This window comes from Microcebus murinus, chromosome 2, assembly GCF_040939455.1.
Source record: "Microcebus murinus isolate Inina chromosome 2, M.murinus_Inina_mat1.0, whole genome shotgun sequence".
Classification (NCBI taxonomy): Eukaryota; Metazoa; Chordata; class Mammalia; order Primates; family Cheirogaleidae; genus Microcebus; species Microcebus murinus.
This window is the reverse complement of record NC_134105.1, coordinates 48,854,219-48,980,000: the sequence shown is the minus strand read 5'-3', so window position 1 is coordinate 48,980,000 and position 125,782 is coordinate 48,854,219. Positions and strand designations below refer to the sequence as shown.

The window sequence follows — 125,782 nt, the reverse complement described above, 5'->3', positions numbered from 1 at the left end:
GATGGAACCAGATGAATTCATTCAAGGCCAGCATTTTCCACACCCCTTGGCTTGCTTCAGCTCCTCACTCAGTCTTTATTTGCACCTTTGGAGTGAATGATTTCCACGGGAGTCAACGGGAGAAATGTATGTGTCTGGGCGACAGGATTGGTACCAGACAGAGACTCATGTAGACCAATATAAATGAGCTGCTCCTAAGATAATGGGGTCTGCTCACCATGTCAGAACAGGAGGGTGGTCTTCTCTGAGTGCCAGAGAAAATTAAGGTGGAGACACCAGTCTGTCTCTAATTCTACACATCGTGTTCACGTGTATATTTGCCCTGGTGAGAAGACTGTTGGAAAAGAAAAGGGATGGTGAGAAAGGAGACCCTAAGAGACCGGAGTCTTTTATTATTTCTACGCCTATGTATTCAAATATTCACATATAGATGAGAAGGGCAATTTACTGTCTCTGCTCATACCTATTAGATGTCTTTTTTGGGTTTTTTTTTTGTTGTTGTTGTTGTTTTTAAGTTTTAGGCCAGATTTGAGTAGGCTTTTCCAGAAAATTAGGGCAAGGAAAGGAAGTGGTAACAAATTTCAATGCATTGGATTGGTCTTAGACATTTTTCCTCTTTGGTTTTTAACTGTGTACTTCTTTTTCCTTGAATTCTGCATTACAGCCTATAACACAGTAAGGGTCCAAGAATATACTGCTGAAAGAATACATTAAATTGAGAGAACCACGGTGTAGTGCACATAGCATCATGAGATGACTATTTCATTGAATTTAAAGTCAGAAGCTCAGGACTCGAGTCCAGGTCCAGGCTTGGCCACTTCTTAGCTTGGGTAAGTCACTTATCCTCTCTGGGTCTCAGGGCCCTCCCTTGTGATATCTATATTCATCTCTCAAGGGCTCTGCGAGGATTAAATGAGAAAAGTCATTCCAAAAACATTATTTACTAGGATTCTGCAAAATGCTGGCTGTGAAAGGCATTGGGAAGCTATGTAATGGCACGTGGTAATCGTTAACAAATGTGAGGAATTATTATAATCATAAAAAATAAAATACCATGTGTGTTATCCAAATAGCATTGCCAAGCAATATAATAGTAGCTAAAATATATTGAACTCTTATTATATTCCAGCCAGTGTACTAAGCTTTTTACATCATTATTTATTCTAATACAGAAACCTTTGAGTAAGATGTTTTTGGTGTCCCCATTGTATAGATGAGGAAATGGAAGTTTGCAAGAGGCTAAGTAACTTTCCAAAGAATTTGTAAGTGCCAGAAGCCACATTAGAACTCAAGCCTATTTGACTCAGTGTATCTAGTGATGGGCCAAATCCTTATCTCCCAACCCCACACCAATACTTTAAAATGTTTTTGGCAGAATATGCTGTAGATGCTTTTCCCAATGTACCTGGCAGTCTTTGTCATTGTTCCTACTGGGGATAAAGGGGGACTAGGCTAGCAGTTCTAATGTAACATTCTTTAAGCATATCTTAAAATAGTATTTAAGTAAATGGTCTAATTTCTACATAATTGCACTGAACTGTCATTTTTGTTTTTTAAGGTGTTTAAATAAGCTCAGCTAATTCAAGACACTGTGGCCGCTTGTGCATCAGTGTGCTTGGATTTAGTAGCTTACAACATTATTTATGAAGGAAAAATATATAAATATGAAGTACCTCATGTTGAATGTTATTGTACTGTATTTTTAATGTAACAGGGCAGATCTTGTTAGATACCTGAATGTGTATAATCATGTTAAATGCAAATAAAATAAAACTAGCTCATAATAAATAAATAAATAAATAAATAAATAAATAAATAAATAAATAAAATGTTTTTGGTTAATATTTGGTGTGAACTCTTTCTTGGTTGCTATGTTTCTCCTTTATTGAACTTTAAACAAGAGTCGAGGCTCCAAGAGGATGCTACAGATGACACTTGAAACATAAGACCTTTCCTTGTTCTGGGTCCTTTCCTTTGCCACAGGACCAGCCTCACTATACCCCAGAGGCTAAGTAGGGACTAGTGTTTCCCTTTGCAGATGGGGAATGGAGCCACAGACCAGTGGAGGGACTCGCTCAAGCTCCCACTGCTTGTTAGTGATGGGATCAGGACCAGAGACCAGATTGCTCAACTCCCAATTCAGTGTATTTCCATGTGCCCTCCCGGGGGAGGAATGGAGGAATGCTGAACGTCCGCACATGTTTAGCTGTATCCAATGTATAAAAGACATAAAGTAAGGATGATGCATATTTATGGAGCATGAAACATTTCTAGCGATTTTAGAGAGTTTTCATATGTTTTAACTTATTTAATAAATAAATAATAAGTAAAATAGTCTTCTTATCCAGACATGCCTGGCACATGCCTAGCACATAGTAAATGCTCATATATTTTTTCGGGGAAGTAAAAGTTTCAGGCTCTCAGAAAAAGAAAAAGAAAAAAAAAAGAACACCCAGGATGTTTTCTAAATCTATATGAAAGCCTTAAATGTGATGCAGGTGGAAGAAAACATCTACTTTGTATAACCTAGGCTGGTACTACATGGTTTTCTAACCTTAAAGTAACTTCAGCTAAGAAAAACAGGCAATGAGGAAGAACACACAACACACAAGTTAGGAATGGTAACTCCTGGCAGAAATGCTGCCCTTGCTCCCTTCTTCCACCCCTTCACCATGGCAGGCATTGCTAATAGATCATGGCACTGTTTCCTGCTGATCCTGGACAGAGCCTCGTGGGTCCTCAAACACCTTGCTCCAGGCGACTACCACTAATCCATCAGAATTGACACTCATGCTGAAATCTATTTGTCACCCCTGATAGACTTACAGGCTTTTTCTCTGTGGCCTAAGGGGGACCCAGAGCCACTTTAAGCTGTATATACATCTCTTTGACTCTGCCAAGAGGAGGGTGCAATATACAAAGCTGTTCTTTAGGAATTCCAATTTGTTTTAGACTTCATTGAAGAAATGCTGGCCTTAATTATAGAATCTCTGAATGGGTTCCTTCCGGTGGAAGGTTGTGAAATCTTTTAAACATGTTTATAAACAAGCTAGATTCCTATTGGTCTACAAATACTGGGCATAGCCCTGCCTATGAAAAGGATGGAAACAAAATAATCTCTAGAGATGATCTATGGTTCTATTATTGAATTTTCTATCCAGCCAGGGTTCATAAGACCTCTGAAACAAACTTATGGATAGTCAAAGGTTCAAAGAAACCTCTAGCTCAAAATGTTGTGACAGATACTGGGAAAATTCTTATGCGTACAATTAAAGGATGTCACATGTACATTTTAAAGTATTTTCTAAACTGGGCACAGTGGCTCGAGCCTGTAGTCCCAGCTACTTGGGAAGCCGAGGTGAGAGGATGCCTTAAGGGCAGGAGTTCAAGCCCAGCCTGAGCAACATACCAAGACCCCATTTCTAAAATAAATAAATGAAATAATTTCTAAAATATGCATTTGTAGCATGTTAGAAATTTTAAAACAGAACATTTTTGTAACTATAAATTATATAATCCTTGGTGTGGTCATACATGTTAAGCCCTTAGAAAATACCACAATATAATATATCCCTAGAATTGATCAGCTGATCAAAATTAAATCAAAATCTTATCTTTTCATTAATGCACATTCTCAAGGAAGACAGTTAAAGGACAGTAAAGCTATACGATGGTTAGACTATGTCTTGATTTCATACTGTATCATTTTAAGTATCATCATTCATGATTCTGAAATTCATCAAAATTTCCTGAGCAGGTATCTAACTAGAAAAAGATATTTTAATTAGAACTGTCAACCAATATAAAAAGATCTCTACACTAAAAGCTTGGCTTGGAAAAGCACCACATTAACAAAAGATGCCACTCTAATAAGAAAACATCTCAGAGGCTCTTGTCCAAAAGAGGATCCTAGAGAATTTCACTGACCCCTGTACATTTAGCACATGATGTCACTGTTATTCCCTTCGTGGAGACTGCCACCCTAAGCAGCACCAACTGAAACCAAATGAGGATGACGTGCTCCTGTGGTAGAACCTGACCCGATGGCAGAAAACCTTCACTAGGCAAAAAAAAACCCCACAACTCTAAAGGAGTTAACCATGCGCTGTTTTGTTTTTCAAATATCATACATGTTCAATAGCTTCCTTAGGAGGTTAATAACCTCTGTGAACCCTAAGAAAGAATAAAATTATAGTACCTAAAACAGACATAAGTTATATCAAAAGTTTATGAGGCCAGGCTGGGCGTGGTGGCTCTTGTCTGTAATCCTAGCACTCTGGGAGGCCGAGGCAGGAGGATCACTCAAGGTCAGGAGTTCAAAACCAGCCTGAACAAGAGCAAGACCTTGTGTTTAACAATAGAAAGAAATTAATTGGCCAACTAAAAATATATGGAAAAAATTAGCCGGGCATGGTGGTACATACCTGAAGTCCCAGCTACTCAGGAGGCTGAGGCAGAAGGATTGCTTGAGCCCAGGAGTTTGAGGTTGCTGTGAGCTAGGCTGATGCCACGGCACTCTACTCCAGGCAAAGAGTGAGACTCTGTCTCAAACAAATAAACAAAAAAGCTTATGAGGCCAGATATGTATCAGTAATATTTACCATTCTTTGAACGCTTACTCTGTGCCAGGCACTTTTCTAAGTACTTCATATATATGAATCCCCATAATAATCCTGTGAGGTCAATGCCCTATTTTATAGAGGAAAAAACTGAGGCACAGGGAGGTTGCCTAACTTGCCCAAAGTCAGTAAGTGACACAGTAGGGATTTCATCTAAAAATCCATGGTCTTCATCATGCTTTACTTTTCTTAATATGTTTATAGATTTTTGTTTTGTTCTATTTTGGAAAGGAAGAGAAGGGAACCACGATCTTTTCCTCTGACTTCAATCTGGGATGAGAGGACATTTTTCATCACAGTTTTCTAAACTCAGACTAAACAACTGGATAATTCTGGTTTTCACAGATTTAAAACAAAGACAGAACTAGGCCATCCAGATGTCATTTTGAAGCCCATAAAAACAGAACCTAGTTTAGATAGAATCAATTACATTGTTTTAAGGTCTGAAGTGAAGCATGTTAGTAATGCAGGTGATGAGGAGCCCCATGTGATTATTTTTAGGTTAACTCAAAAACTGTACTGTCTTATTGTAGGAAGAGACATAAAATCCAAACAATACCAAAGGCCTAGAAGATCAAGAGCAAGGATCTGCTTGTCGTTCCTTCCTTTCTTGTAATATTTTAGATTCACATTCTCCCTGGATATCTTTACATTGCATTGTTGTCTAACTTATATCTGCTGAAAGTTCTTGTTTTGTCAAAAACCAGTGTGTTAACATTTCAGTGAATATACCACTGCGAAGTTTCCGTAATGAAAAATTTTGTGCACGTGCATGTGTACATGCGTGTGTGCGCACACACACACACACACACACACACACACATCAGATGGGTATGGACCTCTACCATGAGAATGTCTGTTTATGTGGTTGGTTTACATATTACTAAACCACCCATCTGATCTCTAATGGCAGCCCAGCTGACACTGTCTGACCCAGTTTGACAATCTGGATAGAAATTGTAGGGTTGGCTGTTCAATGGCTGTGACTTTTAACAGCACTGCTTTTGGGCCTCAAATCAATTCTCTCTGTTTACAGACCATTTCACAGCCCTTTACCTGCAACATCACTTGTGTCAGTTCCATAAATACTTTGGTGTATATAATGCTTGAATTAGCATAATGGTTTAGGCTCTAAGCTCTTAGCCCAAAGAAGGACACATCAACATGTTCTCTTCACTTAAGCAATTAAGAGCCATTATGCTGCTTCAGTGGAAATATCATCAAGGTTAAAGACAATCCCAAACAGCCCTCTCACCTTTTTATTCTAAGGCTAATAAATGAGGCATAGAAATTGAAATGTTAGTAAACAGTCCTACTTGCAAGCTCTTTTTGGATCATGCTTAATCAGACCCCCATTCACCAGACATTTGCAACTGATTGAGAAATATTTACATTGAATTGTTCACTTAGTGTAAGAAAATGGAGTTTGCTGATTTAATTTCAAAGTCATAGCACTAATTTATTTTTGCCAGATTTTTAAAAATTTTAGAGTCAAGATGGATAAAAAGTATTTCTATATTCTTATTATTTGATATGATAATTTATTTTTTAAAGGTGATAATGTTGCTGTGACTTTTAAACTAAGGGATATTTTCAAGGTCTTTCCATATTGTTTTATTTTGAGATTATTTTTTAAAATCCAGATTTATTGTTAATATAATTTTAAAATAATAAAATTCAATTTTAAGTGCATGGTTTGATGAGTTTTGGCAAATGTATGTAGTTATATAATGCCATTATAATAAAGATATGGAATAGTTCCATAACCTAAAATAATTCCCTCATGCCCCTTTGCAGTTAATTCCCTTCTCCCACCCCTGTTAACCAATGATCTGCTTTTGGTCACCAGTTTTGCCTTTTCTAGAATTTCATATAAGTAGAATCAGATGGTATCTAGTCTTTTGTGTTTGACTTCTCCATATTTCTTCATATCTTTTCCTCTATATGTTAGCAGTGAGAAGGTAATTTTGTAGGAAACGTAACTTGCGTGGAATCTGGCTCCACCACTTCTAGCTCAATGACCTTGAGCAAGTTATTTAAAGTCTTTGGGCCTTAGTTTACTCTTCTGTAGAATGGAGATAATAGCCTCCCAGGGTTGGTAGGGGGTATAAATAGATCTATGTATATATGCTCAGGTAAGGCATCTAGAAAGTGCTTAATAAGTGTTAGTTCCTTAGATTGGTCACTCTCTCTACAGCTGTTTAACTTCTCACTACAAGTTAGTAGAGAGCTCACTGTAGCTGTCACTACCATGACTGCATCCAGTGACTGAAAAAAGGCACAAGGGAACTTTTTCAGGTTTTGGAAATATTCTACATCCTGATTGTAATGGTAATTACACAACTGTATACATTCGCCAAAACTCATCAAACTGTACATTTAAAACTGGATTTTATTATATGTAAATTATATTGCAATAAAGTTAGGTGTTTTTTTTTAAAAAAATCTAAAAATAATAAGGAAATATGGAAAGACCTTGGAAATATTGCATGGTTTAAAAGTGACACATGATGAAAGATAATCTTGACTCAATGCTTCATCAACAGAGCATGGTGCTTTGGTTACATAAGGGGGGTGTTCAAAGCCTTCCCTAACAGATCTAAGATAGCCAGCAAGAGCCTTATGGGCAGCAAATGTTATCTGCACTAATCATTGTCTTTGTGTTGACTTTTTAAGTTTAAGAAAGCAGTTTTGCAATGAGAAATTATAAGTAGTGTGAAAGAAACCCTGTGCATGTGTGTATGTGTGTGTAAGAAAGAGAAATTCAGCTAAGTGACATTGTACTGACCATCTTGAACTAATTAATAGCTTCAAAACATTATAAACAGTTTATTGGATATGGGAAACATGCAAAATCTGAGTCAGAAACAGTTCATTGAACTGCTTTCTTTGAGACATCTTCCCCAGCTCCCAGCAGCGTCCTTGCGCCCATTCTGACTTAGGTTCCCTCCTCTATGTTCTGGTACCTACCTCTGTCACATTCATTATCAAGCTGCATTTTAATCACTGGTTTGCGTGTCTGTCCTTGTCACAAGACTGTGTAATCCTTGAGGATGAGTCCCTTTTTTCCTGTGTCTTTATATTTCCAGCACCCTGAAAAGCCCTGAGTTGGGGCTCAATCAATGGTTGATGAATGAAGGAGGTCTTAATCACATTGCCTCCATTCATAACTTATTTAATAATAAAAAGCATTCGCTCCAGGCTTTCTTTTAATAGTGATTTGGGTCCAATGTATATGAGGATCTGAAGTAATAGGGGAGCCACTAAACAACATGAAAAAATAACCAACAAGAAGGATAAGGAGTATAGTAGAGGAGAGGGAGTAGTTAAGAAAAGCCTTTTAGCCTCTGTTCCCGGAATCCCTGGTTTGGGCAAACAGTGTGCCCATAGGAGTTCTAAGTCCAAGTTCCAGAGCCAGAGGACTTGGGTTAGATTCCAGCACAGCCAAACTCTGCAACCTTGGGCTAGTTACTTAGCCTTGCTGAGCTTCAGTTCACCTGTGATTTCACTTCTCTTCTATAAAATAGAGGACACAATAATTACATCTCCTTCATAAGGGTTCTGTGAGGATCAAATGAGATGATGTCTCTAAAGTAAGCAGCAGAGTGCCCGGCACACTGTAAACATTCCTAAAATGTTAATTTTCTAGCATATTTCTACAGCAAATTCCAATTCAGCCCCACATCGTCTAGCCTAGACATATTACTTACATCCTCAGGCTTCCTGAATGCACAGTGAGGTAATAGCAGTACCCCGTCATAGAGTTATTTTAAAAAATTAAATGAGATAGAGAGTTTAGCATCATTACTGGTGCATAGTAAGTGCTCAATGAAGTCTAGCCTGATAGGATCTGGCCATACTATTACCATATAAGCCCTGCTCCTCATACAAGAACCCTTTCCTTCAGTCAAGCCTATTCTCTTTCTTATCAATATGTACCAAACCCATTCCTCTATCATTACTTTGTTTACAAAGTAAACAAAGCTACTGCAGAGCAGTGGGTGGGGGGTGGGGAGAACAAGGGTTTTGAGGTCAAATGACCAAATGACCAGAGTTCTAAATGTGGCTGTGCCAATTTCTTAATTGTGTACAAGTCACTTAGCCTCCCTGAACCTGTTTTCACCCGTAACATGGAGGCGATAATCCTCACTTCACTGGCTTGTTGTGAAGATTATAAGAGATCATAAGTAGTAAGTTGCCTAATGTATAATGATGCATTAATATAATGGGTGTTCTATTGAATAAATTTTAGTTTCCAACCCACTGTATTGTCCCAGTCAGGCACACTTGCCTTCTCCTCTCTATCTATCCAGACATCTTCTACCCTTCAAGACACACCTAAGAACTCCACTGCATCCTGGAAACTGTCCCTGACTGCACTGACCCACCCTGATCTTACAAATCGTATTATATACTACTGTTCTTATTTCACTGATTCTGTAAATTAGTCTTGTCTCAACCAATGGATCTATTAATCTTAACCTCTTCTGAATCATGGACCCCCTGTAATAATCTGATATTTCTTTGACTCTCTCCTCAAAGCTATGCACATATTCATGAAAATTTGCAAATAATTTCAAGCTGCTAATATCCCTTGAAACAGATTATGGTCTCCCTGAGGGCAGTAACTGTGTGATACTCTTTGTATCTTTCGGGGCTTAGGATGCAGAGGGTGTTAGTAAAGACCAGTTGATGGACTAATTAACTTTCTGCCTCAGAAGATAAGTGTTGGTAGCACCTCCACAGGATGGAGTAGGATGCCGACCATGGCACAGGATGGGAAACTCTTTAGCAGCATCTCAGGCTTTAAGTTTTCCAAAGCACAGTGACTTGAGGCTTCACGCTGATCCTTAAGGGTAGAAAACAAATATTGGAGCAATAAGTAGAAACACGAAAAGTAATCATGGAAATAGTTCATTCCTGTACAACAGGTGTATTTAGTCTACGGAAGCCAAAAGAGCACCCTCTCTTCTTATCTGCAGGCTCAGATCCATAACTTTCTCCTGTCCCCAGCAGCCGCTCATCCCTCCCTTAAAATGCTGGTTGCTTGGTTTGACTGGTTTTTCACTTAATGGCCTCTCAGTTTTGGATAAACTTTTGTCTTTGCTCGTGCAAAATTCTTTGATTTTGGTTTTCCTGTCTGTCGTACCAGATCTAACAAGAGAGGAGCCATATATGAGATGTGTGCAGAAAGAGCCTAAGCTGAATTCTAGCTGTGGCTTCGAGTAGTTGGTTTTGTGACCTTGGGTGAAATCACCCGTCCTTGTGGTCTCAGTTTGTTTCTTCATACAACTTGGCGATTTCTACCAGTCTTAACTCTGAATGAATCTGAGATATTACAATGACTCATGGCTGAAACAAAAGGATTTTCTAAAAGCTTTACTGTCATATACAGTAAATGTATGTAGAATGGCTAGAAGGGATGAGTTTTAATGGTTCTATTATTAGATTAAAGAAGACTTGCCATATTTACCATACAAAGCTTCCTAAACCATCCTACAAAATATACTTAACACTAGAAAACAATGAATATAAGCTTTATTTCTTTTATGATTCAAAAATTTGACAGACCTTGTATCCACTGTTGAAAGCTACAAAAGAAAAATCCAATGTTTCATGCTTTCAGGTTGTGTTGTTTGGGAAAAGTGGGAGAGGTAGGTCTAACCAAAGTGAGATATGTATTTTTAGATCATCTATTATACCTCTTCCTACAGCACCTGTATAACATTTCCAATAAAGAAATCAAATGGCATAAAAAAGGCCTTCCTTGCTATGATGAGTGTTCTTTTGGCAAAAAATTATCATCAAAACATCTTAACATTCTGATATTCTAGTAATAATAGCGGCCTACAACAAAGACTGGGAAGTATATGAATAGCCGGTTTCTAATTTTATTCTGCCTACTCGGACTATGCTAAGAGGAAAAAAGATGATAAATAGCCAGAGAGATTTTCTTGACATCATGCTTAACTAAAATTTCAAAATAAATCAGTTGGACTCATTTTTAAAGACCTACAACTAAATTATCATTGGGTCGTTTTGTTCTGCTCCCCAACTGGGTTTCTGAGGGACTAGTGGTGAGATACAATGAGATCTGAGAATGGGCCACAGTACGCAAACATTGCAGTTTGGTTTGATTTAGTCTAACTCTTGTGTAATAACTTTCTTTGAAGTGTGGGTTGAGGAGCAGGTTAGAAGCCCGAGGCCACAAGCTCATCTTGTTCTTGTTACAACTCGGATGCCCTGCAGTCCCTGCACCATATATCAGAGGCTTGGCACTGGAGTCCCTGGGCTGATCAGGACTGGAGCCCTCATTCCCTGCACAGCAGAGCTACTGAGAGACAAACAACAACAGGGTTGTGTTTGCTTGGAAAATCCTATTTGATAAAAGGAAACAGGTGGGTCTTTGAGAAGCCTGTGAGCCAAAGGAAACCTGACATTCCTCTCAAGGAGAGGAAAATAGGTTTAAAAACAAACCACCTTGTAGAAAGGATTATAGTTTCCCTGACCTAGGAAGAAGCAGGGCATGTTTCCTGATGGCCGTCTGGCCCCTCTCCTTCACTAGCTTTGGAATTGCTACTTCTGTGCAGATCCTCTGACCCAAGCAAATCTCAAGTGATGCATAAGGTATGTCCCCCATTCCGCTCTTGGTCTGATTTTTCATCAGCAAATGAGGGGATTGGACCAAGTGATCTCTTAGGCCCCATCCTACTCTAACATTGGGTGATTCTGATCCTGTGACAATCTTGTAGCCCCCACAGGATTAATCTTCTTTCCCCCATTGGTCACATGTCTTCTAGCAGCCTGAGTCACATCCTTACAGCTAAGCTGGCTCATGGATAATTCTAGTAAATAATAATACCTACACAGTCTCTTAGAATTTGTAAAATGATTTTATATACAGTACTTCATTTTATCCTTAGAAAAACTCTCTGAGGAAGGAAAGAGTATTATTTTTCTCATTTTAGAAGGAAGCTATGCTGAGGGAGGTTAAGTCAGAACTGCCAAAGTGAAAAAAGGTTCTATAGTCAGATCTGAAGAGAAAGGAAAAATAAAAACAAACGCAAGTTTCTTAGGATGAATGAAGCACACACATTAAATTAAAAAGATGTAATGAGCATCATAGCTGGTAGCAGAGAATATTTGAGAACCTGTCTCTGAATTCATGCATATCAGAACTCCCACTGAAAATTCTGTTTGTGTGAAGAGTCAACAGTTGAAAAAGAAACCATGGAAGTTGGAATTGATTTTCACTTCCAGGACAGAGACTCTTGGCCAAGGATAGGGGAAATGGGTTGTTCTTCAACTCTCCATGCTCTGAAAAGAGATAACAGAGGAAGAGGCTGGAATTCATCTTAAGGTAGTACAAAGTCACCAGTTCAAGCCAGGGATGCTTGTGGAGGGCAGGTGGGAAGTGATGGTGTGGGGTGTTATACTCTGGGCACTGAGCACCAACTGTAGGCCAAGCCCCCATTATAACTGTTACTTACAACTCATATTGTCTTTTGGCCAAGCCTTAAAGGGAGAATTAGGGAACCTGTATGAAACCTAAAAGTGGGGTGAAGTAAACAGGGTCTGGAACACTGATGGAGTTTTAAACACACACACACAGACACACACAGAGAAGGTAAGGCCTTATTCTGCATATAATTAAAAAACTATAATTCCTGGGGGCAGAGACTTCCCTGTCTGAGTGTAGGGCCTGCTGAAGCAGAGGAGTCCTAGGATTACTAGAAGGTATGAAGAATGATGACAATGTTAGCAACAACATGCGAATAAGCCGAGGTGTGTGTGCCAAACACCAAAGACATATCCATATCCCTATGTCCATATCTGACCCAGGGCAGGAGTGACAGAAGGATAGTGGTAGCAACAACAGAGGTTAAGAGGCAATGGAGTGGGGGTCACATCAGCTTCTGCAGCAGAACAAACCATCGATTAAAGTTCCTAAGCTACCACGGGATTAGGAAAAGATCAAGACAAAAAAAGGAGTATAAACAGATTAAGGTTAAATAGGGATGCAATTAGAGGTAACCATTAAGGAATACCTACCAAATTTGCAGATGACACAAAACTAAAGGCACGGTTAACATGATCATTTCGAGTTCTGGATCAGTAAATTTTCATAACAAACTCTGGATCTACAAACCCAAGAAGATGAATATAACAGGAACATATATAAAGTCATAAATATAGATTCTAAAAATCAATTGGACTGGATGAGATTGACAGGATAAGAAAGACTTAGCTTGGAGATTTGGTGACCAGAGACTCAGCACATGCCAAAGACTTGGTTGCTAAAAAAACTAAGAACCTCAGACTGATGAAAATATATATCAAGGCCATTGGACCTTTGTGGCCAAACCTTTTTTTTTTTTTTTTTTTTTTTTTTTGAGACAGAGTCTCACTCTGTTGCCTGGGCTAGAGTGCTGTGGCATCAGCCTAGCTCACAGCAACCTCAAACTCCTGGGCTCCAGTGATCCTCCTGCCTCAGCCTCCCAAGTAGCTGGGACTATAGTCACCTGCCCCTGTGCCTGGCTAATTTTTTTTTTCTATTTTTAGTTGTTTGGCTAATTTATTTCTATGTAGTAGAGACGGCGCCTCGCTCTTGCTCAGGCTGGTCTCAAACTCCTGACTTCAAGCAATCCTCCTGCCTCGGCCACCCAGAGTGCTAGGATTACAGGCGTGAGCTACCACGCCCGACCCAGACCACCTTTTTAGTATTACAATAGATTGCTGGGGTTACATCTTCAAAGGAACACGGATATTTCATGCTTGTCCAAGGATCATGACCAAGATGGTAAAGGATCCAGAAACCATGTCCCACAAGGGGCAGCAAGAACTTAGGAAATCTGGGGAGATCCAAAAGTCATCTTTAACTCCTGGGCAAGACTTCCTGAAAAAGAGTCACATTTGTATGTCCCTATGGGATAAAACCAGAACAAAAGATAGAAGGCCAATTTTGGCTCAGTATAAAACATAACTTTCGAATAGAGCTACGTGAAGTTAGAAGGGTCTGCCTCAAGGAGTGGTAAATCATCACTGGGAGTGGATTTCAAGCCGAGGCCAGATGATCTTCAGTTCAAGACACTACAGAAATGCTTCCCAACATGAGCTGTGAGCTTGATGATCCCCTCAAACTTTTAGAGACCAAATTAGGGCTCTTTGTTATAAAAACCAAACATTCGGTTCTATTCAGTTCTACAGTTGGATCCCCAAAGGGACCCTCCCCTACCATGGGCCAGTGGCCTGTAGATCCTGCTATAGCTTCTGTTCCTAGAATGTCCCTTCTTAGCACATTATGAAGTCTCAACTTATTTAGGACCTACGGATAGCAAATGTACATTCAAAATGTTTTATGAAGCAAACAGGGTTTGTCTTCCTCGTGCCTTTAATACAATCAAATTAGTTTTGCCTAAGTCTTAAGAAGGTCTCAAAAGCCCTTTCTTCTTCTCTGTCTCCAGTATCCCTTCCTTAGTTCAAGCCAGCATCACCTTACCCAGAGTCTATTTTAATAGCCCCCAAGTGGATTCTGTCCCCCCCACTCTTATCTTCTTCAATGTACCTTCTATAGAACAGACGGAGTCATCTTCAGAAAGCACAAATATTACTACCGAGCCGTGCTCCTTTTTGTAATAGCTCCCCAACGACCACATGCGATAGTACCAGCTCTTAATGCTGCGCAGGAAGCCCTGCAGCCTGTGTTCTTTGACTTTCCACACATGCCACCACTCCCTTACACACACACACACACACACACACACGAGTTTGTGCTTCAACAATACCAAACTATTTGTAATTTTCTGCACACAGTTTGCTCTCACACATCTCTGTGTCTTTGCATACAGTGTTCCCTCTGTCTGAAATGTCTCCAGTCCCCACCTTACATACCAGAAAAACTCCCCCTCCCTAGACCCCCCCCAAAGAGGCAGTTTTTTGGGAGTATGGGGAGGAGAGATCAGGGGTTTAGCTTTGACATAATCTTCCAAGACAGGCAAAAAAGGCATTGATTGACTTTTTAAAATTCCATTTTTTATGGAGACTTCATGAATGAGTATTTAATAACATGTGACTAGCCTGGTTAGCTCAACTGGTTAGATCACAATGATTGACACCAGGCGTGCAAATGCATTCCTTAACATGAACCAGTCAGGTTTACTGTACAACTCTGTCTTGTGAATGCGGAATACACTTTTTTCAAAGTACAAGACTTTTTCCAATTTCTGGGCCACACCACTTGCGGTACTATTCAATTCTTCCTTCATTCCAGGTCATATCCAAGGCTTGCCTCAACGTCACCACCTATGATAAATGATGACTAGCGACAGATAGAAATGTGAATTCAGGCATTTGAGATGCTGTGTAGTCACAGAAAAAAGAAGCGTCAGTGAAGGATTCTTTTAGGCTCTGTCTACCTTACAATACCATCACCCCAAATATTCAGAAATTATGTTTTAAGCCCTCAAAATTGATCCTAGTTTCTACCTCAGGTTCTTCTCATCCTCTAGCCAAGTTAGGTTAGACTAGGGTCACACCCGCATTTTCCTGCTCCTCCTCTGCATAGATGTGCCACACTGCTGTTTTGCCCTGTCAAAATCACTCTTGCCGGGTAATTCTCCTCATTAGCCTACTGGGCCAAAGAGCTGATCATCAGAAAACAAGCAAACAAAACTATCGCTGCAAAATTTATGTATACTTGGTTTTTCTTAATTTCTTTTTAACCAGCATGGGTTGCGGTGGGAGGGACAAAAAACAAAAAACATGGTCCTAATGATGCAGCAACAACATAACTTTTGCAGATAGATCCAAGCCTGGTTCTTATAAACTGGAAAGAAAATTTGACCCCCCAAAAAGAAAAATTCTAATCAGAAGATTGTGAACATGACATAAGGCTACATCTCCCACTGACTGGTAGAAAAGCTTCTTACAGCTTATGGAACATTTCAAAATGATGTCTTATAAGTATTTTGCCCTTTTTTTGATTACACATAGGCTTTAAATATGATGAGCAAACAGACTGGGAGGTTTTAAGTCTGTCCATGGCTGGTAGATATTACGATGCATATAGCTGTATCTACCACCGCAAATGTTTGATTCTCCCACAAACCTCCTCAGCAGTACATGGGTGAAAATGTGGATTTTTTTTTTTTTTTTTTGTAGCACAGAAGCTTATACATAATCCTATTACTATCTTAGGCACCTATTAAATATGATTGAAACAACGCCCATTGGAAGTCTTAAAACCTTAACCACCAGTTTTACTTCTAAAATAAAGTAAACTGCCAAAAGTTCTGATAAAAGTGACAATTTATATTTTTAAGTAGTACAACTGGAATTTTCCTATAGCTGTAGACAAAGGAATTTTTACCCAGATAAGTAGAAGAGCACCAATAAATTTAAGGTAGCTTATGCAAGTTAGGCACTAATGAATGTCATCTTCTGTTTTGTCATGAAAAAAGATCTTTCTGCTGCTAAAGGAGACTGATTTAGATTATGAATAGCTGTAGTGATTTGCAAAAATGGCTCCAGAGAGATAGAATGAGACTCCATATACTCATGGCACTTGAGGTTTCTGCCCTTTTTGTTGAAAATTAATTTGTCCTGTGGGTTATTGGATTCTAGCTCAGCCAATGTATATTGCTCAGTCATCACAAATTTACTTAAAATTTAGTGTAGCTGAAGTTCATTCAACAAGACAAAAGTCTACAGTTGAAAGCTTCTAAAAATCTTTTTAAAAAACTGGCTAACAGTGTAATTGAAAGTGCTGGCGTCTAAGTAGATTCACATAATGTTTTGCAGGTATCAATATATACTATATTACTATGTTAGAAATAGATTTTTCACTTGTTTTCCAAGAAAAAGCAGATAGGGAGGATTTATCATCCGTTGGTAAGTGGACATTTGGGTTGAAAAGTTCCATATTCTGAAAACATATAAATCCCTAAATTCAGATTAAATTCTGTAATACATACCACATATTTCATTCATTCATATATTTTGTAATTTCAAAACAAATATTTCAAAAATGAATAGATGATACAACTCCTAATTCTTCCAAATCCTAAATACATTACACTCAAAAAAAAAAAAAACTGAAAGTACATACATTGTCTCCCTGTTTCATCAACTCTATTGTAGGCAACTCACTCCCTACTTAGAATGCTACAGCACATGAGGCTTATGGACTAGGAAGGCCAGAGTAAAAAGAGCCACACTTCAGCAGAGCATCAAGACACAAATCATTTGCTTTTTGACAAAAGGAATGCAAGTTTAGTAGCCATGCTCCTTTACCCAACAGTAATGAGAGGAAAAGAATAGGGAGTATTCTTCAAAAGAGGCTCTTGTGAGAAGATACAAAGGTGACATAAAAAAGAATGAACAGCTAGTTCTGGTAAACAAAGCAATTTTTAATTAATCCTTCTTTTAAAGTGATCTTCCTCAATATAATCTATATTTCTCATTTTTACACATTTAAATATGTATATTTAATACATTAAGCACATTTAAATATGTGTTTGATAATCTTTTTCCCTTTGAAAATCTAGATGAATCTATAGATTTATTTAATAGCTAATATCACACCAGAGAACCTCAACTGTGATTGAGACCATTGGGATGGCTCATCATTAAATTAATGATACACAGTAGGCAGCAAACATTATTTGTTCATTCCATTTATAGATGAAAAATTACTAGATAATAAGACTGCTTTCTATTGAAATATTATATTACAGAGTAATTAAGAACTAAACCTGGATAGTAAAGACATTAGGGTGTATCATTTCATTAAGAAAAGAAAGCAAATACTATTTGGGGCAACTTAAACCATAATTTTAAACCTTTTTTGGATGGTTGCTTTTGTTTTATTCCTTGAACCTAGACTACAACTGAACTACACAATTGATAAAGTTCAAACTCTAAAGAGATCAGCTCTTTGGTTGAGGTACAATTGCACAAAATGAGATAGAGTGCTAACCAAATCATGACACAATGGACTGGAAATTTTAGATTAATAAACCTCTTCCAGTGGAGAACTAAATAACTTTTACAGTTTTATCTATGGTTATTTGTTTCTCCGAAGATTTATGGTCCTCGCAACAGATATGCATCTTATCTTTCACTTTCCAGATTAAAGAGAGATGATTTTAAACAGGCTTCTGAATGGCATAATCTAGAATTGCAGATGATCTCAATTTTTTAAAAAATGCTAAAAGTGAACTTGCAAGTCAAATGAAAATGGCTTTGCGCATGTCATGTACACAGGGGAAGAAATCTGCATACGGCTAAACAAGGATGATCTTCTATTACCAATACTGACCCTCTCCCCTTGCCCTGTTCAGCCAGGGGCAATCTGTACATGCTTAACCAGGAATTAAAACTCTTCATGCTGCAAGTGCTTTAATTGATTGATGCTAAAAGTTTAGAAAATACAACCTAACCAGCTATTACAAAGCGCCTTTAACCAAGCCTTCTTCTTTGAAAGCAGGATCCTCAATTGAAACTGGCAGACCACATTTTTAGGTTTCAAGCAGCTCTGTCATTCTACAAGGAATGTGTCTGCCACTTCACACGATAGCTTGAGCTGAAAGACATGTACTTTGAATCAGAGAATCAATAGAACACTTAATGGACAATTAGGAGAACAGCTGTAGGACTGTCAGAGACCCATCTGTACACAGCTCAAACAGCAAGCCTGGACAGGGCCGGGGAAACAAAGTATACTGCTCCAGGGCACTGGCCCTAGTACAAAACCTCCCTTTCAGTTCTCATTTAATGTTAATATAGTGTTCTTTTTCATTACAAATTTTAACACGTGTAGAAAATTATGGAAATTGCTTAAGCCATTTGTCAACTTATATCATGTGAATTGATCAATAAATTTCACTACTTTGTTGTTAATGTAGATAAATTTTGGCATTTAATTAAGCTCCAGTGAAAATGTGGCCACTTTTAATTTCAGCAGATGCTGTCGTTTCATTTGTAATACATAACTACAGGGATAAATACAACCCAATCATGAATTATCACTAAATATTTATAGACAACATAGCAATTCAGAAAATAGACACAAAAGATTTTTACAATGAAACAATTACTGTGTGCAAAATCTGAAATAGGTGGTGATGAACTCTAATAGGAGCTGTGAACAGAATCTTAATATTATAGCTCCACAAAAGAATTACATATGTATATTTTTCTCTCATGATCCTGCCCCTGTAGATAAAGCCTCCAGTCAGCAGAAATAATTTCAAATTCTTTTCACAGAATTGTTTCAAATGTTAAAACATAGTTCCCTAATTTTGTGGAAGTATATTAAAATTTATAACTTAAAATAAAATTGCACCCTTTTATATTTCTGTTTACTAAATTTATTTGGAAATAATTGAGAGACTTCTTTCAACGAATAGGAGGAAAATTTTATGATGCTTATTTCACACATATGATTTGGGTTTGGGCTATAAAGTTGGTCAAGAGGACACTGGGATGGGGAATGGAGACAAGATGCAGGACAATGGAAAAAGCAGAATGAACTTTTTAGGCTTCCTCCATATGGCCTGAGGGGCCCCAAGATGAAATCCTGCTCCTGACAGCCAGAAGCCCTATAGCCTTAACCCTCTGTGGCGTAGTCTGACATGATAAACTGCTGTATCTCATTTGAGGGGGAATAGGCTGCCTCTTGGTGATTCTGCTGGTGCCTTTGGGGAAAAGGGGATTAGAAATCACATTGCTGTCTTCACAGTGTAATCCACTCCATGACGCCCATTCCCACCATTGTCTAAATGCTTCCGTAAGAGGGCCTGGCTGGGTCTGCAATGACAGTATTTTTTAGCAGAAAAGCAGACATGGGTGCCTGTGTGTAGATCCTTTAGAATTATTTAAAAAATAAAGTTTACTGACATCAAAGCTGATCCTTCATTCCTATTTTTAAAATGTTTCCATGTCAAATTGGCCATCACTGCTGAGGCAGTTTGGCACTTTCTGTTGTTCTGGCAGAGGAGTAGTTGGTCAGAGAAGATGGTTCTCTAAATTCAGACTCTATTAGAGAAATTAGAATTAAGCGGCCAAAGGGAAAATGGATAGGGTCTTCTTGATGAACCAAATTACTCATCTAAATTTCCAGCCAAAATTCTCTCTCTGGCTTATTCTCACATGTTCATATTTCTTTTTATTCCAGAATTTAAATTTCCTAGGACTTGAGGCCTGTTTTCACGCCCTTACAAAGCAAAAAGGGCTGGAAAATCTACTTCAACTTCACAGATAATTAGAAATCTTTTTGTAATCTCTAAAACTGAGGATTTCATGAAGGCATAATGCCAGTGTTTTTCCTGAGCCATGTATGTCTGTGAATTTCCTTGTCTTTGGGGAAAACTGAGGAAAGAAATAATTTACCACTTAGGCTAAGGAAATATTAGCATTTGTTGAATATTTGATGTGGACATTGAAGTGTTAAGAAAGTTAAGATACAAGATTGGTTGAGAAACAAAAACTGAGATCCTAAAAAAATGAGATTGTAGTGGATTAAAGATGGACACAAAATTCTTTACCATTTCTCTTGTCGACAAATGGAGTCTACTTCCCCTACCCCTGAATCTGGACTTATGAGTGGTTTTGCTCCACAGGATGAAGCAGAAGTGATATGGTGCCAGATCTTAACAGAGCCTGGAAGCTACTGCTTTTGCATTTTTCAGAGCCAGCTGCCATGTTGTAGAAAAACTGGAGTTAGACCACCAAATGATGAGAGGTCACTTGGAGAGATGGTCCTGAAAGATGAGAGACCATCTTGGATGTTCAACCTCCAGGCAAACTCCCAGCTGAGAGCGGCTGGATGAGTGACTGCAGCTTCACCATGTGGAGCAGAAGAACCTCACAGCTGATCTCAATCAGCCCACAGAATCATCAGGAATAACAAATCCTTATTAGATTAAGACATTAAGTTTCAGGGTGATTTGTTACACAGCAATAGATAACAGAAATAGCGATTTTATAATAAAAATCTCCATCCTTTTTCTTTTCGGATCCTACCCTCCTTTTGAAGTTATGGCAACTGGCGATCAACACCTATTTTCCTATGCCTTTTGTAAAAGTGACCCAAGAATAACAAAACGAAAAGCCAGCATATGCGTTGGAGGAAGGAATAGAAATATTTTTGAAAAGATGCTTAGACTGATTCTTCTGCTATTAGTTTACAATTTTCTGTCTTTATAGCTTCGCTCAATATTCCGATTCTACGTCAATGCTCTAAATGACACCAAAGGAAAGATAGTTTTTTCTTTTAGGGCCTCATCTGTTTCCTCGTCTGTAAAAGGAAGACATTGGACTACATAATATTTAAGGTCCCTCAAACTTTGCCACCTTTCAAAAAGACATATGTCATTTTTCCAGGTGAGCTCAACTCTCTCTCAATCCCTGATTGTGATCACCTTAGTGTCAACTAAAAAGTCCTTCTCTATTGCCCAGGGCAGGATGAATATATCCTTAATTTAATATTCTATCCCTGAATAATTGAGATGGTTGTATAATTAACTTTCTCTCAGAAAGCATAATCCTAATATTTTTACTCCATCGTTCTATGAGAACAAAGAAGTACAATTTGTCTTTACCATGCAGGTCTCTAAATGGATACCCATTCTTCATAAAGTTCATAAGAATTTAGCACATGTTTTGCTAGTGGAAAAGACCTGGGAGGAACTGAGAGGGAGCTTTAGCATGCAGGTAATAAATAGCTTCAAAACCTACTGGTTCTTATGTTAGGTCTAACATTGAAAATGCTGACATTGAAAATTCTTTTGTATTTCTGGGAGACTCTTCAGTGAAATCTTACAAATTTTCACCTGTACATCATCACCTGTGATATCTAGGAAAGGAAGAATATGGTTCATTAATTCCACATACAATTTCAAAATTAGTGGTTCCAACCACTTATGGAATTAAACAGATCTGGGGTTGAATCCTGACTGTATCATTTACCAGCTGGGTATCCTCGGACATTTTGCTTAATCTAAGCCTCAAGTTTTTTCTCTACAAAGCACAAATTTCTGTTTACGGCATGAAAATGAGCTAATACATATAGTGCCTAGAACAGAAAGCACTCGATAATTAAGAGTTACAAGTATAATGTGAACTCCATGAGAGCCTGTTTTGTTCACCTTTTTCAATTGCATAGACAAGCTGTATAAGTGAAAGATTATTACTCCAGCCAACACTCTACCTTCTTCCCATGGCCTTGTTACATTGTTGATCAAGTAGAAATCACTTGGTCTGAGTTTCATGCCCTTTAACTCTGTTCATCACTAACAGGGAATGAACCTTCTAAAAGACCAAAAATCAGAGGTATGACCACTACATAGATCACTGATCTCTGGTAAATTAAAAGTTATGACCTTGAATTAAAGATAACCATGGCTCACAAGGATAGGTCCTACTCAATAGGAGACTCCCTGATCATAAACAACCTTTGGAAGTTGTACTAAACTTGTTAAGGAAACTACTTTCGTGACCTCCTGATACAGTGAAGATTTTCTAACAGACAAACAGCAGAATCAGATTTTAGGAGATTCCTTGGAGTAGTTGTAATTCAGTCTGGTAGAGGAATAAAACATAAAGAGGTTCTAGATGATTTGCCCTAGGTCAGTCAGTGACCAAATCAAAATTACAATTCACATTGCTTAATTTCCCTATTCATTATTGACCACACTTATTTGCCTCCTATATTGAGAGTTTGGTTAATAGCAAAAAGAAACATTAAAAAACAAGGTATATAACACGTGTTCTCAGTCTTCCTTCAGGGATTCCAGGCTGAATTTACAACACACCAGAAGAAAAAATCTTATAAGATCAATGATCTTAAAGATCAATGATCAAAGCCCCCCCGGGGGTCCTGGGCAGCTAACCAATTGCCACTCCAGATGAAGACTCAGTTCTGGTTCACTTTCATATGAACATGTGAAACACTGTGTAGCAAACATTGGTTGAGGATGAGATTATTCCATCCCTAAACTGTACCAAACTTATGCCTAATCAATCATCTCCTGTGAAACAAGCCTGTTCACCGAGTCTCTACATATGGCACACAAAAAACCAAACAAAAAGATTCACACTTCAAAACAAAATCCCTGCAGACCAACCTTTCTCTAATTACAGAGAGTTGATATGGCTGTTAGTAAAGCTAAAGCCAATGAAGACACAAGTATAATATGGCTTAGAAGCAGAAAAGAGAGCTGGAGAAATCTGCCAGAGGGGGAGTCACACCATAAATACAGAACCTGATAGTAATTACATTTTCTAGGTACCTGATAGGACATGGCATATAACATGAATTCATATCAAAACCACACTGACTACTTTCATCTCTCTCCACTCTGGTGGGAGGGATGATAGAAGGTGATAGGAAATGAGAAAAGATAGTTTGTAAGAAGCATTACCACAAACATAGCTCAGGCTGAAGCTTGGGAGTCTAGCTCCCTGAGCCCAGGGTTGGATATACCAAATTATGTAAGAGCTCTCAGATGATTCTAAATCTTCACCTTCATATCAGTTTGCTTGTAGCTTTTGATGAGATTATAAGATTCTAAGAGATGGTCTACCTAAATACAAGAAGCAATGATAATAATTTTGCTGTTTCTTTTCTTTACATGCTAATATTAAGAAAGTGTCCTTTATTATGTAGAAGTCAGGTTAACCACAATCAAGGCCTATTTGTGGCTTAAGGAGAAGCTGACTTGAATAAGATATGTGGGTTTTGTTTAATTTCCAGAGCATACCAAATAACTTTAACGGATCACAAAGAACTGAATGTTTGTTCTTGAGAAGTTGATGTGTACATGTGCATAAAATGTATATTGGAAGTATATTAATACAATTCTATCTCAACAGATTTAATTCTTAAATGCTACATATACTTGTTTAATCTCCCATTTTAAAAGTAGAAAAGGTTAGATTATAACATCAGGTTAGCTCTCTTTGAAGCAGGTAATAATTAAGTTGATTCACTGTTGCAATTACTGTCAAATCCCCCTTAATTACCAGAGATTTTATAGCAGCTTCATTATACGTCTGCTGTAATGCATTGTGGCCCTAAGGAGAAGTGTTGCAGGAAATTCTGCATAGCATGGATAATTCTAACCTGCAGTTACAGCTTCCAGCGAAAGCTCCTGTACTAAATTTATCTTTTTTTGACATTTCTCCCTGTTACTCAAGCAGTTAAACCGAGGTAACATTACTAAAATACCTACCTAACTCTGTAAGTTAGAATTGATTTCTCCATAGACATTAAAAACAAAAAAAATGAAGAAAGGATAAATTAGCCTTTAATTATTGCTGGAAAAGCATTAAATTATGTTTAATAATGAATTTAGATTATGACATCCAAATAGATGTGAGATCTACATATCTAAATCACAAATATATCTTCTATTACTATTTCTTATGGATATTTCTTATATGATAAGCAAGACAAGAAATTATTACTGAATCCCCAACAGATCATCCTGAAAAGAATAATCAAATACTTTTTATTTATCAATGATTTTCCAAGTAATTTCTGGGAAAAATAATCATTTTTAAAAAGGTCATTTTTAAGTTTCCCTATCACTCCTTGTTTTCATTGGAAAAAATCTTTACAAATCAGAGCCTGTAAATTGAGTAAAGTTCAAAACAGATAACTGAATGTCTCTCACAGATCCCTTTTTAACCAAGGAATTTACTCCATAGAATATATTAGATTCAGAAAAGGCCGCAGTGTTAATGACACTATTGGCAGCTGTGTTAACAGTTAAGGGCCTGGCTTTGTACAGCAATACAGTTATTAAATTTCTCCAGAGACCATGACTCATTAATCAAATATTCATACATCTCTGTAAATACACACTGAACAGAGAATACCCTCAGAGCCGAGCATCCCAATACAAGTGCTCTTTCATGTAACACTGACAAAATCCTGAGAACATGTGGTCATGTTTTGCATTTCTAATGCACTATGTTCTCTTTAATACTCCATTTCCTAAAATCAGAACACAAATGATCTTACTGATTTCAAGTGTTAGAGGGTTACAATTAAAATTATTCCACTATTGCTTCATAGCATCTTTTTTAAAAACGAGGACAGTGAATCAATTCTTCTGTTCTTTGTTTACCATCAAACAAGTAATTTTTTCCCAGGCAGATGAAGAAACCCAGGGCCATGCTCCTATTAATACAAGAATTTGTATTAGCATGAAAACAACAAATCACTACTTAAACTAGGGAGGCCAAATAACTTAACATATTAGCAGACATGAACTTGCTATATTTTGCAAAGTCCTCAGTCTGTTTTATACCACTGGGAGTTTTCCCCCTATTGTACAGTAACAAAAGGTCTTTCTCAATTGCAGTCTCTGGAAAATTGGGGTCTGAAGGCCAGGCAAAGTAGGGAAGGCTCAAAATATCGCCTCAAAAGGCTACTAAGATCAGGCTCCTCACCTCAGCGTGGGCAGGATGTACTATGAAAAGGGAAGAGAGAAAAGGAGCATCTTATATAAACTTCCCATCTGTCTATCTGGCAGTATCTGAAAGAATGAAGACCTGATTTTCAATGCCACTAAAATATAAGCAAATCTTTGTCAAGTGCCACCTGATCTCTTCTCGTCTCTTTCAGCCTACCACCCAGAATGCCTATGTCTTTAACCCATTTTCCAAAATTCTTTCCAAAAATGAGGTCAAAGACTTCCACAGTCTCCCTGCTTTCATCTCTATCCAGCTCATTTCTCCTCGGCCACTCTATGTGCCATTTTCTCTAGCTTCTTCCTCTTGGTCTTTTGGAACATCTAATTCAAAATGGATGTAGGGAAAACTAGAACAGGCTTTGAAATCAGGAGAGGTTTAAAATCCCATATCTGCAAATTATCAACCGTGCTAACTTGGCAAATTACCTTAAAGTATCAGACTCTCAATTTCTTCATCTGTAAAATGGAGATGATAAAAATATCTACTTCCCAGAATTTTTGTGAAGACTAAATAGTAAGTATTTTATCAAATACTTAGTAAGCACCCAATAAATGGCAATCGTTGCCATTGGAATCATCATGGCAATCATTAATCTTCTATGTTTAAATATTGACTCAAAACTTTTCTTTTTCCTGATAAGACTAATTCCCTCTTAAACTCAAGACTCCTCCTTCCAGTTAAGTCCCTCTGAATCAGGTAGCTTTGCATTTCCGCTTCCAGAAGCTGATTCTATCATCACTTCTCGCCCTCTCCCACAGCTGCTCACACCATCTACTTCAAATATTCAAAATGCTCCAACCCCAGATTTCAGCCTGAAGTTCTGCTCTTCCTATCATTTTCACAACCTTCTATCATTCTATTTCTCAAATTTCCTCACTTTAAATTCTTTGGAAGTCTGGTAAGGCCTATGGTCTCCTTCTCAGAAAAATGTTTTTAAACATAAATGAAAATGCATATTATGGTTAAAAAAAAGTTACTAAAATATTTTTGAAATTTATGGTATATGGTAATATATTTATTTCTTTATCAACATATTAATAAAATCTAGTGGCAAGTCCTACCATAATTTCAAAGCAGTGTCAACATTTCAAGATATATGTATTAACTATAATATGAAAATATCTATGATTTCTATTCGTGATAAAGTACTAGCTACTACTGATACTACTGTACTTTCTTGCCTATATTCTTAATGGAAAAAAATATTATGTTTCAGTTAGATGCTAGTAAAAATAAAGACACAAATTTTTTCCAACCCAAGTTTATGGGCCCCTGAATTCTATTCATGGGTTCATCAGATTAAGAACCCCTACATTAAATGACCTACTGTTTCTTAGACTCATCTAAATTCACAAACTACATGCACAGAATCTGTAGAATTAAATCTATTTCTTACATATATCTATATGTAAGAAATCTATTCTTACATATATCTTACATGTGTCTATATGTAGGGTTTAAGAAATTACATTCCAATTTTAAATCTTCATTTTTTAAAGTGTAAATTCTAATTCTTCTGATTTCTATACCCTTTGTTTTTTCCTTCATAGCATCGTTCCTCCTTCCTCCTGTGTCTTTGCTAGGCATCCACCTAAGTAAGTACAAATTTCAGCCTGACACTCAGAACCCTCAGTAATCTGGCCTCGACATACGTTTCATTCTTGCCATCCACTCTCCTAACCACATCCCTGCAGGATGTTTAGCATCACTCCCTTACTAAGTTCCAGCAGGGCTCCCTAGTCAGTGTAATGACCAAAACCAACCACACACACTACAAGAAAAATCCCTACCCCAACTCCACTTTCATTTATAAAACATGCCCATGGACCCTATTTCTGGATCTTTTGCGGTTTTTTATTAGCACAAATAATTACCTCATCCTTGTCTATATATAAATCATACCAGACGTTTAGGATTCATCTCAAATGCCACCTCCTCCAAGAAGACTTTCCTAATCTCCATAACCAGATATGTGCTGTCTTTTGAAATCAAATATCACATTGCCTTGTTACAACTTCTACTGTAAATCTTCTCTTCCTCTACCATATATGATAGTTTTTTGTGTATTTTCCACATCCTTAAGTAAATTTCCAAGCTCCCTAACAGAAGTGTCACTTAAAAAAAAAATCTCAATGTATTCTGTAGCACCTTACATTCAATATTGGCATGAAATTAAGAGGTTTGTGTTCAGGGTTGTGCTTTCTAATTCTTGTATTTCAGTGCCAATTCAAAAAAAAAAAAAGGCTTTTAAAGTCTTTTCAAATCTTAGGACATGCGTGAATAAAATCTTGACAACAAATTTAAAGGCTACCACTTATTAAGTACTTACTAGGTGCCAGTCATTTTTCTAAGTGTTTCACATCTGTTTCCTCACTTAATCCTCACAACAGCCCTATGCTGTTACTATACTATGATGGTTACTATTAGCCCCATTATATAGATGTTAAGTAACTTGCTTGAGGCCATATTGCCAGTAAGTGCTAAAGTCACAATGGGAGCTGAGCCCATCTGACTCTAGAGTTTAACCAGATCATTATGTTATCTCCATTGTTTAACACTAGAGTTTGACAAAGAAATTAAATACCTGTTTCTCCCTAAATGTAAGGGGCCATAATTTTTTCCATACTAGTAGTATTGAGTGAATATGTAAAGCTTTATTTTTGAAGCATTTGTTCTGGCTGATGCTATAATCTACCATAATTTGACATGTTCTTAAACATGACCATAGTTAGAAGAGCTATATTTGCATGTTTTACCTTCTAAACATGTATGTTCACTGTTTTAGGCCAATTTTATATTATGTAAAATTGTAATAAGACCTTTTGTTTTAAAAATGAAGATTGAAAAAATGAGGAAAAATTTTGCAGAAATTGACAAACATCCTAAAATTCATATGAAAATATAAAGGATCCAGAATTGCCAAAGCAATCTTGAAAAAGAACAAAGTTGGAGGACTCACAATTCCCAATTTCAAAACTTACTACAAAGCTATAGTAATCAAGGCAGAATTGTATTGGCATAAGGAGAGATATGTGGAATAGAATTCAGAGTCCAGAAATAAACCCTTATATTTATGGCCAACTGATTTTCAACAAGAGTGCCATCATTCAATGGGAAAATGAGTAGACTTTTCCACAAATGGTGTTTGGACAACTGAAGATTCACAAACAAAAGAATGAATATGAACACCTGCCTCACACCATATTTAAAAATCAACTTAAAATGGATAAAAGATACAAATGTAAGAGCAAAAACTGTAAAACTCTTAGAAGTACAAGTGTAAATCTTTGTGACTTTGAATTAAGCAATGGTTTCTTAAATATGATACCAAAAGAACAAGCAACCAAAAAAAGAAGAAGAAAATATAAAAATTGGACTTTATCAAAATTAAAACTTGTTTACAGAACACCATCATGAAAGTAAAAAGACAACCCACAGAGCAGGAGAAAATGTTTGTAAATCATGTATCTGATAAAAGACTTGTATCCAGAATATGCAAAGAATTCTTACAACTCAATTATATAAAGATAACACAATTTAAAAATGAGCAAAGAATTTAAATATGCATTTCTCCAAAGAAAATACAAAAAGGGCCAACAAATACACTGAAAGATGTTCAACATCACTAGTTACTAGGAAAATGAAAAGCAAAACCACAATAAGTTACCATTTCACATATACTAGGATGGCTAAGATAAAAATTAAAAAGGTAGACAATAACAAGGGTTAGTGAGAAAGTAGAAAAATTGGAATAGTCATACATTATTGGCAGGACTGTAAAATGGTGCAGCCATTTTGAAAAACAGTTTGATAGTTTCTCAAATAGTTAAATACAGTTATCACATGACCAGCAATTCTACTCTTTGGTATATACCCAGGAGAAATGTGAACATATGCCAACACAAAATCATGTGCATACATGTTCCTAGCAGCATTTATTCATAGCAGCTAAAAGTGGAAAAAACCCAAATGTTCATCAATTGATAAATAAAGAAAATGTGGTATATCTATCTAATGGAATATTCAGTCACAAGAAATAATAGCGTTGATGCATGCAACAACATGGGCACATCTTGAAAAAATTATTCAAAGTGAAAGGAATAAGAAACAAAAGGCCATGTATTGTATGATTGCATTTAGATAAAACATCTAGAAGAAGCAAATCCATACAGACAGGAAGTAGATTAGTGGTTGCTAGGGCTGCAGATGGAAAGCAGAGGAGTAGAGAATAGGGTGTGACAGTCAATAGGTACCGGGTTTCTTTTTAAGGTAATGAAAATTTTCTAGGATTTGGTAATGGTGATCATTGCATAAACCTGTGAATATATTAAAAACCACTGAAATGTGCACTTTAAAAGGGTGAATTGTCTAGTATGTGAAATATATCTTAATAAAACTATTATTTAAAAAAGGAAATCACAAGATACCATTTCACACACTATAGCATGGCTATAAGAAAAGACAGACCTATGTAGACATTAGACATACATAATCTGATACTCCTAAACCACCTTAAATATTATAAAATTTGAACTTTTGAATATCATCTGACAAAGAAGCACTTTGAGTTCTGAGCTGATGCTGCCTGCCAGTTAACATCACAGCCTTTGTATAGCAGGTTATATAATTACTGGATTTTATATTTCATATCCCCTTATTTTGTAAACATGGCAGGGAAACAGAAAAATCAAAGGCTAAAACTAGTGACAAGAAATGCAGGTCTCAAAAGTTTAATTTAATTAATATAGAAATAATTAGCCTCAGTGAAATGCTCAGTCAACTATATATTCTACTATAAGTCAACTTTAAGTCAATCAACTGTATGTTCTAGTATAAAAGAACAAAAATAAAGAACATCTATGAAATGATGGAAGTATATTATCAAGATCATATCATATCAAGTCTGTATGGTTAAAAATATTTTATAATGTTTTAAATATTTTTATAATATTTTAAACTCTCTGGGACAGAACCTTCTGTAAAACATTGTTTTAAAACATCTATTGTTTAGTTCCTTCACACTCAACCATCTTCAAGTGCTTGCAGGAACATATTATATAAAAATAAGAGCCTCTCCAGGTATAGATATGGGCTGGCAGCCACAAAACTGGCAAAGCAGTAGGTCAGGCCTAGGAGTTAGTCACATGTCACAGGAAAGACTGCCATGCAAGTCAGAGGCATAGAACAATGTCAGTATTATAAATCAAAATATGAAAGACTGAATGAGTGGTGGCCCTTTTCTCCAAACAGAATAAACAAATAGGAACCAAAATTCAATCTATTGAATGTTTGATGTGAATATAAACCTAAAATAGAAAGGAGTATAGGAAAACCAAAGTAATATGTTAAAGCAGCAGAAGTATGGGTGGATTTTGTTTCTTTACCTATTTCAAGTATTTTGGAAATAATTTAAATATCTATCTATATCTCTATTAAAACCCTCGGTTCTTTTTTTTTTTTTTTTTTGAGACAGAGTCTTGCTCTGTTGCCCGGGCTAGAGTGCTGTGGCTTCAGCCTAGCTCACAGCAACCTCAAACTCCTGGGCTCAGGCAATCCTTCTGCCTCAGCCTTCCAAGTAGGTGGGACTACAAGCATGCGCCACCATGCCCGGCTAATTTTTTCTATATATTTTTAGTTAGTCAATTAATTTCTTTCTATTTTTAGTAGAGATGGGGTCTCGCTCTTGCTCAGGCTGGTTTCGAACTCCTGACCTTGAGCAATCTGCCCACCTCGGCCTCCCAGAGTGCCAGGATTACAGGAGTGAGCCACTGCACCCTCTGTTTTAACTAGACTGTTGACCATGGACAGTCCTGACCCATTCTATTATGTGATCATCCAAGTTCTAGGGCTCATATTAATTGTCCCATTAATCCTAGATCTAATTCCCCATCTCAGATTCATTAACTATATTTTAATGCAAGTGAACTGATCATAACAGTGCTGAATAAATAGCAAGTAGTATGTAAATATTAGCACCAGAGATGCCACATTGTACAAAACCAGGAAGTACCGTCCATATAAACATATACTAAAAATTGTCCCCTGAAGTTCTGCAACATGGTAGCCCCATATCCACTGTCTGTGATCAGTCAGTATTTACTTTCTTCCAGTGCCTACATCCAATTTAACATATTGACTGCCACACTAGAAAAAAAGGTTTTTCCCTGGGGCCCACAGTGTTTTATTAAAACAAAACAATCCTTTCTAATTTGTTATTTTTTATTGTTTTCTGTGCATGAGTTATATACAACGCAATCCATGTTTTTTAGAAAATTGTCAATACTAATTTTAACAATAAGAACATCAAGAGGATTTTCATAAACCAACTACAAGGTTTTGCTTAACATGGCCCTGAGCTCAAAACTAGCCTGAGTTAAATACAACTCACATGGCAGTCAATGTGTTAAATCATCCTAGCCTATAAGCCTTTTTAATTCATATATTTTTATCTGTCTCGGTATTTGCCTTAGATACACTCAAAACTTGCTGTCAATAATTCTCTCATCCTTTTGTTATCAGATTTCTATTGGATTTTCAACTTTCCTTTGTTTACCCTTCCTGCGTATAAAGCAACTTCTTAAAACCTATGAATTCCCAAATTTAATTAATTTATATATAAAATAAATATTATAGGTACCACATTTATAATTTATTTTTAAATAATCTAAATGAAAAATAATTCTCTTTAGAATACTTTTTAATGATTCACCCTTAGATGAAAACCTTGGAGGACTGAGTTTCTAAATTTCTAGAGGAACTGGTTAGAGGGTAGCACAGTAAAAAAGTAATTTTTCTACCTAATAACATGTATTCTCCACATTTAACATATTTTTCTTATCATTGTGAGAGAATAAGTGAAATTTTATAACTGCAGTTGTGAATGTTTTGGGCCATTGCTTGCCACCAATAATGTCAAGAAGGACTGTAAAAAAGAAAGAGAGGAAAATGCTAACTCAAAAATGTGTCTGCAATACCAATTCTAAATATAATATTTTTCAAAGTTTATAGGCAAGGAAAAAAGTCTTTAAATAACCATGAAAGCCACACAAAAATGCTTAAGATTTTAAAACTGACTTAAGATTCAAACTATAAAATGCCATAAAATTTATATTTTAGAATCAATAGGATGTTTCCAATTTTTCCTGGTCTGATGTTTCACCTTTTCAATTCAGTATCTTAGAGTACTCAGTACTCAAGTGAATAGCACTATTGAATTGTAGTTGACTGACAATACCGAAGCTTAATAAATATCATGTGATATTTACTCTCCTAGAGTTTTTTGGGAAGACATTTGCTCTTCTTTTTAAAGAAAATAATAATCCCTAAACTTTCCAAGAAATTGCCTCTATCATCTATTCTGGATATCTTGCTTCTATTTCACTATTATTTTAAATTCTCAGTTTCATCCTCATCTTATGTCTGCTTCAATAATTGGTATAGTGATTTAATATTTTCAAATTGTTTTATCATTATCTGTCCTTCCTCTTGTTTCCTGATTTTAGAAAATCCTTTATAGTTTTTTCATGGTTACATAGGAATACATAGTCAAAAAGACTTAGATGTCAAATTCAAGCTCCTGAAGCTGATAAAACATGAAAATGAAAGTTCTTCCTAGCAGAAAGAAATTAGACAAAAAGAAAAAAAAGCTGAATTAGTGTGATTCGATCAGAAATAAAGGGCTTTCTGGTATTGATTACTTAGATAGATTATACAGAGAAGTCATTTTTGCTGTTTTTTCTTTAATTCTTCTATAAACAAGGTGGAATTAATATATGTATATTTAGATATATTTGTCCTCAGACAATGTTAAATCCTAAGGTTAAAAGAACACAAAAGCAACCTAAATTTTTAATCCTCTAAAGTTGTCTTCTCACTAATATAGACTTAAGGTTGGTTTAATGTAAAAGCAGAAAAATGAATAACTCAGGGAAATTTTTCTGGATATACTTATAGCCAAAAACAGAGAGTACAGAAGAATCTCTTACTAGATGTATACAGTGCACACTAGGACCATATGACAAATCTAATATTTAACCTCTTCTGTTAGCTTCTTTCATTTACAATCGCCCAATGCCATTGCTTTAACTGTTCTGGCTTTATATCATAAAAGGATCTTATCATTCACTCATTCAGCAAATGATGACTCTTAAGATTGCCTGCTGGTGGTTAATACATTGACAAAGGAGATTCAAAGTGTCAAATCTTATGAAGAAGAGAGAAAAGAAAACTTCACCATGAAAAAGGCACATCGAGATTTTTAAAAATTCATTTCTGAAATGTTAATGGTAAAATCCAGTATCTCAATATTGATGTCGAAAAGGAGGATCCTCATATCATAATTCTAAAAGAACACCCATCTTAGAATCTTGTCCTTTTTGACTTTCCTTTATTTCAGACTAAAAGAGATCATCCATAAGCTTTATTGACTGAGTTTACTAGCTGTCAGAACTTGAAATAAAATCTGTGTTCAAAAAAAGTCTGAAACCAGGATACACAGTAACTTTATTCTAAATCTAGTAAGATAGTTTAGTTGCTGCCTTCCCAATAAAAGATTAGCATAACTTTTGGCTGGTTTTCAGCTGAAGTTGAATTAGTAGGCTCAAGACAAATTCATCAACCTCTCTCAATTTTCATATATGCATTCATTCACTCAAATATATTACTGAATACTTTTAATGTGCATATTATGCTAACAATTTCTGATTCTAAACATTTATTCCCAGTCATGAGGATAATTGTATTATGTGTTTGGATTGTACAATCTATTGAGTGTTTTCAATACAATTCAATGTAAAGAAGTTTTTACCTACGCTCACATTAACTTTGGGTGGGTATAATTTTGTCTCATTTCAAAATTCTACTTAAAAATGATCCTTAGTAATAGGGTATTGGGCAGGTGGGAGGGGGGAGGGGGGCGGGTATATACATACATAATGAGTGAGATGTGCACCATCTGGGGGATGGTCATGATGGAGACTCAGACTTTTGGGGGGAGGAGGAGAAATGAGCATTTATTGAAACCTTAAAATCTGTACCCCCAGAATATGCCGAAATAAAAAAAAAAAGAAAAAAAATGATCCTAAAATAAGCTGAGAAAATAAAAATGCTATCTATAGCTCTAAGCTTTTATACAGTTCTTGTGAGAACATTTATAATCAGTTGTGATCCATTTGAAAGTATGTATGCTCTCATTTGATGTGTTTATTATAGAATCCTGTGAATACTGCATTTGTGTAGGAACAGTAAATACCAAAAGCTTAGGGGTCCTCAAACTTTTCAAACACGGGGCCAGTTCACTGTCCCTCAGACTGTTGGAGAGTGCGGCTCACATTCCACACATGCACACTGTGGGCCTGGGACGAGTTGGCTGCTAAGCAGGACAGACAGCGGTGGCATAAACACCTGGCGGGCCACATGTGGCCCGCAGGCTGTAGTTTGAGGACCCCTGGCAGAGGGTGCAGTGTACAAACTGGCATACTACTGGTTTCTTGATCCTATACTGCTTTGACATTCTAGGAAAATTAGTATTGGACTGAATTTGTTCAGATTTTATCTAGGGTAAAGTAAAATTTTAGATTTTAGACTATTTATTACAATTCAATAAACCATCCTCACTGGGAATGTCAAACCTGATTTTTTTCCTGATCAGGCATACTAAAGCAATCTGCCCACCCTCTATTTCAGCTTTACATGTAACTCTAAACAAACAGGCTTTCTGATGGAAGAGATCAATGACTTTAGATGATATGCCATTTTATATCTTTATAAGTGACCTTTCTAAACTGAAACATGGAACTCCATAAAAAAGTTAATATTTTTCTTTCACAGCAATATTATATGCCTTTATTATAAATAAACAGAATTCACTTGGGACAAATTTTTCAAATGCAAGGATTAAAATAATCTCACCATTAAACCAAAACAAAAAGCATTTTATCTTCTCACATCTTTATTAAAGTATTTATTTTATATCCTGGCTCTTGTACTTTTATATCACAAATTTGCCTTTAAGGAACACATAATACACTTAAGGCAGATTTACCTTACAGATGGTGTCAGCTTTTAAATACTACTACACTGCTTTATATAAATAGCAAAAAATCACATAGAGAAACATCTACTGATGTCTTTCTTGATACTTTAGATTTTAAAACTGCATAATACATTGAGTTCCCATAAAATTTCACTTTTGAGATAGGAAACAAACACTACTACTATTTTATAATTGCCTTTATCTGATTTGATTGGATGCAGTTAGTATTAATAACATAACCTTTAAATTTATGGGGAAAACCAATACTTTATATTCACTCCTCATAGAAGGCTCAACAGCAAGCATAATGAGGAGCCATTATAAAATCATATTGCTAAGTATTACCTTAACTTATAATTCTGCTAATATAACTGTATGCATATCACAGCTAACAAATACTGCTTAATTATCAAGAGACATCCAAAAGCATCCTTCAGTTACGTTATTAGCAAGCTAGGCAACACTAAAGATTCCGTCTCTGGTCTTCTGGTTATCAATACAAACTGAAATTTTAGAAACTATTTGATGATCCTGGTCTTTGGGGGTGGTAGGGACCTATATCACAAAACCTCCAGGAGACCAATGGGCTCAGGTGAAAGACTTTGAAAATAAAAGGCGTACAGTTAAGGTAGAGTTATCATTAGCAAATCTTAGAGAAGAATGCAATCAGAATCACTCAATATTTATTAGAAAGCAAGATTCATTAAATCATTTCTCTTTTAGAAAAATATTTTAAACTTGTATATTTTTAAATGTTCTTTTTTAAAAGAACATGTAAAATTGAAGAACATGTAAAATATTTGTGAGAATAACCAGTTTCAAATATATTTGTTTCTCATTTCTCTTCATTTTTCCCCTTTCAAAAGAGTTCTTCTCATCAACACAAAGGTGCTAATCTTTAAAGCAATACAAATTCTTCTGTGCTAAATCTTTTTAATCTTTTCTTTTCATCCTCTGAGAAAAGGTCTTCTTCATTGGTTGTAGTAGATGTAAAATCATAGTCTCTGGAATGACCATTTACAAAAGTAAATAAGGGATATTTCTCCTTAGAAGAAATTTTCAGCATCTGTAACAGAAAGTACAGAAGAATCTCTTACTAGATGCATATAGTGCACACTAGGACTATATGACAAATCTAATGTTTAACCTCTTTTATTAGCTTCTTTCATTTACATTCACCCAATGCCATTGCTTTAACTGTTCTGACGTAAAGACAAAACTGATTAGTATTGAATAGTTTATTTATAGGTAAATACATGCTTCTCCATTAAGACTAGATCATCAAAAATTAAGTATATGCTCACTCTTACCCCCTAATCGCCCCAAAGTAAGTCTTCAGGTCACTTTAGTTTGAAGGCATATTAAAGAATTAAACTGTGATTTATATTCTTTTGGGGGTAATACAATGAAACAAAATGGTATCACTGACTAAGGTAAAATATTGTGGAAGACTATTTGGTAGCCTAACACAGAAAAAAAAAAAGCATTAAACTGGAGTCAGAAGGTCCATTTTCATCTCAGTTCTTACCTTGATGAGACCTTAGACAAATCACTCTACCTAAGTAGTATCTATAAAACAGGGCAAAAGATCCAGTTTCCCTACCTCAAAGAATTGTTAAGAAGATCAAAAGGTAAAAATATTAAGTTTTATTTTTTCAGAGATTCCTATATTTAAAAAAATATTTTGAGTAAATATTTCTATACTTATCTAATAAACATAAAAAATAGTGTTCTCATATATAGTAATAATCCATACTTCACATAATACTTTCTAAAGCTGTATTACATACCAAAAAAGCAATACCTAGAATTTTGTGGGGATACCCACAACTTTTACACCCTGTCAATTTGGGACTGACAAGCATTCTATAAACAATTTAAAATTTTTCTGTTAAATAAGTTCTATTCAAAAATTCTAATAACTTTAATTAAAAAAATGAATAAAAAATTTTAAATGAAAGCTGTTTTGACAGAAAACATTTTGGTTTTGACAGAAAAATTTTTCTATTGATAATTAGGACCATATAAGAAGGATTCTGAAAAATTACTATGTAATTTACAGAGAATGCTAAAAAAGATCAATAGTACTTATATACATCATTAATCATGATCAATTAAATATAATGTTTTTAAAAGATAATTTCAGCAGTAAAACTAAATTCTCCAAAATGTCAACATTCAACTGGATCATCAAAACCTTATATATTTATAGATTCTCTGAAAGCATGACTATAATAAATATGTAGGCCTAGCATATAAATACAATGTTAATTAAAAATATTTCAATGAAATAGTTAATATGTAATATATTTTTAACTGGATGGAAAAGAACCATTTAAGAACATTCAAGTACTAAAAAAAACTGGATGTGGTAAAAATCAGATCCTATAATTCACATTGTGGTTCTAATTTATATATTGGTCGAATTTATTTTTGTTCCTCAAAAAAGGGAGAGAAGAGGGCAAAAATGTGGAAAATGAAAAACAAGAGGCAGAGAGGGTTGGTATCCGATGAATCATCTCTCGCTTCCAGCCAAAATAATCCAAAATGGTTGTCATTTTATATTCATTTGACATCACTTATAAAAGTTCAGTATCTAATGGGCAAGTATCCACATTATATCATTTTCAGACCAACAAAGTAGAACTAACATTGTCATCTCTTCATCCCTTCTTTTAAGAGCAAGAAAGAAGTCATTTGAGTTTATTACTATAGGACTAAGTTGCTTATCAAGGTTAAGATTCAAATCTGTGCCTAGGGAAAAAAATGTTAGAAAGGAACTTCTACCCTTTAATTATAAAAAATGCACCTACTTTTTGCAAACTCTCTTGCAATGTAAGGCCTCTTAACAGTTATTGATTCAGGCTTTAAGAATTATCATTGTTATAACATTTCTGAGTTTGTTTAAAATATTTTTAATGACCATCAAATTGAAAATATACTAAAAGTTTACCCAAATGAGTTGAAAACTTATGTCCACACAAAAACCTACACATAGTTGCTTATAGCAGCTTTATTCATAACTACCAAAACTTGGAAGCAACCAAGATATTCTTTAGTAGGTGAATGGATAAACTGTGATACATCCAGACAATGGAATATTATTCTGTGATAAAAATAAACAAACTATGGAGACAACAAAAGATAGGAAGGAACCTTAAATCCATATTAAGTGAAAGCAGTCAATCTGAAAAGACTACATACTGTATGATTCTAACTATATGACATTGTAGAGAAGGTAAAACTATGAAAAGAGTAAAAAGATCAGTGGCTAACAGGGAATGAGGAATGAATAGGCAGAGCGGAGAGAATTTTTATGGCAGTTAAACTATTTCTGTATGATATTATAATGGTAGATGCATGTCATTATATATTTGTCAAAACCCAAAGAATATATAACACATAGAGTGAACCTTAATGTAAACTATGAACTGTGGGTGATAAAGATGTATCAAGGTAGGTTCATCAATTGTAACAAATGTACCACTCTGGTATGGAATACTGATAGTCAGGTACAGGATATATGACAACTTTCTCAGTGCTTTCCATTCAATTTTGCTATGAACCTAGAACTGCTCTAAAAAATAAAGTCAATTAAGAATACAGGCCGGGCGTGGTGGCTCACGCCTGTAATCCTAGCTCTCTGGGAGGCCGAGGTGGGCGGATTGCTCAAGGTCAGGAGTTCAAAACCAGCCTGAGCAAGAGCGAGACCCCGTCTCTACTATAAATAGAAAGAAATTAATTGGCCAACTGATATGTATATATAAAAAAAAAAATTAGCCGGGCATGGTGGCGCAAGCCTGTAGTCCCAGCTACTTGGGAGGCTGAGGCAGAAGGATCGCTCGAGCCCAGGAGTTTGAGGTTGCTGTGAGCGAGACTGACGCCACGGCACTCACTCTAGCCTGGACAACAAAGCGAGACTCTGTCTCAAAAAAAAAAAAAAAAAAAAAAGAATACATATTAAAGAATAGTTGAGTAGAATATCAAGGTAAGTGATAACCTATCAGCACATAAACATGATATGAAAAGAAGGAAGCAATTTTAAGACAAAAATGAAAATGCCAAAGGAAACTTTAAAAATTATCTAGTTCACTCTCACTTTCTAAATGGGAAAATTCAGACCCAAAGAATTTAAATGACTTTTCCAAGGTGGCATATAAACAGCAGCAGCAATGACAAAAAGAGATAAATTGATAAATGAATTATTGGGATATAAGGTATCAATGATTTATCAACATGCCTTTCAAGACACTTTTCAGAGCTCTGAGCACCAAATGAACATTTTTCTTAGATTTTTGTTTTTTAAAAATCAACACTGATTTGAAAATTTGATTCTGAAAACTTTTATTAAAAAGTGAAAAGTTTAGTTGTCTTTTTTATATTACAAGAATGGCTACATTGTCCAAACCTTCAAGTCCATCCCCAGTGGTTGGTATAAAATCTACATGAAAAAATTCCGAATTAGGGTAGCTATGTAACATAGAATATCACCAATGACGATACTATACAAAAGATTGTGTAAATTATTTAATAACTCAGAAAAATGTTTACTATATAATCCTAAATTTAACCTCAATTATTTTAAAATAATTTTAAAATATGTATTTTGAAAAGACTAAAAGGAAATACAACAAAATATTAACAGCTGTCTCTGAATAAAAGAATTAGCAGTGATTTTTTTCTTCTATTTCCCTAACTTACTTATTTACTTTCTTTCTTTCTCTTCTCTTTCTCTCTCTTTCTTTTTATTTTGAGACAGGGTCTTGCTCTGTCACCAGGGCTAGAGTAGAGTGGCACGATCATAGCTCACTGCAACCTCAAACTCCTGGGCTCAAGCAATCCTCCTGGCTCAGCCTCCCAAGTAGCTGGGTCTATGGGCACAAGCCACCCCATCAATTTTTTTTTTTTTTGTAGAGACAGGGTCTTGCTATTGTCCAGGCTGGTCTCAAATTCTTTGCCTCAAGCGATCCTCCCATCTTGGCCTCCCAAAGTGCTAGGATTACAGGGTTACTGCTATTTTCCAAACTTTCTAACAGATAATTCTCCTATACTGGAGAGAAAACCATTTTTTAAGAAATTTAAGATAACCGAATTTATCATCTCACAGTTGCCTTTTAAAAGGAATGTTAGTGGTTTGCTCAACAACTTTAGAATAGGCAATTCTAAACTCTATTTTAATAACATAGCTAAAGATACACTGAAGTTGCTTTATTATCTAAAAGGCAAATCATAGATTTCTTTTCAGGAGATCAAATATTTTATCACACCTTTCCTATGTACTGAGTTGACAGGTTTCAGAATTTACAAAGGAAAAAGTTGGAGGACAAAAGTTGAACAATTTATTCTATAATAAAGCTAATAGTTAGAAGTAAGAACAGAAACAGAACCAGGAGATGACCTCTTCTCCCCCAGCCAAAACCTTTTCCACTAGTCTCTGCCATCATATATGTAAAATTATACCCAATACAGAGGAGTCTATACCTATGTAGTCTATATTCACTACACTGGAGCTATATCCTATGTAGGAGTTAGGTTATAAAGTAAGCCCATAATATAAAAATCAAATATAGTCAAAATCAACTTTTAAAAAGCCCTGAAATTGGCCGGGCTCGGTGGCTCACGCCTGTAATCCTAGCACTCTGGGAGGCCGAGGCGGGCGGATTGCTCAAGGTCAGGAGTTTGAAACCAGCCTGAGCAAGGGCGAGACCCCGTCTCTACTATAAATAGAAAGAAATTAATTGGCCAACTAATATATATATAAAAAATTAGCCGGGCATGGTGGCGCATGCCTGTAGTCCCAGCTACTCGGGAGGCTGAGGCAGGAGGATCACTTGAGCCCAGGAGTTTGAGGTTGCTGTGAGCTAGGCTGATGCCACAGCACTCACTCTAGCCTGGGCAACAAAGTGAGACTCTGTCTCAAAAAAAAAAAAAAAAAAAAGCCCTGAAATTGTTTAAAGGGTGATATGTACAATCTTGTATATACAACCTTGTTCAGTAATATGTATAATATATAATAATGTATAGTACAGTCAGGTGCTGCGTAACAATGTTTCTTTCAGTCAATGTTAGACTGCATATACAACAGTGGTCCCATAAGATTATAATGGAGCTGAAAAATTTCTATCACCTAGTATCATTACAACCATCATAACGTAGTAATGCAAAGCATAACCCACATGTTTGTGGAGATGCTGGTATAAACAAACCTACTGTGCTACCAGTATAAAAGTATAGTGTATAAATTATGTAGAGTACATAATACTTGATAGTAAACAACTATGTTACTGATTTAGGTATTTAGTATACCATACTTTTTATGGTTATTTTAGAGTATACTTCTTCTACTTAAGTATTAAAAAATTTAACTGTAAAATAGCCTCAGGCAGAAGTGCTTCATGAGGTATTCCCAGAAGAAAGCACTGTTATCACAGGATATGACAGCTCCATGCGTGTTATTGCCCCTGAAGACCTTCTAGTAGGACAAGATATAGGGGTAAAAGATAATGATATTTATGATCCTGACTCTGTGTAGGCCCAGGCCAGTATGTGTGTTTGTGTCTTTGTTTTTAACAAAAAAGGTTAAAAAGTAAAATAAATTATAAAAATTTTTTTAGACAGTCTTGCCATGTTGCCCAGGCTGGTCTTGAACTCCTGGGCTCAAGGAATCCTCCTGCCTCAGCCTCCTGGGTAGCTGGGATTATAGGTGTGTATCACCACAACTGGCTAAAAAAATCTTTAAATAGAAAAAGCTTGCAGAATAAGGATATAAAAAAGAAAATATCTTTGTACAGCTGTACAATGTATTTGTGTTTTAAGATAAGTGTTATTACAAAAGAGTCAAAAAATTAAAAATAATTTAAAAGTTTATAAAGTAAAAAAGTTACACTAACCTAAGGTTAATTTATTATTGAAGAAAAAAATTGTATAAGTATAGTGTAGCCTAAGTGTTATAGTGTTTATAAAAAATACAGTACTGGACAGTAATGCGTTAGGCCTTCACATTCACTCACCCTCATTCACTGACTAACCCAGAGCCACTTCCAGTCCTGCAAGCTCCACTCATGTTAAATGCCCTATGCAGGTGTACCATTTTTTATCTTTTATGCCACATTTTTACTGTACTCTTCCCATGTTTAGATATATCTAGATATACAAATGGCATTGTATAACAACTGCCTACAGTATTCAATATAGTAACTAATACATTGTGCAGGTTTGTAACCAAGGTTAGGTTACACAGGTTGAATATTCCTTATGTGAAATGCTTGGGACCAAGTGTTTCAATTTTGGATTTCTTCAGATTTTGGAACATTAGCATTGTACATACTCACTAGTTCAGCATCCCTAATCCAAAAATCCCAAACCCAAAATCCTAAATGCTCCAATGCTTATTTCCTTTGACCATCATGTCGGTACTCAAAAAGTTTCAGATTTTGGAGCATTTTGGATTTCAGATTTTCAGATTCGAGATACTTAACCCATAGAAGTACAGGTTAGGCGTACAGTAGGCTATATCATCTAGACTTGTGTAACTATATTCTATGATGTTCATACATGATGAAATCACCTAACAACACATTTCTCAAAATATGTCCTTGTCTTTGACTATATAAAGAGTATACATGTAAAAATATATTCCCTTTTTATTACAAGAGCTCACACAACTGAAGTAAGCTAAATATGCAAGTGATGTTAACTCCATTCTATCTCCTTCCCAGTAACCCAATTTTACCCCTCACTGTACTTAGCACACTCTCTTCTAGCCTTCAAATATTTAATAAAAATGCCTTTTATTAGTTCCTATTCTTTCTTCTTCTTCTACAACACTCAACACTACTGAACATTTCTTTCTTAAAATATAACTTCTTTGATTTCTATAATTCTTTTGCTTTCCTATTTCTCCTTCTATTTTCTGAACAATTTCTTCTCTACTTCCTCCTTCATTGATTCCACTTTTGACATTCCAAAATACAGAAAAAATAAATTATTGATCCTTCATCTTCTCTCTCTCTATATATTTTTTCTTCTCTACATATTAACTCATTTTATATTCTCTCCCTTAAAATGTCTATTCCCAGTTTCAATAATTTCTCTGTAAGCTTTATTATCACCCATGTTTTACAGATGAAAGAAGTAAAATACTGAGAGGTTAGGTGATGTGTAAGGTCACAGAGCTAGTAACTGGCAGAGCTAGAATTTGAACATAGGCCAAATTCTAGTTCTAGTATAACTGTTACCTGCTCTAGTATAACTGTTCTAGTATTTCTAGTTCTAGTGTAACTGTTCTAGTATAACTGTTAGTTATAGTTCTACTATAACTGTTACCTATACAGTCTCCAACACTAAGTGGAGGCCATGATTGCAATATCAACACAAATTGATTAAACCAAAATAAAATTATTTCTTCCTCCCCAAATTAGCCCCTTCCAGATTTTTCTATCAATAGTATTATAACATTGCTTAAATTAATTAGGAATAGTTTTATTGCAAGTGACAAATATATACACGCAAAGAAACAAAAACCAGGAAAAAAACCATTCATTTTAAATAACAGGAACTGTTTTTATCACATAACAAAAAGTCTGACATTGTTAGCTTTGGTTAAGTGACATCAGGCAAACAGTTTCTGCAATTCTCTTGGCCTTTACCATAATCACAGTAGGATTGCTGAAACCCCAAATCAACGCAAGGGCAGGTGTAAATAGGGGGAGTGACCACATTGCATCTACATCTCATTACATAAGGAGAGCAAAAGCTTCCCCAGAAACTCCTAGCATACATCCACTTATATTTCACTGACCAAATTGTATCTAAATAAATGTGAGACTAGAAAAATGAGTATTTGGGTGGGCACTGCCACCTCAAACATCATTAGGATTCTCTTAGCAAAAAAGAAAGAGGGGTGGGATTTGAACACATAACCAATGGTATTTGTACACCACCCAGAGATGAGAACCATGATAAAAATAAAACAGGGTCATGTGCTAAGGAAGGACTGACAGACTTCTTCACATTGCATGGTCAGAAAAGGCCAAGCTAAGACCTAAATGACTATTTAGGTCAGACATAAAAGGGGTCAGACAAAAAAGTTCTGGGAAAAGAGCACTCTAGGCAGAGAAATCAACTACGGCAAAGGCCCTAGCATGCCAGCACACTTAGCATATTTAAAGAACAGAAAAAAGGCCAGTGTGGCTTGAGGGTACAGGAAAAAAGTAAGAGTGCCTTTTAAGAGTAAGAGTGCCCTTACAACCCAAACTAACAAGGAATTTAGGCTTCATTGTTCCCTTAAATATTCTACCTATAAACATTCTACCTTTGTGTTTCCACTCATGATGTTTCTATCATCTAGTCATCCTTCATACTTCCTTTCTGATTACACAAACTCTTATCAGTTGCAGCCTAAGTTCCACTGACAACTGTCTCAGTCCATAGTGATTACTCCCTTCTCCAAAGTCCTATAGATTTGTCTAGTATAGTGTAAGGATTACAAAGATGGACTATGGAACTAGACAGTCTCAGTCCAAAACCTTGCTGATACTTATTAACTGTGTGACCCTGGGCAAGTTACTTAACCACACTGTGTCATTTTGCTTAGCTGTAAATGTCAATAACTATAATGTCCATCTCACAGAGTTGTTGTGCAGATTAAATCAGTTAATATATGTAAAGCACTTAGAAGCATCTAATGTGTTAGCCTTATCATTATTATTGCCATTATTATCATAATATTAGTCTTCTGGCATTTATTAAATATATTCTTGTATAGTCATTTATCTTTAGTGTCCACTTCATGTCTTCCCAACTAAACTACTATTATAAGCTCCTTAAGATTTTAAAAGAAATCAGATCAGAGCTCCCTTAAATATTAGATTCCAGAGCTAAAGAAGACCTATGAAAGAAAAATATCCCTTAGATTTCACTTGGAGACCACAGAACTATTAATAGAAGGAGGACCTCTAGGAAATATAATCACAAACATAGTTTGAAATACTAAAGTGATTTCAAAAAGACATTTGCCAAGATAATGTTGGGTATGGGAAATTGTGTAACACTACAGAAAATGGGGATGTTTATCTTAGAAGAGGAAACAAACTTATTCTCTTACTCTATGAGACTAAGGAGTAAAAGTTACATGGAGGCTAATTTCAACTCAATATAAGAAAAGCTTTTTAACATTAAGGGTTTATCAGAAAATTGAAGACTTCCAAGGGAAATCATTAGTTCACTATCACCTGAAATAAAGATTAGATATGTATGGAACATGGATTGATGTATAAACAGGAGACTATATAGCATAGTGCATATGAGTACATATTCCATATTTTTGAGTTACTATCTGAAGTTTGAATCTCAGCACTTTATTAGTTGTGGCCTTTGTGAAAGTTACTAAACCTTCCTAAACATAAGATTACTCATCTGAAGATAACAGTATTTATCTCAGAAGGTTTGTACAGACTAAATGAGATAATGTATATGACGTGCTTAGTACAGTACCTGACATATGGTGAAGACTCCATAAATGTTAGCTTTGGAATGAATAACCTCTAAGATCTCTAGGATTCAATGGCTATAATAAAAACTGTGTTCTGGAGCTGAAGGACAATTGGCCATAAGTAAATTTTTCTCCTGTGCTGATATGCATTCCACAATCAAATAATTAATTCCCTAATACACTTTTACTTGCAATTTTATGGCCTCAAACACAAACACTACTAGGTAATAAGTTATCATTGAGCATGTAATAAGTTTATCATTGAATTATCAAATAATTATTTGATAATAATCATTAGGTCAGGAATAAGTAAAAAGGGGGAAAATGAGGTATGATATAAAATAAAAATAATCTACATTAGGTCATTTCCAAGAAAACAGAGGAGATACAATCTATGTTCACGAGTTGGAAAGGATGTGTTGGTGGGGTACCTATGTAAAATAAGCAAGTTCATCCTGTAGAACTTGGAGAGGCACAGTTTATAGAGGCAAAAGACATCATAAAAAGCAGAGGTGAATTTATCTGGTGTCGGGAGGGTGGAAGGGGAGGAGAGGATGAGTATATACAACTACAACGAGTAAGATGTGCAACGTTTGGGGGATGGACACGCTTGAAGCTCTTACTCGAGGTGGGAGGGAGGCATGGGCAATATATGTAACTTTAACACTTGTACCCCCATAATACGCTAAAATAAAAAAAATAAAAACAGAACAAAACAAACAAACAAAAAAAAGCAGAGGTGAGACACAAAACTGAAAGCAAGGAAACTAACTGAAAACCTGTATAGACTCAATCCTCAGGTCCTGCCCTACAACTAATACTTTCACTTTCCTCCAGTCATCTCCTATATTGGAAAGTAAAGATTTATTCTTCGGAAAAACTGAATAGGTAAAGATATGAACTTCTGTACACCAAGAACAGTGATGACTTCAGAAGCTGAGTAAGTGAGTCTAAAGTAGGTCTAAAGTAGGAAACTATAAGGTCCTTGGTATCCTTCACTTCTATTCCTGGAGCACTAGCAGGTAACATATATTCCACAGGCAAGGGATGGCAGAACTTTTTTCTGAGAAAACAAAGCAACTCTAGAGAAATGATTACCACTTATTAACATCTGGAGGCCACCTAACAAAATGGCAAGCTCATTACATGCTTACCCTATGAAAGTCAACAGGTAAAAAGTCATGCTCAAACACACAGAGATTGAGCAAAAGCAAGCAGGTATAACCATAAATATAGATATGATAAAACATACTTTAAATCAACATTGTTAAAAGAAAAAGATGGTCATTATTTATGGTAAAGGGAGCAATTCAATAAGAAGATATAACAATCCTATATATATATGTACACCTAACACAGGAGCTCCGTTTCATAAAGCAAATTCTTCTAGATCTAAGCGAAAAACTAAACAGTAGCCTCTTAATTGCCAGGGACTTAAACACTCCACTGACAGAACTGGACAGATCATTGAAGCAGAAAATGAATAAAGAAACACTGGACTTAAACATGACTCTAGAACAAATGGTTCTAACAGACATTTACAGAACACTCTACCCAAAACTACTGAATATACATTTTTCTCATCAGCACATGGGACATTTTCCAATATTGATCATATCTTAGGCCACAAAACAAGTCTCAGTGAATCAAAAGAAATCAAATTCATACCATGTATCTTCTCAGACCACAGTGGAATAAAACTAAAAATGAATTCCAAAAGAAATACTTAAAACTACACAAATTCATGGAAATTAAACAACCTTCTGCTGAAGGATCCTTGGATCAATGATGAAATTAAGATACAAAAGATTCCTTGAATTGAATGACAGACGGGACATAAGCTTTCAAAATCTATGAGATACAGAAATAACAGTCTTGAGGTGAAAATTCATAGCCTTAAATGCCTACATAAAAAGATAGCAAGATCACAAACTAACAACCTAATGTCATATCTCAAGGAACTAGAAAAAGAAGAACCAAACCCAAAGCCAGAAGAAGAAAAGAAGTAATAAAACTTAGGGCAGAACTAAAAAAAATAGAAACCAAAAAAGAAAAAAAAACAAAGGATCAATGAAACAAAAAGTTGGTCCTTTGAAAAGCTAAAGAAAATCAATAGATCATTATTCAGATTAACCAGAAATAGAAGAAAAAGACTCAAATAACCTCACAGTCAATAACAAAAAAGGAGACATTATAATTGATACCATAGAAATACAAAACATCATCCACAAATACTATAAAAACCTCTATGCAAACAAACTAGAAAACCCAGAGGAAATGGTTAAATTCCTAGAAACACACAACACCTCCCAAGCCTAAATCAGGATGAAACAGAAAACCTGAACACACCAATAATGAACAGTGAGATTGAAGCAATAATAAAAAATCTCCAGGCCGGGCGCGGTGGCTCACGCCTGTAATCCTAGCTCTCTGGGAGGCCGAGGCGGGCGGATTGCTCAAGGTCAGGAGTTCGAAACCAGCCTGAGCAAGAGCGAGACCCCGTCTCTACTATAAATAGAAAGAAATTAATTGGCCAACTAATATATACAAAAAATTAGCCGGGCATGGTGGCGAATGCCTGTAGTCCCAGCTACTTGGGAGGCTGAGGCAGGAGGATTGCTTGAGCCCAGGAGTTTGAGGTTGCTGTGAGCTAGGCTGACGCCATGGCACTCACTCTAGCCTGGGCAACAAAGCGAGACTCTGTCTCAAAAAAAAAAAAAAAAGGCCGGGCGCTGTGGCTCACGCCTGTAATCCTAGCTCTTGGGAGGCCGAGGCGGGCGGATTGCTCAAGGTCAGGAGTTCAAAACCAGCCTGAGCAAGAGCGAGACCCCGTCTCTACTATAAATAGAAAGAAATTAATTGGCCAACTGATATATATATAAAAAATTAGCCAGGCATGGTGGCACATGCCTGTAGTCCCAGCTACATGGGAGGCTGAGGCAGGAGGATTGCTTGAGCCCAGGAGTTTGAGGTTGCTGTGAGCTAGGCTGACGCCACGGCACTCACTCTAGCCTGGATAACAAAGCGAGACTCTGTCTCAAAAAATAAAAAAAATAAAAAAAATAAAAAAATCTCCCAATAAAAAAATGCTCTGGACCAGATGGATTCACAGCTGAATGCTACAAGACCTATAAAGGAACTGATACCTATCCTACAAAACTATTCCATAACATCACAAAGAAGAGAATCCACCCTAACTCATTCTATGAAGCCAGTATCACCCTGACATCAAAGCAAGGAAAGAGGAGGTCAAACTATACCTGTTTGCTGACTACATGATTGTGTATCTAGAAAACCCTAAAGACTCCATTAAAAGACTCCTGGAGGCTGGGCACGGTGGCTCACGCCTGTAATCCTAGCTCTCTGGGAGGCCGAGGCGGGCGGATCGCTCAAGGTCAGGAGTTCGAAACCAGTCTGAGCAAGAGTGAGACCCCATCTCTACTAAAAATAGAAAGAAATTAATTGGCCAATGGAAAAAAAAAAAAATATATATATATATATATATATATATATAAACTAGCCAGGCATGGTGGTGCATACCTGTAGTTAGTCCCAGCTACTTGGGAGGCTGAGGCAGAAGGATTGCCTGAGCCTAGGAGTTTGAGGTTGCTGTGAGCTAGGCTGATGCCACAGAACTCTAGCTGAGGCAACAGAATAAGACTCTGTCTCAAAAAAAAAAGACTCCTGGAATTGATAGATAAATTCAGCAAAGACTCAGGTTACAAAAGCAATGTACACAAATCAGAAGCATTTCTATATACTAGTAACAGTCAAGTTGATAGTCAAATAAAGGAATCAATACCATTCACAATAGCTACAAAGAAAAGAAAATACCTAGGAATATACTTAACCAAGGAGGTGAAAGATCTCTACAGGGAGAACTATAAAACACTGATAAAAGAAATCACAGATGACACAAATAAATGAAAAAACAACCCTTGCTCACTGGTTGAATCAACATTGTTAAAATGTCCATACTGCCCAAAGTAATTTATAGATTCAGTACAATCCCCATCAAAATACCTATGTCATATTTCATAGATGTAGAAAAAAAAAAATCCTAAGCTTCATTTGGAACCAAAAAAAGAGCCTGAATAACCAAAGCAATCCTAAGCAAAAAGAACAAATAGGATCACATTACCTGACTTCAAATTATACTACAAGGCTATAGTACCCAAAATAGCATTGTACTTGTATAAAAGTAGAGACACAGACCAATGGAATGGAATAGAGAACCCAGAAATAAAACCATCTACCTGCAACCAAGTGATCTTCAACAAAGCAGACAACAATATATATACAATGGGGAAAGGAAGCTCTATTCAAAAAATGGTGCTGGGAAAATTGGATAGCCATGTGCAGAAGAATGACATAGGATCACTATCTCTTGCCATAGATAAAAATTAATTCAACATGGACAAAAGACTTAAATATAAGGCATGAAACCATAAAAATACTAGAAAAAAAAATGGAAAAATTCTTCAAGAGATTGACCTAGGCAAAGAATTTATGACTAAGACCCCAAAGATAAATACAGCAACAATAAAAATAAATAAATGATAATTAAATCAAAAAGCTTCTGCACAGCAAAGGAAATAATCAACAGAGTCAATGAACAACCTAAAGAATGGGAGAAAATATTCACAAACTATACATATGACAAAGATCTAATATCCAGAATCTACAAAGAACCCCAACAAATGAGGAAAAAAAAAAACCATCAAAAAGTAGGCAAAAAACATGAACAGTTTTTGAAAGAAGTTAGACAAATGGCCAAAAAACATATGAAAAATGCTCAATGTTACTAATCATCAGGGAAATGCAAATTAAAACTATAATGAGATACCACCGTATCAGAATGGCCATTATTAAAAAGTCAAGTGCACGCCTGTAATCCTAGCACTCTGGGAGGCAGAGGCAGGCGGATTGCTCAAGGTTGGGAGTTCGAAACCAGCCTGAGCGAGACCTCATCTCTACCATAAAAATAGAAAGTAATTAATTAACCAACTAAAAAATATACAAAAAAAAAATTAGCTGGGCATGGTGGCGTATGCCTGTAGTCCCTGCTACTCAGGAGGCTGAGGCAGTAGGATCGCTTAAGCCCAGGAGATTGAGGTTGCTGTGAGCTAGGCTGATGCCACGGCACTCACTCTAGCCTGAGCAACAAAGTGAGACTCTGTCTCAAAAAAAATAAATAAATAAATAAACAATTTTAAAAAAAATAAAAAGTCAAAAAATAATAGATGCTGGCATGGATGCAGAGAGAAAGGAATACTTACACACTGGTCGGTGGGACTGCAAATTAGTACAACCTCTATGGAAAACAGTATGGAGATTCCTTAAAGAAATAAATGTAGACCTAACATTCGACCCAGCAATCTCACTGCTAGATATCTATCCAAAGGAAGTGAAGCCATTTTATCAAAAAGACACCTGTACTCAAATGTTTACTGCAATACAATCAGCAATTGCAAAGATGTGGAATCAACCTAAGTGTCCATCAATTCATGAGTAGATAAAAAAAAATGTGATACACACACACACACACACACCACAGAGTACTACTCAGCCATAAAAAGGAATGAAATCACTAAGAGACGAGTGAGTGTCCTTCTAATTATAATAGACCTAATTAACACAGTTTCATTACTTGCTTTAAGATTGCTTGGAAGCCTTGAATTGGGAGCAGATGAACTCCCCAAATTATGTTTCTCCTATCTTTCTCTCTCATATAACACTATATTTTTTCTTCATGAAACTTTTAATTATTGTTATACACTTATGTGTTTAATGTCCATCTTCTCCACTAGACCATAAGTTCATGAAGCCAGAAGTTGCAACTATTTTGTTCACCACTGCATACTCAGCTCCAGTCATTCAACAATTAAACTAAACACTTACTATGAGCTAGGCACTGTTGTAGATGCTTTGGGATACATCAATGCTTTATGTTTTAAAAGGATCATCTGAGGCTGCTGCCTTGAGAATAGGTTATGTGGGAGGGCTTAGAAATGACTTAGGAGGCCATTGTAGTAATGATGGTGTCTCAGACCAGAAGAGTAGCAGAAGTAATAAAAGTGATCTGATTCTAGATAAACTTTACATGTATAATTGGTTATAAGATATGATAGAAAGGAGGTAAAAATAACCCCACAGTTTGGGGCCTGAACAGATAGTGGATATATTTGCTATCAAATGAGATGAGGAAAATTATGAGTGGAACAGGCTGGAAGATCAGATGGAAGATCAGAAATTTGATTTCAGTTATGTAGGTCAGACATACGAATGACACTGAATGGCAGCTGAACATATATAATTTTGAAAAGAATTTGGGGCTAAATGTAAGATCTTGGTTTTAGGTGACTTATAATTGATATTTAAAGCCATATGACTACATGAGCTCATCAATATAAAAAGATATGATAACTAGGCCGGGCACGGTGGCTCACGCCTGTAATCCTAGCTCTCTGGGAGGCCGAGGCGGGTGGATTGCTCAAGGTCAGGAGTTTGAAACCAGCCTGAGCAAGAGTGAGACCCCGTCTCTACTATAAATAGAAAGAAATTAATTGGCCAACTAATATATATAGAAAAAATTAGCCGGGCATGGTGGCACATGCCTGTAGTCCCAGCTACTTGGGAGGCTGAGGCAGTAGGATTGCTTGAGCCCAGGAGTTTGAGGTTGCTGTGAGCTAGGCTGATGCCACAGCACTCACTCTAGCCTAGGCACCAAAGCGAGACTCTGTCGCAAAAAAAAAAAAAAAAAAAAGATATGAGAACTAAAGACTAAGCCCTAAGGTTCTCCAACATTAAGAGATTGAGGAGGAGAGCTGGCAAAGAAGACTGAGGAAGGACTCACTAGTGAAGAATGAGGAAAACCAAAAGAATATAGTGTCCTAGAAGCCAACTGAAGATTCGTGAAGGTGGAGTGAGTACTCAGCTATGTCAAACGCTTCTGTTAGAATAAGATGAAGACTGAGATTTGACCAATGGTCTCAGAAATGTAAAGTCATGAGCGACCTTGAAGAGGAGTTCTGGTGGAGTGGTAGAGGTGAAAGCACTCAAATATTTGTTGACTAAATGACCATATTAATGAACTATTAATTTATTCTCCTAGTCACCTAAATGTAAACAGACTTGTTTGTGAGCTCTTCATTTCCCCTGTCACCAAGTCTGAGTGGCTGCTTGGTCTTACTGATTCTTCATGAACTTTCTCAAAGTGGTTCCTTCCTCTTCAATCCCACAGCTTCTGTACTAGTCTAGGGTCTTGAAGAAGGCATTACAAATTAATGAAGAAAGGTCAGACTCTTTGATAAATGATGCTGAAATAACGATTTGTTCATGTAAGGGGTAAAAGAGATATATCTACCTTAAAACATGTTTCTAAATGTGAAACATAAAACTTCTAGAAGGAAAGTAGGAGAATATGCTTCTGACCTTTGGTTATTAAATATTTCTTTGATATAAAATCCAAAAATCATAAAGGAAAAGTTATCAATTTGACTATACTAAAATTAAAGATACCATTAACAAGTGAAAATAGTAGCCTAGAAGAATATATTTGCAATATGTAGAACCAACAAGGTGGTAATATCCAGAATTATAAAGATTGCCTTCATATCAAATAGACCTATAGAAAAAGAGAGAAATGAACAAGAAATTCACAAAAGAGGTACCAAACAGGCCAATAAACCTTGATAAAATGCTCAACCTCAGTATCAATCAGGGAAATACAAATTAAAACTACAAAGAGATACTATTTCATATCCATGAAATTGGTTAAAAATTTTAAAGTCTGACAATATCAAGCATTGATAAGGATATGAAGCATTGGAAATGATCCCTTTGAAGAACACTTGCCAATATCTAGCAAATCTGAAAATATGCATACCCTATGGCCCAGCAATTCCATTGTAAGGTATCTAGTATATCTAACGTAATCCTAGTTAAAATATTACAAGTACACAAAGATATATATATAAGAATATTCTTAAAAACATTATTTGTAATTAAAAAATGAAACAAGCAGTATTAGGCTCTGGAAGCAAGCTAGATGACTGTAAACAAAAGAAAGTTTAAATAAAAAGTAGTATACTGAGGCCGGGTGCAGTGGCTCATGCCTGTAATCCTGACATTCTGGGAGGCCAAGGCGGGGAGATTACTCAAGGTTAGGAGTTCGAAACCAGCCTGAGCAAGAGCAAGACCCCGTCTCTACTAAAAATAGAAAGAAATTAATTGGCCAACTAAAAAAATATATATAAAAAATTAGCTGGGCATGGTAGCATATGCCTGTAGTCACAGCTACTTGGGAGGTTGAGGCAGAAGGATTGCTTAAGCCTAGGAGTTTGGGGTTGCTGTGAGCTAGGCTGACGCCACAGCACTCAAGCCCAGGTGACAGAGTGAGACTCTGTCTCAAAAAAAAAAAAAAAAAAAAAAAAGAAGGTAGTATACTGTAGAATGGACTACTATTCAGCAGTTTAGATGAATAAGCAAGACCAATATGTATGAATATAGATAATCTCTAAGTCACTTTTAATGAAAAAGCTGTAAAAGACTTTTTACATAAAGATATCATTAATGAAAAATTTAATATAATGTAAAACAATATGTGTTGTTTATGGATATATAAAGTATGAGTATGATATACTAATTCAGGATAGTAATTACCACTGGGAAGGAAGAAAAGGAATAAGAATGGGGAAAGATAACAGACTTCAATTATATATGTAATTTTTTTCTTAAGCTCAAATACTTTACACAGGTATTTACTATTAATATATTATTCTTTATATTTCTGTATGCCTGAAATTTAAAAATTAAATAAAAATCAACATATTATTAAAGTACAACTTCTTTGGCCTGGCATTCAAGACCTTCCACAATATTATTCCAATTTACTTTTCTAGCTTTATCTTACAGCATTGTTTCCCAAACCTGGGATATTTATATAGCTCCTTCACTATTTTTGCTATGAATGCCATCTCTATTATGATAAGTGAATATTTTTCTTTTCATCATTTTTAACTGAAGTGGCCTTATACAAATCAACAATAAATGTGGGCCGGGCGCAGTGGCTCATGCCTATAATCCTAGCACTCTGGGAGTCTAAGGCGGGTGGATCGCTCAAGGTCAGGAGTTCGAAACCAGCCTGAGCAAGAGCAAGACCCCATCCCTACTAAAATAGAAAGAAATGAATTGGCCTACTAAAAATATATAGAAAAAATTAGCCAGGCATGGTGGCGCATGCCTGTAGTCCCAGCTACTTGGGAGGCTGAGGCAGGAGGATTGCTTGGGCCCAGGAGTTTGAGGTTGCTGTGAGCTAAACTGATGCCACAGCACTTACTCTAGCCTGGGCAACAAAGTGAGACTCTGTCTCAAAAAAAAAAAAAAAGAAAGAAAAGAAAATGTGAAATCACATGTTTAATATGGCAATTACATTTTTCTAATATGAATATAAATATATAAGTATTAAAATGCCCTAGTGCCATCTAAAAACAACATCAAATGTCACATTTTGGGTTGCACTGTCTTACACCAGTGGTTCTCAAATTTGGTGTACAAGATTACATGGGAGGTTTATTTAAAAAAAAATGAAGACTCTCAGGCCATACCTCTAGGGATTTTGATTCAGTCAATGAGAAGCAAAAAGCCTGCCCAATATGAATCCTTGACACCTACCAAATTGGACGATTTGCCATTGTGTAGATAAACGCTACATTTTCCTTCTCTTATACCTTTCCTCTTGTTATTGCCTCAGCTTGAAGTACCCCTCCCACTGCCTAAGCCAATGAAAATTAAGCCTATACTTTAAGGCCCTTCTTAAATATCACCCTCATAATAAAGTATTATTATTGACTTGGATGTGACACCTCTCTCATTTCAACACTTTTCTTTCCTTTATCAATTTATATCTATTTCCATATGGAGGCTTACTATATTCAATGTAATCTATGTCTACTTGTCTTATTCCCCCTCCTCAAGTATAAATGTTACTTGAAGGCAAAAGCTTTATACCTTATTTAAAAGTAAAGATTATATCTTGGTCATTTTATGCTTTGTATGTGATAGTTATGCAGCTACTTGCTGGACTGAACTCTGCTAAACACTTTATCAATTTAATAATTTTTATTAATATTTTTAAAAACATATAGTATAGGAGGTAGAATATTTATTACAGATTAAACATGAGACTAAACTATTCAGCTTCATTTTCAAAATGAGAAAACTAAAAATATATCTTATACAGAAAAAAAACAATTTTTAAGTTCTATTAGTTTTTCAAGAGAAAAAAATTATAGTTTAAAAATGCCAAATTCAATTTTTAAGATAAAAAGGAAACTACTTAGCTTACAACATTCTAGGCAAGAGTAAATGATCATGTTAACTGACAAATTGAGTTTTTGATACTGCTACAAAAAGCTATTAAGAAAAACACTATTATTAAAGCAAAGTGAATTAATTCTTATAAAATTCTCAGTACTTCTAAAGATATTTCAATATGGTTTCTCTTTGCCTTAAAAATACATATTACTCTGATATATCAAGACCAACAATTTCTGAGTGTTTTTCCAGAGTAAAAACTGTAACTACCTTGTCTTTAATCAGAACATATCAACATACAACTCATTTGTGAATCTTGGTTTTTTTAAAATTTGGTAATAATAATTTGGTTTGTTTCTATTCTAGAAGTAGAGTGCTTTACTGTTTTAAGCACACTTATTTTAATCTAGATTGAAAATTAATGGAAAGAGAGAAATTGGAATTTTTCATGGAAAATGTTTGTCAACATCAATGTATATCATAATTATTACCTGGATTTTTATATTTAGCATATACAAGATGCTTTATAAAGTCAAACTAAAGTCAAACTCTTTAGTCAAACTAAAATATACAAATGCAAACTTGAAATGCATAATTTCAAATAAAAGAAAATACATATTTTGTTATGTTCACTTTGCCTTCCATGTTGAAACAGGAGAATGAAAAGACAACAACTGTAAAAAATGAAAAATATGGAAAGGTTCTCTTATCTCTTATCTCACTTTCTCTCTTCCTCATACATTTTTCTGTCATATTCCTATTAAATTTCCTCTTTTACATGGCAGGTAAACTAAACCTAGCTTATAGGAAACTTTTTTATTTAACTTTTTCATTCTATTTTTACATTGTAAAAATAAAATTTCAACTCAATAGGTCCACTTTCCTGAATAATATTAATTGAAAATAAAGCAGTAATTAAGTTACTATTTTTTCTGAGCCCAAGATAAGAATTCCCAAAAATGACTAATATTGGTTTTACTTACCATAAAAGAATAATCTATACCTATTGATACTAATAAAGAAAGCTAGCCAACTATGCTTACTTCTTAAATAAGTAATCTTTTTTATTTTCTAAAGTATTAAATATAGACAGACATTAAGGCTCTATAAATGTCTTAGCAATACTCAAGGACAAAAAAAAATGCAGAAGTTTCAAGGTAATGAGAAGTTAAATAAACCTATTTCAAAGATCCTATAAGTAGAATAGATCAGATTAGACAAGCTTATTGGAAGGTAGCAACACACCTCATTTGATAAAACAGTTCTGAGAAATCCAAAAATACCATTTCTCTTTAAAGAAAAAAAATCAAAGAAGCACTTGGACTAACAAGAAATAATGCACAATTTGGCTTGATCAAATACTTCATTAATTTTTTTCTACCCCTAAGGGATTGCCCTTTTAAAATCCTCTTCAAATAGAATATAATCTAATTGCTTGCATGGGTCTACAGTTTGCAAAAGGATTCTTATTTCAACAGTGCCACCTAGTGGAGCAATCGATACTTTCAACTGGTCACTAGTGGATTTTATTTGTCTCAAAGGCTATACTAAGATTCCCCAAATAATTTTATTTTCTAGTTCATAATATTCCTAATAATATTAACATTCAAGGAAGAATTTTACAAAAGTATCATAATTTACAGGTTTTATATTCTTATATGCTATTAATATCTCTAATAAAAATTAAGTCATTTAAAATATTATAACATTTTAAATAAAAGTACCTTAGAGATTTCTTCAGATGCTCGTTTGAAGTCCTGAACGTTTCGACAGTAAAATCCTATTGTGCAGCTAGGATCCATTTTTTGAAATGACATCTTTTTGGGAGAAGGGCAGTGGAATGTCTGTAATTTTTAAAATTCTTTAGGATTAATTTAGCTTTATTTGATGGAGTTAAGTAGACAACAACAATATTATTTAAAATTTGCTATCTAGCTTTGTCTCATGACTGTAAACATGTTTTTCAAATGATGTTTCAGTCCATCATATGCAGATGGGTCCTTCCTACTCTCCAAAGCTGTAAAACACAAAAGCCAACATTGTATACATTCAATTTACCAAATGTCCACCTTATGTGACATTAGTGCCATTCTGCAAAAGAAAGGAAGTATGTCAAAAGCAGTAGGCATCTTTAATACTTGCAGAAGGGAAGAAAAATGTGTCACTGAAAAAGACATGCATAGGTTACTACAAAGTTTAGAATCAAGTTTGCAATTTCCATAAAACTACAGATGGGTCTGTTTTGTTGGAGATTTTTTAAATGTTTTAAACCTTTTAATAAGGATATCAAGACTTTTTAAACAAATACACAGATTCAGGTAAATGTTCCATATTGATATGAAAAGAAGTCAACTTGAGGGTTTTAGCAATTCACACAATTAGTGCATAACTGCATATTCTTCAACTTTCTCTTCTAAGTGCTACATGCTTTAAGTTCTTATTTATTCCCAGGGCACAGGATGGAATAGGTAAAAACTGTCCTATTATAGTTCTTGTTCTCCTTCTCACCAGTCCTTCTGTCCCTTTAATTCTCTTTTCTTCAGTGGTCACAGTGCCACAGATATAAATGGGCTGCATTAGGATGTCCTAGTTTCTCCACTCTTGCTAATGGGATTTGGCTATTAGTAGAGTTTGGCATCTGTAGGGAATACAAAAGTAGGAAAAAGGCAAGAATACAAAGCTAATCATTCCAATCTTTTTGTTCTTTACTATCATACTTTGGTACCATGTTTATATATATATATTTTTTAATGCTTAGAAATCCTGTTCTTAAAAATCACTGATGCTTAGGCCAGGACTGATGATAGGAGAAAAAAAAAAAATCACTGACGCTAAGTCTCTTTCTGTACGTATAAAAAAAGAAATTTGTAGTGTTACAGCTCGTTTAGAATTTGTCACACACAAAAAAAATTTGTGTTAAAAAGAGCAACTTAAGACTATATATTCATATTTGTTTATATTTCCATAAATAAACTCTCTAAGGATATATAAAAATTAACAAGTTTGGGGGAGGGAAGAGAACTGGGCAGATGGAAGATAGGTGTGGGAAATTCTTCATTGTGTATTTTATATTTTTGAATTAAAGAACAAGCTCAATTAAGAAATAATCTAGGTTAGATTTGAACTAATAGAATTTCCCTGCATTTAAAGCCTAAAACTAAAGGATTTTAACTTGATACTGTCTATTAAAATGTAGAACAATATATATGCAGTCATATTTGTTATAGTCATGGTGAATCAATCAAAATCACTTTTCCTTTTCTCTCTAGTGACCCAATTAGTATCCCATATTTTATCAACAGAGGATACACAAAATGCATACATGCAAGTTGCTTTTATTCTATAATTTAATTGGATGCTAGATTCAAATCCAATAATATGTCAGTAAATACAGACCAAACAAGTGAGTTTTCAAAACTATGACTTCAACAAAATGCTTAGCTAACACTTCCTTTTCTTTACAAGAGCCAACATAGCTAAACTGGAAGCCCCAGGGTACTAGTCAACACAAGTATGATCTTAGTCGAACTTTTTCTAACATTGTTTCGCCTGTTATATTTGCAAAGATATATTAAAAACAGATCTAGAAAGGCACAGAAAAGCTAAATAAACTTGTTAGTTAACAATACATAGGAATATATTAGGGTAGAAGACACAGTTCTAGGTCATATTTTTAAAAAATTATTCTACATACAAATACCTAAAAATAGCCACTTGCCCAACTTATTCCAAAGCCAATAATAACTAGGAATATTTCTTTAGTTTTTACTACTTGGGGATAAGAAGGAAGGCCAAAAAGTTTGTACACAGTCCAATAATATATTTTTGAACTCATCAATGAGGAAAAAGTTTTCATATAGGAACCAAAAACACTAAACCAGAAAATTCTTATTGCGATTTCCCTGTATTGCCTCAATCATCATAGATTATAATGTCAAACACTAAATTGTTATCCATGGTTTTTTTTTTGGTTTTTTTTGGGGGGGGGGGGGAGACAGAGTCTCACTTTGTTGCCCAGGCTAGAATGAGTGCCCCGTGGCGTCAGCCTAGCTCACAGCAACCTCAATCTCCTGGGCTCAAGCAATCCTGCTGCCTCAGCCTCCCGAGTAGCTGGGACTACAGGCATGAGCCACCATGTCCGGCTAATTTTTTTTGGTATATATATTTTTTTGTTTGTCAATTAATTTCTTTCTATTTTTGGTAGAGACGGGGTCTTGTTCAGGCTGGTTTCGAACCCCTGACCTTGAGCTATCCGCCCGCCTAGGCCTCCCAGAGTGCTAGGATTACAGGCGTGAGCCACCACGCCTGGCCCATGGTTATTTTTATATCTACAAATAACTTTTTAATTTATTCACAAAAACACAGATATATATCTCTGATCACTGAAAACTGAAATTGTTATTGGGTATTACTGAATGAGTACTACAACTAATAGAGATGCATTTCATATCATTTAAACTTGAAATATTATATTGTTTTGTTCACTCAAGAAGATTCCGAAGTCAAACCAACATTAATTTATAATTCACAATCATTTCTGTTTACTGAAGAACAGGTTATACTTTCAAATATTTTCCAAAGTGGTATTATAGGGCTTTGTTCATTTTGTGATCATTCTTTGAACATGCACTTACAATTTTATTAATTTTTAAAATTCTGAAGATTGGTAAGAGTAGCAGCTTCTACTTCACAAACACATTTTAGGAAGTGTTCACTAGATACACTTCTATAACAATGAAATACATTTCTGAGAATACTGGCCAGGAAGAATAAATTCCCATTTATTTCATTTTTCAATACATTATTTATTCATTGACTCAGTAAATAGTTATTAGGCACCTAGTAAATGTCAGGCACTATTCTAGGCTTATTATCTGGAACAGTGGATTCTACTACCTAAACATATAAACAAACCTAAAACAAATACTTTTAGGTATTGCTATGCTATTTTGGTGATTTAGATGATAAGATACTTAATTAGAGAATGTCCTTACTAAAAAGTATCTCCTACTGACTGCAGTTCACATGTGTAATTCATAAAGGGTATGTCTTTCACTGATGAATCCACTCATCCATCTAGATACCCATATCACATTATTCTAATAGCTTTAATGCCACCATTTCTGAATTTCCTAGAATAGATAAAAACAGTCACTAAAATTTGAAACTTAGAATTGGGGACCCAGGAATCAGAACAGACTAACAAGTCTATTAATAAAATTTTTCTTACCTTTTAGAATTTGTTCTTTTAAAAGTTAGAAGCTGTCCTTCCAAAAGTATATCATGAACAACATGAACAAACAGTCTCTGGTTTAGGAACCCTTAATGATTTTATATACATATAATTATATATGTGTGTGTATACACAAATACATACATGCATACATATATATCCACTAGTCCTCCCATCCCAACAACTGAAACTCTGTCCTAAACACTGACAGTGAGAACCCATAATTCAACATACCCTCACTGCTAAAGACGTCTGAGTTCTTCTCATTTCCTTCTAATTTCAAGTTGTCCTATTCTGCCTTTTTTCCTCTAAGGTTGTTCATACTGTTCCTTTGAACCTCATTCTCTGTATGAAAATTACAGAATGTGAATGTATACATTATAATTTTCCCTATACTGAACCATGTGCACCATTCCTCGGTTCTGACCAAGGATTTTCCTGGCGTATCTTCACTACTTGACTCAGGATCTAAATATGACCACTTACATTCACTTCATGTGTTAAAAACTCATGAAGATGAAGATGAGGAAGATTCTTCTTAAAAGTATAGAAATTCAATAGCATATATTAATATATTTTATAAGAAAATGTCACTAGAAATAAAAATATACATATAATCAAAGCACTTGGAACCAAAGAGAAAAAAAAAGTTCAACAGACTCTAAAGAACTTAGGACAGTACCTTGCACTAGAAAGAGTTCAATAAACTATAGTTAAAAAAGAAAGAAATGAGTTGGTCTGATTTGGTTTCAAAATATTAGAAATTCAACTCTAGAAATGTAGCAATTCAACACTAAGAACAACAACAAAAGATATAATCTGTTTAAATCTCTTCTTCAATCTCAAATATTCTGATTATCATCCTACTTTCTTAAAATTCCACAATCCTATTGGATTTAGGGCACTCAATAAAATATCAGGACTACCAGCAATTATTTACATGGGATCAATAGAAGATCTAAGATTTCAATTTCTCCAACTATTAACCAAAAATAAGTATTGATCAAAAAAGTCACCTACAAAAATGATTTTAATAACTAAGCATAAGGGTGGTTTTAGAATGTGCATATAATTTATTATATCAATCAACTGTAAAATTTCACTAGCATATAAATATATAACCAAAATAGCAAAGGAAGGATGGTTAGTAATATAGGGTACTTCACTTGAAGTATTATAAAGTTATGATAAAAAGCAGAAAGTAAAATTTATTCCTCTACAAAGATAGACAACTTGCTGTAATTTTTATATTATACTTTCATAGGAAGATAAATGATTCTATTAACTAAATAATCTACGATAAATTCCTGCACTGAAGAAAAACAAAAAACTTGTAACAGGAATTACCCAGACAGGTTGAAATATTCTACCAGAATCTCAAAAAATAAAACATCGAAACCCACTCTATTAGTGTTCAATGTATAAGGAATAAATGTTTCTGTGTATTTAAGAAGTTACCCAATTTCACCAAATTTTATGTTACAAAGTAACCCCCCCCCCCTTCCTAGAGATGGGGTCACTCAAGCTGGATTCAAACTCTTGGACTCAAACAATCCTCCTACCTCAGCCTCCTAAATAGCTAGGGCTATAGGTGTGTGCCACCATACTGGGCTTAAAATCTTAAAATCGATTCTTCCTTTCTTTTTCACTACCACCACCATGCTTCAAGCTTTTACTGACTCATTACTGGAGTGTTGTAACAGTGTCCCAATGACAAGTTGCAGCCTTTCTAATCTTGGTTGTGTAGACATAACCAGGATATTCATTCATCTGGTATCTTTTCAGTTTCCCAAAATATCAGATGAATAGTCTCTCTATAGGTCAAAATAATCAAGATCAATAATCTTTTAATTTGCCTATTTTAGGTAATATTAAAATACTATGACCAATTTTCCATCTGAATCTCAAGTATCTACTGTTTATAAGGAGTAAATCTGGCATTGATACACTGGAAATATAACTTAGCATATGAAGCAGTACTACAAGACCACAATGTAGATAGATAATTATTTAATACAATGTGGTTCACATAGCACAATTCTGTAATGCCTCCCCTAGTATCAGTCAACTAGCAAATATTTATTAAGGTTTACATGCAAGATCCTATGAAGGAAGAAAGTAAACCTGATCTCTGGTCTCAAGATGCTTGTATAATATATATATATATATATATATTTTTTTTTTTTTTTTTTTTTTGAAGACAGGGTTTCCCTCTGTCACTGTAGACTGAAGTACAGTGATGCAATCATAGCTCACCATAATCTTGAACTCCTGGGCTCAAAGTGATCCTCCTGCCTCAGCCTCCCAAGTAGCTGGGACTACAGGTGTGTGTCATCATGCCCAGCTATTTCTTCTTATTTTTTGTAGAGACAGGGTCTCACTATGTTGGCAAGGCTGGTCTCAAACTCCTGGCTACAAGCAATCCTCCCACCTTGGCCTCCCAAAGTGCTAGAATTACAGGCATGAACCACCACTCCCGGCCAAGATCCTTATTTTTTTTTTTCTTTTCCTATCTTCATATTATACAACAGAGCCCAAAGATCCTTATATTTTAATTGAGATAATAGTTGACTAAGGATGCTAGGATGTTTTATAATGTATCTTTCTGAATCAGATTTTAATCCTGCAGTTTATCTACTTTCATAATGTACCCCTTAAATACTATTAGGTATTAATATTAGCTAGCAAGTTAATATTAAAACAAAGTACTTAAACACATTTCCGACTTCCACTTAAGTGATTAAAATTATTTTATTCTGTAAAATGATTTCAGTCTGTAAAAGCATCAGCTGTGAAATCAACCAAACCATGTAATTATTAAGTTTCATTTATGTACTCTCAAATTTTTCTGAATTAAAATACTGGATCACAAAATAACCTATATAAAAGAAAAGAAGATGTTAAGAAATAAAAGCTAAAACAAATATCAGAAATCCGTTTCCAAACATTCTGTGAAAAAAAAAAAAAAAAAAAACAAGAAATCCAACTAAACTCTTGAAAACTTCTTAACTAGAGGTTAAGATTTAATTATTGTACTTAAAGCAAAATAATTTAGCAGATAATCTCATTAAGTTACTTTGTCACTCTAACCCAAGTTTATCATCTTCTCTTTTTCTTTTTTTCTCCTTTCTTTTCTCTTTTTTTAAAATAGGCCTAACATTTTAAATTCTTCGGTACTGTTTAGCTGTCTTTACACAAAATTACTTGGAGACTTGATCATTTATTTTAGTACAGCTAGGGCATCTAACAAGTTAGAGACAAAGATAAATGAAGAAGAAAGTATATAATAAATTAAAATTCAGCAACCAAGTACTTAACCTTTGACTACTGTGTTAATTATGGTTTTATAAATCAGTAAAATATTGATTATTAACTTGTAATGGTAACACTATAAAAACATAACTACCTAACACATCTCTAACTAATTAGTTCGCTTTATATAGTAAGAAAACAGTACAAGCTCTTAATCCATAGTACCTCAAGAGGGAAATCCTTTATGCTGACATCTACAAAAGACTGGCAGTAATGAGGATCCATGTAAATCAAACTGTCATCTACAAGGACAAAACAGAAGACAAGTAATTCAAAAAACACCTTATTATTACACTGCTTACAATCCAATTTCTATGTAGAACAGCTGAAAATAATCTGGGAGTAACAGCTTGCCAGACTGATATTCATTGACTGAAACATAGGTTTGCACAGGATAGATTAACTTTTGCATAATCAAATATGCTTGTATAAGCAGAATTTTTATAAAGTGATGAGACTGTCATTTAATTTTTGGTGATAAAATTACTTTCACAAACACACAATTATATTCTACAGTTTGCGTATGAAAAATGTATTGCACTTCTTTATCCTGACAGGAAGAACATATTGCTTGTCATTTTATCATCAACTAGCACCACTAAAACTGGTAAAAAGTAAATATGTAAATAGCAACTGCCAGAATGTGGCAGCAATGTCTTCTGAAGTTTAGTGAAACCAATAAATTATGCCTTATTTATGCAATAACAGAAATTAAACATACATTTTACAGAATCTAATTATGTTGTGGACCAAATGACAAATGAGTGGCTATAGTAGGACTGATGAATGTATAAGGTACTTGCTTTGCTCTGCTAATCATCCTGTTTCTAGATGATCTCATATTAACTTTCTGACTTTTAAATGAAAACAATGAAGAAAAGTATATTTTACTAGATCACTAACCTTGAAATCCAGCAAAGTAATATGACTGTTTAGGTTTGCCACCAATAATACCCACACAATATTCAAGGCTTAAAATACCCTGCAAAAAAATTAATACATATTTAGAGTCAGGAGACAAATGATAATTATTCAAAAGAACCAATTTGTATTAACAATATTAGTAGTTCCCAAACTTTCCACCATCAATTATCATTTTTATTACATTTGCCCCCGTGTTTTGAAATCCTCTTGTTTTCTAAACTGCCTTCCCTTTTCTTTAAATCACTCAACATTAACATGACTAAATTAAATAGTTTGATCAGCACCTTGCTCGACAACATTCAACAACCACTATCGTGTTTCCCCAAAAATAAGACAGGGTCTTATATTTATTTTTCCTCAAGAAGACACCCTAGGGCTTATTTTCAGGGAATGTGGGTTTTTTTTAAGTACAGTACAACAATCTACATTTATCCAAATATAGTTAAGTCATCTTCTTCTGGAACATCATCATAACTCTCCAAACCCCGAATTCAATCCTGAATTTCTTGCAACTCTATTTCCTTTAGAACAATTGGCCCCAATGTCTCATGTCGAGCAATAGAGCTCTCATGGGGCAGATGAGAAGGGCTGTTCGTCTTCTTTACCCCTGTGCCACGAAATGCATGGGTTGTGCAGATATGCTGCGTAGCCACGCCCATCACTAGGTCTTATTTTCGGGGTAGGGCTTATATTGCACAAACTCTTAGAAATCCTGCTAGGGCTTATTTTATGGATGGATCTTATTTTTGGGGAAACACAGTATGTGCCAGATACAGAGATAATTAATTTTACCACATTAAGATAACAAAATTCCTACCAAAGCCAATACATTTAGCCTTCCAGTTAGCTGGTGCAGCTTTACTGTGATAAATGTGATATTTTCATCAGGCTTTTTGAAATGCCTAAAATGGTTCTTATTCTTATACCTTATTACTGTTTTCATTGAACCTTGAGTCTTAGAATCACAAACCAAAAGGCATTTTTCTAATCAATGGCACACATCTTACAAATTTTTTATGCTACTTCATTTGGAATAAATGTAAAGAGCAATAAAAACAACTTAATCCAAGGAAAATAATTATTATTATATTTAAAGCTGATTTATTTTATTAATCATAAATTATCAGGGATACCACAATAAATTAGTATGCCCCTCGGCATCTATTCTAAGTAGAACTCCATTTAAGTTGAGCCAAATAACTCGGTATCTTTTATATTAACTTGTCCAATGGAGTCAATTTAAAACATCCAGTGGAATCAATTAATGTAATCAACAGTTCCTGCATTAATTTTGGCATACCTTATAAAAAACTAATAAAGATTAAGTTGTATATTATAAAACTCCAAAAGTATTAAACAATAGGTTAAACTTTCCTTCTCTTAAATGAGAGGATGTTTCTAAATCTAAAAGATATAAAAATAAAGACTATGTGGACAAATGTTCTTTTACCTTTAACAAGTAACTAAACCACAGAGATTTTTTTAACCTTAATTATTTTCTTAAAAATAGTATGTGGTCATTGTAAAAAAACACTCAGGAAATATAGAAAAAAGTAAAAATTTCTCCAAATCCCAATACCCAGAGCTCATCACTATTAATATTTGGGGAGATACTTTCTTGATATCCATCTATATTATATATATATTCACATAGAGATTTATGAATACAATTTTATATATGTGGCATCATGCAACATATGCCATTGTAACCTTTTGTAACTCATTATGTCATGAATGTCTTTTCCTATCAATAAATATAGATCTATATTATAGTATTTAAAAGCTGCAAAATATTCTATTTTATTAAGATAACAAAATGTACTTTAAAATTCCCACTATGAATATTTAAATTGTTCCAGGTTCTCACTGTTATAAATAATTCTCTGCTATGGTTTGAAAGTTTTTGTCCCCTCTAAAATTCATGTCTTAGAAACTTAATCCCCAATGCAACAGTACTGAGAGGTGGAGCTTTTTGGGAGGTGTTGGGGTCATGAGGATTTCATGAATGGATTAATGTTGCCCTCATGAATGGATTAATGCTTTCAGGAGTGGGTCCTCTCTCTCTTGCTCTTCTGCCATGTGAGGACAGAGTTCTCCTCTTTTTGACCCTTCTGCCTTCTGTCATATGAAGAAACAGCAAGAAGACCCTCATCAGATGCCAGTTCCTTTATCCTGAATTTTCCAACTTCCAGATCCGTGAGAGAATAAATTTCTCTTCTTTATAAATTACCCAGTTTCAGGTATTCTGTTATTGCAGCACAAAATGGACTAAGACACCCTTTAAGGAACAACCTTGTATATTTGCAGTCTTATAAACATATCTTAGAGGTTTTTTTCAAAAGGAGAGATGCAACTAAAAATATTAAATAAAACAGAGAAGGCGTATCAGGTTAAAATCTTAGAGTTAACTAAAAAATAGAGATAAAGTTGTACCAAAAAAATTAAACACTTAATAGTATTTAATTACTCTATTAATTGAGTTACTTATCAATTAAGGATTCTATAGTTTTCCCCCTAAATAAAAATCCTTAACACTCCTAAAGAGTGCCTTACTTTAACTTGAGGCAATTTAATCAGCTGAAATGCAATGTTTGTCATAGGGACCCATGAAAAAGTGAAAGTTCTAAGTTTCTCACAGTTGAGAAAAAAAAGAAAAAGATACATAGGAAGAATCATCACTAACACTCCTCAGAAAAAGAATAATTCCAAGTAATAGAGGAAAGGCTCTTGTTCTTGACATCTATATTTTCTCTGCAACTTACTAAAGCAGGTTTAGCAATAAACACTTAAATGCAGATTAGGAGCCAGAATGCCATTATATACAAGAGGCTGTATCTTGAAAAAAATACTTGAAACACTTTTCAGTTCCTAAAAGACCTTCTACACAGTTATCTAGGGGTGAAAATTTATTGAGCTGTATCTATGAAATAATAAATAAGACTGAAGTAATCAGTTAAAAAGAAAAGTCCTAATTTGTCATGCTGAAGAAAAAGAACATATTGAATTTTCCTCATTCCAGGTACTTAAAAAAAATAAAAATGAATAAATAAATTTTCTGTGATTAAGGGCTGATAAAGCATACACCAAATTTCCTTCTCCTCATGGAATGTAACAGGATCCTATGTTGGTACCATCTCTGAAATACTGTGGATTACCTTGATCAATAATTTAGAAAATAGAACTGAATGGTGTATTTTGGTCTCATCAATGTACACTGGTTTGGCAGGAAAAAATACAACTGCTGACCATAAATAAATAAATAAATAAATAAGAAGAAAATTATTTTTCTTTTAGGGCTACTGAACACACTACTTTTTCACTTTTAAGTGAATACCTCTTTACATGCTCTCACTTTGGGTTTTGACTCAACCACTCTCTCTGGCCAAGCATAACAACTACCCTACAACCTCCTTCATTCAACCATTTCAGTTATTTTTATCTAGTAATTGAAATATTAAAATGTCTCAATAGTCATGCTCTTTCATATCAGTGGACTACAGTGTAAATCAAGTTGTTAGATGCTCAAGGAAATGTTACAGTTTAAAAAGTTCATATTTTAGGGGAAAATATGAAAAATGATAAACTAAGAGTCAAGAAAGTTCTAGTCTCTGCTACCAGTTTGCTATTTAAACTTGAACACATCACTTAACTTCTCTATATTTTTTCTGTTTTATAAAGACAATCCAATTCCTAGCTATTTTGAGGGCAAAATAAGATAAACTTATATTAAAATGTTATACAAATCAGGGTTAACAAATATTTATTAAATCCTACATGCTAGGTACTGAGGAGCACCATGGTTTGTCACTACAGTTCAGGCTCCAATTAATCACTTAAGACCATTAGGCTGGTCACCATCTGATGAATACTATCAATACCACCAAATAGCAAAGTCCTCAGCCAGATGAAAAAGCCTTGAAAGCCACTTGCAACCTATTTCATCAGGAATGAACGTCTGGTTGAAGTGGTTAGTTCCAAGATGGCATCAGTTTCTAATCTTCTCATGGTAGTAGAGAAGGCAGACAGAATCCAGTTCAGACTTGGTTAGAACCCAACTACAGCTGACAGCATACCAGAAGTCCACAAACCTTCAACAGATTCCCTAGATAAAGTGGTTCACAACTTCTCACATTCCACCAATAACTCTACTAAAGAACCCATGTCAAAACCCCACCTTTATTTTAGGGATTCATATGTTGTTGATATACCACAGTTTTGTTACTATTAGTAACAAGTGTGCCTCCAAAATTAAGAAAAGCCAGTATACCAGCTAGAAAACTTTCATGTATCATGTGTTAAAAACAACTGTCCTAGGCCGGGCGCTGTGGCTCACGCCTGTAATCCTAGCTCTTGGGAGGCCGAGGCGGGCGGATTGCTCAAGGTCAGGAGTTCAAAACCAGCCTGAGCAAGAGCGAGACCCCGTCTCTACTATAAATAGAAAGAAATTAATTGGCCAACTGATATATATATAAAAAATTGGCTGGGCATGGTGGCGCATGCCTGTAGTCCCAGCTACTCGGGAGGCTGAGGCAGGAGGATCACTCGTGCCCAGGAGTTTGAGGTTGCTGTGAACTAGGCTGACGCCACGGCACTCACTCTAGCCTGGGCAACAAAGCGAGACTCTGTCTCAAAAAAAAAAAAAAAAAACAAAAAACTGTCCTAGATTTTTAGAATGAGCTTAATCTCACATGAGGATATATGTTCCACCTATATACATGGGCACTATGATATGGAATTAATGCTTTATGTAGGGAACATACCCTTATGTAGGGAACATACATCCCTCTTGTATATAGGGAACAAATTGTTATTAATCATAAAAAACAGACCTAGACCACGGGTGAAGAACCTACAACCTTAAGGCCACATGTAGCCTTCTAGGTCCTTACATGCAGCCTTTTGACTGAATCCAAATTTTACAGAACAAATCCTTTTATTTTTATTAATACATTTTTGTTTATATTTTATATTTTCATTTTATTTAAAATGAACATATTTAAAATATCAAAGAATAAAATAAGTTTCAATGAAATAATCCTCCCAGACTGACCAGCACAATTAGAATATTAGTAAGCTATAAGGGCTAAATTGATGGCTACTTAAGCTCATGATTTAATTCTAACTTCCCTTGCCTGACTGGCACCTGTTTTCAGCATTTTTTTTTTTTTTTTTTGAGACAAAGAGCCTCACTCCATTGCCCTGAGTATAGTGTCGCAGAGTCAGCCTAGCTCACAGCAACCTCAAACTCCTGGGCTCAAGCACTCCTCCTGCCTCAGCCTCCTGAGTAGCTGGGACCACAGGTACACACCACACCTGGCTAATTTTGTATTTTCAGTAGATATAGAGTTCTCACTCTTGCTCAGGTTGGTCTCAAACTCCTGAGCCCAAGCAATCCTCCTGCCTCGGCCTCCCAGAGTGCTAGGATTACAGGCATGAGCCACCATACCCGGCCGATAGTATATTTTAATTGTCTGCTTAGCAGCCCATCACATCAAAGAAGACCAAGAGAACGCTGAAGGAAGAAAATTGATTTTTAAATGAGGACTGGGAATTGCAATATTATCTTGTTTCTGCTAAAGATAAGATGATCTGCTTGCTTTGTGACACTGCAATATCAACATTAAAGAAATTCAATGCTCATCAGCATTATAACACTTATAACGACCACAAGTATTTTAAATTAGAGGAAGAGGCACAAAAGGTTGTACTGCCGAAATTAAAAGATAAAAAGCAAAAGCAAAGACAATTCTTTTAAGCAGCAATAAGACCTGGAAATAATGCCACTGAAGCAATTTATAAAGTAGCTTATATACTCAGGAAAAGAAGGGAAGCCATTCAGTGATGTAGAAATTGTGAAAGATTGGATTGTCGAAGTTGTGGATGCTTAGAAACACAGAAACACTGCTCTTCAACTCACATCTGATCTTGTAATAATGAAATTTAAAATCTCTAATGTCAAACTTTACAATGTACGACTATAAAATCATCACTGCTCATTTAATATAAAAAAAGACTGCAAACCTTCTGTATTTTTCATATTAGCCAGTATTGCCTTTAAAAAAAGTAGGCGTTTATTTCATACCTTTACAAATTCTAAGTAGTCAGTGTTGGTTCTTTCTCCACCAAGTCTAACAGGAACTAGAATAATAACAGCTTTGTCATCTGCATTATCAGAGGTCATAGAAGCGCTTTGTTTATCAATTACATCAGAATTGTAAACTGAGAAAAACATAATGAATATGTATTAAATTTTAAAAAAGTGATTTCCAGAAATATTTTCACCCTAATCCCACCTCCCCGCCCCCCACCAGTCATCTGATCTCTAACATTATCAAGGTCTCAACAAGTTAAATATACTTCTCTCATTTATGTATTCAATAGATAGTTATTGAGTAGCTAATACATGGCACTGGGGCTTCAGCAGCAGTAGGCAAAACAAAATTATTCCTGTCCTTCTTGAGCATATTCTCTAATAGGGAGAAACAGTAAATAAATAAGTAAAATATAAGATATGTGAGATGGTGATGGGCGTTTTGAAGAAAAACAAAGGAAGAACAGTAGATAGAAAATGCTGAAGGGGGAGGCAGTTTAAAATAATAAGGTGGTCAGAGAAGGTCTTATTATGAGAAAGCAACATTTGAGTCAAGACTAAAAGAAATTTAAAAAGTACTTTCTTTTTTACTAAAAGAAAGTAAAAAACCATGTAATGCAGATACCTAGGGGAAAAGCATTCCAGGTAGAAAGATCAGAAAGTACAAATGTCCTCAGGCAGAAACATGAATAGCATGTTCCAGGAACAAGAGGCCAGTGCCTTTGTAGGGACATAAGGGTACAGTAGTAGGAAATGAGATTAGGAGATAAAGTTTCAGATTAAAGGAGAATGAAGACAGATTATGTGAACTCTTGAAAGCCAATTTTTGAGTGAGAGGGGAAGCCACTGAAGAGATTTTTAGGAATGTCCCAATCAGACTTACTTTAACAGTTGGGTTCTTGTGTTGATAATAGATCGCAGAGGGCAAGGGCTGAAGAACAGTTAGAAAGCCACTGCAGTTACTCAGCAAGAGATGACGGTGGTTTGGACAAAGGCAGTAATTGTGAAGACAGGGAATGGTCATGTTGAAGTGATAAAAAGTGATCAGTTCATATACCTGAAGATAAGGACTCACTATTAAATGCAAGATGTGAGAGAAAAAAATGAGTCATCAGTGATGTGAAGGGTTTTGGTGTAAGCAAATGGTAAGAGGGTTGCCATTTACAAAGACATGGAAGATTGGAAAAGAGGAATACTAATCTATAGGAGGGAGAATTGGGAAATTCGTTTTAGACATGATAAGTTTGAGATGTGTGTTAGACAGGTTAAGTAGAGAGGTTGAACAGATAGGGAAATGTCAGATTGGAGTTTGAGAAGAGGACCAGGATGGACCTGTACTTTTGGGAGTTGCACACAAATGGTATTGTAAAGCCAAGAGACTGGGTGAATTCAAATTAGCATAGACAGAAAAAGAGATGAAGTCTAAAGACCGAGCACCAAAACACCAACACTTTTAGAGACCAAGGAGATGAGGAAAACACGACAAAAGAGACTATGAAGGAATGGACAAGGAAGTGAAAAATGTGCAGAGTGCTCTGAAAATCAAGTAAATAAAATGTTACAAAGAGAAAGAGGAAGAGGTCAAATGTGTCAACTGCTGCTGACATATTGTGTGATGTGAGGACTAAGAAGTGACCACTGGGTTTAGGAAGATTAAATAATTGATAAGAATACTTTTGGTAGTGTGGTAGGTATGACAGCATAAGTGCAATAGTTCAAGACAAAATATGAGGATTTGGTGGAAGCAAATACAGACAAAATTTTATTTTGTTTTGTTCAAAATAGTTTTGTTCAAAACATACTTTACACCCACATTTCCTGTCAGCTTAAACAAACTCTTCTGACCTTCCCAGAAGAGCTGAATAGGAAATTTTGCCACTTTTGTCCTAGTCCTTTCCTTTAAATTCCTTTCCTTTAATTTCCTTCAAATTTAGACTGAGCTATCAAATTCTGTTCACCAGCGTCCTTATCTCCCATGGTCAGTCTAAACCTGCAGTCCATGGCCTGTTAGGAACTGAGCCACACACAGCAGGAGGTGAGCAGTGGGTGAGCCAGTGAAGCTTCATCTGTATTTACATTGCTCACATTACCACCTGAGCTCCACCTTCTGTCAGATCAATGGAAGCATTGGATTCTGCATTATAGTGAGTTGTATAATTATTTCATTATATATTAAAATGTAATAATAATATAAAGTACACAATAAATATAATGCACTTGAATCATTCCAAAACCATCCCCCTCCCCCATTTTTCCATTCCGTGGAAAAACTGTCTTCCATGAGACTGGTCCCTGGTGCAGGTCTAAACCAAAACTACAAAAATGCTACAATAGTTCTCCCTTTCAAGCTATGGATGGTATTATTACTCTTCGACTTCATTCAATTCACATTTACTGAGGACTGGCTATCTATTAACATGTTCTATGCTAGGTAGGTATGAAAGAAATAAGATCCTGAATTCAAAGAGTATCTAGTTCAATCATTCTGGTGTTTTTCCTCCACTCCCAATATATGCAAGGGCTATAACATACTCCAATTCTGTGACAGATGCTCATTACAACAGAAATTCTCCACCAAATGATTCTGATACCTTTCCTCTACCCCTGCTACCTTAACAATTATTGACCTACATGGAGAAACAGATAATTGCAAGCTGATAAGACAAGAGAATTACAAGTGCAATATTTAATAGAAGTATTTCCAAAATGTTACAGAGCACAGAAGAAAAATAAACTAATTCTGCCTTATGAAATTTAGGAAAGATCTCACCAAAGGTGTGTCCTTTGAGTGTGTTCCTGAAAAATGAATAAGAGTTAACAACAGGCATTATAATAATAAGGGACAGTCCAAGCAGAGGCAATTCTATGCTCAAAGGCATGGGTAACAACAACATGTCCAAGGAATGGCCTGAAGGTTGACAGTACGTTAGAGTACTGGGTATAGAAGATAGTGTTGAAAGGTGATGCTGGAAATATAGGTTGAGACAAATTGTAAAGGACTTCACATGCTTTATATGGCAAGATAACTTGAGACTAGAGTTAACAGATAGTTATTGGTTTTTAAATAAAGGAATATGATCAATTTCTTTTGATCAGATGGATCAAAAAGGGAAGAAAGACAGGGAAATCAAGTTAAAGTCCAAGTTACAGATAAAGATCTAATCTAAATGAGAGTGGAGAAGAGAGAACAGGTTTCAGGAACATTTTTAAAAGTATAAATGGTAAGCTTTTGTATATTGACTAGATATAAGGAATGAAAAAGCAGCCAAGAATGAGTGGATTCTACCTTGAGTATGCATGTGGACATGTCCCTATTAGTCAAGAAAAAACAGAAAGAGCCCAGCATGATGGCTTGTGCCTGTAATCCTAGCACTTTAGGAGACCAAAGTAGGAGGATCATGTGAGGCCAGGAGTTCGAGATCAGCCTCAGCAACATAGCAAGACCTCATCTCTTAAAAAACAGCAACAAAAAAGATGATGACAATGATGAAGAAAGAAAAAGGGATATGAGGACAGAGTGAAATGATAAGTTTAGTTTGAAAGATGCTGAATTTGAAGTGTTTGTAGAACATTCAAGTGGAGATATCTGAGGGGTGGCAGAATATAGGAATTACCCCATGGCTCAAACAGAACTAAAAACTAGAAAGTAGTTTTAAAAGTCCAAGTGTATACTAATGCACAGACCTAAAGTATTTAAAGCCATGGAAATAGATATAATTACAAAAGAAGAAAATACAGAATAAGAAAAGGAGAAAATAAATGGAAAAATAAACCTTTAAAAACACCAATGAAGGCAGAAGGGGAAAAAAAATCATAGAATCAGGTTTCATTTAATTCCTAATACCACAGTCCATCTACACTACATCTATACTAATACAAATTCTCCCTTTAGAAGATATGATAAAAACATGAATAACAAAAATTTTAAGAACTACTTCAAATTACACAAACCACTTATATACAAGGAACTTTGTGCTGTTTGTTGTTTAATTAAGTAACTATATGTAACAATTAAAGATCAATATCAATAAAAACACAAAAGGCAAATTCATAAATTTATTTAATGGTTACTTAAGTACATCCTTAGGTTTAACTACAAATTAATTAATTAATAAGTAAACTTTTCTTGCAAGACTTCCTACCTGAAAAACAAACACAGAAACTGTAAAACTTACATACTCATCTGAAAATTTACAACTTTCATTTTCATATGGCTATCAGCCTTTCTTTAAGAGGAAATTAACCTGAACAAAAGGCCAAACAAAAGTGCATGTGTATTTGGTAACCATTCCTTCTACACTACAAACACTAGTTGGTTATCAGAGTAACCACAAACATTTTGCAGATACCTTTATATTAAACATGGTTGAAGTATATGTAACTAAAGTATTAACATATCTTATCCACTTATAAAATAGCATTTCTATAAAAAATAAACTTAACATGAGATAGCTTATTTGAGGTACTTTTATTTTATTAAGAAGTTATGGTCTCTGTTTATCCCCTACAAAATTTCAAAATTACTACAGATTGAGCATCCCTAATCCAAAAATCCAAAATCCAAAACCCAAATGCTCCAAAATCTGAAACTTTTTGAGCACCAATATGTCACAAGTGGAAAATTTCATACCTTACCCCATGTGACAAGTACCAGTCAAAATAGAGTCAAAACTTTGTTTCATGTACAAAATTATTTAAAATATTTTATAAAATTACCTTCAGGCTATGTGTTTAACATTTACATGAAACATAAATGAATTTCATGTTTATAATCTGGACAATAGCTGCATTATTATTAGATGATTTACTGAAGGACTAGTGAGAAACATATTCAGTTCCTTACAAGATAAACAAGAACTTTCTTTCCTTAAAACACATCTACCAATGAAATGGCAGCTGGCACACATAAATTTTCCTATCTCTTTTAAAGTAATCATTTGAAATGCTAAAATTTTCTTTGAGATTTTAATATTATAACTAATAATTCCTAGTATGTATTCAATCAAAATATTTAATAAGTGCCTATTACATGTAGGATGCTATGTAGGAACAAAAACGTGTAAAACCTGGTCTCTATAGTCATTTACAGTATAACTGGGAAGATAAGTTAAACACGTATGAAAAGTATCATCAAATAAAACATAAAAATTAGAGTTATATACATTCTTACCTGTACAATCTTGTGCAACATAAATAGTTATTCCTTGTAAATCAGGATGTCTTGCTTCTTCAACTGCTTTTCTAAGAAAATAACAAGCATCATCTCTCAAAATCCTAACTAGCATTTCCTATGTATAACTAAAGACTTATTTTGAGAGGGGAAAAAAGCCATCATTTTCCTGACTTTTGTATTTAACCTATTTTGTTGTCAAAAACTATCATCCAAATGGTATCAGAAATTAGGTTAAATTTTTCAAAGTTGAATATTACATTTAATTATTCAAAAAACATTAAAATATAAGTTACAAAATATATTTTAAAAAGTCTTGAGTATAAAGCTATAATCTCCTCACCCTCAAAAAGAAGGATTTCTCTCAATCACTCACCTGGCTATATCAAACATTTTCTAGTCAGAGTGGCATGACAATATGCTTCAAAGTTTGCTTCATATTAACTTACATTACTAACTAGGAGTGAATTAACTGTGTTTGTCCTCTGGTACACTTATGAAGGTTTCATTCCTTAAACAACAGCACGGCTTTTTTTCTTTCACCTAAAAACCTATATGACCTGAACAAATAAATTTCCTAATTTCAAGTCTTGAAATTTTATAAGTAAAAATGCAAATTGAAAACTATTTCTACATATAATATTCTCAATGGTGCACATGATGTAAAAAAAAAATCACAATAACAATATCTGTAAAAGGAAATTATGCAAATTGCAGAAATACAAATAATTATAACATATTGTTATATATAATTATTTAACTTAAAATGCCTTATTATTCATGTTCTTATGTATTTAGTATAGAAGAGGGATTGGCAAACTATGGCCCATAGGCCAAATACAACCTGTGGCCTGTTTTTGTACCATCTGTAAGCTAAAAACTTTTCTGACAGTTTTAAGAAACTGAAGGGAAAAAAAAGAAGAAAAATGGGAAACAGAAACCTTATAAGGCTTGCAAAGCTTGAAATATTTAGTATTTGTCACTCTACCGAAAAAGTTTGTCTCTACCCTGAGGTAGAGAATATCTTGAAGTCTAGAAACTATGCTTTTATGATTAAGCTTTTATAAATGTCATACCAAATTGGAATTGATATTATCATTAACAATCCAATTAATAACATTATGCAAATACTTTTTCAGTTGTACACATCTGGCCTATAAAATATAAAAGCATGTTATTATTATACAAAAATGCTTTGTAATAATTTCAAATTTATATGTGATTTTAAGTGGAGTACACTTCCCATATGATACTTAGATATTTTAATAATTTAGTTTATAATAATAATAGGAGAGACAAGATAATTGTTTTAAAACTTGAATAATGTCCAAATAAATGGCACATAAAAAGCTGAGGTATAGTGAAATTTGACTTTCGACTTTTTTCTAACTATCTTGAATGTCACACTTTACTTTTACAATAATTATATTAATAGTCCCATACATTCACAATTCACAAGAATTTGATGTGTGCAAAGAAATGCTAAAAACATCAATTTTAGCTCTTGACATTTCATTATACTTTCAGAACTTTACAGCCCCCAGGTTATACTATTAAAAAAAAACTATAATGTTATGCATGTTCCAAGGCTGAAAGAGATGTTAGTTTTGAGAACTTTTCAATAAGGTCTTCTATTGAAAACCTGGTTAGAAAGAGACCTGGGATATCTGTACCTATGAGCAAGAGAAGAAAACTCTGTGGATAAATTAAATGTAACTAGAGTCACAACATGTCTTCTTTTACATCTATTAGCAAATGAAAGCTCCTTTATGAACATTCTCATATAGTTAGACTTTAAACGTTCCAATTATATACATGCATTGCAAAAATCAGTATCTCTGGGCCTGAGGACCTCTGTCACAAGATGAAAGATTTTAAAACAATTTTACCTTAAAATGTGAGCAACCACAGCTGGTCCATACCAATCTCCAGCTTTTTTCCCAGATTTCTTTCCATATTCTATCAGTTGATGTAAGCCAAAGAAAGCCAAGGGGGAATCACCAAACCAAGAGATGATTTTCCTATGATAAATTTCATTTCGCTTTTCATGATCATCAGAATATTTCCCGATTGTTTCCTTCAGAGAAATTGTTGGGGTTTTGAGTTCTCTTTCCCCTGAAAGTGATGCTTCAAATGATGCAGTAAATTTTTTTACAGTGTGGGAAGTCCATGATTCAGAGTCTGAATTTTCAATATTCAAAGCATCAGGCCAGGTCCAAGCTATAGTAGTTCCAAAGAAAGGTGTTCAGATCTTTTAAATTGTTGTACTTTAACAATTCTACTAAAATAAGTACATAGCATTTAAAATCATACGGGTTACTAAACTAAGATAGTAGTAAACTCAGGAAAAGGCAAATATATACAAACAGAAAGCAGATTAATGGTTGCTTATGGAGAGGTATCAAGAATGGCTGCTAATGGGTATAAGGTTTATTTGGGTGATGATGAAAAATTCTAAAATGAGATTATAGTAATGGTTGGAGAAGTCTGTAAATATACTAAGAACCAATTTAAATGAGTGAATTTATAACATTTAGATATAGTATATAGATAATTCAATAAAGCTGCTTTAAAAAACAAAGGTATGAGCATAGAAAATATTTCAACATATCAGTGATGTTTACAACTGTATGGTAATATTATACCTGGACTTTTCTACAGTTTCCAAAATTTCTAAAACAGAAATATATCAGATATAATCAGAGGGAAAAATTACAAAAATAAAAAACAAAACAAAAGAAAAAATAGTAAATTAGGGTACAAATGAACAATTCTGTAACGTACTCTTCTTTCTTCTTTTCTTGGACAGTACTGAAATGGAATAAAGATTTTTATATTCCATTATCAGATATCTAGTCCGACTACCTAAAGACAAAATAAATATATTTACTAACATTTATATAGTACTTATGAGAGGGTATCTTCAGAAAGTTGATTTTGTTTTGATTATATGTTAAAATAAAAGTCTGACCATAAAGATTTTAAATTTTTTCAAAATATTTTTCTGTACATTCCTTCAGAATAACTTAATCATTATAGAGTCATACCAATTCTCTAATAAATGAAGTTAATAAATGAAGTCATAAAAGATCAAAGATCTCAAAAAATCAAATATAATATATCTATTACTTCACTGTTTTTAATAACAAAACATTTGCGAAACATGCATGTAATTCTAAATTGACAAAATAAGTCATAGATTCAGACACCTAGTCAGGACTGAAAAATATTACAATCCTTGCCCATGATTGCACAGGACTACAAATAAATCATCCCAGTTCCTTGCATTTTTCACACCTTCTTCAATAAACATTTTCCCTAAATAATCTCATCAATGATCTCTACAAAAGGGTTGCTAAATATCTACCATGCATTACAGGGATTTTTTCTAATGCTTTAAAAAATCTGTTAATCCTTAGTAATAATCAGGTATAATAGCCTGATGGTATCAGGCTAAAGTCCTCCTACAAATGGTAAAGTCCTCCTACAAATAAATGTACACATTATAAAAAATGGACTATTAGAAAGGTGGTGCATTAGAAAAAAAAGACATATGTGAGTTAGGTATCTATGACATTTTTGAGGGTCTAAAAGACAAAACAGGCCGGGCGCTGTGGCTCACGCCTGTAATCCTAGCTCTTGGGAGGCAGAGGCGGGCGGATTGCTCAAGGTCAGGAGTTCAAAACCAGCCTGAGCAAGAGCGAGACCCCGTCTCTACTATAAATAGAAAGAAATTAATTGGCCAACTGATATATATATAAAAAATTAGCCGGGCATGGTGGCGCATGCCTGTAGTCCCAGCTACTCGGGAGGCTGAGGCAGAAGGATCACTCGAGCCCAGGAGTTTGAGGTTGCTGTGAGCTAGGCTGACGCCACGGCACTCACTCTAGCCTGGGCAACAAAGCGAGACTCTGTCTCAAAAAAAAAATAAAATAAAATAAAATAAAATAAAATAAAATAAAAGACAAAACACAATGACCTTATTAAGAATATGCCTAATCTATTTAATATAATTAATTATAATCATATTTATAAAGATAAAAATCATTTTAAGCCATTATTGACATGTAGGGAGAAAATTTTAAAAAACAGCTTAAGGTTTAAAAAATACTATCTCTGAAGAAAGTCACTGCTATTGACCTGCTCAAGATTTACTGAAATGAAGATAACCCAGAGTTCAACCAAAAGAACAGAAATAACAACAACAAAATCCAAAGGGTACTAAAAATTGAACTAGCTTAATTCATGGTAGTGACTAAGAATAAAAGGTATATTTAACCTGTGTTTTTGAAAGAGGAATTGTGAAAGTTTACATATGATATAAATCATATCTGGCCCAGTTCAATAAAAAATGTAATAAGTTAAATTATTTACAACTTTAGAAAACAGCAGGGAGTCAAGAAATTAACCTCAGGAAACTTTATGCAGTTGTACAAGCTAGAGTTCAAATTGAAAAACAACAAAAACAAAATATTTTATTTACCTCTACCAAGAAAGTGTAGTATGAGTCCTTGGGCCAACAGCATCTGGCCAGTTCTCAATGTACAGCCCCAACCACAGTCTGTTGTTAAAGCTGAACCTTCTATTTGAGGAAATTCTTCTCTGTAGGTCAGCCATACTCTAGAAATGAAATCTTTACGAAATTCTTCTACATTTCCTGCAATTACGTGGTCTTCTATTGTACATCCTGATCTTGCAGGTAACATTTTATTTTCATCTACAAAATAAACATATAAACTATAGTCTAAAGATAACTAAAGAAATGTCTATAATGATTGATAATACATTACCATTAGGAGTATGTCACAATCTTTCTAATCTTTCTTTTCTAATTTAAAAGGAAGATAAATTTTATACTGTCTAATCAGGTTGTTATGAAAATAAAATGAGATTTTTTCATATGTTTCTTGGCCACTAGTCTATCTTCTTTTGAAAAGTTTCTGTTCATGTCATTTGAAATGCTCAACATCTCTAATCATCAGGGAAACGCAAATCAAAACCACAATGAGATATCACTTAACCCACTGAGAACGGCTTTTATCAAAAAGTCCCAAAACAGATTACTCTGGGGGATTGGATGAAGATGGCAGACGAGAAACACCGTCAGAAAGAGTGTCTCTGCAGAAAAGACAGATTCTAGCAGAAATTAGAACAAACAAGCAAGAAGACGAGCATACAGCGGATGAGGGTCGGAAGGAGGAGTACCTGAGACCATGGGAGACTCCACGGGAGGAGGTTGCGGAGGAGAACTGGAAGCTGAGATCGCCAGAGCAGCCGGGAGACCAGCGGGAAGGGTAGGTGGATCAGTCACCTTTCCCCTCCCCTGCATCTGGGACTGCTGGTGGGCTCCCCAGCGGGTGGAGAGACCTGCGGACACCAGCCCAGAGATGGCACCGCCAGTGAGTGGTAAGCCAGTAGCGGACACGGCACCAGGCTCCCAAATCCCTTGGGGCACCTCCGTGTGCACAGACCCTAACAGCCAGCAGGTGCCATATTGCCTCATTCACCCCTCCCCTGTCCCTATGCACGGCTACCAAGAGAGACAATATAGCCACCAGCCGGAGGCACCTCCAGGGAACGGGACATTCCCTTTTGGGGCCCTACAACTGACTGAGGGGAACTCAGATGGTGAGCTCCCTACCGGTCAGCCCTCCCAGGTGCTGCTGACCTAGTACCCCGGGAGAACTGGGCAGACCCAGAGGCTGAGAGACATCAACCCAGCTTGGGCTCCCCATGGGTGAATTAGGACTGGCACTCCTCTCCCTGGTGGGGTTAGGGATTGAACTCCAGAGCCCAGAGGTCAGACCTGCTGACCAGATCCCATGTACCCAGGTCTCACATTGCCCAGGGCACAGAAGGGATATTTGTGAACAGCCTACTGATGTGTGTGCCTTCATGAGTAGATCAGCATCCTTGAGGGCAACCCTCCTCCCAAAGGGGGGCCGTGTGCCCAGCCCAGGTGGCCATCTTGCACAGGGAACCTCCCGGTCAGCATCACAGCCAGGGGAGGCCCGGTGGCATGAGGTCTGGCCTGCTAGCATAGGCCCAGGAGTAGCCGCAGAGTTGGGGAGAGCGGAAAGAAGTGAGGCCTGCTCCAGACTGCAGGTCTCAGACAACCCCACCCCCACATGCAGACTTTCTGACTGAGCAGGGCCATTCCAGCCCCTTCCTAACAGCTTCCCCCCCCCCCGAAGCAGAGAACAGAACTTTGACCTCTGCTAACAGCATTGGTGGTGCCTGAGGGCAGGCTTACACAATCCAGCTCTGCCCAGACTCACTCCCAGACCAGCCCTCACTGAGAGGGAGAAAGGACACACCTGGAAGTCCCAGGGCCCCACCGACCACCTGAGAACTAGAGCGCCTCCCCAGAGGAACAAGATCTAGATACAAGATCCAAAAGCAACAGTGTAGCCTGTTTCTCTGAGCAAGCGCCACCTACTGACAGGGAGGACATTCTGCACACCCTTTTCACAGCACCTACTGACTCATCATACAGGGTATGGTTGAATCTCACCCATAACACTACCTACCAACTCAAAGACTAAACAAGGCGTGTGAATACCCAAACAAAAACCTAAAGGAAAGAAGCAACAACCGATCCAGATGGGAAGAAATCAGCAAAGGAACTCCGGAACTATAAAGAACCAAACGGAAACCACACCCCCAAAGAGGAAGCACCAGCCCCTTAGAAATGGACACCAACCAAAATCTGGCAACCAAAATGACAGAAGAGGAATTTCAAATGTGGAACCTAAGAAAATTCGACGAACTACAAGAACAACTGGATAACCAACACAAAGAAAACACAAAAAGACTCCAGGACCTGGAACAAAACTTCACTAAAGAAATTGAAACAATGAAGAAAAGTTTAACTGAACTCCTAGAAATGAAGAATCAATTCAGGGAACTACAAAACACAGTGGAAAGTCTCAAGAACAGGGTAGATCAAACAGAAGAAAGAATCTCAGAGATTGAAGATAACACTTTCCAATTAAATAAACCAGTCACAGAGATAGAGCAGAGAAACAAGAGAAAAGAGCAAAGCTTACAAGAGATGTGGGATTATGTGAAGAAACCTGATGTGAGGGTCATAGGGTTACCAGAAGGGGAAGAAGAAAACACTCAGGGGTTGGACGAGCTATTTGAAGATATAATAGAGGAAAATTTCCCAGGCCTTGCTCAAAATCTCGATATACAAGTTCAAGAAGCTCAAAGGACCCCTGGGAGATTCAATGCAAACAGGAAGACGTCATGACATGCAGTCATCAGACTGACCAAAATATCAACTAAAGAGGCCCTTCTAAGAGATGTGAGATGAAAAGCAAGTAACATACAAAGGAAAACCAATCCAAATAACTCCAGATTTCTCTACTGAGACTTTACAAGCAAGGAGAGACCAGGACCCCATTCTCACTCTTCTGAAACAGAACAATACCCAGCCTAGAATCTTATTCCCTGCAAAACTAAGTTTTGCATATGAAGGAGGAATCAAGACATTCTCAGATAAGCAAAGACTGAGGGAATTCACCAAGACAAGACCAGCCCTTCAAGAAGTACTCAAAACAGTGTCACCCAAGGATCAGCACAATAAACACTCACGAATGTAAATCTACTCAAAGCTAAAGATCAAAGCCCAGATACCACAATGGCTCAAGAGAGAAAACAAAGCAACAAAGTTCAACCCAACATAATGAACAGAAATCTGCCCCACCTATCAGCTATTTCAATAAAAGTGAATGACTTGAACTCTCCACTCAAGAGACATAGGCTGGCCGAATGGATTAAAAAAAACACAAGCCAAGTATCTGCTGCCTTCAGGAAACACATCTAACCTGCAAGGATGCAGTTAGACTAAAGGTAAAGGGGTGAAGAACAATATTTCAAGCAAACGGAAGCCAAAAGAAGCTGGCATGGCGGAACTGATTACAGATAACTTAGTTTTTAAATCAACAAAAGTAATAAAAGACAAAGAAGGTCACTATATAATGGTGAAGGGTACAATTCAACAAGAAGACATAACAATTCTAACTATATATGCACCCAACCTTGGTGCACCCAGATTCATAAAGCAAACTCTACTTGATCTAAATAAATGAATAACTAACAACACCATAATAGTCGGAGACTTTAACACCCCACTGACAGCAGAGGACAGATCCTCCAAACAGAAAATCAACAAAGAAATAATGGACTTAAACAGAACTCTAGAACAAATGGGCCTGACATTTACAGGACATTCTACCCCCAAATCACTGAATAAACGTTCTTCTCATCAGCTCATGGGTCATTCTCCAAGATTGACCATATCCTAGGACACAAAGCACATCTCAAACAATTTTAAAAAATAGAAATTATACCATGTATCTTTTCAGACCACAATGGAATAAATGTAGAAATCAATCCTAACAGGAGTTCTCATTTCTACACAAAGTCATGGAAACTAAACAACCTTCTGCTGAATGATCACTTCATAAATGAGGAAATCTAGATGGAAATCAAAAGATTCTTTGAACTAAATGACAAAGGAGACACAAGTTACCAAAACCTGTGGGACACAGCTAAACCAGTCCTCAGAGGAAAATTTATTTCCATAAATGTCTATATCCAAAAGTCTAAAAGATCACAAATAGACAACCTAATGAATGGTCTCAAAGAGCTGGAAAAAGAAGAACAGACTGACCCTAAACCCAGAAGAAGTGAAATCATTAACATCAAATCAGAATTAAACGAAATTGACAACAGTGAAACTATACAGAAGATTAAAGAAACAAAAAGTTGGTTCTTTGAAAAAATAAACAAAATTGACTAACGAAAAGCAGAAAAGAAAAATCTCTAATAAATTCTGTTGGGAACAATAAAGGAGAAATTACAACTGATGCCACAGAGATACAAGATATAATTTATGAATACTACAAAAACCTCTATGCACACAAACCGGAAAATGTGGAGGAAATGGACAATTTCTTAGAAACACACAGCTTCCCTAGGCTCAACCAGGAAGAAACTGAATTGCTGAACAGACCAATATCAAGTACTGAAATTGAAACAGCAATAAAAAAACCTTCCTAAAAAGAAAAGTCCTGGACCAGATGATTTCACACCCGAATTTTACCACACTTACAAAGAAGAACTGGTGCCTATCCTGCAGAAATTATTCCACAACATCAAGAAGGATAGAATCCTCCCCAACACATTTTATGAAGTGAACATAACCCTGATACCAAAACCAGGAAAGGATACAACAAAAAAAGAAAACTATAGACCAATATCCCTTATGAGTATAGACGCAAAAATTCTCAACAAAATCCTAGCGAATGGAATCCAGGTGCTTCTCAAGAAAATAATCCATCACAATCAAGTGGGCTTCATCCCAGGGATGCAGGGATGGTTCAACATACCCAAATCTATAAATGTAATTCACCATATAAACAGAAGCAAAAATAAAGACCATATGATGCTCTCAATAGACGCAGAAAAAGCACTTGACAAAATTCAAAACCCTTTTATGATAAGAACGCTCAACAAAATAGGCATAGACGGGGCTTACCTAAAAATGATACAAGCCATATATGACAAACCCACAGCCAATATCATACTGAATGGGAAAAAATTGAAAGCATTCCCACTTAGAACTGGAACTAGACAAGGTTGCCCACTATTTCCACTTCTATTCAACATAGTGCTGGAAGTCCTTGCTACAGCAATCAGACAAGAGAGTGGAATTAAGGGTATCCGAATGGGAGCAGAAGAGATCAAACTCTCACTCTTTGCTGATGACATGATATACCTAGAAAACCCCAAGGATTCAACCAAGAGACTCCTTGATCTGATAAATGAATTTGGTAAAGTCTTAGGATACAAAATCAATACACAGAAATCAGAGGCATTCATATACGCCAACAACAGTACAAGTGAGAACCAAATCAAAGACTCAATTCCCTTCAAAATAGAAACAAAGAAAATAAAGTACCTAGGAATATATTTAACTAAGGAGGTAAAAGACCTCTAAATGGAGAACTATGAAACACTGAAGAAAGAAATAGCAGAGGACATAAATTGGTGGAAGAATATACCATGCTCATGGGTTGGCAGAATCAACATTGTTAAAATGTCTATACTACCCAAAGTGACCTACAGAGTCCACGCAATCCCTATCAAAATATCATCATCATTTTTCACAGATATAGAAAAAATAATTTTATGCTTCATATGGAACCAGAGAAGACCCTGTATAGCAAAATCAATCCTACGCAATAAAAACAAAATAGGAGGTATCAATTTACCAGATTTCAAACTATCCTACAAGGCTATAGTAATTAAAATAGCTTTTTACTGGCACAAGAACAGGGACATTGACCAGTGGAACAGAACAGAGAACCCAGATATAAAACCATCCTCATATAGCCAACTAATCTTCAACAAAGCAGACAAAAACATACACTGGGGAAAAGAATCCTTATTCAACAAATGGTGCTGGGAAAACTGGATAGCCACATGCAGAAGACTGAAACAAGACCCACACCTTTCACCTCTCACAAAAATCAACTCACGCTGGGTAACAGACTTGAACCTTAGGTGTAAAACTATTAGAATTCTAGAGGAAAACATTGGAAATACTCTTCTAGACATTAGACTAGCAAAGAATTTATGAAGATGACCCCAAAGGCAATCACAACAGCAACAAAAATAAATAAATGGGACCTGATCAAATTAAAAAGCTTCTGCACAGCCAAAGAAACTGTCAAGTGAGCAAACAGACAACCCACAGAATAAGAGATAATTTTTGCAAGCTACACATGTGATAAAGGGCTGATAACTAGAATCTATTTAGAACTCAGGAAAATCAGCAAGAAAAAATCAAACAACCTTATCAAAAAACGGGCAAAGGACATGAACAGAAACTTCTCAAAAGAAGACAGAATAATGGCCAGCAAACATATGAAAAAATGTTCAAAATCTCTAACCATCAGGGAAATGCAAATCAAAACCACAATGAGATATCACTTAACTCCAGTGAGAATGGCCTTTATCAAAAAGTCCCCAAACAACAAATGCTGGCGTGGATGCAGAGAGAGAGGAACACTCCTACACTGTTGATGGGACTGTAAACTGGTTTAGCCTCTGTGGAAAGCAATATGGAGATGCCTTAAAACGAAACAAGTAGATCTACCATTTGATCCAGCAATTCCTCTACTGGGCATCTACCCAAAAGATCAAATGACACTCTACAAATGGGACACCTGCACTCGAATGTTTATAGCAGCACAGTTCACAATTGCAAAGCTGTGGAAACAACCCAGGTGCCCATCAATACATGAGTGGATTAATAAAATGTGGTATATGTATACCATGGAGTACTATTCAGCTTTAAGAAACAATGGTGATATAGCACCTCTTGTATTTTCCCGGATAGAGCTAGAACCCATTCTACTAAGTGATGTATCTCAAGAATGGAAAAACAAGCACCATATGAACTCACCAGCAAATTGGTATTAACGGATCTACACTTAAGTGGACATATAGGAATAACATTTATCGGGTGTGTGGTGGGGGGACATGGGCAATATATGTAACCTTAACATTTGTACCCCCATAATATGCTGAAATAAAAAATAAATAAATAAATAATTTAAAAAATCTAATTTTTACAACCATATTCTAATATTACTAGAAATCAAATAATAGAGGTACAACCAAGTGTAAGCATCTTGTATTATACTTATTATAAATTAACTTACTGTAGATGACTCAGAGGGTGGTAAAATAAAACCACTGTGGCTGAAAACTACCACCTTCTAAGCACTTAGACACCTATGGGATATCAAAATGCCAATGACTTCAAACAGAAAGGAAATTAAAACAAATGAACAAAACTATCCATCAGATAAATCCCACAGAAAATGAGAGATGAGTGATTCAAACTAACTTCTTTAAAATCCTTAGCAGAACAAAAGTTACTAGAAAATTTCTATATAACAGAAAAAGAGATACTAAAGCATCAAGAATATAATCCAGTTAGAAATATATTGCAAATATTAAAAGGAATTTATGCATTTATAAGAAAAACATGGAAAACATTTATTTATCTGTTCTGCCTCTGTCCACTGACATGGCCTATGAGAATGGCATCCTGTAATGTACCCTTGTGCTCAGTTTACAGACTCTAACCCTATCTTTCTGCTAAAAGAAATCAGGGTTCATTGGGATATGGCTAATTTCCTATCTGATGCTGAAAAGTACAAAATAGGCCTGAACACCTTGTTACAGAAGAAAACATGACATTTCCAAAGATTAATCAGGTTTTGTTGAAAGATACAGATGCCAATCTCAAAGGACCTTCCACTGACCAAAGACAAGAAAATCTACGCATTAAAAGATTACTGGCTGAGGTCACCCAACATACAGTAAATCTGAAAAGCCATGAGTCCATAGACAGATAGAAAATATTAGCATTAATATTCTTAAATGAAGTGAACAGAATATTATATTTCTGGTGAGGCAACAAAAAAAAGTCTTGACAAAGTAGGGCAAAAACCTCAGGATATGTATTAAGAACTATAAATTCACCAAAGTAATATCAATTACAGGATTCATAAATCTTTATATATTCTGGGTTTGTATACTCACAGAAGAGAGAAATTAGTTCTCCATGATCAACAGACCTTGATGTCATGTATTCTAAAATTTGAAACTCCATTATCAAGAAATATCCTTAATGTTATTCCCTCAATGTCATATTTCCCTTTATTCTGAATGAAGACTCCAATTCCCTTTGATCTTACCTTGTGACTCCCCTTTACTATACTTACAGTGACTCCCCTTGTTTTATATTTGGTCACTGTGACTGTATTTTCAAAATGTATATTTGAATCTCTTTTGAAATGCATATTTGATCTCATTTACTATTACTCTTCCTGTTTTCAAAATTATACTTCACTTGAATTTGTGTGTTTTTAAGTACAAGGGCCTCCCTCCCTGTGGATACCAAAACAATTTCTGCAAAGGTATAAGAGGGTGATTTTGGGTTATGCTCATTTAATTTTTTTTTCTTTATGAACTCTTCTGTGGTTTGGAGAGGTTATACTCATTAGAAAAAGAGAATCCACATAATGGAATATTAGAATAGAAATACGACATTCTTCTGGCTAATGGGCAATTCCCCTCATTCTTTCCTGCATGCAGATATTTTTAGTGAAGGGCAAATGTAGTATCTCCAAAATTCTGAGAATATAGTCTTATTTCCACAATAATACAATACTTTACTACATATGTTATTTATAATGGCAAAAAAACTAAAAGCAACCCAAATATCTATCAACAATAGAATGAATAATCTGTGGCAATTCATACAATGAAATATCATACAGCAGCAAAAATAAACTACAACTACACACAACATAGACAACTCAAAAATACAGCATTGAAAGCCATAAGCAAGTCACAGAAGCAAAATAGAGTTTGATGCCATTTACAAAAATGCAAAAAACCACAAAACTAAACAATCCAGGATACCAGAATAGTGGCATTTTTCTAGGTATAGGGAGCGAGACACACCTAGTAGAAGTACAGAGAGATTTAAAAATTACTCATAATGGTGTATGTCTTACATTGAGTACAGTTTTATTATTAGCCTTTTTTTTTTTTTTTTGAGACAGGGTCTAGTTTTGTCTCCCAGGCTAGAGTACAATGGCATCATCATACCTCACTGCAATTTCAAATTCCTGGGCTCAATTGATCTTCCTGCCTTAGCCTCCTGAGTAGCTGGGACTATAGGCCTACTCCACCATTCCCACCTAAATTTTCTATTCTTTGTAGAGATGGGGCCTCACTCTTGCTCAGACTGGTCTTGAACTCCTGAGCTCAAGTGATCCTCCCTTCTTGGCCTCCCAGAGTGCTAGGATTACATGCATGAGCCACTGCTCCCAGCCTTATCCCAGTCTTCAAAGTATACATACAAGTTTTTATCTTCTCTATATATGAATAATTCATAATTTCAAAATTTTTTAAATACTTAGAGTATAAAGTTATTAAAATAGTAAGAATTAAGTATTTATAATAATAATACAAAGAAGAAAAGGTTCTTTCACTGGATTCTGTCATATCTGTCATATCTCCTATACTTGCTACTATAAGGAGAACTAGATGACAATAAGGCCAACATGCTAAGATTAGCACAGTGGGAAGGTAGATACAACATGGGTTCCTGATGATGCTACTAAGGCATGGAATTAACCAGCCTACAGCCTGCCTACTGTAGGACTTCTGCTTATGTGACAATAAATCTCATTATTTAAGCCATTTTGAAATGGCTTATTTGCAGCCAATAGCATCCCTTCTGATTTGATCTACCTCTATAGTTTTATAATGGTCTGTACTTGTGCTTTATCACCAATATCATAATGGGATTATTTTTGTGATTATTTGTTTAATGTCTCTCATCTGTTGGGCTGTAAGTTTCTTGAGAGTAAAGATTGTATCTGCCATACCTGCATGCAGCAGTAATTCTAGTATCTGGACACAGTAAGCTCTCAATAAATATCTCCGGAATGAATGAATAACTTCATTCTTCAAATCCCCTACTTGTTTATTATTTCAACAAAGCTATAATAAACATCTTGTAAATGTGTTCTCCACACATACAGAGAATTTCTCTAGGGTAAATGATTAAAGGTAGAAATGCTGGGTCCTAAGTTACATATAATTTCAATTTTTCCAAGTATTCTCAAATTTCTCACAAAGAGGTTATACCAATTTACCCACCCAACAGCAGTGTTTGAGTTCCTATTTTTTCTTATCTATGCTAATACTTGATATAATCAAAACCTTTACATTTTTGTATATGTGATAAGAAATAGTATCTCATTTTAATTTGCATTCCCCTTATTATCAGGATAAGCATTTTCTTATGCTTCCCTGGCCATTCGAGTTTCTGCTTGAAATGTACCTGCTCATTTTCTTGGCTCATTTTTGGGGGGGTGTCCATGTTTTTCATATTTGATTTGTGGTTCTTTATTATTTTAGAAACTAATCTTTTCTGATTTTCTACATATCTCTTCACATGCACACACACATTTTTTTTTCCTTGGAAGAAGTGGTCCAAAGCCTGGAAGAAGTGGTAGTCAGTTGGTATAAGATCTGGTAAATAAAGTAAATGACAGAGAGTCTCTAAGTCCAGTATCTGTAGTTCAAGCAGTGTTGTTTGTGTGACATGTGGTCAACTACTGTCTTGCAAGAGGATCGGCCTATCTCTACTGACCAATCCCGGCTGTTTAATCACAAACATCCTCATCATTTCATCCATTTGGTTGTAGTAGATGTTTGCTGTAATGGATTGACTAGGTATTATAAAGCTGTAGCAGGTAATACCAGCACTGGACCACCAAACAGACACCATTAGCTTTTTTTGATCAATATTTGGTTTTGGACTGTGTTTCAGCACTTTATCCAGTCATTGTGCCGAACACTTGTGATTGTCAAAAAGAATCTATTTTTTATCACACATAACAATATGGTATAGAAATGGTTTGCCTTTATGTCATGACAGCAAAAAAAGGCAAGCTTCTACATGACTTTTCTTTTGATGTTTGTTTTATTTAGTACCCATCTATCCAGCTTCTTCTTTCCCTTGTCGATTTGTTTTAAATGGTCTAATATTGTTGGAATAGTAACCTCAAACCTTGTTGTTAATTTATGTATAGGTTGAGATGAATTCACTTCCACTACAGTTTTTTTTTTTTTTTTTTTTTGAGACAGAGTCTCACTTTGTTGTCCAGGCTAGAGTGAGTGCCGTGGCGTCAGCCTAGCTCACAGCAACCTCAAACTCCTGGGCTCAAGCAATCCTGCTGCCTCAGCCTCCCAAGTAGCTGGGACTACAGGCATGTGCCACCATGCCCGGCTAATTTTTTACATATATATATCAGTCGGCCAATTAATTTCTTTCTATTTATAGTAGAGACGGGGTCTTGCTCTTGCTCAGGCTGGTTTTGAACTCCTGACCTTGAGCAATCCGCCCGCCTCGGCCTCCCAGAGAGCTAGGATTACAGGCGTGAGCCACCGCGCCCAGCCCCACTACAGTTTTTAGTTTATCATTATTCACCTTGGTCTCAGATCATCCACGTGGCTCATTTTTAAGATTAAAATTACCAGAATAGAACTTTTTAAACCATCAACGTACTGTGTATTCATTAGCCACATCCTTTCCAAACATTTTGTTGATATTTTGAGCTATGCTCTATTGATTTTACAACAGAACTCATATTTGAAAATAATACAAAAATTGTACAAGAATTGTTCTAAACAAAATTTGAATGATCACCACAAGTGAAAATGTACATTTGAAAGAATGAGGATGTATCTTTATGATAAAAATAAAACAATAAGTGTCAAAGTGAAATGTCAGATATTAACTGTCAAACTTAGTACTTAAGGACTTCCTACTCATTCTTCAAGATTATTGTAAGAATTCAATGAGTTAATACATGTAAATTACTTAGAATACTGGCTGTCACAGTATTAAATGCTGGATAAATGTTAGCTGTTATTATCATAAGCCTTTCAGTAGGTTTTAGAGAATTGCTTAGGCTGGGCAACATTGTGAGAACTACAAAAATTTTTTTTAAAAATTAGCCAGGTGTGGAGACGCTTGTAGTCCTAGCTACTTGGGAGGCTGAAGCAGGAGAATTGCTTGAGCCCAGGAGTTGGAGGTTGCAGTGAGCTGTGATGATACCACTGCACTCCATGGAGCCTGGGCGACAGAGTGAGATTCTGTCTCAAAAAAACAAACAAAATATTTGCTAATAAATGATATACCAAAATAGGTCAACCAAAAATGAATAAAAGCCTTGATATTAACATACTCTCACACATTTTCATTCTCTCTCTATCTTACATACAGACACACAACCAAGCAAAGATGTATATTAAAAAGAACACCAGTATTAGAGACAGAGTCTTAGATTAAATTTCAGCTCTGCCATTTAATAGTTATCTAACTTTGGATAAAATATTTAACTTTTTAAAGCTCTTTGCCTTCACATTCATAAGATGGAGATACTTGAATCTATCTTGTAGATTTGTTTTGAGAATTAAAGATATTTCCCAAAGAGTCTAGCATGGTGCCTGGCACTCAATAAATGGCGCAAATTATTAAAAGAAAATATAAGATAATTATTGAAAGAATGATATGTAGAAATTCAGAAATATCAAATAAAGTCAATTTCAGATACTGAGCCATCCTTAAGAATTGACAAAAATCATCATTTTTAGGTTAACTATGGTGATACCTTTATTCATTATCATATAATTTGATGTTATCAGAGAACTTAATAAAGAATATTTAGCAATTCAAGTAATGTTTACTTAGTAGTCATACTTATTAGTCTAAAACTATGAGGGATATAACAAATGAAGACTAGAACCTTATCCTCAAGTAGTTCACAAGAAATCCAAACCATATGGTAATATATTGTGCACAATATAAACTATAAATAGTTAACAAAAATACAGCAAAAGTGGATTCGTCTGGAAATAAAATAATAAAAACAGTTACACAATGAGTTTTTACAAAGATTTACAAAGTGTTTTACAAAGTTAGCACTTACCTTCATATTTAAAATGGTAACATTTTCCAAGCAATAATACAGGGGAATTTCTACTAAAATATGTCTTTGTTTTCAACACCCAACCTAACCGGAAAAAAAAAGAAAAAGAATTTTGTAATTGAAAGATTTCTGACTAAAAGTCTAGAAGAATTTTCTTTTATTTAATTTCAAATCATCAGTTATCACTTATTCATTCTTGGGTTCTTATGGTACAAAATTTAAAAGGTACAAATTCTACCCCACTTTCCCTGACCACTTTTCCCAACCACTTTTCACAAAGGCAACAAATGTTATCAATTTCTTATTTCCTTCTATCTTAGGAAATTAATAAGTTTAAAGTATTTGAACATTCCAATGAAGTCATTTAGGAAAAAGATCATACAGCAGACTAGTGCTCATGATAAAAGTAGATCTCTGAATGTTCCTAGAGAAATTGGTTATAACTCCATCATTTCAGCCAAATGAAAATGTCTGAAAGTGGTATAGCTTTCAGACATCCCCATCCCAAATTTCCACCTCTCCACCCTCAACCCCCAAATTTAGTTGCAAACTCTAATTCTTACAATTTTGTTCCTACTACACCATCAATCCTTTTTGGCTTTTCATGATGCCATTAATAGTTCTGAATTCCCTGAGAAAAGCTCTTGCCACTACATTCTTGAATAGTCACAAGTATATGAAATTTCTGAATGCTAATGATAGGCTTAAAAGCATCTCCTAAAATACAAAAGTATATAAATAGAAATAATCTGAAATTAGGAGTCTTGTCTTAAGTAGACTATCTGCCCTTTATATTTAACAGAGTAGTTAAAAAGTTTAAAATGGGTGAATGAAAGTATGCCCTTAAGGCAACATACAAATAAATAAAAATATGTATGTATAATAAAAATGATGCAAGTCTCCTGAATTTGGTAATGAAAGAAAATGGGAAGTCAAATAAATACAATAATTAAACTTCATTAAACTTCACTTAGATTACAATACTTTGCAAAATAGTTTCTCTGTGGTCAGTCTTTCCCTACCTAGCAAATGCCACAGATCACTACTAAATTAATCTCTCTGTGGCTCAGCTTTGATTATGTAACTATTCTGCTAAAAAAAATCCTCAATTACTCATTACTTATCAGATTTATTATGATCTTCTCAGTCATACTAAAGAATTTCCACAACATGAGACAAATTCCCTTTAGTGCAATATTTCCCACTACCCTTCACCTATATTCAAAGTGAGCTTTGCTACTTGGCTCATGCTATCCCCTGACAAAAATGTCCTCCCCAATATCAGTCCATCTCAACCCTGCTCCTTCATCTGGCCCAAATATGCTCTTCTAAGGCATTTTTTCATTTTCCCACCTGGTTCTGATTCTCCTTTCTAAGCTACAATGGGAAATTAGCATTAGAATTAACTGACCACCTATTGTATACCAAGAACTAGGCTAGGAGCTTAACATACATTATCTTTTAGAAATATTATTAGTATTATACTAGACTGATTCTTAAAAAACAGTAAAAAATCCCTCCCTCCAAAAAGCATTATTTCCAAGCAAATCCTAAGAACTTAAGTTTTAAAAGCTCAAATAAAAAGAAACAACCACCTTTAAGGAGAACCTTCTCCCTTTCTCCCTATGCTTTATATTCTACCTATTCTCTCTTACCAATCACCAATCCTTTCTTAAGAAAAGAAAATTACAAAAATCAATTGTATTTCTACATACCAGCAATAAACAATCCAAAATCTAATTAAGAAAGGAATTCATTTTATAATCACATCAAAAAGACTAAAATAGCAATAATTCTAACAAAAGGAATATAAAACTTGTAAACTGAAAACTATAAAACATTGTTGAAATTTAAAAAGACCTAAATAAATGGAAAGACATCCATGTCCATGTATTGACAAACTTAATGTTGTTAATATGGCAAGACATCCCCCATTTGATCTATAGATTCCGTGAAATCCCTACCAAAACCCCAGCTGGCTTTTTTGTAGAAACTGGCAAGATGGATCATAAAACTCAATGGAAATGCAAGATATCCAGAATAACCCAAACAATCTTGAAGAAAAAGAACAAAACTAGAAGATTCACACTTCCAATTTCCAAAGTTACAGTAATCATGACAGTGTGGTACTGGCATAAAGATAGATATATAAATAAATGGAATAGAATTGAGAGTCCAGAAATAAACCCAGACATCTATGGTGAACTGATTTCAGACAAAGGTATCAAGATCAATCAATGGAAAAATAATAGTCTTTTCAACAAATGATGCTGGGACTAGATACCACATACAAAAAACTGAAGTTGGACCCCTACCTATTACCATATGTAAAAATTAACTTAAAAGGGGATCAAAAACTTAAATATAAAACATTAAAACTCTTAGAAGGAAACATAGGCATAAACTTTTATGATCTTCATTTAGGCCACAGTTTATTATGACATCAAATGTACAAGCAACCAAAGAAAAAATAAATATATTGGACTTTCTCAAAATTAAAAAGTTTTATGCTTAAATGGACACTATCAAGAAAATGAAAAGATAATCCAAAAATGAGAGAAAATATGAGCAAAGCATATATTTGCTAAGGCATTTGTATCTAGAATATATAAATAACTCTTATAATTAAATAATAAAAGAGACAAATAACCCAATTACAAAATGGGCAAAGGACCTGACTAGACTTTTCTGCAAAGAAGATATACAAATGGCAAGTAAGGTTATGAAAAGTTGCTCAATATCATTAGTCATTAGGGAAAAACAAATCAAAACCTCTGGAAGACAGCACTTCACACCCACTGGAATTACTCTAATAAAAAAAGATGACAATAACAATGGTGGCAAGGATGTGGAGAAATTTGAACCTTCAAACACTGCTGGTGGGAATGTAAAATGGTGCAGCTACTTTGGAAACCAATTTGGCAGTTACCCAAAAGGTTAAACTTAGAGTTAACATAAGACTCAGCAATTTCACTCCTAGAATTGGGTATAGATCCAAGAAAATTAAAAAACATATGTTCACACAAAAATTTGTATACAAATGTTAACAGCAGCAGTATTTATAACAGCCAAAAAGTGGAAACAACCCAAATATCCATGAACTGGTGAACGGCAAACAAAATTTTGTATAATCACACAACAAAATATTATTCAGCCATATAAAAGACTGTATTGATACACACATGCTAAAAGAAGATGAATCTTGAAAACATTATGCTAAATGACAGGAGTGAGACATAAAAAGCCACTAATGACATGAATGTTTTTACACAAAAAGCCCAAAATAGTCAAATCCATAGGGACAGAGAGTAAATTAGTGTTTCCAAGAGATGGATGAAGGAGAATGGGGAGTGGCAGCTGATAAAAAGATATAAGGTTGCTTTTGGGATGATGAAAACATTCTGGAATTAGATGTGATGAATGTTGCACAACCTTGTGAATATACTAAAAAGCACTGAGTTGTATTCTTTTTTAATTGACAAATGAAAAATTTGAACTGTATACTTTTAAAGGATGCATTTTGTAATATATAAATTATATTTCAGTTTTTAAAAAATTAATGTTCATCACTTAACTCCAATGATAATGGCTTTTATCAAGAAGTCCCAAAACAACAAATGATGGCATAGATGTGGAGAGATAGGAACGCTCATACACTGCTGGTGGGACTGCAAACTAGTACAACCTCTATGGAAAGTAGTACGGAGATACTGCAAAGAACTAAAAATAGAACTACCATTTAATCCAGCAATCCCACTACTAGGTATTTACCCAAAGGAAAAGAAGACATTTTACAAAAAAGACACCTACACTTGAATGTTTAAAGTAGCACAATTTACAATTGTAAAGATGTGGAAACAATCCAAGTGTCCATCAATACATCAGTAGATTAATAAAATGTGGCATATGTACACCATGAGTATTACTTAGCTATAAAAAAAATGGTAAACTAATACCTCTTGTATTAACCTGGATGGAACTAGAGACCATTCTTCTAAGTGAAGTATCACAAGAATGGAAAAACAAATACCACATGTACTCACCATTAAATTGTACTAATCGATCAACATTTATGTGCATATATGGAAATAACATTCATGGGAAGTCAAGCAGGAGGGAGGGGGGACGGGGATGGGTAAATTTACACCCAATTGGCACAATGCACACTATCTGTGGGATGGGCATACTTACAACTTTAATTCAAATGGTACAAAAGCAATTTACGTAACCAAAGCCCCTGTCATATTCTGAAATTCTTTTAAAGGCCGGGTGTGGTGGCTCACGCCTGTAATCCTAGCACTCTGGGAGGCCAAGGCAGGAGGATTGCTCAAGGTCAGGAGTTTGAAACCAGCCTGAGCGAGACCCGGTCTCTACTATAAATAGAAAGAAATTAATTGATCAACTAAAAACATATACACAAAAAATTAGCCGGGCATGGTGACACATGCCTGTAGTCCCAGCTACTCGGGAGGCTGAGGCAGTAGGATAGCTTGAGCCCAGGAGATTGCACTTGTCGTGACCTAGGCTGATGCCACGGCGCTCACTCTAGCCTGGGCAACAAAGTGAGACTCTATCTCAAGAAAAAAAAAATTAATGTTCATAATTTTTAAAATGCAATGTCAGGTTATTGCCAAGTTATAGTTGTCTGCATAGCTATCTGGCTATGACTTCCAATGGACCAAGAGCCAACTGTCAATCATGTTTTACATGAATTTGCATTATTAAGGAAGGGGTTTTACTATTTTCATTCCCATTTTACAGATATGAACTTTTTCCTGATGAAACTGGTTGTGCCCTAGTACTTCTCCATCTTAGGTGAGTTTCAAAAATCTCCATATTATCTTTATTGGATTTGTTTTCAAACCAACAGTAACTTGGTTAAAAATAAGGTCTAGGAGAAATATAAGAGGTATTGCTATATGAACTTTACACTATTTTGTGTGTTCAGAGACCTATTTTGCTTATTTCCTAGTTCAGAAATGAAACTACCTGAAATGGAGTCTGAAAAACTGAGACATTATCATCATCTGAATAAATTCTACATGCTTTGAGAAGTTAAAAAAAAGTGCACAAACCATAAGAATATCAATATACTCTAGGAATGAGTTACTAAGCAATGTTTATGATGATATTTGACTCTTTCTTCAGGAGGTATATTTAACTATATCCCTTATGGAAATATTTCATTCAAGTAAAGTATGTCATTTATTCTCAAGTTAATTATCAGTGACTTAATAAGGAAGATGATATATAATTTCAAATATTTCTTCAGATTTATATAATTTTAAAATCATGATACTTACTATATTTCATGTTGTTCCAAGCAGATATAAATTTAGTTTTTAGCTTGTCAACTTCATCTGTTCCTGTGGCCTCCATATTCAAATTCTAAAGAAAAAGCCATCACTTGATTGCATTCTTCTGTAGAGTTTAATGTTTTGTATTGACTTAAAAAAAATTAAGGAAATATAAATAATGAGCACATATATGGTTATATGGTGCCATACGTGTTAAAGTTACTTAAATGATTAAATAACATTTGAACTGTAAATGAACAAACCAATTTCTCATTTCTCAAACCAACTTCTCATTTTACAGACAGAAATCTTACAGAAGATATTCTATAAATATTTTAATTACAAAAAACACTTAATACCAAATATATAACAACAAAATTATCATATAAAACAAAGCAATAATCTCCACCAATTGCTCAAAATTGAATACAATAATTCAATTTAGTAACACACCTTGGCTTTGATGCTTATGAAACTATCCAAGATTTGTTTTATTTGTAATTAGACAAGGTAATTTTAAAACTTAAAAAAAATGTTGACTATCTTCAGAATGGAGGCTTCCACTGATAATAGGTCACTACTTTGATATAAATTTCATAAGTCTAATTGTTAAGTTTTTTAAATTAAGATATCTCCTCTATTTCCTTCCTATCTCAATACTGCATTTTTTTAAAAAAAGAATTTACAACAGAAAATGTTTTCTCACTTTACAATAAGAATAAATGTAGTTCATAACTGTTTGTTTTATAACCAACTTGAGGGAAAATTGAGATGTGTGATATAATCTGAAAGAGGAACAAATTATAACTGAAACTGCTTGCACTTATTTGCAATAATTCACAGATGGTTTCCTTTTCAAGAAAAGAACACTGCACAGAATATTACCCTTTTAGGGTTATAAATATCTACTCAAAAATATTGATACATTCATTTCTCTAACAATAGACATTCCATTTTATAATATGTATTAAAAGCTATTAATTATACATTATAGTTCTGAGGCAGGAGAAAGCATAGTCTATCGGAAGAATTTAAAAAGCCAATGTGACTAGAAAACAGAAGGTCCAAAAAAGTGACATGAGATGAGGATATATGATTAGACAGGGGCCAGAACACAAGGGGCCTTGTAGACCAAGTTAAGAATCTTCTTCCTTTCCTAAGCAACTGGTTTCAAACAGGAATATCACAGTCAGATTCAATAAGTTTGTTTTTTATTTGTTTTACTCCAGTAGCAGTACGGAGAATAAATTTGAAAGGACAAGAGTAGATAAAGAGTTTACTACTATAGGTTGAGTATCCCTTATGCAAAACTCTTGGGACCAGAAGTGTTTTAGATTTCAAGTTTTTTCAGATTTTGGAATATTTACATTATATATACTTACCAGTTGAGCACTCCTAATCTCAAAATTCAAAATCTGAAATGCTCCAGTGAGTATTTCCTTTGAGTATTATGTCAGCACACAAAATGTTTCAGATTTGGGAGCATTTTGGATTTCAGATTTGAGATGCTCAACCTATATTGTACAGGACTAGGAGAGCGATTACAGTGACTTGGATTGGAGCAGTAAAGATGGAGAGAAATGGACATATGAGGAAACATGTCAAAAATTCAGTAAATCTTGGGGATACAATGGATATGGAAGGTGAGGAAGAGGTCCCAGACTTCTGCCTTGTGAAACTAAACAGATGGTGCCAATCATTGAAATAGGAAACATTAGGAAAGGAGCAGATAAGACAGAGAAGTTTATAAATTTGATTTGAGATATGTAGTATTTTAGATGTCTCTGAGAAATACAAGCAGAGAATCATTCATTTATTTAATCATTCAATAAATTATTGCCAGGCACTGTTCTAGGCACCACAGATACAGCAGAGAACAAAGGCAATGGAATACTTGCTCTCTTGGAGTTTACATGCTCAATGTAGACTAGAGATGTCAACTAGGCAGTTAGATATATAGACCTGGAGCTCAGTGGAGAAGTCTGGGTTAGGGATATTAATTTGAGAATTTCTGATGTATAAATGAGAATTAAAGCTATAAACATATTCCTCAAGGACTTTGCCTTGCTTATGCTTGTACCCCCAGCACTTGGTACAGTGCCCGGTACTTAAGGATGATATTCATATAATAACCTCTATCCACTTACTCAGCTTACTCTCTTGCTACTCCCTCACATGCACCATGTAGGGAAGAAAGCATAATTTCTTTTCATTCCCATTTTATGTGCTTAGCTAAGATACTCTCCTAAAAACAGAAGTCAGATTAACAAAAGAAAAACAGAAGTTTGTTTATGTGTGTTATACCCATTTCGCAGAAGAGGCCTCAGTTTTCAAAAGTATTTCTCTCTCAAGGCAGTGGCTTATGGCCTTGCTTAAATAGTATTTTAACAAAGAGCAATAGATCCTATATAGTGATAAGACAAAGGAAAGAGCAATTCCAGTCTTTTAAAAGGCAGGAAAATGTGGGAAAATAGTAAAATCTGTTCCCAGACTCTTTTGGTACCTGCTGGTGCGTTCTCTGGGCCAATAAGCAAGTCTCCAGTAAGGAAGGATTTATGTCCTGTCATCAGGCAAATAGAGGTTGAAACAGAGTGTTCCCCCACATTTTCAGGATTTTTAACTTAATAATCCTTAATATTTTGGGGAGCAATATTTTGGTTTTCTTCAATCATATGCTGAAATCATTTCTAGTATTAACATTAAAGCTTTCTGAACTTGATATGCTATCTGATACATCCAAGCCTTTAAATGCCTTGTTTCCTCTAGTGTCTTCCTGCTCACTCTCACTGTTTTGACTACTTACTATCATGAGCTCCTAAGGCCCAGTTTCACTTCCTCTGGTAAAACTAGTAAAATTTCCCTAACTACCCTCCCTAAACCCCAAACTTAAACAGGTGTCTCTTAGCTCTCATAGGATCCTATGTCTTCCTCTATCACAGCACTCATTGCACTGTAATTACTTGTTTCTTACCTGTCTTCTACATTAGACAGTAAATTAAGTGTCCTTAAATTCTGTCTGGCACACAATTGTTTCTCAAAACTATTTATTAAATAAATCAGTGATTTATTTAATAAATAAATCTGATAAGTTAATGAAATATAGGTGTATCACTAGCAGCACTCTCACCAGGATTAGAATTTTTTTTTAACTGACAATGGAAGAAAGAAAAAATTTTCTCAAGAAAACTGCATACATAATTTAGCAAAATATGGAAAAGCAAGAAGGAAAAGAGCTTATAAAATGTGTGACTTATATATACTGCATCCACATGATGGATTATACATCTATTAAAAATGTCTCCCGGCCGGGCACGGTGGCTCACGCCTGTAATCCTAGCTCTCTGGGAGGCCGAGACGGGCGGATTGCTCAAGGTCAGGAGTTCGAAACCAGCCTGAGCAAGAGCGAGACCTCGTCTCTACTATAAATAGAAAGAAATTAATTGGCCAACTAATATATATAGAAAAAATTAGCCGGGCATGGTGGCACATGCCTGTAGTCCCAGCTACTCGGGAGGCTGAGGCAGGAGGATCGCTTGAGCCCAGGAGTTTGAGGTTGCTGTGAGCTAGGCTGACACCACGGCACTCACTCTAGCCTGGGCAACAAGTGAGACTCTGTCTCAAAAAAAAAAAAAAAAAAAAAAAAATGTCTCCAAAGAATTTATGAAAATGAGGAAACACTACACAGAATCTGAAACTTATGTATCATATGACACAGGCAAAAGGTTGTCAGGGGCAGGTTTGGAGGGTGGGGGGGCAGTTAGAAAGTTAAAAAGAAGTACACCAAAATTTTTAACAGTAGTTTCTCTGTGGTTATTTTTATACTACAACTGCCCACATTTTCCAAATCGTATACAAAGAACATATTTTTAGAATTTTAAAAGTTTATTTTTAAAAAGCCACTAACCTTGAATCTTCTAAATCCAAAATTTTTAGATAGGAGAATGTACATACAGGTATTTTCTTCTTAAGTCAGAAAGAAAGTAGGCCATACAAAAGACTTTTCGGTTCAGACAGTTCCCAGCCAGACACCAGGAACACTCTGGACAGTCCTTAGCAAGGATGTGAAAGTCAAGATGCCTTAAAGTAGATGGAAGAAAAATGAAGATGATGAGCAATTAGACATTTTGTATGGAGAAAGTACGTATCATAGACAATGACTCCTAAAAAAAAAAAAAAAAGCAAGATAAGATACTGTGATAAATGTAGAAATTAATAAGACAAATATTCTGACCTTAAGGAACTTAGAATGAAACAAATTATTGAGCTGTTCTTTTATTGTTATTTAGTCAAAACTCCTTTTACTTGGACTACGTACTCAGAATAACTTAACCCCCAAACTGAAACAACTGAAATGCTTTGGATCATGTTTGTAAATATTCTATAAAAATACTTTTAGCATCATTGTTATACAGGGTAAATGAGAACAATAAAATTATTATCATAAGGTCAAACTAAAGATGAGCTGTTGCTAGTTTAATAATTCAGTATAATTACTTTTCATGACTAAAAGTGAATTCCATTCTTCCATAAAGATTGAAAACCTCTTTATTTCTATAACAAAAATTTAAATGGCTGTTTCTAAAAATCTTAACTTTAGAACAGAGATATTTTGAAAGGTGATCTCTTGAATCATGTTAGAAAGTATTACAAAGTGATACACTTTATAAAGGAATAACCAAAAATTCCTAATGAGATTTGCCTTACTGCACATTAAAAGCCATTATAAAACTATATAGTAATAAAACATAATAGGGAACACAGAAATATACCTAAACATATTTGAGGATTTAGTACTTAATATGAGAGATATCTCACATCAGTGAAAAAAGATGGTTAATTTAATAAATAGTGCTAGAATAGTAAGCTAACCAGTTTAAAAAAATAAAGCTGGATGATGATTTCACACATTATGAATTCTAGATGAATCAAAGATTTAAATGCAGGCCAGGAGCTGTGGCTCACGCCTGTAATCCTAGCTCTTGGGAGGCCGAGGCGGGCGGATTGCTCAAGGTCAGGAGTTCAAAACCAGCCTGAGCAAGAGCGAGACCCCGTCTCTACTATAAATAGAAAGAAATTAATTGGCCAACTGATATATATATAAAAAATTAACCGGGCATGGTGGCGCATGCCTGTAGTCCCAGCTACTCGGGAGGCTGTGGCAGAAGGATCACTGGAGTCCAGGAGTTTGAGGTTGCTGTGAGCTAGGCTGACGCCACGGCACTCACTCTAGCCTGGACAACAAAGCGAGACTCTGTCTCAAAAAAAAAAAAAAAAAAAAAGATTTAAATGCAAATGCAAACACACAGCACATGTACACATATTCCAAGAAAACACAGATTAAAATTTTTTAAACAATTTTAGGGTAGAAAAGGCCTTTCTACCATGCTTAGGCATGGTTTGCAAAACCAGAAATCAGAAAGGAAAATGTAAGTACATAAAAATGAAAACTTTGTAGACAAAGAGGAAAAACAGCATGAACCAGGTTGAGCTACAATCTATTTATTAGGGTAAAAGTTTAATACCTATTATACATCCAAAGGGTTAATGTCCTTAATATACAACAAGCTCTTATAAAGCAATAAGGAAAAAACTCAAATGGGAAAAAAAGGCAATTAAAAAAAGAAATAGGCCACAAATATATGAAAATATTTTCAACCTTACTAGGTCAAAAAAAGGTACATTAAAGGAATTTCATATTTTTTTATCATCACAAGAGATAAAACTGGCAATCCTGAGGAAATAAGCATTTAACATAATTATTTCTTGAATAATAAAATCCTTGAGGGCATAGAATGAGCACAGCCAGCACATAACAGATACAAAATTATCTGCTGATGACTAAATTATGGCATATACATATAACAGTGATATAGATCTATATTTACCACCATAAAAAGATATCCAGGGCATAGAGTGAAGAAAAATGGAAACAGTATGAATACAACTTAGGGATATACATGCATAAATATTATTTATGTATATACATATGTCTACACATATACATATATGCATAAAACAATATCTAGAAGTTCATAATATTAAAAGTAAAAATCTCTAAGAAATGAAACCTCCATTTTGACTTTCTTCTTTGTAATTTTCTTTACTACTTAAATTGTTTACATTGAGCTTCTTTTAAAATAATAATGAAATTATTCAAAAGTAAGTTGTTCAAATGAAAAATTTAAGACATAAAGTTACAGATGTAACTAGCTTATGTTAAATTCCAATACAACTGGGACTGCTGAACTAAGAAATCTACAGAGAAGACATCCTATTACAAAATTCCTAAATAGATGAGAGAGAAAATTAAAATGCTGAGACCTTTTTTTCCTTTTTAAGATGAAGAATTCTACTCTTGTGGTTCTTAAAGACATCAGATTCAGCTGTTTAGTCATGTGAAAACTTAGCTTCCTCAATTTAATACCCCAGGGAGCTTTGGCTAAATAAAATGACTTGAAGGATATCCCTTATTAATTTATAACTTTGTTTCTCCTTAAAATAAGTGTGATGAGATTTGGCAAGAGAAAAAAGAATAAATTAATACTTCAGTCCATTCAGTCTATTAAAAGGTTTTCTTTATATTTGTGTAAGATAAGCCAAGGAAAAGTAAGACAAACAGTACTTTTAGTTTAACTGCAAATGAGCAAAAAAAAAAAAAAGAAAAAACCACAATGAACTTTGAGAGTAATAGTCTCATTGCAAAATTCTAAAACTATCCTCACCTACAAATTCCCTTTCCAAAAGCTTCCCTGGTTTTTAAAAAAATTAAAATGAATTCAAATTCATTTGTCTACCAGGCATAAAGTGAATTGCTGATTTAGCCAGTATATTTCAATCTCTCTAGGACCTAAAATACCTGGATTAGTCAAGCCAGGTACCCCACTGATCAAGCTAATATGCCAAAATTCTTGTTTATTTTATGTGGTGTCATCAGAGCCTCGGTCTGGAAAAGCATCAAAATAACATTCTTCAGCCTGAGCAAGAGTGTGACCCCATCTCTACAAAAAAATAGAAAAATTAGCGGGACATGGTAGCATGCATCTGTAGTCACAGCTACGTGGGAAGCTGAGGCAGGAGGATAGCTTGAGCCAAGGAGTTTGGAGGTTGCAGTGACTGTGATGATGCCACTGTATTCTAGCCGGGGCAACAGAGCAAAAACTTGTCTCAAATAATAACAACATTCTTCACAATTTCCAAATTACTTTTTAGAAGGTATTTATAGATTATTTCTTAAAACTTTTGAGAAATTACTCAATCTTCTTTCAAGTAGATTTTCCTAATTAATGCATACAAAAAATTTTATCATGCACCATCTCCATATTTCTGTTCACTATTAACATTCTGACAAATCCATTTTTTTTTAATTTTTTTTTTATTTTGGCATATTATGGGGGTACAGATTTTAAGGTTTCAATAAATGCCCATTTCCCCCCCTCCCCCCAAAAGTCTGAGTCTCCATCATGACCATCCCCCAGATGGTGCACATCTCACTCATTATGTATGTATATACCCACCCCCCTCCCCCCTCCCCCCTCCCACCTGCCCAATACCCTATTACTGTAGTACCTATGTGTCCACTTAGGTGCTACTCAGTTAATACCAGTTTTCTGGAGAATATATCTGGTGCTTGTTTTTCCATTCTTGGGATACTTCACTTAGTAGTATGGGTTCCAGCTCTAACCAGGAAAATATAAGATGTGCTATATCACCATTGTTTCTTAGAGCTGAATAGTACTCCATGGTATACATATACCACATTTTATTAATCCATTCTTGGATGGATGGGCACTTGGGCTGTTTCCACAGCCTTGCAATTATGAATTGTGCTGCTATAAACATTCGAGTGCAGGTGTCTTTTTTGTAGAGTGTCACTGGATCATTTGGGTAGATGCCCAGCAATGGGATTGCTGGATCAAATGGTAGATTCACTTGTATCGCTTTAAGGTATCTCCATATTGCTTTCCACAGAGGTTGAACTAGTTTGCAGTCCCACCAGCAGTGTAGGAGTGTTCCTCTCTCTCCGCAACCACGCCAGCATTTATTGTTTGGAGATTTTTTGATAAAGGCCATTCTCACTGGGGTTAAGTGATATCTCATTGTGGTTTTGATTTGCATTTCCCTGATGATTAGAGATATTGAGCATTTCTTCATATGTTTGTTGGCCATTCTTCTGTCTTCTTTAGAAAAATTTCTGTTCAAGTCTTTTGCCCACTTTTTAATGGGGTTATTTGATTTTTTCTTCCTAATTTTCGTGAGTTCTAAGTATATTCTAGTTACCAGTCCCTTATCGGATGCATAGGATGCAAAAATTTTCTCCCATTCTGTAGGTTGTCTGTTTACTTTCATGACTATTTCTTTGGCTGTGCAGAAGCTTTGTAGTTTGATCATGTCCCATTTATTTATTTTTGTTGCTGCTGTGATTGCCTTTGGGGACTTCTTCATAAACTCTTTGCCCAGGCCGATGTCTAGGAGAGTGTTTCCAACTTTTTCCTCTAGAGTTCTAATAGTTTCATATCTTAGGTTTAAGTCTGTTATCCAGTGTGAGTTGGTTTTTGTGAGAGGTGAAAGGTGTGGGTCCTGTTTTAGCCTTCTACAGGTGGCTATCCAGTTTTCCCAGCACCATTTATTGAAGAGAGATTCTTTTCCCCAGCGTATGTTTTTGTCTGCTTTGACAAATCCATTTTTAATTAGAAGGTAATAGCATTAAAGAGGAGAAAACTCTATTTCATTCTATCTCAGTAAACAAAGATAGAGCTACCAGATGAGGTTTATTCCTAAACTTTACTGATAATTATAGAAAAAGCAGAGTGAAGACTAAGCAGAATTCTTTTGAAGAACAGAGCTACATTTGATATGAAAATTATCGATTGAGATCCAGATGTAATTTTTAGAGTCACTTTTCTAATCATAACCATCCACTAAAATAGTCAATAAACTATAAACTGATAAATGTAAAGGGTACTCAAATAAATGTCCTTGGAGGGCAAGTGAAAGTAATCAGCCTATCCCATTTGGCAATAGATAGACCATTTTATCCACTGAGAATTTAAAGCCAAGTAAAGCTCCTGACAGAACTTCAGGGACTGAGTCTACAGAATACATCTTGGACACACAGAACAATGGACAAAAACACATATGCAGACTTCTGAGATTTGCATATGCTTGGGCATCCTCAAATGGTATTCTGCTGCTAGATGAAATACAGATATTGATTTAGAACTTTTGATATGCTTCACCAAATAAAATGAACTATGAGACCTGCTCTAAGTTTTGTATCTACTATATAGAACATTTTCTACCTGCTTATATTTTCAGTAACAAATATCAATCCCTTATCTGATATTGAAGGTCTCTTATACATTGAGCTATCGTCTCTGCTTTCTTATTTCTTTTCTTCATTTTAGTTCTTTGCTTACAGAAATATCAATTATTGTGTCCATTTCTATTTCTTCCCTTTACATGCCAATCTTCTCTCTTCATGCACTGAACTTATACTCTTAAAAAATGTTCAGTGTATAAATCCTCCTGAAAAGACACCTAAGAAGACAGCAGACTAATAAAAAAAAAAAGTAGCAAATATGAAGAAGCAGAGAGCAATGGTAATATTTATGTAGAATGTGCCCTTTCAGAGCTAACTGTTAGGCAAAGTAGATGGCAATAAGAAATAAAGACAAAAATATTCAAAAAAGGAACAGCAACATGATCGAGGCAGGACATACATATTCAGAAACTGGCTTTAAAAAGAGGAATAAAGGCCGGGCGCTGTGGCTCACGCCTGTAATCCTAGCTCTTGGGAGGCCGAGGCGGGCGGATTGCTCAAGGTCAGGAGTTCAAAACCAGCCTGAGCAAGAGCGAGACCCCGTCTCTACTATAAATAGAAAGAAATTAATTGGCCAACTGATATATATATAAAAAATTAGCCGGGCATGGTGGCGCATGCCTGTAGTCCCAGCTACCCGGGAGGCTGAGGCAGAAGGATCACTCGAGCCCAGGAGTTTGAGGTTGCTGTGAGCTAGGCTGACGCCACGGCACTCACTCTAGCCTGGGCAACAAAGCGAGACTCTGTCTCAAAAAAAAAAAAAAAAAAAAAAAAAAAAAAAAAAAAAAAAAAAAAAAAAGAGGAATAAAAGACTGATAGCAAAGAGGCTAATTCAGGGATACATCTTATAAACATTCTTAAGATTCCTCAGGATCATATCCTCCAGTTAAAAGTACTAAGTCAAGGCATAGCTACTTTATAATGATGACTTAAATAAAATATAATACTTATACATTCTCCTCTTGAATCTAAAAGGTAAACTATATATGGAAAAAACTAAGTATTGAGAAGACATATTTACCTTCACACATGACTTCTATCAAGTTCCTCATACAACTTGTGGCAAAAACCTCCACTTGTGCAGCACTGCATATTATATGTTCACAGGCTGTGCAAAGTCATCATTGTAACCAATCTAAATGGGACATAAGGAATTTAAATGACCTCGATCATTTACTTAAAGACCACAATAAGAATTCGTAATGATATCGAAGCTGTCTTAAGATAGCCTTAAGCCTTGATCTTATCTCTAAGAAGAACATAATATTTAGCATACAGTAGTTTAATAAATAAATTTATGTCAGGTTCTTAGTAACCTTTGATGAGTCCAAGGTAACTATAAATATCTGGAGTCTCCATATTTTAAAATGCAACTTCCCCAGCCTGAGCAATACAGTGAGATCTCATCTCTACAAAAAAAATTTTTTTTTAATTAGCTGGATTAATTTTTAAAGGCTGAGGCAGGAGGATCGATGGAGCCCAGAAGCCCAACGTTACTGTGAGCTATGATCACACCCACTGTACTCCAGCCTGGGCAACAAAGCAAGACCCTGTCTCTGAAAATAAAAAAAAGGAAGAAAATATAATGCAACTTTCCAAGCTATTAAGTATGCAATCTATATAGAAGAAGTAACACAGAGCATTAACCATTAAATCAACAAACTATAATTAACCCCTACAAGAATTGAAGGATGTGAGAATTGAAAGGGAACTTACAAAGCATCTAGTAACTAATAAGTACTAATATTAACAGTTCTTGACCACTGTCCCACACAATATACTTCAATCTATCAGTAATCTCTCCTAATCAATAGTACTTGCGTGGAGAAGAGTAGTGAAAGAAAATGTGTCAATTAAAAAGATTGAAAAAAATATCACTCCCAACTAGAGAAATCTGATCTGCTCTCTGGTGAAGACTCATTAATTACTAATCACTAACTGGGTTTAACTACCTATATAGTAGCAGGATCCCCTTTAGAACATCCTTGCCAACTGCAGACCCTCAGCCTCTGATGAAACACTTCTAGAATAGGAAGCTCAGTACTTAATGAGTACTAGGCTCAAAATACACCTGTAAGTTTAAAAGCCTGATAATGTTTTAAACTGTTTATTCTCTGTTTCTGGAGAATCCATAGTAACTACATGGTATCTATGGTATCTGCTAATTTTAAACTACACTTGCTAGAAAGATATTATGTGGAACCAAAATTCTGTTCCCCAGTTAGTTTCTATTATAACTGGTCCTTCCATTTGACGGCCCATCTGATATTCAAAGATATACCTCCCAACCCCTTCCCCTCCAATCTTCTCTTTTCCACATTAAATATACTAATTCCTTCAACTGGTCATGAGACTGTATGAGTGGTAATGAGGGCCTCAGTCAGGGTATTGGTAAGGGTATTAGAAATGAAGAGATATAAACAATAAGTGGCCATGGTAAAACTAACAATATCATACAAATATATGAATGTGTATATGCCCACATACAAGGGAGGAGACTAAAGTGACTTTCAGATTTCAAGTCCAATGTCTAGGAGGATAATGGTTCCATTAACAGAAACAGGGAACCCAAGTGGAGAAGGCTAAGGTGAAAATAGGGAATTTAGTTTGAGACACAGTGATTTTGAGGTCTGTAATAGTTAAATATGGATGGTTTGAATGTTTCTCCCCTCCAAAAGGAATGTTGAAACTTAACACCCAAGGTGGCAGTATTGAGAGGTAGGACCTTTAAGAGGTAATTGGGGCATGAGCACTCTGCCTTCTAATGGATTAATAGATTAATGAGTTAATGGATTAATATGTTATCATGGGAGTAGTAGGATTGGTAGTTTTGTAAGAAAAGGTAAAGAGACCTGAGGTAACACACTTGGACCCTTCACCATGTGATGCCCTGGACTGCCTTAGAACTCTGCAGAGTTCCCACCAGCAAAAAGGCTCTCACCAGATGTGGCCCTCTGACCTTAAGAAATAAATTCCCTTTTCTTTATAAATTGCCCAGTTTCAGGTATTCTGTTATAAGCAACAGAAAATGGGCTAAGATAATAAGATTTTTTTCCCAAGATCAATTCTATTAGTTACTTTTGTCAAAAAAAAAAAAAAAAGTACATCATTATTACTGAGGCTAGCAACTACATGTCATTTAAACACAAAATATCACCAAGTATTTAAGTGGTTACTCTTGCAAGGAACTAAGGAAGATACAATGAGCCATGAAACCCAGGTCCTGCCCTCACTAACCTTACATTCTAATAAGCAAGATACTTATTAACTAATTATTACAAAAGGCTAGCTGTGGTTATATCTCACAATAGGAATGTAAAGTATTATAACTATTATGATAAATGTGTTTCCCCTTTCCAATGAGAATATTCACACATGAATAAGATTACAGGGTAAAAAATGCAGTCAAAAAAAGGCATTCTTCAAATACAAAGAACAAGGACTTACATATAAACATAATTCTTTCTATTTGGGATATAAATATAGGAAAACACTAGAAATATTACCCGGAATGAGTTAAAGTACCCTCAACAATTATGTCCATTGTTAAAGATTAATGCTTGAATTGTATCATCAGTTTTTAAAAAAAGCATTGTTTAAAATGTTCACAAACACAATTGTTTTAGCTTACAAATGGAATCATTTGATGTCACTTTTCTTGTTATTCCTAATTTTAAATAGTATTATATCAATTGGAAAATAGAGCTACAAGTTTAAAGCCTTACAGACTTTAAAACTGAATATTCTCCAGCTGATATAACTAGAGTTCCCTAAAACCACATATTATAATAAAGTTTTAAATTATGTCTACTTTAATAGTTATACAGATAACTGATTTTACAGAAAGTCTATTTTAAAAGTAGTTTAGCAGGAACCTAACTATATTTTAAATTGATAACATCATCACACAACAAAATAATTCAAATAACTTTGAACACCTACTTTGACTATATACATTTAGTGGGATATATTGGCAAAGAAATCTTTACTTGATAGATCTGTTATTGAAAACAATATTGGTCTAGTAATTCTAAAACTATTTTATGTATGTTGTAGGATTTTATGTATGTTGTAGTTTACTCTAGATGAGTAAATATATTGATATGATTGAGAATCAGAATTCTCCCTATGGAAAAACAGAGATAATAAGTATGAATTGAGGGAAAGTGAAGAGAACTCTGTAGTACTGAATATAAATTGAAGGTATCCTATGAACTCATGATTTCTTAAAAACAGTGTCTGTGTCCATTTAAAGGGTCTAAAGCCAGTGACTCATCAGTAGCAACGAAAATATCCAACACCCAGATCTTGGTTTCTAAGTATCATTTCCCACTAAAATGAACCAGAACTCCATAGTAAAATGGCTGACTCCAGGTATCAAACAGCTAATTTTATAACCACATCAGACCAATCTGGTTTACCTTTTATGTAACAAAGTTGTGAGTTGTTTTTCAGTTTCCATGATCCTCTACCCAAGTTGAAGGTCACATAACCAGATCATGCCCAAATGAACCAAGTGTGCACCATGGACTGAACCTTAATGCTCTGAGAAGGAGCAGGAACTGAATTAAGAAGTAGACATTGCATGGCAGGATCCAAGATCCAGTCAGACTGAACCCTGGCATCACCTGATGGCAGGATCCAGTCAAAGTACAATTCCTGGCATCACTCCTTCAAAAGATCCTATAAGATCACACCTCATTATGCTCTATTAAACTTGCCCCAATCCCTAGCTGGGGGAAACAAATTTGAGTCTGATTCCTGTCTGCTTATTTTGGCCACTTGACAAACTTTCTCACTGCAAAATCTCAGTGCTTCAGTGTTTGGCTTTTCATTGTACACCAGCAAATGAGCCCAGTTTGGTTCAGTTATAATTTTAAAAAAATTTTTGTATAGATGGGGTCACACCATGTTGCCCAGGCTGGTCTTGAATTCCTGACCTCAAGTGATTCTCCTGTCTCAGCCTCCCAAAGCACTGGGATTACAGGTGTGAGCCACTGTGTCCAGCCAGATTCAGTAATTTTTTAATATTATAATGACATTACTGGGACATTTAGAAAAATCTAATTTTGCATATGGACTATACACTAGATAATATTATCATATTGAAGTTAAATTATTTGGGTATACTAATGGCATTATAGTTATATAAGAGAATGCCCTAGTTCTTAGGAGATGCATGATGAAGTATTTAGGGATGAAGTATCATGATGTCTCCATCTTACTTTCAACTAATTGAGTAAGAAAAAAAGAGTATGTTTGTGTATTTACATGTAGAGAAAGAGCACTTGTCCAACACTAAGCATGAGCACAAAAAAGAAACAGAGTTAACAACTAGTGAATCTAGGTGAAGAATATACAAGTATTTGTTGCACTACTCTTTCAACTTTTTTATAGGTTTGAAATTTTCAAAAGAAAAAAAGTTGGAAAGTAAGTTGATCAGCTGAAACTGATCAGACTTTATAAAGCCTAACTACTTCTTCATCCTATCCCTAAAACCAAAAAAATATATACATATACACATACACACACACACAAAGTTCAAAAAGGTTTGGCTAAAAGCAAAGGTAATAAGCCTAACAAATAATAAATCATCACAAACAAAACTATCGGTTTTCTATTATAGCTATAAATTTAACATAATCTCTAATAAGAATTCTGCAAAAGATGACATGTGCTGGCTCATCTAGGACAATAGTGAATAAGCAAAGCTATCTTACATAATATTTTCTCCAAATCCAAATATAAATACCAAACAAATTTTTCCCCAAATCAAGTTTTATACATTATAAGGAACCCTAAAATTAAATTGTTGACACAGAACTCCAGATAATCTCAGACTCGGTATCACAATAATAATAAGAAGAAGCACTTAAACTTTGTACCAAGAATGCTGTTAACCTATGTATATATACCATCTCATTTAATCTTCAAAACAATTCTGTAAGGCAGGTACTATTATTATCCTCATCTTATAAATAAAAACCAAGAAAGGATTGGAAAGGCTATATAATTCCTGCAAGGTCATACTGCTAATAAATAGCAAAAGGCCAGGTTAGGTGGCTCATGACTTTAATTCCAGCGACTTTAATCTCAGAGTGTTAGGAGGCTTAGATGGAGGATAGCTTAAGGCCAGGAGATTGAAACCAGCCTCGGCAACAAATTGAGACCCCCAACTCTACAAAAAATTTAAAAATAAAAAATAAAAAGTAAAAAAATAGCCAGGTGTGGTGGTATGTACTAGCTACTCAGGAGACTAAGGCAGGCGGATTGCCCCACTTGAGCCCAGGAGTTTGAGGCTGCAATGAGCTGTGAATACACCAATGCACTTAGTCTGGGTGGCGGAACAAGACCCTGACTCTAAAAAAAAAAAAAAAAATAGCAAAAGAGACCCTGAATCCAGGCAGTCTGATTCTAAAATCCATGCTCTTTGCTCTATACTTTCTGCTCTACTGATTTATTATGAACTGTAAAATTTAGGCCAGGCGCAGTGATGCATGCCTGTAATCCTAGCACTTTGGGAGGCCAAAATGGGAGGATGATGTGAGCTCAGGAATTTGGGACCAGCCTAAGCAACATAATGAGACCCTATCTTAAAATAAAATAAAATAAAATAAAATAAAATAAAATAAAATAAAATAAAATAAAATAAAATAAAATACAAAAATAAAATACAAAAAGTAAAACATAAACAATAAACTATATTGGTTCAACATTTATCAAAATTACACAAATAAGACATTTCAAAGAAAAATCTAAAGTATGTCTTTTTTTCCCTAATGCACATTTATAATTATATATGCACCAACTGAATGAAGTTATGAATAAAATTTAACCAGATGCCCAATTTACTGCCAAATCCCAAATAAAAATAAAGATGATAGGCCAGGCGAGGTGGCTCACGCCTATAATCCTAGCACTCTGGGAGGCCGAGGCGGGCAGATCAAGAGTGAGACCCGTCTCTACTATAAAATAGAAACAAATCAATTGGCCAACTAAAAATATACATAAAAAATAGTCAGGCATGGTGGCACATGCCTGTAATCCCAGCCACTTGGGAGGCTGAGACAGAAGGATGGTTCAAGCCCAGGAGTTTGAGGTTGCTGTGATGCTGTGAGCTAGGCTGACACCACAGCACTCTAGCCAGGGCAATGGAGTGAGACTGTCTCAAAAAAAAGAAAGGAAAAAAAAGATGATATATAACTGCATTACTCAGTTACCTATTCATATATATGGTTTAATATGTTACATATAGATTCAAAACAGATACCAATATATTTCCAGATGGTTTCATCTAGAACTTCAACCCTGCTCATTCAAGAGAAAAAAATAGCAAAAAAACTTTTTTCAGGTATAGCAATACTCAAATATTCTAAACTGAAACAATGACACAAAAGAGAAAAAAATTAACTAAGAAACTAATCTTGAACACTGCTAACACAATAAAAAAATATTAATAAACAATGCATGTTCCCCAAACCTGGTCCTCTTTCAGTGTTCTCTATCTCAGTGAATTGCACCACAACCCATCCAGATATTTAAGCCAAAAACCCAGAGGTAGCCAATGATATCTTCCTCTCCCTTTCCTTCCATAGCTAATCCATCACCCAGTTCCACCTCCTGAACATCTCTTGAATTCACTTCTGTCTTCACTACCACCTTGTCCAAGGTATTATCATCTTTCATCTGCACTACTCTAACAGTCTTCTAACTGGCCTCTCCCCACCCCTACTCATATCCCCTTTCTAATCAGTTCTTCCTCTATATAACATCAAGTCCTTTTTTATAGCACTTACCATAGTTGTAACTTTAAATTTCTTTGACTGAGAATTTGACTTACGCCTGCCTCCCATTACACAGTAAATTCTGAAGGTAGAGACTGTATTTATTCACTACTATATCACTGTGGCCTAGAAGCGTGCCTCATTAATAAACAAATGCTAAATGATTGAATGCATGTCAAAGATTACAAATCTATGTATAAATAGTCCCCCCAAAATAAAAATAAAGTGGATATAAGGTTTACTGACCATCATAAAGAATACCTATGTCATCAATTCTAGATCACAGATTTTTTTTTTTTTTTTTTTTTTTTTTTTTGAGACAGAGTCTCATTCTGTTGCCCTGGCTAGAGTGCCATGGCATCAGCCTAGCTCTCAGCAACCTCAAACTCCTGGGCTCAAGCGATCCTCCTGCCTCAGCCTCCCTAGTAGCTGGGACTACAGGCATGCTCCACCATGCCCGGCTAATTTTTCTATATATTTTTAGTTGACCAATTAATTTATTTCTATTTTTAGTAGAGATGGGGTTTCCTGCTCTTGCTCAGGTTGGTTTTGAACTCCTGACCTTGAGCAATCCACCTGCCGTGGCCTCCCAGAGTGCTAGGATTATAGAAGTGAGCCACCATGCCCGGCCTAGATCACAGATTTTTACATTTTAACTCTGAAATTGAAACATATCTTACAATTAACACTCTTGGTCTGTTTAACTGACAATGTTTTTTCTCTTAGTGATTCATAAATAATCAAATAATATGCATCTTAGAATTATTTTTTTAATCTCATGACCTGATAAAATAAGTAAATTTACAATTCACCTGGTCCACTCAGTTCAAACCTGGTGATCTAGCCTCCCTTGGCTACCACCCCATCCCCAACATTTAATAATTAAAAGAGCCTACTGGTTTCTTTCACTAACAGCTCTTAAATCCATTACTTTCCTCCATTCCTAATGTAATCATTCTCAATTATCTACCTAACTCCTTATTACCTTATATCTGTGCTCTTGCCATAGCTTCATTCATTTAGACATCTTTTTCAAATTTACTGTGTACCTACTATGTACAAGAAAACTGAAGATACAACAGTCCAGTTACTGTCCTTCCCTCTAATCTCTTTCCCTTACAATTTGGCCTTAGGAATTTTATTCATTTTATAACTCAATCTAGAATTACTTCTCTCCCAATTTCTACCTACCAAATCCCTAACCATTATTTAAATTCCAGATTTAAGCTTATCTTCTTCATGAAACCTTCCCTAGCTAATATCTCTTCTCCATTTTAATACTGTAAAATATTCACATAAAATCAAACACATACTGGCTATATTATCTGCTTCTGAAGGCAAGGTTTATATCTCATACATTCTGCTAGAGTACAAGGCTCCCTAAGAGCAGGAACTTTCATTCTCTCTTTTGCTCACTGGTATGTCCCCAACACCTAGAAGAGAGACTGTATTTATTCAGTCTGTATTTATTTACACTGTATAAATAATTTATTATTTATTTATTGATAGTATTATTAATAATAATATATTAATTTATTAATAATTTATTGTTTATAAATTTATTCAGACTGTATTTATTTATACTCTAACACTGTGGCCTAGAAAAGCTGCTACTCAGCAAGTATTTGTTGAATTAATACTCTATATATTTCAAGGTAGAGAACAAATCTTTGCAGCTGTGGTACAGTGGCAAGAGTCAAAAAGAACTGAACTAAATGACTAAAACTTTCAAGCTTCAGTTTCTTCATCTGGTAAATGTAAATAATACTCAATAGCTCACTGAGTTGTTATAATTAACTGAGATAATGCTTTAAAAGCATCTAGTACAAGCCGGGCGTGGTGGCTCATGCCTGTAATCCTAGCACTCTGGGAGGCCTAGGCAGGTGGATTGCTTAAGGTCAGGAGTTCGAAACCAGCCTGAGCAAGAGCAGGAGACCCTGTCTCTACTATAAATAGAAAGAAATTAATTGGCCAGCTAATATATATAGAAAAAATTAGCCGGACATGGTGGCGCATGCCTGTAGTCCCAGGTACTCAGGAGGCTGAGGCAGTAGGATTGCTTGAGCCCAGGAGTTTGAGGTTGCTGTGAGCTAAGGCTGACGCCATGGCACTCACTGTAGCCTGGGTAACAAAGCGAGACTCTGTCTCAAAAATAAATAAATAAATAAATAATAAAAGCATCTAGTACAGAGTTGAAGACAAGAAGAGGATACTCATCAATAAATATTTTGATGACTTTGTGACAATAGTTAAATAGTAATAAGTATTCAATAAATGCCTACTAAATGAAATCTCAGAATAAATATTAAAAGTTTGAGTAATGCCTAGCTCCTTAGCATTTCTCCATAAAGAATTCCATGAGTGAATTAATTCTGAAATATATTTAGCCCCAAATCTTTTTTTTATACCCGACCCCCAGCCCCAAACCCCAAATCTTAACCATGGCTGAAAACATTTCAGATTAATTAGGAATAATCCCAATGTGACACTGTGCAAGTATCAAGATATATATTTTACTGACATATACAGATTATATTTGACCTCTTAGAAAAGAATGATATCTTAGTGTTTCTGTTTGCTTGTTTGTCTTTAGACAGGGTCTCACTCTGTTACCCAGGCTGGAGTGTAGCAGCAGGATCATAGCTCACTGTAGCCTCAAACTCCTGAGCTCCAGCGATCCATTTTTTATTAGAACCTCTCTAGTGTAATAATCAGAATAGAAAAGAAGCTGCAAACTCATTTGAGTTCCATGGTCCCCAGACAGCCAAGAAGTTCCAAATTTCTTTCTACAAAACATTAGTGAATAGCACACAATGCCGTTTATCAGAACTATCAAAATGTCTAGAAATATTTCATAGGCAATTATCACAAACACATTTTTCAACACATTTGCATTTCATTTTATAGAAAAAAAGCACCAATTAAATGGTTTTTAAACTTTTTACTAAGTGATATAATTCCTTATTTGGCCACTTTTTAACTTAAATTTTACAGCCAATGAACTGATAATTCAATATGGCATCAGTTTATTGGACTAATTAGAAACTCTTCTCTGTTCAGAAAAGAAGCTTTATCAATTTGAAACTCAGAAAATACATAGACTTTTACTTTTCAACACCTTCCCAATCCCTCCAGGTACTCTCAATGGCTCATAATCTAATTATTATATTAATACAAATCACATGCAAGCAAGAAGGAAAGATCACTCCCTTGTGTCTATCTGCCATCAACTGACACAAAATCGTTGCAAAAATTCCACTGGGGACATATGGTCCGAGTAGGAAAACAGAAGAAAATTCCTAAGTAATTCAGATATAAGGAGCTGTAGGACAAGGTATTCTCCTCTAACTACAGAGTAGGAGTGAATCCCATGTGGGAAAACAATCAGTACAAAACGAAAATGTAAGCCAAAGAAATCATTTTAAAAATAAACTCAATAAGCAGAATCCCGCTTGAGTTGGCCATTGAGGGCTGTCATATTCTTGGTCACGATATCTAAAAATGTATTCCAAACCCCCAACCTCAAAAGCCCTTAGATGTGGGTTGGGGAGGGAGGGTTGAAGGTGAGCGGAAAACCACGAATGCATGTTAACACTCAGGTGGAAAGCCATTAATATATTCAAGCTAGTCTGCTATAGTTTGAAGCCGTAACAAAGGCCAAAAAGGAAAAAGCCAGGAGTGAGTAGATTGAGATCTTGGGGATCTGGTTTTTTTTTGTTTTTTGTTTTTTGTTTTTCAAATTATGTGTGAGGTTGTTTGTTTTTAATGAGGAGAAACAGGGCGACAGAGCACTGACTGGCATGGGGAAGGGGTCAAATGGATGCGATAGCACAAGGGACAAGAAAGTCATGCCTGGAACACTTAAGAAAAACACAAGGAAAAGGGGACCAGCTGCCCAGTCAGGCTTACGGTTTGTTATGTCTGGAACCCAGGACGGAGCGAGGAGGTGTCAGAAGACAAATGACACTAGAAAGGAGAGATGAGGGAGGCACCAAAACCCTCAGAAAACCCAGATGGTTGGCCAAAAGGACTTGTCTGTGGGCAGGGCCCCTCAAGAAACCCGGTCACCTCCTCGACTCCACCAGCCTCGTCAAGACGATCCCTCAGCGAAACAGGACTGGAGAACTATAAGAATGTGCAGGAGCCACCAGCCCGGGAATGCTCCATCTCCAGCAGCAGCCAGCACAAACGCAGTCCTCACACACACACACACACACGCTCCGACCTCGGCGCCGAAGCTACAGGTACCTCAAGCTCCCGGCCACCGTAGTTAGGGCAACAGCCTTCCCTTCAAACCTATCAGGTCACTTCCGGGGCACCAAAGTCTTCCGATTAGCGGCAGCGATAGCAACAGCATTCAGGCCTCTGCTGCGCTTACTTCATCTACTCCTTTTTTCCACCTATTCGCCACCCTTACGCCTAACCCACCAAGGCGGCAAGCGCAGAACCGAGAGAAAGTACCCATCTGTAAACAGAGTCTCTCTAATAGAGAAAGCACATTACGGCTGCCATAGTACCTGTTGAACACTTGGACTTCAATTCCCAGAATGCCATGCAACATCACTGCCTTGCCTCCGGCGCAGGAACTGCAAGATCCAGCATGCACTGCGACACTTGTCCCCTTTACCTTCGCTCCAGACCAATGTAGATCTCAGACCAAGTCCCCCCTCCCTTTGATAAAATACCAGTATGCCCTCTTAGCCTGTTGTGAAGGTACAAGCCAAGCTATTGTTAGGATTATAGGTTACTTATAAAACATCATAGGATGTGTGCACTCGTTTTCTGCTTTTAGATTATTTTCAAGGGTCGAAACAGGACAGTCTGAAGAGGCTTTTTGTGAAATGGAAATTATCTTCACTCCTAAGGAATGTCAAGAGAAATACTAAATTATGACAAAATGTAATCCAATGTCGTTTGCAGTACTGCAGATTTTTTTGTAGCAAGGACTACTAGACATGTTCCTGCATTGTATAGGAAATTATACTAAATGCTAAAAGTAAAACATAAACAGTCTGTACTACCAGACCATGGAACCACATGGGAATGAAAGCCTTCCAGGATGCAGATTTGAAAAGTTCAAAATTAAGCTTGAAATGGGTTGTTCAACTTTTTCATGTGTTTAGTGGTTTGAAATATTTTATTATTCTCACAAAAACTGGTAATGTAGCTATTTATTTTCTATTCATGTGGTAAGGGAACCAAATCAAAGGGTATGACAGGATGACAAATGGAACATTTATTACAGTTAGTAAACAAAATAGTTGTTTTCTTGCCTGATTAGATAGCCTGTGATTTCATATTTTGAAGGACATAAGTCTGTTCTGATATTTAGGAGAGATAACATGCATCTAACAAGCTGTCTGAATGCCTCTCTGTAACTTCCATAAACACTTGGATTAGAAGAATGAATATATTTTACTTTTGATGTTGTATATTAATAGGTTATGAGAAACAGTGCCTGGATTCTTAAAATAAATATATGATAATTAATACACAAAATTAAATTGTGTGCATACGACAAACATTGGTTTTCTATGGATTTCTCATAACAAATTCTAATTGGTTAGAGAAAGGGAGTAGAATGCTTTTCATTTTTACAACTTCAGGTAGCAGTCACAGAAGGACATTATATTCTGTAACTCTGTCATGGAATCAGCTACCCTATAAACTGCTTTTCAACTCCAGTGTGCTAAATTATACAGTACTAGCAAGTAAATATTTAAAATCTATGCCCATGGAAAACAGTTTTCTGTTTTCCATGCTTATGTACCAAAACAATATGAATGCAGTGAGAGAGACATTTCCATTGGAATGAATTAAAGGTAATGTTGATGAACTATAATTAGGTTATTTGATATTCATAGGTGTTTGTAGTAAATAAACACAAAATTGCATCCACTTATTAGTGATGCTATTAAGGAAGCTTAAAAATATGCTAAATATTTGATACACATTTCTAAAGCAGTTTCAATGATCAATTGTGCAAATGAACGTGGAATAGAATTTAAAAAGTACATAATTTATGTAACAGACTTTATGCTTTTTCAAAAGAATCTTACAGCTGCACCACTCAGCAATATTCTCTAAATATGTCTCTAAATGTGGCAACTGACTTTCTAATTCAGCCAGTTGCCAACCACACAAAAATTAAAACTGGACAAAGTGTTCATTTCAGTGCATCAAATAAATGATGAATGCTACTAGGCACAAAGCACTCTGTCTAGGCACTATAAGCTGATTCTGAAACATAGATAATTTATATAACTAGGGAAGATTTAAAGGGAAATAAAAAACAGAAGAGCTTTATCAGAATAGAAAAAATATAGTAAAATATGTATAACACTGACTTTTAATGATCACTTATGCATTTGGTTAATTGGAATTCAATTAAAGCTAATAAGCCTTCTAAAAGACAGAAGCTGTATCTCACATATCTGTGTTCCTCCTAGCTGTAAGTATAGTTCTTTGTACAAAGTAACTGGCTTTCAATAAATGTTTGTGGAAGTTCATAGTGATGACTAAGGCCCTGAAACTCTCTTCTCATTCAAACTATGTAGTTTTAATATAAGCTATTTCTAATATCTGTGCTTTATTTTTTTAATTAGCAATTTAGGTTATGTAATAAAATAACTATAAAAATGAGAATATTTGATTAATAAGAATGCCAAATTTAATAATCATGAAAAACAGCAATTTACTACTTAGTATGTGTATATATGTATGTGTACATATACATATATAAATTTATAATATATAGGTAACATTTATCTTAAGTATCTAAATGCGATCATGTTCCAAGCATATACTTTGAAAGCATACCAGCCATTCTAATGCCATTGATTGTGATACAGCTCCAGATCTTTGTGAGTAAATTTTTAATTCTTAACTTCTACCAGGTATATTTCTTATGTTTCCCTCCTGGACCAGGGAAAGATGGAGGTTCTATTTAATAAGTAAATGTGTACCATGAATCATTGGCAATATTATGTTGAGAGAAGTTGAACTCAGCTTTGATGAGATGAATACCTTATAGACTTCTAAAGGCTAAAAAATGTTAAAGAAAATTTGGCAAAAATCTTTCCTCCTTTCCAAATGATGTTGTTTCTATCCCCTCCACTGTATCTTCAACCTCTCTCTCCACTACCCTCTTTACCTCAGCCTACAAACATGTACAGAATCCCCATAATTGTGAAATCACCTTCAGTGGACTCAGCTTCCCTCCTAAATACAATATTATTCTGTTATTACTTTTCCTTTCATAGCAATAATTCAGCAAGTGCTACAAAGTAGCCTTCAAATGCAGCATAGAATCTCTTCACAGCACCTAGTATTTACTAAAGACCCACAACTATGCTAGATCTTGGAAATATAAAGAGAATTCAGGTAAGGAGCTTGTGGTCCCACAGTAGTGTGATAAATGTTATGACAGCGGTATGGACAAGATACTAAGAGAACAAAGAAGGTCAGTTTCTCTCAAATTGAGGGATTCCAGGGAGAGGGGGCAGAGAAAGATGTTCAAATAGAAATCTCCAGCAATCATCCCTCCACAAGAACAGCAACCTCAACTATCCATGCAAGGAAGCACTTTCAGAAGAACCAAAAATCAGGTGAGCAATCCTACTACCTGGTTTTAACATTATATCAAGGAAAGAGGCCCTGAAGAGGGCAGAAAAGACAATCTTGCATTGCCTATGCCACCCCTCGACCACCAAGTAGAGAGAGAATCTGTGTGCTCAGAGGAAAGAGAGTGGAGTGACTGTGGGAGTTTACATTGAAACCCAAATTCAGGCTAGCCCCAACACCAGCAGACAAAAGCAGCCTGGGGCTTTTCATAAGACTGGCCACAAATGCTGCAGTCCTTGGGCAGTTCCTGTTGCTGTGCTGGCTGACAGCTGGTGAACTTGGGGTGCAGATAACCCAGTGAGACAATGATGGTGGCAGCCATGCCAGTGCCTGTGTTAATTTTTCCTTGGAATAGCATTTTTACATGAAAGAGTAAATAACAGACAAACTATGTTTGTTCAGATTTGGCATTGGACAGAAATTTTTTCACAAATGAAGTGAGCCTGTGACTTTAAGGAAAACAGCACAGTATTTTTTTGCTGATGATAGAATTTTGAGCTTTTAAGTGATAATTAGAATATTGGAAAACTTGTATTTGCCATAATGAGCTTGTCAACTTCCAAATACTAAAGACTTTTCTGACTAGAAAAATGCACAGGTGAGGCACTTTCCCATCTTAGAGCTTTTGCACTAAGAATTCTCTACCTGCAATTCTCTTCCTTCATATCTGCTAGCCTCATTCCCTTACCTCCTTTAAATCTTCATTCACATGTCACCTTCAAAATGAGCCTTACCCTGACCCCCAATTTAGAATTGCAATCCACTCCTCAGGACTCTTGATCCTCCCTTCCATCCCCTATTTTCCTTCCACTCTCTATCCACATAGGACTTATCACTTTCTAGCATCCTACATAATTTACTTATTTTAGTTTTTATTTATTCTCTGTCTCAACCCACTAAAACATAAGCTCCTTGAGAGAAAGAATCATTGTTTTTGTTCGCTGATGTAACTTGAGCCTGTAAGACAGTACCTAGAATGTTGTAGGCCAGAATATACATATTCATTAAATTAACAGATGTTTGTAATAATATTTTGTGTAAGTATATTCATAAAAATTTAAGATTATACACTAAACTGTTAAGGGTCATTATCTTGGTTGTAATCTGTTTCCTCACAGTTTAGGTTTTTCTCAAACCTGAGTTATTTCTAAAGTCAGTATTTATTTATATATACATACATACATACATATATAAATGCATATATACATACATGTATGCACATGTATATTAATACAAAAGTATACACACATACATATATATTAAATACATTTAGCGCAGCTCAAATTGCCATCTCCGATGCAAAACCTTCATCATTCAGAATTTATTCTTTGATGTCACTGTGAGACTTTGTGTTTTTATTAAGTGCTGTTCACATTCCGCCGTGTTTTACCATTTATTATGTACATGCTTGTCCCTGTCAGTACATTTGAAGCTCCTCACTGGTAAGACAATGTCATATTCACATAGGCACATAGCCAATGGAGTTT

At 35.3% G+C, this 125,782-nt stretch overlaps 1 protein-coding gene across 8 annotated transcripts; it reads right to left on the bottom strand.

The window, feature by feature from the left end:
- Positions 1-34,141: 34,141 nt before the first annotated feature.
- Positions 34,142-120,962, bottom strand: ATG4C (autophagy related 4C cysteine peptidase). 8 transcript variants are annotated; one of them, XM_075998967.1, is made up of 14 exons: positions 120,741-120,961; positions 109,910-110,023; positions 104,680-104,820; positions 103,474-103,646; positions 99,576-99,660; positions 94,273-94,356; positions 81,156-81,389; positions 78,562-78,892; positions 76,673-76,743; positions 71,494-71,630; positions 65,391-65,469; positions 64,653-64,729; positions 57,667-57,786; positions 34,152-36,199 (listed from the first exon to the last, which is right to left on the bottom strand). In XM_075998967.1, exons 4-14 carry the CDS (start codon positions 103,516-103,518, stop codon positions 36,032-36,034), a joined length of 1,431 nt encoding a protein of 476 aa, XP_075855082.1. In that variant the 5' UTR covers positions 103,519-103,646; positions 104,680-104,820; positions 109,910-110,023; positions 120,741-120,961; the 3' UTR covers positions 34,152-36,031. The 8 variants fall into 8 exon arrangements, with proteins under 8 accessions (XP_012622567.1, XP_075855082.1, XP_012622560.1 ...); XM_012767106.2 differs by lacking the exon at positions 104,680-104,820 and having other exon boundaries at positions 120,582-120,961; XM_012767105.2 differs by lacking the exon at positions 104,680-104,820.
- Between the last annotated feature and the right edge of the window lie 4,820 nt (positions 120,963-125,782).

Coding starts and splice junctions, on each gene's coding strand:
- ATG4C (XM_012767106.2), bottom strand. CDS start 103,518: ATGTACATTCTCCTATCTAAAAATTTTGGATTTAGAAGATTCAAG. Junction 78,893..81,155: donor ACTACACTTTCTTGGTAGAG/GTAAATAAAATA, acceptor GAACTACTATAG/CTTGGACCTGGCCTGATGCT. Junction 65,470..71,493: donor ACTACTTAGAATTTGTAAAG/GTATGAAATAAA, acceptor ATTTTTTTGCAG/GGTATTTTAAGCCTTGAATA.